The 125,573-nt window shown below is 39.6% G+C and overlaps 8 protein-coding genes and 1 long non-coding RNA gene across 16 annotated transcripts in view; 6 read left to right on the forward strand and 3 right to left on the reverse strand.

Moving 5' to 3' along the window:
* Positions 1–16,568, forward strand: part of LOC108901611 (rho GTPase-activating protein 6-like) — an 18,073-nt gene extending 1,505 nt beyond the window's left edge. Inside the window, 13 exon segments of the mRNA XM_018703158.2 lie at positions 8,745–8,904; positions 9,302–9,370; positions 10,234–10,496; positions 10,705–10,900; positions 11,085–11,140; positions 11,247–11,397; positions 11,539–11,687; positions 13,170–13,346; positions 14,125–14,222; positions 14,496–14,625; positions 14,627–14,759; positions 14,982–15,068; positions 15,154–16,568. Coding sequence (XP_018558674.1) covers positions 8,745–8,904; positions 9,302–9,370; positions 10,234–10,496; positions 10,705–10,900; positions 11,085–11,140; positions 11,247–11,397; positions 11,539–11,687; positions 13,170–13,346; positions 14,125–14,222; positions 14,496–14,625; positions 14,627–14,759; positions 14,982–15,068; positions 15,154–15,719 — 2,235 coding nt within the window. The 3' untranslated portion in view covers positions 15,720–16,568.
* A 7,549-nt stretch (positions 16,569–24,117) lies between these two features.
* On the forward strand, positions 24,118–50,363 carry mid1 (midline 1). Of its 6 annotated transcripts, none has more exons than XM_018703139.2 (11): positions 24,118–24,217; positions 38,475–39,196; positions 41,042–41,101; positions 44,726–44,821; positions 45,567–45,674; positions 46,832–46,980; positions 47,080–47,207; positions 47,737–47,880; positions 48,449–48,610; positions 48,702–48,909; positions 49,307–50,363. In XM_018703139.2, the coding sequence occupies exons 2-11, from the start codon at positions 38,531–38,533 to the stop codon at positions 49,653–49,655; spliced, it is 2,070 nt and encodes a 689-aa protein (XP_018558655.1). In that variant the 5' UTR covers positions 24,118–24,217; positions 38,475–38,530; the 3' UTR covers positions 49,656–50,363. The 6 variants fall into 6 exon arrangements, with proteins under 6 accessions (XP_018558655.1, XP_018558658.1, XP_018558657.1 ...); XM_018703142.2 differs by lacking the exon at positions 24,118–24,217 and adding an exon at positions 28,052–28,166; XM_018703141.2 differs by lacking the exon at positions 24,118–24,217 and adding an exon at positions 30,472–30,738.
* Positions 50,364–52,395: 2,032 nt separating this feature from the next.
* On the forward strand, positions 52,396–63,914 carry cog3 (component of oligomeric golgi complex 3). The gene is made up of 23 exons (XM_018703124.2): positions 52,396–52,622; positions 52,905–53,051; positions 53,150–53,211; positions 53,831–53,996; positions 54,533–54,607; positions 54,974–55,066; positions 55,353–55,478; positions 55,570–55,650; positions 55,756–55,799; positions 55,917–56,043; positions 56,705–56,796; positions 57,052–57,191; positions 58,096–58,256; positions 59,269–59,377; positions 59,474–59,592; positions 59,720–59,809; positions 60,441–60,564; positions 60,854–60,939; positions 61,068–61,202; positions 61,634–61,709; positions 61,846–61,973; positions 62,492–62,590; positions 62,757–63,914. The coding sequence occupies exons 1-23, from the start codon at positions 52,455–52,457 to the stop codon at positions 62,784–62,786; spliced, it is 2,478 nt and encodes an 825-aa protein (XP_018558640.1). The 5' UTR covers positions 52,396–52,454; the 3' UTR covers positions 62,787–63,914.
* Positions 63,915–67,978: 4,064 nt separating this feature from the next.
* Positions 67,979–73,687, forward strand: LOC127142553 (uncharacterized). Its single transcript, XR_007813379.1, has 5 exons — positions 67,979–68,050; positions 68,234–68,250; positions 68,378–68,413; positions 73,376–73,470; positions 73,570–73,687. It is a non-coding gene; the product is annotated as an uncharacterized LOC127142553 (long non-coding RNA).
* LOC108901581 (glutamate-rich protein 6) lies at positions 67,984–76,587 on the reverse strand. 3 transcript variants are annotated; one of them, XM_051071091.1, is made up of 14 exons: positions 75,485–76,587; positions 75,331–75,382; positions 74,129–74,250; positions 73,977–74,017; positions 73,613–73,723; positions 73,339–73,455; positions 73,002–73,162; positions 72,667–72,725; positions 72,437–72,549; positions 72,240–72,319; positions 71,959–72,114; positions 71,475–71,703; positions 68,362–71,293; positions 67,984–68,061 (listed from the first exon to the last, which is right to left on the reverse strand). In XM_051071091.1, exons 1-13 carry the CDS (start codon positions 75,756–75,758, stop codon positions 71,057–71,059), a joined length of 1,752 nt encoding a protein of 583 aa, XP_050927048.1. In that variant the 5' UTR covers positions 75,759–76,587; the 3' UTR covers positions 67,984–68,061; positions 68,362–71,056. The 3 variants fall into 3 exon arrangements, with proteins under 3 accessions (XP_050927048.1, XP_050927046.1, XP_018558630.1); XM_051071089.1 differs by having other exon boundaries at positions 67,989–68,085; XM_018703114.2 differs by having other exon boundaries at positions 68,050–68,156.
* A 66-nt stretch (positions 76,588–76,653) lies between these two features.
* LOC108901584 (endothelin receptor type B) lies at positions 76,654–82,001 on the forward strand. Its single transcript, XM_018703123.2, has 7 exons — positions 76,654–77,009; positions 77,186–77,298; positions 77,477–77,681; positions 77,971–78,111; positions 78,222–78,355; positions 78,452–78,560; positions 79,386–82,001. Exons 1-7 carry the CDS (start codon positions 76,875–76,877, stop codon positions 79,554–79,556), a joined length of 1,008 nt encoding a protein of 335 aa, XP_018558639.2. The 5' UTR covers positions 76,654–76,874; the 3' UTR covers positions 79,557–82,001.
* A 4,099-nt stretch (positions 82,002–86,100) lies between these two features.
* LOC108901586 (leukocyte cell-derived chemotaxin 1) lies at positions 86,101–90,382 on the reverse strand. The gene is made up of 6 exons (XM_051073143.1): positions 89,005–90,382; positions 88,288–88,428; positions 88,055–88,168; positions 87,741–87,894; positions 87,108–87,303; positions 86,101–86,559 (listed from the first exon to the last, which is right to left on the reverse strand). Exons 1-6 carry the CDS (start codon positions 89,182–89,184, stop codon positions 86,337–86,339), a joined length of 1,008 nt encoding a protein of 335 aa, XP_050929100.1. The 5' UTR covers positions 89,185–90,382; the 3' UTR covers positions 86,101–86,336.
* A 103-nt stretch (positions 90,383–90,485) lies between these two features.
* On the reverse strand, positions 90,486–94,627 carry si:ch211-199f5.1 (protocadherin-8). The gene is made up of 3 exons (XM_018703112.2): positions 91,783–94,627; positions 91,465–91,663; positions 90,486–91,175 (listed from the first exon to the last, which is right to left on the reverse strand). Exons 1-3 carry the CDS (start codon positions 94,246–94,248, stop codon positions 90,862–90,864), a joined length of 2,979 nt encoding a protein of 992 aa, XP_018558628.1. The 5' UTR covers positions 94,249–94,627; the 3' UTR covers positions 90,486–90,861.
* Positions 94,628–115,332: 20,705 nt separating this feature from the next.
* pcdh8 (protocadherin 8) lies at positions 115,333–120,387 on the forward strand. Its single transcript, XM_018703113.1, has 4 exons — positions 115,333–119,097; positions 119,229–119,299; positions 119,545–119,678; positions 119,839–120,387. The coding sequence occupies exons 1-4, from the start codon at positions 116,734–116,736 to the stop codon at positions 120,186–120,188; spliced, it is 2,919 nt and encodes a 972-aa protein (XP_018558629.1). The 5' UTR covers positions 115,333–116,733; the 3' UTR covers positions 120,189–120,387.
* Positions 120,388–125,573: the final 5,186 nt, after the last annotated feature.

Genomic DNA, 125,573 nt, shown 5'->3' on the forward strand with positions numbered 1-125,573 from the left:
TTGTCTCTTTTTTGTTAGAGATAAATCTATTTCAGATTTATAGTATTTAACAATGTCACATGGTCATAATTTGAGCCAATCTGTACTGCTGCACTTAAGCTGGTCCTCATGGTAACACTGTTTGTTTAGTATAATGGAAATGTATTACAGATGTGACAATATAATAGGCTTGTAATGAACACCAGGTATCTGGTCTCACTTTTAGTCATCAACAAGAACCCAAACCCTACAGCCAGAGCCCTTAGAAATGTAATCACAGTAAATCTGAATGAAGCTGATTAATACTGAGGACAGCTCTGTGTCAGGGAGGATAATTAATGTGATTTATAACTTGCTTGCGTGCTGCCTACGCCATTGTGCTCAGAGAGCTGCACTACAGTCTAGTTCTTGCCAAGCACTGTGAAGCTAAAACACTGAAACTCCACTGCGGATAACAACCTTGGATGTATTCCAAAAGAGTAGTTTTTATATTATCATTAGTACCTGAAGATCTTTACCACTACTAAGACCGTTTGGGGTATTTTTTGACAGTACAGCTGTACAGTGCTACTCAGCTCCAACATGCCACTGAGAAAAACTCCAGCCACTCTAGCCAGTTGAGCTAAAGTCTTAAGTGTAAGGTCTTTCCTGGGGAATCACATGACCACGCTGTCAGCTTACACTGACAGTAAGTAAATGCCTTAATCTATGCGAACCACACTCTAAGTCAGTGATGAAACTCACATTTTCTGGGTGTGCAAATATCCAGCCAGCACTTCATTCAGAGACAATAGTATCCAAGATACAGTCACAGTAACATTGGTGAAGTCAGGCTGACACCCTATAACAGCCCCATCTCTACAAGACTCTACTTTTATGAGGTGTACAATCTGTGTTGTAACTCTGGCCATACAGGCCTCTTGTTAAAATGCACACCAGGCTCCAGAGCTATATCACAATGAGTTAGTAATCAGTGAAAATCATCATCATTGTAATGTGTTTAGTCATACTGTGTATCCTAATTAAGGTCTGTAGTCTAGCAGAGGGCATGCTCTGTTTTTTGTCTGTGACATATGAGTCAAATGACTGGCAAATGGGAACTTACTGTAGCATGATCCTGGCATGAAAACCCTTCCCCTTGTTTAAAAGGAAGTGTCAGTGAGGTATTTTTGATCTAATGCTACAAATGACCCTGTGTTTTCCATAGGCTGAATGTCACTATGCTCTGTTAGAAGTGTACTCACCCAGGGTCTCAGTAGTCTGAGCTGAGATGAAAAGCAGAGACATCTGGTTTACATGAAGACAGCCTCTACTCTTATTTCTCACAGTACAGCAGCATGACCTGGTCCTTGGCTACAGTCCCTCAGGCACATATTTCTTCCCACAGGAGACTATCCGTTTGTGTGGCATGGAGCTAAACCTGCTGGCTTGCGACTGCAGCTCCATAGCATCCAGTTTGTGTCTGATATATGTAAAAATATACAGTGGGCTAGATATAAATGCAGGTGTAAAATCATCATTTCACATCAAATCTCACTTTCAAGTACCTTTGTGTGATTACATAACTGATATATATGATCTGCTTAGTGTAAGTCAGAGGCTATTCCCAGCCTCAATAGCTGGGTAATTAGCTGGATACTCTCTCTGTGAAAATGCAGTATGTGCCTCCAGCAAGAAAACGATGACATAATATGGTGTAAAAATTAGTTGGGCATGCTTAATAAGCTGATATGAATGGTAGGTATATGAATACTCTGGGGTTTGGTTATTATATAGGCAATGTGTCTATCTTTACTCTTTTCCCCAGTTATTCTCTAAGTACCACCTTCAACAGTGTAGCGATACCTTTAATTTGCACAGATCTCCTGTGTATATCTTCCTGGCACTGATTTTCTGAACTGATTTTGAGGTGTTTTGCACACCCTTGAATATCATCACAGCAAGTATAACTGCTCCACTGCACGTCAGTTGCTGTTTAATATGACCGTGGTGGATCATTTCTCTGATCCACATAAGTGCCTAGAATTGGTCAGAGTCACTTTTTTTGCATTCATTCATTCTGGTTTTGTATTTCATTTTGGGTTGTTATTGGAGTAGCTTCTGTGTATGTAGACCTTGTGAGATATTGGAAAATACTGCCTTTTGGCTAAAATCTTCATGTAAAATCCCAGCTTATTAACTATTATTCAGTGTCTTTCTTTCTTTTTTACAGTCTGCTTTAATAGTGTCCACATTAACTCATGTATATGGGATATGGTGCCTTTGAAAGGACCCCAGGCAGCGTGTGGTGCAGTCTTAATTAACTTGATATAATGCAAAACACTTCCAGATAAATACTATTGTAAGTCACTCTAAACAGCCAGATCAGATATATTATCATGCACAGAATACTGTCATTAGAATCACTCTTAACCCATATAGGGTTAATTGATGCCTTCTTTATTCTCACTCATATTTATATAAGCTATACATTTACATTCTAATTCAACATGGTAGTAAGCAAAGTTGCAAGTTGTAATGTTAAATTTCAAACTGAAAAACCATTATGTGTCATAAAACATACCCATTGTGTGTTTTATGTGTCACATAAAACACACAATGGGTATGTGTGAGTGTCCCATTACTTCTTGAACATATTGGCTGAATGATGAACGATGCACAGAGAGCAAAGCCTGAGAGCACTCGTGTTGTATTGTTTAGATGGGAAGTCATCTGCATTCCTCTGAGCTCCATGGAGGAGAGATGGCCTGAAGGAGAAAGAGCTTGCAGGAAGCTGAAAACTGTTCTCTGTTAAAAAGCCACTGAAATCTCTCAAAAGGAAATGAACTTTCTTTCAATAAGGGGAAATAAATTTCAATTAAAATTCAGCTTCTTTTCAGAAAATGGAAGATTTAGAGACTCATTAAATCTTGAAGTGCTCCCTCTTTTACCATCCTTATCTTGGTAACAGTAAACCTGGAAAAGTGAAAAAGCAACAGCGCTGAAAGAATTTATCCAATTAAAGTTTACGAAGGCGGATAGTAATAAAAATATATTTTCAACTGAAGTGGCTCCCCAAAATCTCTCAGTGTGTATTGTACTTTCAGTACCACAGAAAAGCACTGGAAGCAATTCAGACCATCCTAAGACACTAAACTTTTCCATTGAAATTCAGGCTAATGTACTATTAGCGCTAATAGGGAAATATTTTTCTACCTTCATTATTTTTGCTCTATTGTTTTCAAGTATTACTAAAGATACTGTGGCCCAAAGAGTTCTCAAAGTGAATGAGGATTTCTCCACCCAACATCACATTCAAAATGGTTTGTTTCTGTCTGACATGCAGCTTCCTGTTTATCATCACCCTGTGTACTACTAACAACCTCATTCCAGCACTCCAGGAAGCAAAAGCCACTCAAAGTTCTACTCTAGTATACCTCAGACATAATCTTGAACAGAAATACATGGGAGAAGTCATCATTCAGTCATTATTTTTGTTCAAATAACCTCCTACATCTGAACATGCAAGACTTTTAAAAGAGACCACAGGTGTTCTAAAACATCAACCAGAGGGAGGCAATTCGCTCCTTGCAGAGGGGTGACTATGGGATGACTGCCATTGTAGCTCTGGTCTTCCTGTGTAAGCTACATATAAATCAGCCTGCTGTGTTTCCACTTATTTTACCTGATCAGAGCTCCTCTCAGAACTGTGTCAGTGGAGCAGACTATTCTGACATCTCTGTTACAATCATGTTGCATCTGTCAATGCGGACAATTCACCTTTTAAATACCTTTAATCTTCTTACAGACCTTTTTCTCAACAGAAATTCAGACTTATCATGGTAGGAAAAGCATAGTTGCTACTAATAACATATTATTCAAGCATTCAGGTGCCCCAGTAAGCTGTGACAGTGAGTCACAGACCCTGAAACTGAAGAGGATATGTAAAATTCAGCCACCATTTTTATTAGTGTTTTTTCTATTGTGTCTTGTCAAAATGTTTTCCATGAAAAACGACTATTGACACTTTTTTTTAGGGACCTCATGTAATTCCCTGCATAGCTTATTTAAATTTGGATATGAAATCACTGTGGCCAGTATATGAACTGAGCAGGGCATTTTACAATTGAAAAATAAACTTGGCAGTGCTATGTGGTGGACAAACTATGTAATGATGATGCTGTTTTTAAACTAATTCAAAAATATCCTTATGCATCAGCTCTTCACTGACTTTTCTCACTACTTACTACACCAGCCCACTTGAATTTAGCAGTCTAGCATTAGCACTTTTTTCAGTTGTTTTGACAGGGCTAGTTCCGCTGCCAAGACTGTGGAACCACATACAGCTATAAAAACAACAACAAAAAAACAGAATAAATTAAAACAAAACAAAACACAAAAATAATGCTCTCTAAGAGGTAGATAGAGACTCTCAAGTTGTTTTTATTTTTTCAGTTTAAGATTACTGGTAGTCAGTTTATTCTTGCAGAAGTCATCAGTCTTATTTGAAGAGTACATACATAGCATACATAACAACTTAAATCAGTTTACTTTTGGTCAGTTTCGGATACATTCGATATCTATGGCGCTTTATTTTGAACGTTTTCTTGTTTGTGCTGGTGAAATTAGGGCCTTTGCCTTGTTCTCCATAGCAACGGTGGCTGCTGAGGATCACGGGTATTGTAGTACTTACAGCAATCAGTGTCGCGTGCCGAGTAAACCACACTCTAATCGGCAATTAAACACTATTGATAGGGACTATTTTTTATAGTTCTACCACCATATTCTGCTACTCACATGTGAGCAAGTGATTTTTGACTGACAGGTGAGAAGACTGCCTCGTTCTGCCCTCTCAGATAGGTTTGTTTTCTTATTAACTTGTTGCTTGGCAGGGAGAGCACTGGCCCCTCCTGTCAAACCCTCCCAACCACTGATAGTGTCCCTCGCGTGGAAAGCGTCTGACCGTGATGTAGAGTTAACTCAGACCATAAACTTCAGTGCACGTTGTGAATACCTGGATATGTTGTAGCAGCGAGTATGCAGGCTGTGTTTAACTGGGGAGTATCGTCTGATAAGTCAAATGGCATCGGGTAACTTGGTATTGAGTTACTGAGTGATGAAGTTTGAGGGTCACGTCCGTGGCGACCAGTGTTTTGTAAATGGGGGACCGACTTCTTCGACTGAGCATCACCTATCTTGTGAGTAGCTGTTGTTTGGAGGTCCCACAATGTCACAAAAGCGGAGGAAATAATTACAGATAAATTGCATAAGAGACGTGACTTAATGTTAACACAGGACATGTAACGTTACGTAAAGCAGACAACGGTGTCTGAGAATCAAGTTTAACCTCTTACATTAAGAGTTACATAGTTTTTATTGAGCCTTGTAATTTTATTGAAACCTCACCCAGGTCTGCTTATCAGGCTACATTCCCAGAGCTGTTCTGTATATATATATATATATATATATATATATATATATATATATATATATATATATATATATATATATATATATATATATATTTCTTTAATTTAGTTCTGTATTAATGATAGAGATGTATTAATTATTGTATGACATTACCTTAAATGCAGAGGAAAAAATAGCATCTATCCACCCTGGCTTGTTAAACAGTCTGAAAGAGTGTATGCTGCTGAGCACAGTTATTTATTTATATAGGGAAACAACAGGATGTGAGTAATTGAATGACTTTTTGTGTTGGTACTGGTTGTTTCCAAGTTTTAAAGGACACACCAGTGTTACCTTTGTTTGTGTCAACACTCTTACACACAAAATAAAAAAAAATGTGGATGAAAGAATTGTAAGAAAATGTAGTTTTTAAAGTGAATTGAATTTGATGTAGAAATCTAAACAAACGAATGATGTGTAATGGCTCTTGTGGAAAACTCTTCCCATAATGCCCCATTGAATGGCTTCCTGAGCACTGAGGAATATTCATCACCTCAACTGGATCTAGTTCAAGTGAGGTTGAGTAGTGCAATCTATGCTTTCAATCTAACCATATTGTATGAACTACCTTGCACATTTCCTCTCATTGTATTCCAGGGAGCACTATTAAAAGCTTTGTGTTTCAGCAAGGCTTTGAATTAAAGTTTGGTACTGGTGCACAGCTCCAAGTGCAACTTGGTGTGCACTCACTGAATCAAGAGAGGGTTTAGATTAATTATCAGTTGATATATTTCATGGAATGTTTGCTTTATCTCTGGCTTTGTTGCAATGAATAAACAAATGAATGAATAAAAAACAAAAAGGGAACAGTTTAAAAGTCACTAAATTGATTGATGATTAATACGGATATCAAAATTGGAAAAGGAGCATTTTTATCAGCATGTAGTTCATATGTCAAAAGACAACAAATACATGTTTATCTTAAGACTTAAAGCACTGTAGGCTTCTTTCTGTAAAGTCAGATGACTCATGATGTTCTAGGGAAGAAGCCAGAACAAATGTGGTATTTTAATTGTAAGATTGTAACGTACTGGCTTTGTCAGTGACTGCTGCAATAATGAAGTCGGTCACATGTGAAACTGTAACCTCATACAGCTTTGACAGTGACTATTTTTTGTAACAACTTGTTTGATTGATGTGTGTATTATTTTAATTCACACATCCATCTCCTGATATTTAAAATAAGAGGAAAATGTAGATAAATGAGTTTAAATAATTTACAAAGTGATTCTATATTCAGAATGTCCCATCTAAACACTCAAGCCAGTTATTACGAAAGGAATAGATAAAGGGGTTTTTGCATTAAAATGCTGTACACAACACTTGGGATTCCACAAACAAAGCAATGAGATTTTGATTTGAGGACACCACTTGGCTGATGAACTGTGAGAACCCAGTTCACCATCACGTCAGATAGGAAGAAAGTCTCCACTCCCATATAGTCACACCAGAGGAATGTCTGAACAAAATGGGTTAGATAACTACAAACATGACTCACTCTTTGCATTTAACTTTATTTGCAACGCAGAGTGGAATATGAAACCTTCTTTATTTTCTTTGTTGTATAATATATGGTGCGTACATACATACTGCATTCAATGTGAGATGATCTTCAGCTGCCATGCAAAAATTACATGAATACCTCACAGTAGACAGCTGCCATACAACAGATCAACTTCACTAAGTAACAGATAGCTGACTATTATCTGGGGTACTATTCAAAGTTTAACAGTTCAGAAAGGATGCCATTGTCTGTCTAAATCCATTCTAAACACATTTGTCAAGCAAATATTGTGAGGATTTCCTGTCTGTCTTTTTCTCATGTGACAGTAAATTGCGTATCTTTAGGTTTTGGACTGTCGGTCAGACAAAATAAGGAGTCTGATGATGTCATCCTGGGCTTTAGGAAATTGTGATCAGTGTGTTTCACTATTTTCTGATGTTTTATATGCCGAATCATACAGTGAGTTGTGAATGATAGTGATAAATGAGTGATTTCTATAAACACAGTAATGATTAGTTGAAGCCCCACAGGTAGTGGACTGAAAAGTAGCGATACTAACAAATATTCATTAACTTATTTTCTTGCTTATAATGCATTATGTCTGTCTAAATCACATTTTTACACCACTAAGACATTATTCTCTTGCTAACCATACTGATAGTAGACATAAGTTGCAGAACTGTTGCATATCATTTACCACCTGGTTCTCAATTACAAACAGAGTACAGGCTAGTGGCCACTGCCCTTGTGCAATAAAGAAATAGCCAAAGAAAGTAGGTTTGTCATCTCACATTCTCTGTAGCTATTTATACTGTACTGTATGTGTATCAGGAAAAAAAAAAAAAGTATGCTACTGTAACACAGTCCTAATTCTGATTTAATGCGAGTGAGCCACTTTAGTGTAAGCCTTATCCTGATAATGAGTTACTAAGCCTCTTTGGAACATGGCTCCTATGATTGGCTTGACTGTGCTGGATCAAAGCACTGTAATCTCCAGCATAGAGATGCTCAAAGGTTGAGGATTTCAGATCAGATTATTTGCTCTGTCATTAGTACAGTACTAAACCCACAGAGTGGTTCATCTGTAGCAATGTTTACCAATGTGCAAAGTATTGTTAATGATTTAGATTCTATTGATATTCATGAATATTGATGAGAGATTATTCAGAGGTATGCACCCCAAATACATGTGGAATTGTGCCGTTTTTCCTATTTTACAAATAGAAAAAAACACAGTCAATACTCTTGCTGCTGTCTCTCATGAGACAACTGGTCCAATGTGAAACCAGACTGCATAAAAAGTACAGTACCAAGGCAGCTTCAAGAAGGTAACACCTAATTGGACATCTCTGAAAACAAACTGTCAGTTTCTGTCACGGGAAACTGCAAATGACTTGATGTTGTCTTCATTTTCTGCTGACAAGTGAAGCAGAAATATCTGTCAGTTCATGCATACATGGAGGTCTGTAGAGAGTGTGGCTGGTCATGAACTTTAAATGTGACAGCAATGATAGATGTATCTGATGTGTCCTCTGTGTGTGTGTGTGTGTGTGTGTGTGTGTGTGTGTGAAAGAGAGAGTGTGTGAGTACATGTCTTTCAGTGGTTGTGTAGACAGATTTTGGTTTGAAACCATCCTTGTTCGGACATTTTGGCCAGTCCTCACAACTTCAAAGGGCTGTTTGATGATTAAGACTTGGTTTTAAGGTTCAGGTGAGAATTAGGTTCAGGTTAGGGGATGCATTATGTTGGTGAGTGTCCTTACAAGTATCGTAAGGCCAACTTGTGTGTGTGTGTGTGTGTGTGTGTCCTCAGGGTGACTTCACCTGGAACAGCGTGTCAGGACGCAGCGTTGGCCTGAAGCCCGTCCCCTTGCAAAGCCTCTCAGAGCTAGAGAGGGTTCGTCTCCAGGATGTGGCCTTCAGGCGATTGCTTCGGGATCGCGACCTTGGCTGCCACATCACCATCCCTAAAAGTATTAAAATGCACGCACGCTCACACACACACACACACACACACACACACACACACACACACACACACACACACACACACACACTCTTACAGTCCCCTTCTTCTTTACCAGGTTGCTGTTTTCTCCTAGGCAAAAGCTTGTCACAGCATGTTTTATAAAATATACACAGAACAGCAAAAGATGAGAGATGTGTTTTCCTCTCACTTTGTCACTGTCTTGCAAGAGCATACTCCTTAAATGGGGTTATGAATTAAGGTGTGCACTGCAAATTTTTGTCTTGACACTTTCTGCACAATTTGCCTGTGTTTGATAGTGAGAAATGAGCCAAGAATAGCCAAGAACAGGAGCATGTCATCTAGTATTTTTATTCAACTGCGACACCTCTGCCTCTTTTCAGGTCACAAGCCCAAGAAGTCACTTAGGAAGAAGTTGGATTCATTATCGAAAGAGAAGAGTAAAGACAAAGGTAATACAGGTCTAAATATACTCTTAATTGTAGCCATATACAATATTTTAAATTGGACTAGTAGTATCACTCATATTTGCCTTTTATTAAGAGGGTTTCAGTGCCCTATTGAGCATTATGATAGCAGTATAGAGGGAATTTCAGTGCACTCCCTTACAAATAGTCTATGAAGATAAACACAGCTCTTATTGAGGTCTGTGGGAGAGCCACTGAGTGCTGTCATACTTTTATTCCCTCCAGTTTCCAGCCTAGTCAGCCTCTGACACTTGAAAAGACACTCTTTGATCCTTTTGGCTGAAGCTGTATAGACTCACTGAAGCAGACATCCTCAGCTGTTTATACCCATGGAGCACTGAGAGATAGGAATCTTTACAGTACGGTAAAGGAGTCTCAGAGGGAACCATGCTCTTCAACTACCACACTGCCCCGCCCGCTGCAACAATCTGGCAGGAAAGTGATGTCCTCTTTCAGACAGGCAGTCGAGGGAAATAACAAAAACAATCTTAAGTGGTGGGTCATTCATTACAGCCTATCCTCCGGCATGGCCAGCCCCCTCTTTCCTCCTTTTCCTCTTTTGTTTACAAAGGCATCTCAGAAAGTATGTGCTGCCTGACTCTGACTATTGAGTGTGCAGTGCAGAACACTGCTCTTGATATTTCTCTTGTCATATTTATTCTGAGCAGCATTTATTGAAAAGCTCAAGTTTGAATGTAAAGAATGAATGAACACAGATTCAAAGGATAAAATATATAATATGCTCACATTACTGACACATCTAAAGAATAATTTAACATTTCCCTGTTGACTTGGAGCCAACAAGATGAACTTTAAGTCTCCCTGTCTCACCCTTCCCCCTCACACAGAGACTATGCCCCAGGTGTTTGGCATACCGCTGTCGCAGGTCATTTCCAACGACCGTGCGCACAAGCAGCGGCACGATCCCCCGCGGGAGGAGCACAGCGACCCCACCGAATTGATGTTATCCTTCCTTCAACTCACCTCCAGCTTCAAAAGGGCGAACAAAGAACTCTCCAGCAGCACTTCGTCTCTCAGCTCCACTTCCGAGACTCCTAATGAGTCACCTCTCCCAAGCACACCAGACGCAGTCCCACGGACTCGCAGGAGGGTAGGCTCGTCTGTCAATAGCCTTGACAGGTTGTTGTAGCGCAGCAGGGACTCTGTCTGATTATACATGCATGTTAGATTTCTTTGGGACTGTGTGACCTTTTTGGATAATCAGTCATTGGGTGGGTGATGCAGCCATTAAATGACTGCACCTCATTTTATCACTCATGACTCACTGTGTGTACGGTTGTCACCAATCTGCTTGACAGGGTGGAGTGTCCGTGGATTGCATCACTGACCTTGATGATAACCAGTCTCGGCTCTTGGAGGCCCTCCAGCTGTCCCTGCCAGAGGAGGCAGCTGGCAACAGGAAGAAGCGCCATGACAAAAAACTCAGCCTTAACCCTATTTACAGACAGGTGCCCAGGGCAGTGGATTCCTGTTGCCAGCACCTGGAAAAATATGGTACACATTATCAAAGTTCAGAAGTAACACTCTAAAAATAGTGCTAGCAGTGCAGCATGGTAATGTAATGCATATCTATATGGAAACTGACAACTCGGGAACAAATGCAGTTTGGTCATCACCTTATAAATCATACAGTTTGAGAATAAATTGGCACTAAGAGAGCATCATTGTCTTTGCCTAGGCCTACAGACAGTTGGAATTTTCCGTGTTGGGAGTTCAAAGAAGAGAGTACGACAGGTAAGATTTCAGCTCATTTAGCTTTAAAACACCTCTGCATGCAGGTGAACTGCATTGACTGTGAGCGGCATCGTTGCTGTATTAACTGTCACAACATTTCATCCAGCTTCGCGAGGAGTTCGACCAGGGATGGGAGGTACACTTGGATGAGGAGCACAGTGTCCATGATGTAGCTGCATTGCTGAAAGAATTCCTCAGAGACTTGCCTGATCCATTGCTGACAAGAGAACTCTACACAGCTTTCATCAACACAATGCGTGAGGAGAACACACATACTGTATATACACATACAAAAACAACCCCCTTCACTCACTTGCTGTTGGGATGGGATGAATTTCTTGTGCTACTGTCTGACTTATTTGAAAATGATGTCAACTTTTGGGCTTGTTTTTCTGCAGTGCTGGATTATTCAGACCAAGAGAGCATCATCCAGCTCCTGATATTTTTGCTTCCCCCCTGTAACAGCGACACGCTGCAGCGTCTCCTCTGCTTGTTGTCCACTGTGGCTGCTCATGCTGACGACAGCCTGGACAATGAGGGACAAGAGGTAAAGAAACTGCACCACACTTATAGCACTGTAAAGACAGGCGCAAGCAGCATCTACTTTTTTGTGGTCTGTAACAAGGTGAGATTCATACTCACGTGAGATAGCACAAGACAAGGTATCGATATTCATCGATCATTAATCACCGGAGGACCAGTTCTGAAGGCAGCCTGTCAAACATTTTGACAATTGTTGATTCCACTAGCAAGCTCAAGAAATATGTTTAGGAAATGAGCAGCTATCACAGAGTAATGCTGAAATTTTACAAGTTTAATGTGACTATGATTAATCCCAACAGCCAGCAAAAGGCAGTAAGACAGATGTGTGCTACATCTGCAGCTACTGATTTGAAGAAAGTGCTGTGCCAAAACGCAGAGCCATTATGCATGATGATCCATTGTGGGTGTCTAGATTAAATGATGCACAACCAGCATCACTCTGCTTCACAGTAAGCATGCAAACATTGTGCTTCTGCGAACATCATACTGTTCGGTGATAATTTGTTATTCCCCCAGTTTATGTGTTGTAAACAGGAAGTGTAGGGAAATTGTCACATTCTGTGAATACAGTTTATCTCACCATCTACATAATTGCATCTGTTCACTCTGCACCTACCAGATAATGATGTTTTTCTATTCCATAAAGCCAGTCTGGACTTTCCTCTTTATTTGGTGAACCATTTTTGCCATGCACCACTTTGTTTCAAATAGCTGGATATATGACTTGATTAAAGTAATGTGACTATGAATATGGTCAATCATCATTCCCACATTTCTATATTCCATTTAATTTTGTGCTTAGAAAGATATATGTTAGGAAACCATTATTATTATTACCTTTAACCATTATGATTCTGCTGTGGGCCCAGTCCCTGTATGTTTTATTATCATTTCTTCTGTGTAAATTTTACTATTTGACTTCTAATAATCACAATGCAGATTAATATTTTCCCACGCATTTAAAGCCAGTTTATTGGCCTCAGTCCCAGAGCATGCACACTGTAATGTCAAAGGAAAGGTTTGCTTGGTCTCTTTGAACAAAAGAAGGCAGAGCCAGCCTTATTGATGGTGGCAGGCCTGTGTTAGGTGAACATTCCCAACATGTCCTAGGTGCCAAGGAGAGTCTGTCTACAGCAGAAGACGCAGACTCTTAATGCGATAATTATTCGGTGCAAGTTTTCATTCCTGCGTGTAAGCACATGGGCAGATGAAAGGAAAATCTAGGGTAATTTAGCTGCATTGTTACCTTTCACATAAATCATTTCAGTCTCAAAAATGTGTCTTGTAATAGCGGGGTCAAATTTGAGTAATTACAGATAACATGATCTTAGTGGTTTACTAACAGGGCTGCTGAATAAAATAAGTTAAAAATTGAAGAAATTTAATCAATTAAGTCTCTATATAGAAGGCTTGCCCAGATGTATACAGTACATTGCTGTAACTCAGACTGTCCAGAGAAATAAAGTCTGTCCTCTGCTTTGTGTAGATAACAGGAAACAAGATGACGTCACTCAATTTAGCCACCATCTTTGGACCCAACCTCTTACACAAGCAAAAAAAAGACAAAGAGTTTGCGGTGGAGAGCTTTGCCCGTGCAGAGGAGAGTACAGCCATCATCAGCGTGGTCCAAAGGATGATCAATACATATGATACACTATTTATGGTAAGCCGTGCTCACTGTAAACCAGAAGGCATGAAAACAGTTAAAGGAGGCCCTGGGTTTAATCAAACAATCTCAGGGTATTGGTCAGGTCTTTTTGTTTATGGAGAATTCTTCAGCTTAATAGAGTGGAGCATCCTAATGAAATGTAAACATTAGCTTTATAGGTTCTGAGAAGGACAACGCTTTTACCATCACATGTAAACAAAGTAGTATCACAGTAAAACACAGAAATCCATGCAATTCTTTTTCTACTCCTGAACCTTATATAATGAAGTTCTCAGTGAATACTCTTTTTAATGCACGGCAAATGACAAGCCTCACTGAAGAGGTTAATAAGTGTCACTCCGGCCTCTGTTTTGTTAATACACAGTGATTGGGAGCAAGGGTAACTGGAGTATCTGACAATGATCTGTTAAGCAAGCCTGAGGGCAGAAAAAGCCCATCAGATGTTTTCTCTGCGTTATTAATTCCTGTTAGAATTCATTTCACATTATAGACATTATAGGCATTATGTCAACACGGGGAACACAAAACTGTTGGTGTACAAGAGCAATATGCACAATGTGGAAAACTTTGAAATATACATATATGCTGTGGTGACTGTAATTTGTATGGTGTACAGAGAACATAATCAGTTACTATGGAGATGTGTGTAATTGTTTAGTTCTGTTCATTTAGTTGAAGTGTGATTAATTAACTGAAGAAGACTGAAGAATACAGTTTACAACTCTTATTCTTTATTGTGAGCTTCAGTGAAACAGAGTTTTTGTTCTCCCAGGTTCCAGCTGACCTCCAGAATGAGGTGTTGATGAGTTTGCTAGAAACTGATCCTGATGTTGTGGATTACTTACTCCGGAGGAAGGCTTCTCAGTACTCGTGAGTTTCCGCCTTTTGTCTCATTGTGTCTGCTTGCATGTGTATGTGTACGTGTGTGTGCATGTGTGTGTGTGTGTGTGTGTGTGTGTGTGTGTGTGTGCGCACTGTCTAAACTTCTAAATGATCTAAATGAAGCATGTACATCGTTACTCATGATTATCATCCCCATGTAATTTGTTTTGTAAGATGTCTGCTTTTCTCAGAACACAAGTGGTCATATGCCTAGTGCTTACAGAAAGTTAATTTAATATTGTGTCTTCTTTGTTTATGCAGAGATCCAGGCCTGCTCAGAGCAGACGAGTCCTTCTCTCCTGCCGATCGATGCTTGTCCAATGTCTCCATCAAGGCATCTAGTGGAGAGGTGTCTCCCTATGACAACAACTCCCCTGTTCTGTCAGATCGACCTGCTGTGGAAATACCCAGATGACAGCAGTCCACTCTCAGACAGAGTCCCCAGGCTTTCTGGGCAGTGTAAACTCAGAGGTCATTCAAAAGACAGATCTGGCAGCACCTCTCCCACACTTTCTACCGACAAAGGTGAACTGAAATTCAGTGCAGCACATATGATTAGAAAGTGTAATTTAAAAGTTACCAGTCTCACATCTGTATCTTAAGTACAATGTGTAGCTGGAGCCTTCAGCTTAGCATAAAGCACAGTTACCTAATGGTAATGTGTGTGTTGAACTATGCATAAATACATAAACATTTGATCTATTAAATCAAACTAAGTAATTCTCTTAATTCTCTTGTTACTGTTAGAGGCCTCAGCGATTTGTGATGATGATGATTTCTGGGACACCTGGAATGAACTGTTAAACAAGGATTTCACTGGCCCTCACATCACTGGTAACAGGTTCCTCTTTACATGTTGTTGCAGATGGTCTTTGAGATATGTGATGAATGCTGGATGTTAACGAATGATCTCTCCCAGGCTCCCTCGGAGATATGTCGGAATGTGAGTCCTATGGATCGTCAGAGGGGCTGAGCAGTCACCAAGGTAACCACAAGTTGCCAGTCACACCAGCACAACCCTCACCAGGTGCGCATATTTGCAGGCCACACCTGCCGGTGACTCGCAGCAGCAGTGGTCCTGATGACCAGAGAGGGCAGAAACAACTAGAATCATCATTACATCACAGATTGAGCGGCCAATCAGGAGCCATTAGCTCAGACAACTTAGCAGCAAGGGCAGGGCACTCTCCATATTCGTTATTTAAAGTCAAGATGGATGGTTTGCCTCCCCTTCACTACTCTGGACCTCTGAGGGACACCCATATTTCTCACTCCTCACCTTCCCTCTTCACTGGTCAGTCTGACCTCCAAACTCCACAGCAGTCCCAGCGGAGTCCTGCTCCCCACACTGTAGATACAGCAGACGCCTCTGGACCTGGAAATGCGAAGGGCCGTGGTGCACCAGACTGGCAGACAGAGAGGTGGCATATATGGCAGATACTATCAAAAGACAATGCAGACGCCCTACCGGAAACCTTGGTGTGATGCACTCTTTGGGTTTGATGAACTACAGAGAAGATAATGTTTAGAGATTAGGGGTCTGTCTCCTGCCACATTACCTGATGCTGAAACTCTACTATTTATCTATAATTGCAGTACCAGTTAATGTAGACTGATAGAACTTTGCACCAATTTTTTCAAGACGTGTTATTATAGTTATTTTATTTTTTTGAGCGCTTAACTGTATATATTAACTATGTTGCATAACTATGATATAAAATAATTGTTTTATGTAAATTTCTATGTTGTTTGTAGTTCCTTTTAATATGTTGTTGAGGTCATTAAATATATAACAATTGCTTGCAACACAACCATCAGAAACTTGCATCAGACTTGAATGTCATAATTAGACTTGAATGTTAATGCTTAATTTGAAGCCATGAATGTTTTTTTTTAAGTGCTGAATGTAAATAAAATCCTGTTTGTGTTGTAATGTTGCTTTAAATTTGTAGTAAAACTGAAGCTAGTTTAATATAGAATTCTTCTTAATTGTGGAAGTGCAGTCTATGTCTCCACCCATGTCTTGATTTTTTTAAAAACCTAAAACTGGAGGATATGCTTATAGTGTAATATGAGATAATACTACACTATAAGTATATCAGCAAAAAAAATGTAATTTGTGTCAGTTGCTAGATTTTAATTAACTATGTGAACTGTCACATTTCAGCACTATTTTTCTGTTTATATACTTTTTGTGTTTTAAATGCAGGATTTTTTGTTAAGTAGCATTATTTACAGGTATATACATTATCTGTAAATGTACAGTACTCTGTAATTTAATGACAATTATCTATTCTTTTTCAGGTACCACTTAATAAACCATCTAAATTCTTCTATACTGTAGACACATCCCAAGTCTAGGAAAGAGGAAACATAAAGTTGGAAAAGTTTTGTGGAGTGACATGAGAAACTCCCCCAATCAGTTCAGTTTGGCCTTCTTAACAGTCTTTTATTCCTTCAGACAGTGGACAAAAATGGCCATGTGGTTGTAGCAGAAAGTGACACTTCTGATAATGAAAGAATGTTAACTGTAATGATATAATTTAACTGTAAATATAAAGAAGTGGGACCCATGGGCATTAATGGGATCTCTGTATGTCTTAATTGTATTCTGGTGTGTAATTAAGGCAAATGGGGTTTATTATATGCTATTACTTCTATTTTATACCTGTTAATTTATACCTCATGTTAACATCCTATAGGAGCCATATTTTCTGGTGCCAGCTAACAATGTATCTTAGTTATTTCCCCTAGGAATTTATTCAGAAATGGGCATAAGGATGATTATATGGTCATTTAATTGTGGTAGGCTGTGCAGATTCTTCTCCCTAGTATAAACCCTGTTCAGAATACAGTGAAACAGTCACCTGAACTGACCACGAGAGGGCAGCATAAGACCAGGGAAAGTGTCTTCTTTGATCATTGATTTCTTCAAACTGTAACCCATGAGCATTAAGGATTATGACTCACATCGAACAGCTGCTAGTTAGGTTTCCTTCTTAATAGACTCTCTTTCCTACTACAATAGGGATATTGATTTTAGGTTATGTGGATGATGGCTGTCTTTACTGTTTATTAAGATCTGCTTTTACAGTATTGATTTCTTTAAAGAGTATGTTGTGTTCTCTCAACATTCATTTTGCTTTTTATTAATGAAAATAAGAGAGCTGTGCTGAGGTGAGACAATAAATACACAGTCAAATCTATGAGCATTTAAAGTACTGGAGCCACAGCTATTTAGTATGCAATGATATAGAAAATGTCTGCCATTGAAATCTGGTAGAGATTACTGATAGTTAAAAAGAATATGGGAATGCATGTTTGGGAATACAACAGAATGATTACTTTCCTCAAAGTGATGGAAATGATTATGTTTGCTGGAATTGTGTAATTTAATAGACTGCATTATAATTTTGAGTTTTAAGGCATAGTAATAAGTAATCTGATTATGTTTTGACAGTGAACCATCTCACCCTGATATTAAACTCTTCCCTTGTTAAACAAAGCCAGGGGATTTCCTCAACACTGCGATTTGTGGTTCAACTTTCTGGGCCATATCTGGCTCCACAGCTGTGTGAGCCGAGCTGTTATTTGGCCATCGCACAGTCCCATTTTGTCAAGACCAAAGAGACAGAACAGGATGTCTGGATGTGTTTTACAGAGAATCTAGCCTCACTGCCTTCACTGTTGCATCTGCACCACAAATGGACCGGTTTGCCTTAAAAATATTCCTTCCAATGTCCTAACCACTAACAGGCAAAGCATGGCGGGGGGGACAGCCTGGAGATGCTTTTTTGCTCATTTTTGACCTACCTCCTCAAAGCAAACAGTCAAGATCAAATATTTAATTTCGCATCTTATCTTTGCAGCACTGATGGATGTAAAATGATCCTTTGGCAGAGAGCTGCAAGTGTTCCCAACAGGGGGTCCATCCTGTCTGAGTCCGCTCGCTGGCATCAGGAGCAGCTGCAGGGAGGACAGAGGAAGGTCACAGCCAAAATGAGGCTGAATGTCCAGAAACAAGAGAGCTTTGGCCTTGGGGTTTCAAGGTTGAGATTGATATACAAATCTCAGCAGAGCAAAAATAGAGCACAGTGGGGCTCATTAAGGTGTTAGCCAGGGCACAAAACACTTTTAAAGCTAATGCCACAAAGCCTCAGTCCATTTTCTGTCATTTTAGATACCAACTCTGGACTACTTAAAATTCTGCTGTATAAAGACTGCTTTTCAATGACTTGCTGTAGATCTAAATGCTTACTGACCTCAAAGATTTATTCTCCGACTTTGTTGTGAACCTAAATTTAACCAAAATTGAACAAAATCAAAATGTACCTTTAAGGCAATGAACTTCTTTTCATTTATGTGCTGCATTTAGATTTTCAGAAGTTTAGATAAAAAGCTATTTTGTGCTGATTTGTGATTCCACTTTTCTCCATTGAATCTGAAAATGTTTTTCTGTTACCTGTGTTCGGGAGGAACACTATACAGCAATGACAGTATGTGACAATAATTAGTGAACATAATGTCCATCATTTCAGTAATGGAAAAATGTGAAATACAATAGTCAGCAGGCTGTTAACGAATTCAAGAGTGACACAGGACCCAGATGTCAATAAGAGTGGCTTACAGGAGTCATGGTCATGACTGGGTAATGAAGTTTATTTCAAGAAAAAAAAATGTTCAAGATTAAAGGATTAGCAGTGATTGCATTAAGCCTCTCAGCTTAGTGCAGTTCAACACTTCATGAACAAAATGTGAAGTTTTAGATACCAAGTGTTTCACTGATAAGACAAGTTGAAGCAATTTGGTGCAATTTTCGACCCGCTTTGGATTCTGAGCAGCACTTCACTCTTCTTTCTGGGGGGTGGGGGGGTGGGTTTGAAGTGATGCTTTCTAGTTAGATTTCTTCCGTTTTTGATTTAATTTCAGGGCTCTCCGAATTGATTTATTTATATCTGTTCTGAGATTATCAGCCCAGCATACCGAGAAACCTCCTCTCTACGATTTCACTGAAGCAACACCAGAGCTGTGTTTAAGCAGCCCACAAATTCTCATTTAATTCAGCCCATCTGCTTTGTCTCGTGCACAAGTTGGAATACATTTGTTTATATTTACAGTATTTCTCATTTTTTAAACAAGGGCCTCATTTCAGTGAGAAAAAGAGCAGAAAAAGTGAAATGTCTTTATTTTGATGTCTGTGTTCAAATGATCGGTGCACATATAGGCTCTGAAACGTGTGCACATGTGGCTGTGTACTTGTTACCAGCAATGTTTTCCTCTGCTCTCCTTGAGTCCACATGATCCAGTGCAGCAGTTCAGTTGGGATGCAGGCTGTGTATTGGGTGGGACAGGGGATCAAGACAGGTCAACCTCAATACGTCAGTTCTTTGGCAGGCTGGCCAGCGAACCATTTACTATCTAAGTTGTGTTAGCAGCGCACTTCAGGACCGCCACCAAAAAGGCAGTTTGCAACAGGCATTTTAGCTCAGCCTTCATACTTGCGCAACAAACTGAAACAGTGACTCCCATGTAATGTGAGGAATTAAAGCATCCAGATGTTTTTCTCCAAAGCTTTCTGTTATCAGGCTTGGTTTATGGGACAGCTATGCACACATACTGATTCTATCTGATTTCTAGTTGAGACTGTCAGCAAGTCGTTTAGCAGTCACTTAGCATATCTATGAAATGTGTGTGTGCGCAAGAGAGATACGATTCTATCGTAACTTGACTTAATATGTCAATTTTACAACTGATAAGACACAGCACTATCATGTGAAATCTGTTCTATATTCAGTACATATGCAAAAAAGGTGGCGGAAACATTAGTACAAACAATAATGCAACACTTCTGTGTATGTATTTTGTAGCAAGTGATCATTACCAGAAAATATTCAAGTTTTTCAGAGAAGAGTTCTCTGCATGCTCTAGGCTCTAAGGTTTGTGTAATTCCCCCAAGTGTACTGATACTGAAAGAAGCTGCTGCTTAGATACTGTAGAGGACACATAGGATTAACTCAAGCTTCAAACACATAATCATGCTTTTTATGCATCAAAGAAAGTGCCAACAGTTAATAATTAAGCAGGGGATCGACCTAGGTAATTATCATGGAGAAACTTCAAAAATAAAAGAGTTAATATGACAATAGACAAACACTTGGTAACATGGCTGTGTGCCCATGAGAGCAGAACAGTTCAAAGATTTCACACTATTGTCCTGAAGAAGATAAGTGAGCAGCAGTAGAAGTTCTCTCTGAACCTTATCCCCACTGTGTCCTCCAGTTTCCTGCCGGCAAATTTGTCTTCCATCTTGATTTCATCTCTATTCCCTTTGGTCTTAATTTTCAGATTGCTGATTTTGCTGATTCTAAAAATGTGCTGTCTCATGCCTGTCATTCAGTCTTATCTTTTTTTTGTCCTGTTTCTTACCCCACAGCTTCTACACTACAAACACATAATCCAGATGCACCGCACTCATTTCCAGGTTGTGGAGGAGAAACGTGTCATTAATTTGGTCGTGATTTGTTGCGTAGTGTTTGTGAAAACACTGTAGCAACCATGTGCAACCTAGCAATCACCCAGCAACAACTAATATTGCCCTAGCAACCAGCTAGCAAAGCCATGGATCACTTAGAAACACACCAGAAACCACAGCTTTCATATGCAAGTTTTAACTCTTCTAGTTGTGATATTGAAGTGCACTGGTTTGTCATATGTGTGTAAGCCTGTTTCTATCCCCCCCTCTCCTTAAAAAATACATACAGTTGTAATAAGTATGGTTAGTTGTAAGAGGCACAGTGAATCAAACAATAGTTACAGCTAATTAAATGGTTCATTCCTGTCCAATTTAAAAATCTTGAGAAATTAATCTCACGTGTAAGGTTACTCAGTTTAAAAGCTGTCTTCTCTTGGTCTAAGTGAACTGAGGTTTCATCAATGTAAGCTGTGATCAAATAATCTTTAAAGAGTATTGACTTTCCGGTGTAGTTACAAAGTTTGAAGGCAGCTTATTAATAAAAAACAGATACCTCTTATAACAAAGAAAGCCAAACCTTACAACAAAATGCTAAACACTACTATACTCAGCATAAAGGGGTCTGTGTAAATAACCAAATGTTCTGATTTTTTGATTTGATTATTATTTTAATTTGGAAGGATATCATTAGAATTTGCATATCTGGCACTAAAAGTATGACGTGAGTTTTGGCAGGAGTGAGCACATGACTTCTAAATCATGATGTGGCCTTCTAGGATCTTTCCAAAGCGTTTTTCTCTGTGTTTTTGTTCCCAGAAGGCCCACAGTGCCAACAAATATTCCTGTGTAGTCCCAGCAGCACTTCTGCTCTCACACAAACACACAATCTGAAAATGTCCCATTGTTTCATCAATCTCAGCCTCAATTCCAAACAATGTGGTGTATGAAACAAGATTAAACAAAATCTCGTTAACAGAGTAGAGATACACTGTACACTGTTTGTATCAGCCTAATAATAGTCATACTCCTGCACGTCTACTTTTTCAACACTCTTGGCCTTCACATGCACACCCAAATGCTGAGGTTGATGTTGAGGGTTGGCTAGGCTGAAAATTTGCTGAACTCATCAGACAGCTTTATGCTCAAGGGAATGATAAAGGTGTAATCATCCCACCTTAACAAGTGTGAAAAGTCCCTCTAATCCCAAAACCGTTTTCCTACCTGGTTTCGTCATATGCAGGCAGAGACCTGAAATCTGAAACCTTTTGCAAACTCTCTCTGAACAAAACAAGTAGAAAAGGCTGCATGTGGTCGCCAACCTTTTCTCTTCAGTAATTCAGACTGCATGTAGGAATGCTCAAAGTACAATCCAAACTACTCCTGAAACAGAATAATGAATTGAATCTTTCAGTCTATGCTGATCTGTCCTAATAGACAAGTCGTTTGTTTTTATTGGAGCCAGTAACCCGCATGGGTGATCCAATATTCCATCAGTCCTTCAAGCCAGATCAGATCAATTCAGTGGGTAGAATCCAAACTCAATTTCAAATATTTTGTTATGAAGCTCCAGTGACTCCTTTTCAGCCTAGGGACCCACACCAACAAAGACTTATTGTCTCCATCAGAAACAAGTTTGAACTGCAGGACCACCGTGGCATGTTTAATAGGTTTGTCACAGGAAGAGCATGTAATAGGAGAAAGTATTTTTCAGAAGATGGCAGCAATGGAAGAAGAAATACATCAAATTAAAACACTGAATTTAAACTTTAGCATGGATTGTAGAGGAGAAACCTAAATGTATCCACTTCTTACAACTTCACTTTACTTTTGTTTACTTTTGATTCTATTCATTTAAATTAGCAGTCTCCATTTTCAGCATTGTTGATCAGCTCCTAGATTTTTTAAGACTGTCTGTGTTTGACCCTGAGGTAATGTTGAATTGGGGAGCCACTATCGTTCCTCAGCTGTTAACATTATTCAGAAGTACCTGAAACTCTCTGTGGTGGTTTCACCTCATGACAGACTCTTAGGTTCTGTTCTCACAGGCACACCTTCAGCATTTTTGTCCCAAATCCTCTTCTTGACCGCATGGTCACAAATAGTCAAAATTGGTCATGGACACCATAAAGTAATGCTTCTTTTCATGTATTTTTAAAGCTATAACCTGCCACTTCCTAAATCAAGGTTAAATGGGACATCTGATCGTTTAGATGGCTGTTAATGTAGAGTAATTGGCCAGTTTGCACAATATACAAGCTAATTGTTCACATCCCTCACTATTTTATGATTTATGTAACTAAGTGGCTTTAGTTTTATTTATTTGAGCTCCTGTGTGGTTTGAAACTTTGCTGTATCTAATCCAAAAGAGCCTGTATAGGCCCATAGAGTCCTAGGTTTCTGATTTCCCCTCCCCAAATGGCTTGTTCAACTTCCAGAGCTTTCCGATTCTTTTTCAGTTTTGTTTTTAGTTTATGACCCAGCTATTCCTTAGCCAGATCTTGGCCATACAAGGTTTAAATTTTGTGCCCCAGTAGAGATGAAAATTCAAACAGAAAAATCCTCTCTTGTCTTGCATCCATGCAATTTTTCTCATTCTCATGTGGTCACCATTACATCCTCACAGCACCTTGGTTGACACGAACAGTGTGTACTATGAATATTAATGTTGAGAATTTTTATTTTTTAGGAGTTGAAAAGGGGAAATTCTCCAAGATAAGGTTAGTTCCCCTGAAATTCTTGGTAACTTTGACTTTTTTTTTCCATTTGAGGGATATACACCCCATTCCTCAAATATGATCTCATTATTGCAAGTATGGAATTGTGTTTTCAGACTGACTCATCTATCTCGCAGGATGAATTCTCATTAGGGTGGGGAAAACCAATTCTCTGTTGCTTAATAGCAATTTTTTTTTCTTCGCCGCTTTCTGCCTGCTGGCTTCTGTGGATCCTTAAGATTGAGCCTTATTTTTCTGCACTTGGTAACTCAGTGGAGCTGCCTGTGGCGATGAAGAAAAGCCCTTCGTCCTTATTATCTGACGCTGACTTACAATGTATCACTACTAGGTCTAGACTTACTTTTTCTCTTTACCTGCATGAAATGTGTAAACCCACTCATTAACAGCACCATCACCAGTGCCAGTGATAAGACAGACTGCAACTTTTTTTTTTTTTTTGGCTGATTTTCATGGTAATGTGTGGAGTTCATGACTGTCTCTTCCTCTATTATTCCATTTAGTGCCAGCCTGCTGAAGGGTTAAATGTTCTTCTTGGGAGCTTTCCACTCTCCTGTGCAAACCTGTAGAACAGATGAGAAGCAGCGTGTGTGTCAGTAAGGTATGTGTGCGTACACACCCCAATGAAGGGGAGTGTACATGTAGACAGAACACCTTCAACCTCCTGTCTCCTGTCTGTTTTACCTCAGGGGAAGTACCAGCCTAACACTCATATTCTGTGACGCCTAGTATTTATTCACTAGGGAGAGACACTTTACACCGCAGCCATGGGGAAGCAGGTAAGATCTGATAAAGAAACATTTAGTGGCACTGGGTTAAAGAAGTTCAAATCAGTGCTTGGTCTTAAATTTGGTTTCTGTAGTACAGTGTGGCAGTGTAACCCATCCCTTGGGACTTCTGATTAGCACTTTTGCATTAAGTCAGAATAATGCTTGTGCACCAAGCCTGATAAAAGTCTATCTGAAATATTTTTTAAATAGTTCTACAGTAATAAACATCATTTATTTTGTATTATGTGTAATTGACTATCACAGTGTGATTCTACATACTGCAGTCTACACAGTCAGGAAAATACTAAAGGCACACATGCATGGATGCACAGGAGTGCACAGCCAGGTTTTCACAAGAAGAAACACTGTGTTTTATGTGTAACACATTAAAGGAGCGATGGTTGTTTGTGTTTCTCAGTAAGAACATTAATTTTGAGAGAGAGACAGATATGTTGTCTTAAGAACATGCTCAGTCTTGTTTGCACATGCAACGCATCTGCTGACAGTTGAATACACTTCTGAGATATCAGCTTCCTCATAAAACAAAATGCTGGCAAATTAATGAACTGGCAAAAATATAACATTTCCTGAGCACAGGGGAACAATTTGTTGTCATACCTCGCTTGTCCAAGATCTTCAGTTTTGTGTATTTTTACAAGATAAGTTATGATTTTCAATGAGCGGCATTGCTCTCCTCTAACTTTTGTTTTGGTGAGCACTAAAGCAATGTTATGTTGTTCTAAGGGAGAACAGAATGCATAATTGTGCCAAATAACTGTGGATAGGGAACTCTGGTGAATTCATTTTGGTTTTCAGTACTTTCCTTCATGCAAGCATCTGGTTCTGCTATTGCTCTGCAATGCCCTCATTCTCTTGGTTTTAAGAGACTGAAACTTTTCTTTCATGGTACCGATCATTTGTGAATCCTATTCACCCAGCCACTATTTTTTATATTATAAACTGGCCTGGGAAGATAGTTTATTTTAATGTAGTTTTATTTCCCTGTGTGCTTTGGAAGTTTAGTGATTTTTTAATCTATCTTTCAAATCTCACTCTCACTCTGTTTTTTTCGTTCTTTGTTCCAAGTGATAAACAAAACTGTATCCATTGGGTCAGCAGTGCCAGCTCCATCAGCAGCTGTAAAATCTCTGGGCCAGCATGTTGTGACAGAGTGAGAGCTGATGCTGGTTCAGCCTCACTGTTAGAGCCAATAACTGTACATGGAAATAGGGTGCTTGTGTGTGTGTGTGTGTGTGTGGACTCACCACACTGTGCAGCTGAGGAATATTCTTTCATCAGTGATACCTCTGTGAGAAAAGCAAATGTTTAATCCATTTTAAACTCCAGAGAATGTGCTTCACAGGCCAAGATTGAGGAATGTGTCCTACACTGTCTTGAAAGAATGCTTTGTTGACATGTAGATGGAGTGTAAGTGAGGATATTTTGTAGGGCCATGCTGAGCCAGGCAGAAAACTGATCAGTTTGACTGTCTTTTAACCTTCAGAGCATCTGTAACACAGCAACAGAGACAGGCACCCTTAAGATCCAGGTACTTTGAACAATGGTGGTTATCACTGACTAATTGCAACAGTGACAACACTGTCAAAAGAGGCTCATCCTTAGCAGAGAGTGTTTTGAAAACATCCCTGAGCCCGGATGCAGCTGACCCAGATCCCAACAGCTGGGCTTCTGCCTTTGGCTCTGAGAGTCTCCTTGGACACACGAACAGATCACACCACAACAGATGTTCAGTCCTCCTGCAGCATTTCTTGGTGTGGGAGGTCTGAGCATAGTGTTATAGTGTCTCATTTTCTCTGACTAGAGAAAAGAAGAACAGTATAGGTGTTACACTTCTTTAAAAGTGTAATTTTTATACCTGCCTGCGTTGAATAGATAGTGTTTTTATATGCTGCTATTGCTTGTAAAGAATGACTATGCATTTGTAGGGCTGGGTTTTGGGTGGAGTTAGCAGATGTGAGGGTGGCTGTGTATCTGATAAGAACAGTATCTGATAAGATAATTTAAATGTTGTTGAAGGGAGATTCTTGATAAAAGCGTGACACCAGTTTCCTACATTAGATCCCTCAGAAGCTGGAAGCAATTACACACTTCTCCAAGCGGCAAAGAATGTAGCAGGCGTTCACCGCACCCTTTCAAGAGGATACTTTTTTTTCCAGGAAAAAAATAAAAGCCAAGACTTCCAGGCTATGAGGCTGTGGTGTGGACTAAACATAACACATGACCTTACTTTCCCAAAACTGCCTCACTATTCAATTCAATGAGAAAACGCTAGACAGCACAGTATTTCATTGTGTTGCTTTCCACCACAAAGTATAACTGGTTTTCATGGCAAATGATGTTTGAAAGTTTCCTTTGGCCTTCATTTTTACCTTTTGATCTTTTGTAATATTGTAACTTCACCATGAGGGCAGATAGTAAACCACGTTACAGTTCTGTATCTACAGGATAATAATACATCACTTTAAACATTACCAAAGTGCTCCTTAAAATGACTTGACTTGCTTTTTGCTAGAGAATTCCCAAACTATTAACATTTGCCTCTGGCTTTAATGCTAAATACAATCATGCTAGTTAGGATTCTGATTTTATTTGTTTCCTAGACCACATTAGAGAGGAGAACTAGGCTGAGCATTGATCCTGTTGTTGGCAAAACCATGAACACAACGGCAACAAAGCTGCAGCACGCTTAGAGGAAAAGAATCAATTCCAGGTCAATGCCCACAGCAGTCCTATATGTTCTGCCAGCTAATCATAAAGCACCCTAACTGCATGTAGACATTGGCTGCCTGACATGATGTGTTCAGCAGCTATTTTGCACACTTTAGTTTCTACCCAGGGTGCTTGCAATGAATAGCTTTAACAATTAAAAGGGGGAGATTTTCTCTGGGATACTAATTTGAATTGCACCAAATAACACCTCTGTTGAAAGTTAAAGATGAATTGCAGTGAGTGCTAATTGGCTTGGTACTAACGTGCTCGTTTATTTTGGTTGATGTTTGGATTGATTGTGTGTTGCTTAGTTATGGGCAGTATGCCTCGGGGATGAAAGCAATTAAAATCTTGAACCTTTGCCACGACGGGGGCTGACTACGCTTTCATCTTATTGTTTATGGGCAAAATGAGGAGTGGCTGTTTTGGACTGTCCTAGTTGGGAAAACAATTATTGCTGCCTAGATCAGGGTTTGCTCTCAAAAAGACAATCTTGAAGCCAAAGTGTGTACTAACTCAATTAGGCATGTGTGCTCAGACTTTAATTACTGCCATTGCTGAGAGCTTAATAGCAAACATAACATGATGAAGATGTTCTGTGTTGTATTGCCTTGCGCTTGTATGTGGTCTATGATCTGATGAACACTGTTAAGTGAGCAGCAGAATGCATTTATTTTGAAGATGTATAGAGCTGTGTATTAAATGCAATGATGCAGCACAGCCCTGGAGACTGAACCCATCTGTTCGGAGCCTGCCTGTATAGTCAGAAACTCATCAAAATGTGGTCCCCAAGGTTCTGAGGTTTATCCCCCCCTCCACCTCAACCCCCTTTGTCTCTCCATTTGTTACCTCTTTGTCTTATTGTGGAAAGGGTGGGGAGCCAGGGGCAAGAGCTCAACCCCAGGGAGGAGGGGATGTGAGTTGGGGGGTGGGGTGGGGGTAGTGGTGGGGTTGATGGACCCGAGCATTAATGGGGACAGTATCCATGAAATGACCCAGTGGAAGTGACGCTTCCTGGGCATGTTTTACGCTTGCGTGAGCATATGGCTGGGGCTGTGGCAGGGTGGGGAGCTCTACCAATGAGGGAGTGTGGAAAGAGACCAGCCAGGATGCTACTGTATGTTTTGTTTAGTCTCTCACCCATGTGCCACTGAAATAGAAAGCTGAGACGTTAGTAGGAGTTGCATCTTCTTGCTGTGTTTTGGAGGATCACACCAAACAATAACACGTAAGTCAGGCTTACTGCTTATTTTTTGTCTGTTGTATTCAGTGGAAAAGTTGTGATGATTTGCTTTAGAGAGCAATACTGGTGATGCTTTGACAATGTCGTTCCTTCTGCTAATCAAATATGTGTCCTTATACTGTCTTTCCTTCATAATGTAGATCTGGACACCTTAGATTACATATAGGGTTCAGGATTCCTTTGTTCAGTGCAAACTGAGTTTGCACTTGCTAATGGCTGAGCAGCAAGGTGAGGCATAACCTTGTAGCATGATGACGTAGTTTACAAATGTCAGCTAGCCTGGTCCCTGAGAGAAATCCACCCTGCCAACTAAGTTTATGTAACATCATATTTCACAGCCTATTTTGTTCCAACTTCTTATCATCTCCTTCGGGATGGCTTTTCTGGGCCTTTTCAGGTCTTTTTCCAATTAATACAGCTTGATGTGCCAACCGCCACTAAGAGAACTGCCTCAGGCAGCAAATGGCCTTATTTAGTGCGGATGAATATTCATTTGTTTTAAATAATTATTTCAACAGTGCTGCTACTTATTGATAAGGGAATATACGTACAGTATAATGCAGCATATTTTCTGTAAGTAATTTTTTTTTACCAGGATTACACCAAGAATGTCAATATCTTGATTGTCACTTATACAAATACATAAACATAAAAAAATAATTGCTATTGTCAGTTTAGCAACGTCTGGGCTGGATTAAATCATGGCTTTGAGTCCTATTTTATCAAACTGCTATGATGGAGCAGCCTGTTTCTCTTTTGTCAGAGTTGGTACAATATGACATAGTAGATGTCAAGTATTTGGATGTAAACAGTGCATCATATTTGTTTAGATTGCTGGAAGCTAAATTGTTATTTCTTCCATTTTCCCAACTGAAAGCCACAAAAACTTTGTGTGTCAGGCTGGATCGAGGATTGGGTTGGGTTTCCAGTGGGTGAGGTGGGGACAGTTGCTAAAACCGCAGCCCAGACAAGTTTTCTTTTTTTGGGATGGCTAAAACAGAAGAAAACCTTTTTCCACTTATTACAGTTCAGAGGGGCGTGTGTTTGGATCGATCCTGAAGTAGGAAACCATATTCACCTTTAAAAAGCACCGGCCTCAAATGTCAGTGTGACTCCATGATCCATGTAAATGTCACAAGTTTTATGACGCTTAACTAAAATGAAATGAATCTCAAAGTGAAAGTATGAAGTAGCAAAGTTATTATTTCACAGAGAATTTATGAATATATAGCACTGTGTGTCCTTGAGCAGTGCCAGTAACACTTTGCTACAGATTTCCTCACTGTTGTAAATTACTGAAGCACTAGCTTACATCTGAGGAGTAACAACAATTATGTAGCATTGCTGTCTGTGTGTCTGTGTGTTTTACATGGGAAATTGATTTGTGCTGCATGTTTACAAATCCATTAGAGTGTTGGTAATGTGTGCAAAATGAGCCAAGCAAAAGAGTCACACCAGAAGCCATGCTTAATTTGTCCATTGTATCTCCTTACTTGTCAGCCTAAGAGTTTAGTTGTGGTCACTGGGAGCAGAGCGACCCCTCTCAGGTCCCCTAACAATGTCTTTACACATTCCTTTTCCCTACAAAATGCAGCAGACTTTAGATTGGCGTGGGATGTTGGAAGGAACTGGAGAGTGACAGACAGCAGTAGGCTTGACTGAGAGACAAACAAGCTGTGAAGAGAGAACTGATGGTTTGCCAGTGAAAAGATTAGAGTGGCATCTGGTTCAAGTGCCAAGATGCATCGTTGCTTTTGCCACACTGTCATGGCAACGGAAGCTTTATGCCTTCCTCCCAGTCCCCCCACTGAGTGTCCAGACTGTACCAAAGAGACATTTAAAGAGCTTTTGATTATTCACATTGATCCTTACATTTACCTAGTTAGAACAACATAAATGACATTTTCTTGAATTCAGCTGTGTGAAATAGACATGTAATATGTCAGCTTTGATTGCTCATTCATTTCCATTGCTTTATTTACTTTTGAATAACATGTAAATGAGTGAGCTGCATAAAAGTCTATTATAAATGTGCACGTAACCTCAGCTGAGCATCTCCACAGGCCCATCCATCTCAGTGCTCCCATTTGTCATGTGGGGCACCTCTGTTCCCTGGTGACCAATCAGGAGTTCCTCCTTGGTGGCTAAAAGCAACCCCCTCACCACCTCATCATCACATGTGATTGACAGCCTCCCACAGGAAGGAGGGGGGGGGGTTATTTACCTCCTTATGTTCTCATGGGACTAAGTTAATGATCCCAGCCAACAAAATAATACAAAGAGGGAAAAGCCTGAGAGGTCTGCGCCTGGTTGAACCATTTGGAGCTGTTTCGGCTTCCTTTAGAGAGGATTAGAGAAGAAGAAGCTGTGTGAGGAGAATTTCAGAGATAGCAGTGAGACAGACGAAGCAGCAGAGCCCAGACAGAAAGTGGGAGCTAAAGGGAGGCTTCTGAGGAAAGCCGGTGTTTTAAGAAAAATCTCTTCCTGGGCTTTATTTCTGTATTCATCTGTCACCCGGACTATGGGCTGTCTGATTGACTGACTAACAGACTGTGAGGTAAGGGATGATCTGTTTTTCCAGTGGGTGACACTTTAAAGTCTACTTTAAGTTCCTTTTACACTTTGAAGTTAAGATTTGAGAAAGTTTTTGTGTAATAAAATAAACATGCTTTGTGGTATTCTGCATGCTCTTTTGTCTAAATGTTTGAAATTTAGCAAATTATTCCTGGATTTACAGAAAAGTGAAGAAATCATGATGAAAACAAAATAACAGTGACATTGTTAAGATCAGCTGTGGTCTGTTTTTGTCAGTAGTTTTCTGTACACTGAATTTAATTGTTTTTTAGGCTTAATTGCATGTGTTTCCACACTGTATATTATGTAAGCACTGCTGTTACCATAGAATTTTGAACTGGCTCTCATGCAATTACCAAGATGTTAATGTGTTTATGTTACTTTTCAATTTATCATCTACTTGGACGTACCTTGGAATCTAACTTGTTTTCATTGCTCTCACCTTTCTTTTCATACTCTATTGAACCCTGCAGGCTAAACTGAAACACAATGTCTCCTGGCAGGGGCTCTGAGTTACCACTTATCCAAATCAATCCGTGCTTTATGTGCTGTGGTTTTACCACAGAATGTAAACATTTGCTTTACATGGAGATACTGTATCAAAAACATTGACTTGACGTCGCTGACAAGGTCGTCTCAGGTAATGGGCTCTAACTACAAACCTCAAACCTCACAGTCAAACACTGAACATGGTTTCAGATCCAGAGAGGAGAAATTGATCATACTTTATGTGATCAGCATCACTGTTTGGATGCCATGCAGCCAAAGACTGGTGAACAGATGCCAACAATCTGAGACAACTTTCAACACTGTATAAGTCAGCTGTCGCAACCACAGTGCATTCCTGCGTGTTTCCATTTCAGCAAATGTGTTCACATGGAAAAACAAAAGGGTGTAATCACTTCAAAAAAAAGAGGCTGCTATAGCATTTGATAAGAGCTAACTTAGTGTGCTGACATCTGAATGAACATGCCAACTGTTTATAGACATAGTTGTTGTGTACTTCCATTTTTATACATGAATTTGCACTAAGCCTCTGACAAAGCACTGTTGTCCTTTGTGGGAAGTATTATCATCACTGATTCCTGTGTTTGCTTATGCACTGTTTCCTTTGTATTGAATCTTGCCTCAAGCATGACATACATTTCCAACCCCAACAATCTAAACAAAGTTTGTTGATGAAGAATACAAAGCAGTTCAGATTTTGCCTGAATATGGTTGATATTTCTTGTGAATGTCATCGTGCCAATTATGCAAATATCAAGGAAGAATCTGTTTTTTCATGCACTGATTGTTTTTGTGGTGCACAGCTCAGCTATTTGGAAGATGTTTATTTGAGGATGACAAGAGAAGCTTTGTCGAGAGTTATGGCAACACTCCATGCTCTGATAGCCCTGAGTGATGGACCAAACCAGCAGAAGTCCTGCCCCTCTCATATGATTGGCCAATGCAACAATTTGCAGCCCACTGTGTCTAGATGGGATAGGTACAGTTCTTACTGAGAGAGAGAGAGACAGAGAGAGAGAGGGAAAAGGGTGGAAAGTTTCGATCATCCCGCTGGTTTTCAGTAGAGAACAGGGTGAGAGGGTCAGAAACTCACAGAGAGTAGGAGAGACGAGTCACTTTGCTCAAAGTTCTGACCACTCCAGTGGATTAGCTGTGCAGAGCCCCACATATCAACACAGACTGACTTTAAAGGTGGCTCTTTCCTCTCTTGCCTGTTTATGGATGTAATCATGTGGCGGGTAAGTCAGAAGGTCATTCATAATTCAGTCTGTATTTTATGTTACTGTGACTCTATGTTTTGCTGCCAAAACATTGAGTCATCACATGTTTCCAAGCCTTCAGGCAGCACTTTGTGCAAGTGTTGATGTTGTTTGGCCTTGCTGTGTTCACAGATTCCTTCATGTTTTCAACTGAGGATAATACTTGAGGGATGAGATGACTAAGTGAGAAGGCCGAGGGGAATTCTGTGATTAAAAAAGCATCAGAGGGAGTGGGAGTTGCTTTTCAGAGTAAAAGCAGCTATTCAGTACATGATTTGCAGAATTTCTGAAAATATATACACTTCTGCCTGGGCTCTTGCTAAAATAATATGATTGAATTTGTTAGCGCAATCACTATAGTGTACCTTGCTGCATTACACATGAATGTACAGTTAGCCTATGCTGACCTTTCCCTTAGCTTATCATATAAAAGTACCTTTACTCAAATAGAAGAGATTCACTTCAGCACTGAGGGAGATAAAACCAGCCTTTCATTCATAATCCAGCTGCAAAATACCATTTACTTCACTGATAAGATAAAAGATAGAGACATATCTCCCTGGCAACATACATATATGCTCTAAATACACTTCTGGACACAATTTGTGACAGGCCTACATACATAAAAGTACATGCGAGTCTTGTTACATGGAGATAACGAAGAGTAAAACTGGGACTGTGGTTTCCCTTATTAATTAGTAACTTATCTTGTTCCTGAAAGGAGGAATGTTAGACATCTTCCCACCCGAGTGCGCTGCCTTTGATCGCTTCTGTGACAAATAGATATTAAGCTGTCACCATGGCAACACATGTGGAGGTCTTTAAAAAGCGCCATTGAATTGGTTTAAGGGTAAGGTGAGAGTAATTGGAAGGGAAATTTGTGAATAATAATGTTTATTGCTGTTGTTGCCTTGTAGAAATGGGAGGAACATAAAAAAGTGCGTAATTACACTAAACTGAATTTGAAACATTCTTAAATTCATGGTTATTTTTTCATTTCTAAGCGTAAAATGTCACCATTTAATTTATGCCATGAAAGGTCACCACTTACGACAGGTTTGTGTTTGCTGTAATTTTCACACCAGCCACACGATGTCGCTCTTTGAACGCTTTCCCAGCAATAAAACCTCATTCTTGTTAAATGACGTTTTCAAATTACTTATCCACTTATGGAGTCGGACGGATAGATAAGCTAAAACCTGGTCTCTATTGATTTTAAAGAAATGCGTGCTCCCTCTCTGTAGTTTTGAGCTCAGTGAGACACCTCTTCTGTCTGGACTTCTGAGCAGCAGCTGCAGCCGCATGCTTGGAAAGTCACTTTCTGTAAAGTTCCTGTGGTTGTGGAAAAGGATACAGTGTTTTCCCGCTGTTGTCACCTGCCAAGCCGCAGGAGAGGAAATGAGAGTTTGGTGCAACTTGTGATGCTGGCCACGGTGACATATAGCCAACAGCACAGACAGTAAGCTGTACAGAGAAATGATAGGGGAAAAATGTTTAACTGACCTTTAGACCTCTATTTCATAATCCTAGTCTGTAAGAAACCCATTAGCTGCAAACATTATCTGCATTATGGATTTTTAACGCTGTTTCTTCATCTGGAGCTTCATTATTAAACATCCTGTTCACACGGGAAGGAAGCTCAAGTCTCTGAATGGGAAGCTGATTTGAGTCATCTTTTGCTTTCATTACAGTTTGATGTGTGTTAACATCAGTTTGCCAGATGAGTCCACAGTAAAAACTGTCATTCTTTTCTATGTAATCCTGTTTGACAGCATGAGATCTACATTCAGTATTCCAAGTGTTTAGATTTGTAATTAACTTGCCCTCTATAATCATTTAAATAACAATAATAATGGATGATGGTCAGGGCCAGGCTCCGTGAGGCTAATCTCAGTAATGTGTGCAGCTGCAGATCAGGTAGATTTGTCAGTCTAATCAGCTGGCATTTGCTGCTACAGCTGTAAATCACATTAGGCCTGAGTGCGCTGCTGCTGAGCTGGCTGCTTTAGGCTTTAGGGAGCAGCAACAGGCCACACATTGGTCACAGCTACGCTGTGAAGACAGGATTACAGATAAATATGTTAGGTGTCTGCCCCAGGAAAGAAGACAAAGAGCAATCACACTCTTTCAGTCGCTGAATACATGGTTTAGAGCAATCATTAAGGGTGATAAAAGACCGTAACCAAAAGGATTAGAAAGTGCTTGAGCAGGAAATTGTCTTCCTATCTGAGACATTGTTTCATCTGTAAATGATCCAATAATTCCTAATCAAATAAAACTCCAAATGTTAAATTTGTACTCAAGTTCATCATTTGACAAAGCACCTTAGTGAAGTGCCCATGTCTCACTCCTGTCATATCTGCTGATGCTCAGTATTTAACGTCTTGAATCATGTTTCTGCTGTGAAACACACACACTATTCCTCAAACCAGCAACTTGCAAGCAAGCATGGCTGTATATATATATATATATATATATATATATATATATATATATATATATATAGGTTTTGTGGTATGAGATTGTTATTTTATACATGGTTTTAGCTATTATATCCATTATAGATCTCTCAAAATTTATATCTAACGCTTTTTGATCTAAACATTTTTAACTTTTGTAGCTTCTGAATGTGAGAACAGTGATATTGAAACAGCACACCAGTACACTGTCTACTGTCTACTGTCTCAATAAAACTTTGTGAATATTTTGTGACAGAAGTGAGCAGAAGAGGTTGAGAATGAGCAGATGCTTAATGTTATTTGTAAATCTTTTCTTATGGTCCTCCTCAGCTAAAATAAAAATATTCCCACTGATCTCATGATACTAAATTTCATCCCAATTGGAGATTATATAGAAGAAATCTGGGGAATGCCTGTTGAATTCCCATGTGCACCTCCCAAGCAATGTAGCTCACACCCATTGCTTTGTCTGAACTTTAGCGTGTCTGTAATATTTAGAATGTGTATCTGTCTCTCAGAGAGGCTAGTCACTCTGGAGACTCTTTTGAATGACAGGAGAATTCAAATGGAGCACAGCGGGGATGTGCCTGCAAATAGACGCACATGCTAAGCAGATGGTACCTCAGTGATTCCCACATGAGGGCCAACTGGGACAGACTTGGATGTGGCAGATGATGTTACATGGTGTCTGTCTTTATTTGTAGTCTCGTCTGTCAGAGAGGATGCTTAGTGTCTTTCAGTGTTTGCTGTCAGGAGGTTTAATGGGGATTTTACAAGACAGACGTAGTTTTACTTCACAGTTATTTTACAGCTTATAGAGCTATATGGTTTTGACCTGTGGCACTCATGATGTGTAGTGCACTTCATAAGCCTCTGGCGGGACCAACAACAGACTGTGGTGTAATTCACTGCCTCCGTGTCACCTTGTTTGTTGGAGGCTGAGGCAATCACAGAGTTGTGTCCCACGTTACAGATGAGCCCTGATGTCTCTCAGGCTGCCCCTCATCTATGTTTGTGTCTTCAGCCTTTCTCTTTAAGTCCCCAGTGGCATAGCAAAGAAAAGTTCCAATCCACAGCATTGTGCAGCTAGAAGCGGAGGGATGGTCACACAAGGAAACCTGAAACTGATCCTGACGCTTTGAATTTCTGAATGGGCAGGGCTGAGAGGACACTAACCTGCCTGTGAGGACACTGGCTGGGGCTCTGCACAATCCTTCCCTCCGCTTATTTGCTGATCTGGACTCCCTCTCTCTCTCTCTCTCTCTCACTCTCACTCACCCACTGTTGTCTGCTCTCTCTCTCTCTCTCTCTCTCTCTCTTCTTCCAGTACTGGCCAGCGCTCCAGCTGTAGGTGGAGCTGGCTTTCCTGGAATTGTCGGGCAACTTTTCCTGTTGTGCTTGCTACCTCTTGCTCAATCTCTTGCTTAATGACAGCTCTGCTGCAGGATTACTGGGGCTGTGAAGACTCGTGCCATCTGGATTCCCCTTCTCCACAGCATGCTGGGGTCTATGGCCAGTGCATTTGTTATCATAAATAGATTTTCATGATTCAGGTCAGAAGTTTTCCCTCAGCAGAAATGTCTCGGCAGTGCAAAGTGGGGCGAAATCCATCGGTGGGTAAAGTAAACTGTGTATGAATGGGAGAGCTTTCAGGAGTGTGTAATTTACTTGGGGCTGTAACGCAGTTTGCAGTGGCTCTTTGCCACAGTGTTCATTTACAAGCTTTTTGTAACTTTGGGGTATTTTATACCACAGGTGATGACATCAGAGGATAAGTGTCTTGGCATTGTGTTTGTCATACAAAGCTCTTTATTCATTTTGTATTTAGGACAGTCTGGTTGAATTGACAACTTAACCTGTTTGACGAGACTTGCTCAAACGCAGGAGCCGCTATGTTGTAGCTGAGAGCCTTGCTAAAATGATGTGATGTTGTCTTGTATCTCAGAGTGAAACCTTATCAAGAACATGTTGGACAAGTAATTCAGAAGTTTCATGCGTCACAGTGTGATTTAAAGCGACGTATATATGCATGAATTGGTTAAGAATTACTCACCACACACATGCAGTGGTTTAGAATTTAAATTGAAAAGTATGTGAAATTAAGAGAATATGAAATTTTAAAGAGAGTATGTTAATGAATGATAGAGTATCAACTTTGAAATAATATCTGTGCCAAAAGACATGATGTTTAACATATTTTGTTTAAGACTGAGGGGTTTGGATAGCAAAGAGGTTGTATTTGAGGCTCTTAAAGACTCTTGCATTTGCTGCTTTGTTTTTAAAGAACAAAATAGCAAAGAAACAAAGGCCCACAGATGCATTGCAGTTGCTAGCGACAAGTGCAACAATCGGTTCTTGTTTTGTACAGTACAGTGGGATAGTTGAATGTCTGTGAAGATTTGAATAGAATGGAAAGAACAAACCCAGGTCTGTAGCTCAGGGGTAATTGCTGTATCCTCACAACTTCAAAAGGCTACTTGTGTCCGACTGTCCTGATAATGAGCTTTTGCCTTCTTCACACATAATGAGTGGAGGTAGAGAGTTCACATAGAGAGACGCTGTGAGCACAGTGTGTCCACTCGCAGCTGGGGTGTCTGACTGGCCGGGAACAAAGGCTTAGTGTCTGTGATAGTGTGGAGCCCCAGCCATCAGCAAGCAGGCCAATAGACTTCTGCTTGGCTGAGCTGTCAGTCCTCACTGGCCTGCTGGCCTACGGACTACAGTATAGGGAGGAACACATGGGGACAGGCTAGACTATTCCTGTGCCAAATTAAAATCAGACGCTTCTGCATTCTCTTAAGTTGTAAGTTCAGCCAAATAGAGCACACACAAGTCTGATATATGCATTATATGCAAACACATGTTTTTGTTTGAATACTCTCCTACCTGCTCGTTTTATTTTTCCAATTTGCTTCATTTCCATCATCAGATATCTGTAACAAATATTTACATAATATTTATATTCATGTTTCATTTTCAGTTCACACTGGAAATCAAATGAGACTCAAGATAGAGATGAATAATTTTTGTTTTTATTTTCATAAGCGCTTGATAATACAGACAGAATATGCATGATGTCTGTTTAATTCACTTTTTTTTTTTCAAGGAGGCTTCTGCAATGACAATTATTTCTTTTATTGTAGATGAATCTGTGTTTTCCTTTCTTGATTTTTGTTTGGTATTTAGATTTTTTAGAAAGATGGTGATGTCTTCATATAGCTTGTTTTGGTCGAAAAACAGTCCAAAATCCAAAGATATTCTATTTATCACATCACTTAAGACAAATAAAAGCTGAAAATCCTTGCAGCTGAAAAGCTTAAGTAAAGGAAAGATTGCATTGTTTTATTTTTTTGATAGTTGCTGATTTATTTTCTGATGATATTCAGATAATCGTTCCAGCTCTACTAGATACGACACCAAGCAAAATATTAACTCTGTTTAACTCTTTGCATAGCTTTCACCATTTTCTGATTCTTTCTGTGTCGTCTTTACAGATAGCTGATCAGCTTCCCTGGATTTCGCAGACAACCCCTCTTTGTTTTGCCTGAAGATGGAAACACTGGAGTCGGAGCTGACCTGCCCAATCTGTCTGGAGCTATTTGAGGACCCGCTGCTCTTGCCCTGTGCTCACAGCCTTTGTTTCAACTGTGCCCATCGTATCCTGGTCTCCCACTGCACCCCCAGCGAGCCGATTCAGTCCATCAGCGCCTTTCAGTGCCCAACCTGTCGCTATGTCATCACCCTCAACCAGAGAGGCCTAGAGGGACTCAAACGCAACGTGACATTACAGAACATCATCGACCGCTACCAGAAAGCTTCTCTAAGTGGACCTAACTCTCCTAACGAAACTCGGCGCGAGCGAGCTGCCCCCGACAGCAAAGCCATGACATCTCCCATTGACCGGGTGCAGTGTCAGTTCTGTGAGCAGGACCCTCCGCAGGATGCCGTGAAGACCTGCGTCACCTGTGAGGTGTCATACTGCGATGAGTGTCTTAAGGCCACCCACCCCAACAAGAAGCCCTTCACAGGCCACCGTCTAATTGAGCCCTTGCTGGATTCCCATCTGCGAGGGCTTATGTGTCTGGAGCACGAGGATGAGAAGGTCAACATGTACTGTGTGACAGATGAACAGTTGATCTGTGCATTGTGTAAGCTGGTTGGCCGACACAGAGACCACCAAGTAGCAGCCCTCGGTGACAGATATGACAAACTGAAGGTAAGAGATGATGAGTAGTTTGAGGAATGCTTTGGGGTCTGTGATACACTGTTCCTACCACTCTTAACCCCTCAGAAACATTTATTGCAAAACCTCTTTTCAGCTTATACAGTGTCACAGTATGACAGGCACAAAACTATAATACATGCCTTTAATTTCAATTTTATAAAAGATATAGATTTGTTTTTTTATTTTAGTAGTGTAGAAATGTGTGCAGATAATGACGTAAATCACAACTCATAAGCAAATTATAAAACGTTGTTTTTATAAGAAACAAAATCAGACCCTTCTGAGAAGAACAAATCAAGCAAATAATACAAATGATGGTCCACATGTAACATACAGCATAATCTTCCTTGCAAGTACAAATAAGCTGCTACTGAATAATGTTATTTTAAATTTGATGTATGTGTGAAACATCGTTTGTTGTTGTAAATCCAACGCGAAGTGTTATCTTTAAGTGATTCTACCGTGGCATATGAGATAAATAACCCTACAAAATGGCTTCCTCATTCAGCTAGATTTTACAATTATGTTGGTGTCTGGTGATACTCAAAAAATCCCATGAAAAGACCAAAAACCAACAGCAAACTGATCCCTGTAACAAATCAGTGTTGCCAAAACCTGATATAGCTTATTTGTCTGTGTTCTATAGATATCCTCTATTGTCCAAAACCACAGAAATGAGCCACGCCATTACACTGGGTGACATGTTCCTTCATTATCATGAAATGGACACTGTAGTTTATTTTGAGTCAGTCCCACATAAACCATCCTTCTGTTGTAAATGCTCATTAGTATACCAACTCCGTGAAAATAGTCTGCAACAAATACACAATTTAGTCCTGTCTGAGTTCGCTAAACTCAAAAAACTACAGTGCCAGGCTGTTTAAGAAACTATTGTGCCTTTTTATAAAAAGAAACTATATATTGATTACTTTAAATATGTGTGTCCACAGTAGAAATGAATGGGCTTGAGTCTTGGTCTTTTTGTGGGATTTTTTTTTTTTTACCATAACAAAAACACAGAATATCGCCGGTCTTATCCTTTGAGACCAAAGTTAGAGTTATCATAAAAAATGTTTTTGCATTGGATACATATAAATAGAACACAGAGTGAAGTGAGTCTCGAATGTAATGACACAGTGCAAGAGACTGCTTTCACAGTTTTAGTGGAACTGCTCACTTTCAGCAGATGGGCTGACATTAATAAGATATGAGAAGATGAGGTTTGCTGGAGCATAAAACGGTGGCTCTGCATTCCTTTCATTGTGGACTTAAATGAGCTTTACTTTTAAGAGACCTTTGGTTCAGTATTCACACAGTCGCTCTCTACTGTGGCTTCAGCAACCTCATGGGATCATTTTATTGCCTCCAAGAGGCAATCTTGGAGTGGAGTTTTATTTTGAAGCCTTTAATGTGAAATAGCAAGTTAGCTATACACAAGCAACAAGCTTTTTTTTTTAAATCATCAAAATATCCACTATTTTTGTTTGGGAACACAGATTCAGAACTCAGCTGAATCAGGCTTTTCAGCTCAGTCAAAGTGTGCCCAGGTTCATCCTAAAGTTTATCCAGAGACCTGCATGGCATAGACTGCATGAATGAAAAAACTGAGGGTCTTCCTTTTTTCCCCACAAACACTCACAGTGTTCATGCATAACTCACAAAAGGAAGGTTTACTGTATCACACTGGAAACCCTTTTGTGCCTGTTCCCTCTGTTTCACAATGCTTGGTCACAGTGGAGCCGGGATGCAAACATTCTTTTGCAACATTTTGGCAAGATAGGTCGGTGGACCAGCCTTAACCTGTCTCCTTTGTTTGATCATGCTGTCATTGTGCAGAAATCTTCTGGCCGCTTTCTCTGTGTGGGGCGTGATCATTCACACCAGGAGGCAGACCAGGTGATCAGCATCATTTCTTTAATTACACATGCAGGGACAGATTTATGTTATGGCACAACCTAAACATAAATGTCACTTTTGAAGGGCTCCTACTCATTTACTTACATCCTTCAAAAACCAACAGAATGAGTGAAATGGGAGTGAGATACATTCAGCACTAATCAGCTAATCAGCTGCAGTAGTGCAGTAATGGGACATTGTTAATGTAGCCTTCGTGGTTATTGTGCTGGCAGTTATAGTAGTCTGCTTTTTGTTTCCATTATTTGATGTAGCAGTTAATGTACAGTATTGTTCTTTCTCTTAAGCACATTCTTAGTAGAGTATTGAATGAAATGAGATGAAGTCCTTTATCCTTTATGTTAGAATAGACTTAAAAGCTATGATCTTTTTCCTCTGCTGCATAATATCTTCAGTTGCCATATATTCTTCTTATCTATGTCTTTGTGTCTGTGTGTTGTTAACCTCATATAATACATACAGTTAGCTGCACTGCACTGCACTGATGGGAGCTGCAACAGCAGAGAAATAGTTTTTTTCTCATGGCACGCAGGGTAGGACCCAGGTGGCACGCAGCTGAGCTTGTTCCTAGTTGTTGGTTTTTCCAAACACATGTTTACAGCCACGCTGCTTCATATTTGTCTCAAATTCTCTCACAAAGGGATACCGTGACATTGTAAAGGCGTGAGTGTGTGTCTGTGTGTGTGCGTGCATGTATAATGCAGCAATTTCTTCTGTCTGGTTGTCAGCATTACGTGACGTGACTCTGGTCTGGCATTGTATCTGTTATTATCTATCCATCATCCATTATTTATGCTATGTAAATGTATTCCTATTTAGGGATCAGAGGTGTGGTGGGAGCATATCCCAATATGCAGTGGGCGAAAGGGAAGAACCTCTTGATCAGGAAAAACCCCAAGCTGCCAGTCTGTTGCAGGGCTTATTTATAAACAGCCAAACACTCACATTCACAGGAAATTTTAAATTGGAACTAAATTTGAGTGGAATAGCATTGAACTGTGGGAAGAAAAGCAGAAAGCACCAGGAATGAAATTCAGTCCCTAACAGTCATTAAAACACAGTGCTGACATTTCTAGTATCAGTTATAGTGAAAAACAGATAGTTATAGCCATGTCAAATGAAAATAATCTTGCTTTAAAATCATTTTTAGACTGTATTGCATTATTAGTCTTATTAGCGACACCTCTAAGACCCCAAACTGTCATAAATTTTCCTGCAGAATGTACCAAGTACTGATAGACACCTGTTTGACAGTACGTTATGTTTAAAACGCAGCAAAGACCTTCTGACCTGTTCCTTTATCCTGCAGGATTAGCATATCAGATTACACTTTAAGACATTATTATGAAAACTTACTGTCTGGTATAGGAAATACTGTCTGTTAAAATACAGACCATATTTGCATCCAGACCCTCCACTGCATTCTGTTGAAAGGCAGATCATGTAAAAGCAAAAACATGTAATTGCATTAAATAATTCAGCAACCTATAGTATGAAAGACATTATATGATTATTTAGGCACAATCTGTTTTTCAAATATAATCAAAAGGAACCACCACCTAAATTTAAAACAGGTTTGGGATGTGTATTTCCATTCCTTTGATTGAGAAGTGTTTTGATACACAGCCTAACACTTGACAAAAGTTGTGTAATATGAATCTTCTGCAGCAATACTTGTACAACAAACCCATTTTTTAAATTATGATCAGATCTCTTGTGTGTGCCTCCAGTGAATATGGTTAAAAAAATGATTGGGCCTTTAATGCACAGCTTTCAGAGAATATAGTTAATGGATGCTGCACCGCCATATATATTATTCTGTCCAGTGTGTTGTGTGTTTGTGAAATTCAGTGAAAGCTTAAACTGTCCTCCAGCAAAGTTAAAATGGCAGATGTGTCTCAGGACCTGTGGTGTTCACAGGATAAAAAGTGACAACCTTTGACAATAGATAAAATTTCTGATGTTGACACAGGATAAAACTCCAGGTCGCTGACAGTGACCTGTCAGAACTGCAAGAGGAAGGAAGAGAGACTGGCCAAAGCAAAGGTGTGGGACCAGAAGCACTCGCATACAAAAGGAAGCTGCTATTCTTTCCTCTCATCAGCTTTAAATGATTTTAGGAAAGAGACTTCCATTAGAGAGAGCTGTCTAAACACACCAAGAGTATTAATGTTGCAAAGATGCATTGAGAAATCCAGTGCTCCAAAAATGAGAGAGATGAACTCACTTTGTCTCTCTCTCTGTCTTTTCCATTTGCTCTCCCTCTTGCTGTATAGCTTTATGTATGTGACACTTGATGATGATGATGATCATGATTACACAGCTAAAACACTGGAGACTTTTAAACTTATACATTTAGCTACATACAACATCAATTTGATCAATATGTCATATTTCATGTTTCCATTTTAAAAGTTTGAGCCACCTCACCTTTACCTGCAACTCAGTATCTGAAATGGCTTTCATCACTTTCTCTTCCATATAAATAAATCATATTTGTGAGAGCAGAAAAATAAGGCCTCTGCTATTTTAGTGCAAAGTGACGCACATACCTTATAAAATCACAATGTGAAATATCTAAGCTGAAAAATGTCTCCAACTGTTTGCTCCAAGTTTTGGATCTTTGCAGGCCTCTTGTACTTGTTTGTTCTCTTCCTTGACTACTTGTAGTTTTTCCCTTTTGATAAAAGCAAATTATGAACTATGCTCAAAATGAGAATTTTGGTATTTGCTGAGTGGAAGGAAGGAAGGAAGGAAAAAGTCTCATAATGTTTGTGCTTTCAACACATATAGATGAAATGAATATAAAATCTGTCTCAGACGTTAATTCTTTAAAATCACAAATCAATTCACATATTATTAAAGGCTTTTAATAATAGATTAAAACAAGCATTTTTATGTTTTTATCTGATTCAGTTGAACAAGCTAGGCTTTTTAAAGCTTCACAAAATATTAATAATTTTGATTTTTGTTGTTGTTGTCTGATGTTATGTGTCTATTAAAACACCTGTCAATCAGTTTTGGGGGTAGAATATCTTGAACCTCTGTTTTCAATTTTGGTGGGACTCCACTTTTGTTTTCATTTCAATCAGCGATAGCACAATGAGAAATTACTGTAATGTAATTGAGCATTTATCTTTTACTTAAGAAGAATAATAAGACTTACAGTATTAGAAGATGTTTTGTACCACCACAGTACACAGTCATCATGCTACCCAATTACAGTAAGAGATTAAGTTTGAAACATAAGCCTTTGATCTGAGTCAGTGATTAACACAGCCGGAGTTTAGTTGTCCAAATCACTGGCAGATGCTCTGCTAAGCTCTGTGGCCTCAGCAGGCAGTATGATGGGATCTTTGGCACACAGGGAGGACTGGGGTGGTGGTGGATGGGGCTCCACACTCATCAGTGCCCAAATGTGGCCAGTCATATCCAGTGGCAGCCTTGTGTGTCCTCTCCTGTAGCTCATTCCACCCGAGCCAGATACGGTCCTTATGTCCTCGTTCATACCAACTCTCCTCCAAGATTTATTCAGCTGTTTACAGTTTGATAGAGGTTGGGGGGCCTTTGTGTAATGAAATATTCCTTTTCAATTCTGTTTTGCAGCAAGCCTTGGATTCCAACCTCAGCAATCTAATCAAGAGGACCAGTGAGTTGGAAAGTCTGATGGGCAAACTTATCCAAACCTGCCAACACGTGGAGGTGAGGTTGTTTATCTGTTCCCTTTCAGTTGGGGGCTCCAAGTTTCTGTGGCATTTCATGGGCAACAACTCATTAAATTATTAACATCATGATGAATTACTGTATCTCAGAGTGTCAACATGATTAAGTGTTATTAGTCTGTTGATCAATAATTGCTGAAATATGCATGGAGTTTGCTGCAAATTGAGTATTTTCAGCTCAAGTTTGGGCCAAATATTTATTTATAAACTGGGAAATAAACATATAAAATAGACACTATGCATATAAAGTAAAGGATAGTCGTGATTTATACTTATTTATGATTTATAACTAATCATATTTTGCTAATTATTTCTCCTTATTATGCACTGGTTACTGACCTTGCTTAACACACATCATTAAGTATGCTAGCTTTGGTGAATTTGGGTGTCGCTTCATTAAAGACAACTCATCACTGGGCCACATGCCGTATGTTTACTACAATGGCTGTGATCATGCATATGTTAGGGATAAAAAGATAAAATGAACAAAGTCGGCTGATCGCCACTGTGGACTTCCCAGCATGAGGTGAGATGACATGAATTAGACTCTAATATGGTTTTCCTGCCACATGAGGTTTGCATGGAATTGATTAATGTGTGTAATGCATGTTTTTTTGTCATTCCAAACTTGCAATTGTGCAGGAAACAACATTTTGTCAAAGCAAATGAAATACACTTCCAGTACTGAGTGTCTCTTATCTATACGTACTGTATGTCCTTTCTAGGTAAATGCATCGCGACAAGAAAACAAGCTGCTTGAGGAGTGTGAACTGCTGATTAATATCATACAGCAGCGAAGACAAATCATAGCCACCAAGATAAAGGAGGGAAAGGTACTGCTGATCACCTTTTGTGTCTTGATAACCTTTGTTTGTTTGCTCATCAACTTGTGCGTGCAAGCTAGCTTACATGCTGTCCTTATAAGAATTCTTCACTAACAAATCATTGCTGTTGGGTAAAACCCTGTATCCTCAAAATCTTACTCTTTAAAGCAAGGGTGTGTAACTTTTAAAAGAGTTAATACCACATTTCTTTTATTACATATGAGCAAATGCACCCTTGTTTGATACTTAGTTGGTCTTGCAGGCGAATGTTAGAAAACTTGATATATCCTATATATATTTCATGACATATGTCAACCTATAACTTCCTAACATGCTTTCTTGTTATGTTTTGTACCTTTGTAGGGTAGATCAAGATGCATGGGAAAATTTAGAATACATTAATGGTTCAGAGAGAACTTTCTGACATGACCAGCTTATTCAAAATCTCAAGCTCATTCTTAGACTTTTTCTGACTCGGAAGCTCAGACAGTGGGTTGGTGGTGACATGTCCTCACATCTGTTTTGGATAAATCCTTTTATTTGGTCTTGTATAGTTGTTTCTACATACTTGTAGGCACTGAAGTACTCACCAGGCTTCAGAATTTATTGCTTTGTTTTGTCTTGTGCTCTGGTATCAGCTCACAGCCCTGGAGTACGTCTGGCACGGCGTCCATACATTTATGTGCCGTGTCTGTTGAATTGTTTCCCTTCCTTTTCTCCTGTTAGATGCAATTAGAGAAGCGGTGGCATGTTGTGCTGTGTTCAGTGTCAGAGTAAGATCAACCCTGCTTCCTGTGATGACCGTCTCTGGAGGAGGACTCTTTCCTTCCTTACACCGTGCCTCATGTCAGGTTGCGTTGTTGCTTTCAGTCAGTGAGGCACAGTTGGGGGAATAGGAGGGTCTGATTACTGTGGCTGTTTTATGAGGGATGTTTCATAAATACACCTCTCATGCCAGTGCAGCTTTTAGGATATTTTTACACACACTAAAAAATCTAATTGTCAAAGGTATAAATTAGAATTTTTTCCCCACAAAGATTTTCTGATTGGCGAGGTAAAATCAAATCTACCATTTGGCAGGTTGGTGTCTCATACAGTAAGTTGTACATTGGTTGGTTTATTTACCAAGGTTTTCATCTGTCAACATGTCCTATTTTCCTTCCCAGTCCATGCGACTGAGGAAACTAGCCCAGCAGATAGCCAGCTGCAAACAGTGCATTGAGAGGTCCTCCTCCCTCATCTCTCAAGCCGACCAAACCCTCAAGGAGACAGACCACGCTCGCTTCCTTCAGACAGCTAAAAGTATCTGTGAAAGGTGAGGGAACAAATGAAAGGCAGTACCTTCAACAGAAGACAAACAGTATACAGTGTATAAAACTGTCACAAATGTCCTGTATGCACTTCTTTGTTACAGAGTATCAATGGCAACAGCATCCTCTCAAATCCTGCTACCAGAAATTAATCTGAATGACACTTTTGATAGTTTTGCTTTGGACTTCACAAGGGAGAAGAAAATGCTAGAGAGCTTGGATTACCTCACAGGTGAGTGGCATTGAGTTTATTTACACTATTACTTTTGGGCAGTGTTTGATGGGCACTCTTCTTCCAACATATAATTTGAGATGATTTGTTGGGTTCCTTTACACAAACAGTACACTTAAAATTATTCCCATATTATCCTTCAGTTATGGTTTCTTATAATTATAAGGTTTTAGCATGAATAGAAGCAGGGAGTTTTCTATTTCAACTATAATTGTATTTGTCAGACACAATTATAAACTCCTAGGCTGCAGTTGTGATTGTAAATGTTTAGTGCCTGTTGTGCAACGTGAATTTAACACTGCATGAGGGCTGTAGCTATAATAGCTGGAGGAACTGCTACCTAGCTTAATTACACTTCTCGGGATAAAAAACCCCAGAAATCGATGGTGCTATTTACCACCACCAGTCTCCGCAAACATATTCAGAATTTTTCTGTTTGTTATTTTTATGTTGTTGTGTGCAAAAAAGCATCCACTCAGCTATCATTATTGTCTTAAAACAACATTTGTCTTTTGTTTTCCAATTGCAGCACCAAATCCACCAGTAATCCGCGAGGAATTGTGTACGGCTTCGTATGACACGATCACAGTTCACTGGACATCAGATGACGAGTTCTCTGTTGTATCATATGAACTTCAGTACGCCATCTTCACCAGCCAGTCTAATGTTGTCAGTAAGTCTATATGCAGCGGTATAATGTCTGTGGCAGAAAACACGAAAATGATGGAGGGATTTGAAAAGGGCTTCACTGAATGACTTTAAATTGTTTGGAGGCTATGTTACAAAATCCAAACATAATATTGTATTGTAGCAGCAGGAGAGCAGAGCTCTGTCCAGGCTCTTACGGGGTAATGAGATGTTGCCAAAATACACTGCAAATTTTGCAGTGTCTATTTAGGAAAAAAAACAGCAGCTCAGTCAGACTGGATTTACATCCAGATGCACAACATCAGCTCGATATTATCTTGGGGTTGAAATGAGCAGCAGGCTATTTGTTGATTGCTCTAAGAGGGTCACAACATGGCTGATCAAGCAATTTATTCTCATCTGCCTCAGTGCTCAAGCACAGTAGGATGAGTGGTAATGTGACTATATTTGATGAGTCAAAATAGCAGCCGTAGATTGGAATGCTGCATAAAATGCTGCATTGTCTTGTATCTTGCATTGTGTTGAAAGTAGCACTAACTAAGAGTTTTCGTGATATATTGGTCTGTTCTTTGTCGGTGACCCTCTCTCTGCAGGTTTATGTAACTCTGCTGATAGCTGGATGATTGTACCAAACATCAAGCAGAATCACTACACTGTGCACGGACTCCAGTGTGGCACAAAGTACATTTTCATAGTGAAAGCCATAAACCAGGCTGGAAACCGCAGCAGTGAACCAGGGAAACTCAAGACAAACAGTATGTCAAGTTCAGCAATTATACAAAAATCATTAATGATGCCTGAGAATTGTAATACATGCTTTGTTCTTGTTTGTTTGTTTTTTTTAAGGTCAGCCATTTAAGTTAGACCCAAAGTCTGCTCACCGGAAACTGAGGGTGTCCCATGACAACCTGACAGTAGAGAGGGACGAGACATCGTCCAAGAAGAGCCACAGTCAGGACCGCTTTTCCAGCCACAGCAGCTATGGTGTCACAGGAAATGTCTACATCGACAGCGGCCGCCATTACTGGGAGGCTCTGATAGGGGGAAGCACGTGGTAAAAACATTTACCTGTTTCCAACCATGCTAACAGTGTGGAGCTTGGAATGGTAGTTGGTTGGTCTGTCCACCATTTTGGTCCAGGATTTGGTCCAATATCTCAACAACTATTGGCTAGCTTGTAATGTAATTTTGTGTAGACATTCATGATTCTCCACAGAATGAATTGTAATTACTTTGGTGATCCCCTGAGTTTTCATCTAGCACCATCATCAGGTCAAACAAAAGCATCACTATAATTAAGTATAGCCTCACAAAGCCATTAGCATGGCTGTAGAGTCTTAGTTAGTTAGTTAGTTAGATTTTTTCATCATTGATAATGTTTCAGATTTACAATGCATTAAATACACCAGTATAAATAAAATCTTCCTTTTTACTTTTCATTGGTTATGCAGGTTTGCAGTGGGTATTGCGTATAAGTCAGCGCCAAAACACGAGTGGATCGGTAAAAACTCTGCCTCTTGGGTGCTGTCTCGCTGCAACAACTCGTGGGTGGTGCGTCACAACAGCAAGGAGATGCCTATTGAGCCTTCACCCCACCTGCGACGTCTTGGAGTGTTGCTGGACTATGACTCTGGATCTCTGTCCTTCTACGATGCCGTTGGCTCTCAGCACTTGTATACATTTGACATCGCCTTTGCTCAGCCAGTTTGTCCTGTGTTCAATGTGTGGAACAGGTGTTTAACAATCCTCACGGGACTGCCCATCCCAGATCACCTAGAGGGGACAGATTATAACAACTGACAAAAACCTGTCCCGCTGGATTTTCTTTGTGTTCCCAAAAAAAGACCAGACAGCATGCACCTCTGACTGTGATGACCACATGCTTCATGTTGGCAAAATAAAAAAAGGAACCAGATGCAATAAATGGCCCTAGTGTACATTCCTAATCATGCCTATGTTGACATTAATTGGAATTATTTAAGAAATTATTTACCAGCATTTGTAAATGTATTTCTTTGCTTTGCACATTCATGTACATTACTCAGCTGGATGGTTTTAAGGGTTTATTTACAGTTTTAAACTTGTGGAGATATTTTTAAATAGGCTCCAGGTTTTAAAAAAAAAAAAAAAAAATCAAGGTTCATATTACACACTTTTTCATTCCTGTATTTTAAGGTAAATGTAAGGTCTTTAAAATATCATAGCACTTTGAGAAGACAGAGTTGTCACATTTCTAAGCCACTTGTACCGTAACACAAATGTCTGCTTGTCAATGTTTTATAAAGAGAGGGCACTTGAATAGATCAAATAACACTAGTTAACAACAGTTTCACTTAGAAATTTTAATCAAAATCAGTCAATTCATTTATTATCTGCACATGCTCTACTAAGAGTCAGGGTTAAGAGATCATTCTTTTTTTTATTGTAGCCATTTCAAATGAACTCGGCATTGCAGTTTCCACATTTAATCTCTCTCTGACAAGACATAATAAAAGTGACTTCATTTGATTACCTGTGTGACTTGTCCTCCTCAGTTTAAGGTGCGCTGCATGCCAAAAAATATGCCTCAGTGAGATGATAATTTGATAACTGTGCACTTGCTTTCACTCATTTATACTTGATCTTTCATTAAAGCTTGAAGAAGCTCTCACAACACCACAGTGAAAAGAAAACACTACCACCATAGAGAAACGTGTCAGTCTTGTTTTAACAGGGCTCACTCTGACCCACACTCTGAGCCAAAATACAACTTTTGACAAGATTTGCTCTGACAGCTCTTTTTGTACTGGAGCAACGTTGCTTGAATTCTGCAGCGTCTCCTTTCAACTAAAGTGAACTAGCAAAAAAAAAAAAAAAAAAAAAAAAAAAAAAAGAAAAAAGAAAGAAAAAAAATCTGAACTCTGTGTGACCTCCCCTTGAGACACCCTGCAGACAGAGCTGTAATATGTGAACACCACCATCTCCATCTTGCCACCAGGATTTTGTTAGTTGCTATGAGAATGTGTAAATTTGTTAGTGTATAAAGGGACGCTGGAAGCTGTTTATGTAAATATAATTAATTAGTACACATAGTTCTAATTTTAACTGGAAACTGTAGAATCATACAAAGAAAAAAAAGATAATATTATATGAAGGTATTCAAATTTAGACATTTAATTATATTGAAGTCATACATACAATTATGCACTTTCCTCATCTGACACACAAGTTATGTGTCAGAATGAGGAGAAAAGGTGCATAAGTCAATGTGTAATTCAGTTGATAAAAATGCCTCAAGACCACAGAAGCATGGTGCAAAAACAAAATTATGTTCTTTGTATCATATTATCACATACACATTTGTACAATAAAATGTGAAATATTAATGTTTTTTATCAAATATGATGGGTCCTTGGTTGTAAGGTGTTCATTCCATAATTGACCATAGTGTATAATGAAATGAAAAAACTGTTGTCCAGTGTTTGCTTTCCATTATGAGATAGAAAATACGACATTGTGGCGAAGGACACATTGCAAACAAAGGCAATATTTTTTTGCTCATCACTACCTCCATATGTCTAAACAAAGACAGACATAGTTGAGTTGAAAGAGAATGAAGTTAAAGTTCTGTGTGTTGGGGGAGAAAAAAAAATAATGGTCTTTCCATGTGAGACTGCAACACTTACAATAAGTCTGATTACATGCCTTAGACTCAAAGAATACTTTGAGAAAAGAAACCAGTCTGGTGACATAATAAAAAAGAATTGAAGATCTTACTTTGGAGTATTAGAAATGCACCCCAGGGCTCCACCTGCTGGATTTTTATTTTTTGTGACAGATTAATTTGCTGCTAGAGGCCACAGTTTGCCACACCCAGAAATCCCATCTATCACGTTGGTCTATTTGTTGTCTTAGTTGTTATTGTGGGCTTCAGCTGTCATCCAGATATCTGAGGTGAATTTACAGTAGTTCAACTTAAATTCAGAATTAATTTAATTTACTTAGAATAGAGAGCAACTGATTTGATTTGATTGTATAATACATAACACTCTTGTCCAAATACTCACAAAAGAAGAAAAGATGGGGAATAGAAAACAAAAACAAAGGAACAGATTAAATATAACATGGGACTTGAAAATGCAAAGATAAAGCATATAAAATTGAATGAAATTGAACACAAACAATGTGTTCAATTCAGGATAAAAACACTACAGTAATACAGCTTTTGAAAATTGTGTAATTTCCCCCCTAAACTTCTCAGATAGTTTCATTAAAATAACTGGTAAAGGTAAATCTCACCAATATTTTGCAAAAACAAAGATTAGAGAAAAGAAGCTGGGTTTTAAAACCTTGTTTTTCTTCTTCCCTGTCCCATTATTCATCTCACAACCCCTCATATTTATCCTCTACTTGCAATGTGTTTTTATATAAACGCACTGGGACTTTTTTCTTAAGGGAATAACAACTAAATACTTTTTCCTCCACCGAATGTTTCTCATTTCGTTTTCATCAAATGGAACTTTTTTTGAGGCATAGTCTTCGCCAAGCCCCGCCCACGCTCCCGGAAGAGGAAGTACCTGTGTGTTGCTGTTGCTGACGTTGCTGCTGTCCACAGCGACGATGGCGTCCACAGATCAGTCCCTCCTGGACCTAACGGATAAAGAAATCCGGGAGAAACTGTCGTTATGGGATCGCCGCACCGATGCTATGGCTCCTCTCACGGAGAAACAGATGGACTCTGTCCTAGACATCCGAGCCGCAGCCGAAACACTCTCTGTCCCCTCAGAGGTGAGATGTGACTCTGGAGCCAGCTAGCTAGCTAACAGTGTTGCTAATTTACTCTCCAAACGCAAGTGAAGTGAACTAATTCCCGAAACTGCCTCTGTACGACCTGAATTCACATCTCTGCCGTGTTAACGTGATATTAAAGTCAATATATCACGGAATAATAACTTGTAGGCTAACCAGCTAGCTTGTACTTGCGCTCCGCCACGTCAAGCTATCTAGCTAGCTTCACATGCAGGTTTGTTGAGTCTATTCAGAAACAAGCAGTTGTGCTTTGTTTTGCAGCTTCCCATTGAGGACTTGTGCAGCCTTTCGTCACGGTCCTTGCAGTCCCCGTTCACAGCGACTGTGCCCGCCTCAACAGAGGACGTCCTGCTCAAGGGTTTTCAGATGCTTGATATGGAGAATGACAGGATAGAAACTGCACAGCAGGTGACTTGTCAACAGGAAATCGTGCTGTTGTACACAGTCAGACTTACTGTATCATAATGAGATGCATCGTTGTAATATAATGCTGATTTGTGTTGCAGTTTTTTGCCTGGTTTGCCAAGTTACAGGCAAACATGGACCAGGATGAGAACGCAAAATACAGGTGGTTACATTTTATAGTGTTTCATTCCTAGATGGTGGTGTCCTGCTGTTTGTAATACAGTAATGTTACTTGAAATGGTAAATTAGAAATAAGATACGTATACAAGGAAAAACAGTGTTATTTTCATGACAATAAAAACCCTATTCACCATAGACAGTAAAAACCCACATCCACTCCACACATCATACATAAACTAGCCTGGTTTCAGCCCTCTGACTCGCTGCACACATCTCACACTTGTTCTGTGATTGCGGGGCGAGCTAGACATAAACCACAGACACAAACACTAATCATATACCTGAGAGAATAGAAGTGTTTGAGGATTGTGTGTGGATGTTGACAGCTTGTAGTGTGCTCCACATTGTAGAAATATATTGCTGCTCTGCTCTGAATGGGCTAAACGTTTCTTTGTGAACATAACCCTGAATTGATAGCTGATAGAGTATGTCTGTAATAATTTTCTGACGTGCATTCAAACCTAAAAGTTTGAGCTCACAGGGAAAAATGCATCGCGTTTTTTGCTCAGTATGAAAATGTTATGAAAACACTGCAAACTAGTGGTAGTTTCACTGCATTGCTTTGTCAACGCAAACAAATAAAATGTCTGCTTTCCCCTCAGGAAAACCAGAGATGATCTAAACTGCTATCAGGAACAATGTGATGCTATTCTGAAAGATGTCAGTGCAGCACTGGAGCACTTGGACTCCCTTCAGAAACAGTATCTGTTTGTGTCAAATAAGACGGGTACCCTGCATGAGGCCTGTGAACAACTCCTCAAAGAACAGGTAAGATGGCTGCTGGTCTTCCTGTCTTTAAATCCAGCTTTATTGATATGATAAGTGGTTTGCTGAGACTTGAAAATGTTTAGATTTTAATGTCATTAAATGTATTTTTCTTATAGTCCAGGAAAGACAGAATATTTAATATTTGTGAACATCCACATACCTCCCATTCCAGACACTGTAGTGTCTGTATGGTCTAAACTCTGGATATGTTCTGAGTTGAGAAACTGTGTAAAAACAACTGAGATAAACCCCAAAGGAGTCGCTGGACATGACTGGAAATACCAAAATATCTAGTTCAGAACATTGTTATATAGATAAAAGCTGCCTGAAAATGAAATAGCTACCAAGCATTGTCTGTCTGTGGTGTATTTTCTATCTTTTTGATGCTGCAGTTTTCATTCTTTCTTTAATTTTTTCCATTCTTCCAGCAAGCTGCTCATGTTCACAAGTGTATGTAGACTGGAACATCAGAGGAAGTTGAACAGAACTTCAAACTGAACTGTCATGGTGTATTTGTGTTGTTTCTTTCTTTGCAGTCAGAGCTTGTTGACCTGGCAGAGAGCATACAGCAGAAACTGTCATATTTTAATGAGTTAGAAAACATCAACACGGTAGGCTGAATTTCTTTTTGTCTATGTCTTAAAACATTTATTAACTAAATGTATGCACTGTAAATGTCAGTAAATTGCTTAAATGTGTGTCATTATGGATCAGCAGCTATGTCCCAGAGTTAAAACATTATTCTAAAAAACTTTGATATCAGCCATGCAATTCTCTCTAAAGAGTTTATAAAAAATGTACTTATTGAATGTGACATGTCATTCTAGCTCACCTCATCTACAACCCTTTGAAATACAGAAACAAATGATGAATGAAACAATGAAAAAAAGTTCTGATGATAAAGACAAAGAGCTGGGAGATTACAATTGTTATTGTTTGGGATCATGTCAAACCTAACTTTTTCTCTGTCTTTGCAGAAACTGAACTCACCGACTTTGTCTGTAAATAGTGAAGGCTTTATACCAATGCTGTCGAAACTGGATGACTGCATTGAATACGTCTCTGCACATGTAAGTAGCCTGACAGAATTGCAGTTCTGTTTGTGCAGATCCCATTGTTTTAAAATAATTATAATGTATTTGAATGTAATAATTGCATATTTACACACACTGTGCCACAAAGAGTTCTGTGGTGTTGTTTTTTTTTTCTTTGGTAACCTATTTCTTTCTAGTGTGAAATTCTGACCAAGACTTTGACAATATCCTGTTGACCTTGTTATAATTGCAGGAATGTGCTATCCTTTTATGTGACTACAGTTCAAGCTGTCTAATACTTGTTTCTTTCTGTTGATTGCAGCCAAATTTCAAGGACTATCCAGTTTATTTGGCCAAGTTTAAACAATGTCTTTCTAAAGCTATGCACTTCATGAAGATCCACATTGTAAACACTATGCAGAATCTTACAAGCCAGTTAACAAAAAGGGTAAGAAAAAGACAAATTTTTTGTACTGCATCTGCCTAGTTCAGTGTCAATACTTTTTTTTATTTTTATTTTTTATTTTTTGCACCCTCAGGATCCAATGGGCTTGACCAATGCAGACAATGCCTTTACGCTTTATTACGTTAAGTTTAGAGCAGCTGCACCTAAAGTTAGAGTGAGTATATTTTTATCACCCACTGAATTTATGCAGCACATCATTTTGCCTTTATCATTTTCTGTAATAAAATGACATTTTCACTGACATTTTTATGTCTTGCAGTCACTGATTGAACAGATAGAGCAGCGAGCAGAGAAGATTCCAGAGTGAGTATTAGCATTTCTCCAGAATAAAGCAGCAGCATTAATGTTGTCGTATATATATATAGATTTTTTTGTTCTTGTGTTAAATTAACTCATCCCTCCTTATACTGATGTGAGCAGATACCATCAGCTCCTAGATGAAATCCACCAGTGCTACCTTGACCAGAGAGAGCAGCTCCTCAGTCCCAGCATCACATCCACCATTACTGACCTGACCAACCAAAACAGCAAAGACCACTGTGCTCTGGTAAGGCATGACTAGTTCAAAGCAGGGACTGCCCTTTAGATATTATAAAATGACATTTGAGCTTGCAAAGAAGGCCCAGCGTGGACCCTCTGGGAAATTTTCTGGAGTGTTTGGTACAGACATAAAGCTGTGTGCATGATAAATGAGCATAACCTGAGACTGTGTACAGCGGGCATCCCAAGCTTACTGCTGTTTTGTTGAAGTGAATTGCTGTGCAGAGACTTGGTGTCGTTAGTACACCCTCAGTCGTACCTCATCTATAAAGCTATGATTTATTGTGCTGTGTTTTTCCTGTGTTAGAAAATGTAGCTGACCTAGTTAATGGTAAAATATTTTTACTGTAATGTAATACTTAAGTCAAAGCAGATCAAATGTTGGCACCTGGAGGGCCTATGTATTTTGATTCTGTTGTGGCATTTAAAACACTTTGTTAATTGGCTTGATGGGGATGCTATAATTAAAGGTCAGAATTTCACGCAATGAAATGTCGTTAATAGTCAGACTTTTTTTTCTTTGAAAGAAGCAAATCAAAGGTTATGCATCCTGTTGATGATTGCCTGCATCATTTATGTGGGAGGATGTGTTTGCTTGTTTGAAGTGGAGCCCAAGCAAAGTATTTGTAGGCACTGCAGCGGGTGATCATGATGTGTTATTTGTACAGGTTCGCAGTGGCTGTGCCTTTATGGTTCATGTTTGCCAGGATGAACACCAGCTGTACAATGAGTTCTTCTCTAAACCTACGCCTAAACTAGAGTGAGTAAGCACCTGCCTCACTGGTAACATGATCACTGAGTACTCACACAGAGCCATTGTCTTGTATGTATTTGTTTAAGGCGTGCCACTTTTTAAACGCATGATAGCCATTTCAGCTTGATAAGTTTGTTCACAGTATATTTGTTTAGTCATTACTTCATTCCTTAAGTTAAAGAAAACTCTGAACAGAAAGTGTAATTTTAGCCTCCTCTCAGTTGTACAAAGCACTGAAATGGTGTCTAATATCTTTAACAGTGAGCTGCTAGAGAAGTTATGTTTGTCCCTGTATGATGTCCTCCGGCCTCTAATCATCCACATCATCCACCTGGAAACCCTGTCTGAGCTCTGCAGCATTCTCAAGAATGAGATGCTAGAAGACCATGTTCATAACAATGGTAGGTTACAGCTTTTGTTCTCTTGAAAGCTTCTTGGGGCGTTTAGAATTGAGTCATCAGGATGCAGCTGTGTTGGAGTTGTTGGGCTACAGTACCCCGCTGATAAGTCTGGACCACCTCTCAGTTTTGCACTTTTGCTGGCTAAAAAAAAAAAATCTTTCAAATGAAACAATGAGCTTTCTGCCTGAAATTGACATACCTTTGTTCACAACATTTAAGAAAGAAGCCAAATATTGTTTTCCGAATGTAATGAGTGACAAATAAATAAATAAGATACTCAAAAGGATATCCCTTGTATCCTCTAAGTGCCTAATTTTGCCAAGTGAATAATACTGAATTTATGATTTCAGCATAAATCACCATTCAAAAATCTGCCTTTTTTGCCAACAACAACCCCAAAAAAAATCTGAAAACAAGACTTTTCTAAATCTGAGACAGTTCATAAATTACTTTGATTCTGGGTCCTCAAGTTCTAAAGAAAAAAAAAACACATCATCATCATCCTCAAGATCACTCAAAATTACAAATGGGGTGTGTTTACTGAAGTTAAGTCCATGTTAGTGAGCTGGTATCTGAGAAGACACATTCTGTTGAAAGTATATACAAATGAAGCAAGGGAACAGGATAGTTCTTCTTTGAAACTTGAGGACTGGGATATTTTCATGGTACAGTACCTTGTTTTTTAAGCTCTTCTTTTTAAGCTGTTCTCATTCACTCATTCTGATTTCCCATTGTAAGTCCACCATATCCAACATCACTAAACCTCATACATAGACAGGTTTATACTTTAAACCCCTGAGGACTTGTATTTATTGAATCTCCTCATAACAAAAGTGTTGGACAAGAAAGCAGAGTTCGAACTGAAAGCTGAACTGTAAACTGACCTCTGTGTGCCTTAATGCAGCTTCTCAGCTTGGAGCCTTTGATGCAGTGGTGAAGCAGATGCTGGAGGACGTCCAAGAGAGGCTGGTGTACAGGACTCACATTTACATCCAGACTGATATCACAGGCTACAACCCAGCTCCAGGGGATCTGGCCTATCCTGAGAAATTGGAGATGATGGAGGTACGTCTTGTATGCTCAAAGGAATATCAGTTTTCTTTCTTGATATCTTCAGAAACACCCGACAATTGTTATGTCAATTTAGCTTCTACTCACCCCTACAAAACATGGGTGTAATTAAGTATTTTAATCATTTGTTAATGCTTTATTTATTTATGTATCTATCATTTTTTCAGTTTATGCCCAGAAATTCTTGTTATGCCTGACCAACAGTGATAGAAAATGGAAAACAACAGCAAATGCTCATATTGTAGAAGTGAGAAAAGGTGGATTATCTGCTCTTCTGCTTGATAAATGACTCCATTGATTATCACATGTTGTTTGTTTTTTTTTGTCCATCAAGTGTTTCAGCATTGAACTTAATTATTGTTATATCTAAAATTGTTCTTTTCTATAGCTTATCAATGTCGCAAAAGAAACATTTGAATAAAATATTTGTAGTCTTGTAGACTGTCTTCTTTAGAAGTCTTAATCTTTTTAGTTGAATTTGAATTATGTAAAAGCAGGTCGTTGTAAAGTCTTTGGCCTTGAGAATGTCTGCATTTAGATCTATTGTATGCAAACTATCTATCAATCTCTTTTTTTAGCAAGTTTAAGTTTATATTAAGCTTTTGCGTTAAACCTGTAGACTTCCTATTAACTTATTATTGAAAAATTGTTGTGTTTTAAGTTGAATTGTGCAAATTTAAGGCCCTAGAAGGACTTTTGTTAATGTCTGCACGTGTTAAATTAGCCTTTGTGTATTTACATTCTATATTAAAGAGCTCATAGATATTACATCTAAGCTGTTTTCTTAATATCAGATCTCCAAGATTCATTCGATATTTTTTTAGCTGTTTACCATCCTTTCTGTCTGCATACAGGCTCATTTTGCATGTTGAAATTTATTTTCTGTTAAGTAGTAGTTGATTTAACTGTAGGCCTCGTATTGAAGCAAAAATGGAAAAGCATGACTTTCCACCATCTAACATTTTCTATCTACTGACTCTTGCCTTTGATTTCTTGTCATCAACAGAGAATTGCTCAGAGCTTGAAGGAAGAGCAGATGAAGCAGATGTCACAAGAGTCAATGTTTTCTGATGTACAGCTTGAGGATCCTGATGGCAGAAGAAACAGTAATGCTGGTCTGTGTTTCCAGATTGTGACATTTGCTTTCTTGCAACTTTTGGTGTCATTGTCATTTGCCTGACGGGTCTTCCTCCTTTGTACAATGAATACAGGGAATGTAGAAGCATCACGCCTACAGACATCGATCTCTCCTGCTGATCTGCACGGCATGTGGTACCCTACAGTCAGACGAACACTGGTCTGTCTGTCCAAGCTCTATAGATGTATAGATGTGAGTTTTAAGAAGTCACTAATTTAGTGTCTCCTATCCTAAAACATGGCAGGATGTGTTGTAGATATAGTTTTTGCACTTCATTTCTTATCCATGTGTTTCTTACTGTGACTTGATCTTTTTCCAGAGAGCAGTCTTCCAGGGTTTATCTCAAGAAGCCTTATCTGCCTGCATCCAGTCCCTTCTTAAAGCTTCTGATATCATCCTCAAAAACAAGGTTGGCACAAATGGTTAAAAGTAGAGTGTGGTTTTGTTTTTTTATAGTTTCCCCGAGTTTTATTATGATCAAAATAGCAGGATAAGTGCCTTTCTTTTGACATAGTAAATAAGATCAGTTCTGCCTTAGATAAAATATGTTCTGTTTCATTCAAATTCTGTCAGGCTACAGAACCCTTAACTAAAGCAACTGGGATGCAATTTAAGGTTTATTGTAATAGGTGCTTTATTATGCCATACAGAGTGTTCAGCAGACCATCCTTTAATTATGGGCTTCTCTCACCTTCAAATTTGCTGTCAATATCTCTGCTAAGTGGTGCGTTTCAACCTATCACTACAAATTAAAGCAGCAGCATCAATCTCAGAGGATATGTTCCCACCCCGTTTTGATGATGTCTTTTTCCAGTGTTTTAGTGCTAGTTGAGCAATAAATGGTTTCAAACAGCTTTTTTTGTCACAGCAATATGTCCCTTTCCAGCTATGGTTAATCAGCAGTTATTAATTAGACACATTCTCTTATCGTCTCTGTGCCTGTGCTTTTTATGTTCTCTGTTGCTTGGATAGTCAGCAGATGCCCTTTTGTTTTGGCAGCCTGCAGTGTGGATTTAACAGTGTGCTATCACTTTCTGTAGACGCAAATAGATGGGCAACTTTTCCTGATCAAGCACCTGCTGATAATGCGTGAACAGATTGCCCCATTTCACACCGATTTTGCCATCAAGGAAATCTCACTGGACCTGAAGAAAACACGAGGTAAGATAATTAAAGGTGGAGGGAACATTGGTGTTCAGCTCCATAAAGCCAGTCATTACATTCTCATGCTCATTAAGCAACTTGTGCCTATCACATGCACCAGTGGCAACAATTAATGTGGAAATTACAGTGCAATCCAACACCTATAATGTACATTAACCGATGGCTCGCAGGGCAGATTTGCTCCTCCTATCACCCTCGTCTCAGTCAAGGTCATATTAAAGTTGTAGCACTAGAGGGCACTCTAATTCTACATCAGCCCAGATTTAATCTCTCTGCTTTGTGTTAAGATGCTGCTTCAAAATCCTGAACCCTAAGGCTGTTCCCAAATTCTTCCGACTTAATAGTCACAACGCCATACTTGAATTCCTGTTGGAGGTATTTTTTTTTCTTTTTTGCCTTTTTTTTTTATTAAACCTACTATACACTTCATATACTTTGATAGTACCCTGCCTAAGGGAAACGCCACTTGATAGTGCTAAACCCCTTTTCTCTGTGGCCCCCAGGGAACACCAGAGATAAAGGAGCACTACATTGACTCTAAGAAGGATGTGGACCGACACCTGAAGTTCAGCTGTGAGCAGTTCATCCAGCAGCAGACTCAGATCTTTGTGGGAAACCTTGAGGAGTTTCTCACCAAGGTAAGTGAGCGAAGGCAAACTTACCCTCAGGCAGTGACAGCTCATTCTGACCTTCATTTTGTCAGCTTTTACCTTCTCAAAAACCTCAAACTTAAAAAGTAATTTTCTTATTTACTTATCAATGAAGGTCCCAGTATTTTACTGACAGCTGAAGGTGAAATGGTATAAAAGGATATCTAATTCTGTTACTAGGTGTTTTTTGTCTGTATAAATGTATGTGTTCTGATAGTTTCTTGTGTTATTAATTCTTTCTGCTGAAAGAATTTCTATTTCTATTACTCCATTTGTCAGTGTTTTGTGTTATTCAGGAATAAATTGAATTGACTCAAGTGGCAGCACAACCTCTTGTGTTTTTTTGCATTGACTATAATAACAAGCAGATGAGGTCTTTTCGAATTGTAACGTGTTGTTTTGACTGTGTCTGCACTCAGGTTGCAGCTCTTAAAACAATGGCTATCCAAGGTGGTCCCACATACAGTCTGTCTCAGCAACCTTGGGCACAGCCAGGTAAGATTTGTCTCTGAGAACGCCATGAGCTTCACATTGTAATTCATCAAAACTTGTATAGCGCATGCTGGAGGTTTTGTGTGTGTGTGTGTGTGTGTGTGTTTTAACTCAGTGCTCTTTTTTTTTCACTTTTCAGCAAAGATCAACGATATAGTGATGGCTACCTACCGTGTGATGAAGAGCAAGCTGCCAAGCACTTTACAGAGCATGTCCTTGTACTTAGCCAATAGAGACACAGAGTTCATCCTTTTCAAGCCTGTCCGGGTGGGTGGCAGAAATGCTATGCTGTAGCATGTACTGTATGAGTCAATGTTTTCCAAGTCCTTGTTAAGCTCATAGAATCCTTTGATATAGTATTTAGTATTTAAGTAGGTATGCAATGTGTTTGCACTCAAAGTCCAACCAGTATTTTTAATCATCAGAAATCATTCATGGCATACATTTAATCATTGGTGAGGGTTAATCACTGTAGTAAAAAGGCTGTCAATCAATTATGGAGAAATACATAATTAACAATTCTGTGTTTGAGTTCCACTCTCAGGGTAGACCTTTTGTTAAAGTTTGACTTGGAGATTTTTCCTTTAGCTATAAATTTGTCAGTGTGAACTGTAATATAGAAATCTTCGTCCTCCCATCTGCTGTTCATCAAGGTAAAGCTGAGTGAGAAAGAAACAACATTCTGCTGTTGACATGGAAACAAGATAGGGAGGGAACGTAGGCCAGATGGAAATGTAGTATTAATTTCCCTCCAGCATTCAGTAATAGGATGGCTTTTCCCACAGAATAACATCCAGCAGGTATTCCAAAGACTGCTCGCCTTGCTTCAGGAGGAATACAATGGAGAAGACCTTCAGATCATTGCGTGTCCATCTATGGAGCAGGTACAGTACTGTGAAATTAGCACAGCCCAAAGGCAACTGACATAGTATTAATAATACCCCTGGAATATCTAAAACTGCCAAGACCAACTGCAGTGAGGAATCTTTAGGTAATGTATGCCTCCTAAGTCACGGTGAGCACTCAAAAATCTTCATGGCTCTCTTTCAGATAAACCTACTGCTGTCTGTGAATAAGTAATGCCCAGGTTTGGTGTGGTGATGCTGGCCAAACACCCTCTGGATAGCGATGCGATGCTCCAACTCCAGCCATGACCAGGCATCATGAGCAGAGAACTGCACTTGAGACTTGAGCTGCAACCTGGACTGGGAACGCTGAACTGACGAACTGAAACTAAACAAATAAAATCCTGCACAAGGCCAAAGATTCGCTGACAGAGGCTCAAGCAGCTACAAGTATGAAGAGGTTCAGGTATTCATCTTGAAGTCTATAACACACTGGGAAGTGAAGGGTATTATTTTGGGTACTGAGCTGATTATTTTGTTTTACTAAAATTAAAGAAGGTGTTATGGTTAGGTTTGTTTTCATGTAGGAGAAATGCCATTTTGACAAAGGTGGATTTGGATCACAGTTGCATCTCTCAACACCAGATTGTTTTGAATAAAAAGAATTTGCACACAATGTGAGGGCAGGGGTGGGTGGGGGCAAATTATCTAAGAGTGTTCAGACAAGGACACTTTTGCTGGGCAAAAAAGGCACTAAAGGGTTGCTCATTATCCAGGTAGCTAATGGCCAATCAGGGGGGCTTGTATCCAAAAGCCTAGATTCCCTTGTTCGGTTTGGAAGGATAACGAGAGAAAAATGCTGCAAAATATTCTATTCCTCTCTTTTAAATTGTAACAGTCTTTGTATTCACATTCAGTAAAACTCTCTGATGGCCTGAAGTGCTACAGGATGCTCAGGTCCGACAGGTGTCCCCCTCTGATCATAGCAAAACCCCCACAGCTCTTCTGTCCCTGTCAGGTGTTTTCTTAAAAGATTCTTTGACCTTCTTGTGAATGTTTTTGTTATTCTGTTGCAAATATGTAAAAAAGACAATGAAATCTTATGTTTTATACTTTTTTCCTTTTATAATTAGGTTGATAACAACTAATATACTTTTACTCTGGCAAAGTAATGGGCCGCTGACCCTGGCAGTTTTGCACTGTATATGATTTATGGGTGTCCTTCCTAAAGGTCCTCACAGAGTAACAAACCTAACAGGACACAGTCCGTGTAACATTTGCTTTCGGTGTGTCCCATGTAAAATGATGTGTACAGTTAAAACTATTTATGGACATTCTGATTAAAAAAACAAGGTTAATGCTCTTCTTTGGTTTTATTTCTTAAAAGCACTTTGTCATTGAATTCAAATCCAGGGAGCATTAAGAGTCGCTTTACATAAATGAGAAACTGCCATTCAAGGACATCATCAGCTTTAGGGGGTCTTCTTGGCAGACTGTTGCTGTTTCACTGGCAGCCGCTGTCTTTCCATCTGCGAGATGAGGCATTGCTGGGGCTTGACCTTTTGTGGACTGACAGTCTTTTGATAGGTGATGAGGGACTGGATGTTCTGGAGCAGGACATTGATCTCTGCACTCCTCTGCTGCTGATACCTCTGAAACATGTCAGACGCTGGCAGCATTAGACCTTTGCCTTGATTTAGCTGTGACAGCAAGAAAATATAAAGTAAAGCACAATAAATGATTTGGCCCTTCATTCCTCTTGTATTTCTGCTATTGCTCCACCTGACTACTGATGCCATAAGCCACAATAACTCACTTTAAGTTTTGCCCCGACATTAAGCTGTATACTGTGTTTGCCAGAGGTGAAAGTCATGCAGATGTGCGCCTGGGATTCGATGCGGATGTTGAGGTTAGGGCTCAGTGTCAGGCAGAGGGGCTGGTAGGGTGGAGCATGAACATGATGCTTATTATCCATCCAGCTCCACTGTTTCTTCAAATCTCCTGTGTCACTGCAGAAGGTGCCTCCCCATGGAGTCAGATTCATCCCTAATACAGAGAAGCAGCTTGTGAACAATAAGCCTTTTAGGGGTTTTATTGTCTCACCCAGACAGGTTTTCATTTCTGTCTGCTGCCAATTTTATCAATAATTAAAATTTAAAACTTTAAATGCTTTCACAGACAGCTGGTGATGATTGAAAGAAAAAGATTTTAATTACAAAGTATTATGCTGATTTTATGTCCGGTACATTTACACCACAAAATAAAATGAATGGTGGGGGATAAGGAATGATTATACAACCAATTATACCAAACACAGCCATTGTTGTGATAACACGTTGCCTGTCCTCTGGTAGTGAAAACTGCCTGAATGCGAGGGTGCTGATGTTTGTCCTCCAAGACCACCACACAAGAGCAGTCCGCTGACTGGGCAGCACATACAAGAATAGCAAGCCTTCCTGATGGATAGCTTTTAAATATGATTAAGGTAAACAGTCAAACATCTGAGTATTAATGGTATCATCAGTAAAATGTCAGATTTATCTTAAAGGATACCACACCTGCCCAGTTCCGTCTGGAAAAATCATAAAAAATATTTGACCACTGTTGTAGTGTCTGACAAGCGGTACCGTCCTCTGTTGAACCAAACAAATGTATTAATCGATGTAGGCTTGTATACTCTCAGCTGTAGTTATGATAGGGCAACTTGACTGTGAAAAACATTTATTTGAATATATGACGATACCTTCAGTCCAGCATTTTCTCCATGGATAGAGAACATGTTTTCTGAATCCATGATTTCTAGTTCAGGAAATGAAGCTCCCTCATTGGCTGTCCAAGCATCATTTGAGAGGTGATTACGTAGTGTGCCATACAGTTGTCCTGCAATGAGTTAAAGATAGTGTCATTACATAGATGAAACAACGGGAAAGATACACCGATCAGCCAGCTGTTGTTTTTAATGTTTTGGCTAAATGCTGTATATGCATTATACAGTAAGCAAATGGAAGTTCATACAGTATAATCTGCATGAGACAGTGGTAGATGGTGTGTGTAACCTGCTTTAGGGGTCTGATGATCTGAGCTCCTTGTTGATTCCAAACCTTTCATCCTGTGGCGTGCCATGGAAAATGTAGCACCAGAGATTCAATGGCATACAAATTTAATTTGAAAACCATTTAATGGTAGAAGTCAATAATGAACAAGAGCAATCCTGACCTTTGATCTTTCTGCATCGCTGGTCCCGTATCAGTCACGGTTTCTTTAGTGATAACCGTTGCACCCATTGGCAAAATCTCTGATAACTTCCGTGCCTTCTCACAGCGTAAAAACTGCCACAAAGAGAGAAAGAGAGAAAAATGCCTGGTTTAAATGTAGAAAGGCCACAAGATTCTAAATGGATTCTGAAATTTTCAGTTCATCATTTATTAAGATTTTTTTAATTGTTACTTATCAGCTATGGAAGAAAATAACTGCCTAACTGTAAGATCTAACCAGAATTTAGAGCATTGAGATATTTTACTTTGAAAGTCATCAATCTGAATTTATGTGGTTTGAATTCCCCTCTTTGAATTTTTTCATGGGTAATTTCAAGTGGTGCATGAAAAACCTTGATTTTTGCAAAGACTTCACAAATTTAGAAAGAACATTTTAGTGTTATTCAAAAGTATTGAAGAATCAATACTCAACTAGGTCAAATCCGGTGAGTCAAATTCTCATGTGTGAATCTAAGTGATGAAAATAATCAGGTCGCTCCAACTGGTTCGGTGGAATTCAGAAGCCGTAAATTAAAAAAAAAAAAAAAACTCGAGCATATCCGTAACCAAGTAGACTTTCTCTTGTTGTATTTCAGGCAGGTCAGATGCCTGGATCATACAGTAAGACAGAGAACATGCTCTGATAGAACAGAGATCTAAACCATTTAGCTTTAAAAACAAGACTGAGACTGACAAAAGTCAAGCCACACTGTGTGACTAAAATTGTGACTAAAATTGCACTTTGCATAAACAATAAGTATAGGGAAATTTCACAGAAGAAAATTCAAACCACCTCCAAGCTGCACACATTGACACTGAGAATGAACAAAATCATATTTTTGTTTTCAGCTCAGTCAATTTTGAATTAACCTCAGCATGCTACCATAATAACTGTACTGTAAGTGTGAGCTGCACATTCACTCTCTCGCCTCTTTTGGGTCAACAGTGTTGGCTTTCTGATCACTGGTCACTGGGGAATTCTTCAGCTGCTGGCAGTGCTCAAAGCAAATGTTCAACACAGTCTGCAGTGGCTCCTCTGATGAGTCTGATCCACTTGAGGTTGGGATCTGAATGTTATCAGAAAAGACACTTTTATTTCCTTCTTTTGACTTATACTCTCTCTCAAAAAGACACTGTCACAAATACATAAATATTCCAGTTAATGAGATATTCAAAAGCCATGTTACTGTCTGGCTCATTTTAAAACAACCAGCAGCTGTGACAGGTACGTTTTGATAGACAAACGTGGACTAATTGCATGGTCCATTAACAAATTTGTATTTATACTGGGAGAGGAAAAGGAGCAGTTTAAAAGTGGCATTTTCCTCTTTACCTTGTCCTGATTAGTTAAAGACTCTCCAGTTTCTCCTTGGCAGGCTGCGGGAGTTTGGGGAGTTTCCTTGCTGAGCGAATCCAACACTTCATTATCTAGGGATATCTCCAACTCAGACTTCATGTTTTTAGGAAGGCTCTGAGGAGGAAAAAATAACAAAGACACTTCATAATTTATTAAATTCTTTGAGGTCTTTAGCTTGTGCTTCATGAATAAATCAAAACCTTGGAAATCCATGTCTCTGGATACCATGTCATATCATCTTTCACAAGATAAAACTCACATTGTGACAAGGATAGACAAGGCTAGGAAAACTCATATTCAGTATTTCTTCGACAATAGTACAATTATCTCTAAAACACACAAAAAGACCTCATGTATGTTAATTGCATCAATTCACCATTTGTCTAAGGTCTTGCTACAAAGTGCATTTCAAATGTTAATTTATTAACATAAAAATATTCAGTTCAGGGAAATCTCTCCTGCTCTGAGTGTCCTTTATACTTTGTCAAGGACATTTCATCGCTCCAACTGAGAAAGAGAGTGTTTTTACAAACTAGGATACCTCATTCTGTGTTTGCCATTGTAAACCTTCTCCATGGTGTGCACCCCAACTCGACACACTCTGCTCAGATGTCAATCCCAAATCTGTGTGAGGAGCTTTTGATGTTTCTTGGTTTGGGTATTCATGGTTTGCAAATGAAAAAACAACAACAAAATAAAACATAACTTATAATTAACTCAGGCATTCACACTAATTTACCAGTTAAGGTCAGGGATTGATAATAAGGATGTAATGTGATGAAACTGTACCGTGACTGCACTCTTCCTCATGTCTCCAGTCAGTCTGCGTGCCGATGCTGATTCTGGTGATGACCCTCCCATCGTATGCATGGATCATCAGATACTCACGTGAGCTTACACTGGAACCAGTTCTTCATTATCAGCTTAATAAGCCCAAACATACACAGGGGGTGGGTGCAATAATATGCAACCGTTCTGCAATGACTATTATCTACTGTATAGAAGGAATAACAGTCATTGTATATGTAAAACAGATACATACAACTTTTCTTTTTTTTTCATCCTTCAAAGGTGAGACAACATTGCATGTAAGCAACATTTTTATTATCTGCCTTTGATCTCCATTCGTTGCACTGCTCAGTATCTACTCTTCCTAAACCTGTTATTAATTTTGCAATTTGTGGCATTTCTTTCCTAACCTGTTTCCAGGCTCAGGTTCTGCTGTTGAATCCATCTCAGTTGATTTGCCTGGTGAGTCCAGTGTTTGCATCCTCATTTTTGTGATATCCTTGACTGATTGTCAAACAGAGGTGAGCAGAGAGACCACAAATAAATAAAACATTTTGAAGCAAATCCAAAAAAGAAAAACAACATGTTTTTCTGCTAGTGTATCATAGCAACCATAGCACAATAAGCAACCGTTTCTATGGTAGACACATTTACAGACATGGGAGAAAGAGAGAGAAAACTGTACTGAGGTTCTTCAAAACCCACTTTTATTTAATTTCTTTTTCATCTGTAGTTCTCAACTATTGCCATTGCATTTGCTAGTTCAAGTTATTACATTGCAGTAAAATACTAAATGTCATCCTATAATATAATATGCTATGTATAAATGTGTGTGTGTGTGTGTGTGTATAATATTTAATATTATGTATATATATTATTATTTAATATTTTAGATTTATTTGGTGTGACCACCTTTTGCCTTTAAACCAGTACTCATCCATGGTAGACTTGCTTATAGTTTCTCAAGGTATTTGACAGATAGATTCTTCCAAGCATCTTGGAGAACTTGTCACAGTTCTTCTGTGGATTAAGTCTCTCTCAGTGTCTTCTGTCTCTTCATGTACTGTAATCTCAGACTGACTCCATGATGTTGAGATCAGGGCTCTGTGGGGGCCAGACCATCTGTTTAAAGACTCCTTGTTCTTCTCGTTACTGAGGATGGTTCTTTATTTGTGGCTCTGCTGTCATGCTGCAGAATGAATTTGGGACCAGCCAGGCACTTCCCTGATGCTATACTTGATTACCTGTATAATAGGCAGAGATGCACATACCATTTGTTGTCTTTTTTGTTTTTTTCTTTAATTATTATACTTACATTGTAAACCTTGTTCAGTCATCTTGGGCAATACTGTAATTATAATAATGCTAAAAAAAGGAAATGTGACTGAGAGAAAGCAAGAGAAACGGAGGGAGAGAGGCTGTTCCTATCCCTGTAGAAAATGCTCTAATCTTAAGTGTTAGTGTAAATCAGCCATATACCCACATTCAGTGGTCGTATGAGCTCAATAATTTAGAGGTCTGGGAATAATACTAATTAATAGTCTTCCAGTGGGCCATATATAGTAACTAGATAATGGAAATAAATTATTACAGTAGTCCACAATTGACTAGAAGACTAGACTAGTTATAGGACATTATAAGAATGTTGCCATCAGCTACAAGTAAATTGGAAAAGGATTGGAATGAAGATCACAGCTGTTCTTTCTAAACCTAGATGTGTTTCTTTTCAGTGTGTTTGTGCTGTAAGGATGTTTTGACACAACATGAATATGGTGATTGAAAAGCCTATGGGATCTGTTTTATATTAATAAGGAACGCTGCTAACATGGTTAATTTATCACAGGAATCCTGATGACTCATTTTGATATGGTGTGTGGCACAAAGATGTTTGTATAAGCTTAGCAGCTTTTGTCATACTGTATGTCATCCTGTTCTGTCTTTTACAGCATTTACTTGCTCTACAATGTCTACTAAATAACAACATTAAAGCCAAAAACATTTGGTTGACAGACAAGGTCATGAGATGTATCAAATTGATTGAAACATAATTACTTTTATTTAAAATTCAGCATGCAAATTGTTGACAACATGAATGACTAGGACAGGAATAGCACCCATTAAAATGTGCTTCAGACTGTATCTATATCTGCTTGTTGGTAAGCTTTGTAACCAACAAAGGATTGTCTCTAGTGCATGCAATTTAGCCTTTGCAAGTCCAGTTTGCTCTTTTTTACTTCTTACATAAATTAGAAATTATGTACAGGATCTAATCCATCCAAGTGAAAAAAAACTAACTGGGTCTCATGCCATTTTTCTCAAGGCACCCAAATAAAGCCTCGCTTTTTGCCAATAGCAAGTGAAGTGAAAGGATTTGATGGCAGACAACCAGTTATTACTACTACTGTTTGGTGTTTATCAGTTACTGGATTTCATATAAATGCCAAGTAATCCCTTGTTGGGTAGGATGGTAAAACTTGTGTTTCAACTGGGAAAACACAGATAGGCATGTGATGTTTTTGGGAGATAAGAGGCAGATATGAGGGATGATGGAGAGAGGAATGGGGGTTACATATGTCAAAATCTGTGTATTTGTGGTTTAGCATCTGTTAACTGTTGCTGTCGACCTTCTGTGTAAGTGTGCTTTGCTTTTTGGAAAACCAAGGACAACAACTAGCAGCAAAATCAGGGGTTGGAAACATTGTTCAGTTTAAATGTTAAAGGTCTTGGTCTTGCTGAGCAGAAAAGTATTAATTGCATTTTAGTCATCATTCAGTTCTATGGTGTACTGCTTTTGTTTCATAAAAACAATCCAGACAAGCTGGTTTTTCTTGCTTTTTTGTCTCCTGCTGGATTTCTCTCCAGATTTGATTTTGGCAGGAGAATTTAATGATGAACTGATTTTAATGTTGACTGAAATGTCTCCATTGGCACACCAAGAGACTCAATCATCCATCTTTTTCCATAAAACTCAAACCCTTTACAGTGTGAATGTAACTGTGAATGACTATAAGCACCAGATACTTAAGAGATTTAAAATAATATAAGGCTATAAACTGTAACACAGCCATAAATGATATCAGCACTTGCCAATTCTGTATTTCTTTCTTAATTTCCATGGGCCTTTATCTTTTCGGGTGATTTCTCCTTTTTCATTTGCTTGCTAAGCTGCTGCGTCCGGGCAATGAAATGGTAACGTGGCTTAATGTTGTGCAGATTTGCAGAGTGGTGCGACATGCAGGTCTGCATCTGGCCAAGCAAAGAGTAAATCTCTGAGCTCTTTGTGTTAATATATCTCTCCAGAATGTCTTGCCCTGGCTTGTCATGGCTCTCTGGACAAAGGAGCTGCATTGAAAGAAAAATAATACATCCCTTTTCAAATCAATTCTCTTTTCTGTGCACATATGACATTTGCTGCATACAGTTTGACACAAACACTTCTATATGGCTCATGTAGAGATGACAAAGAGAAACACCTACAGTAAATCACTGCGTGAACAATTTATAGCATTTTATTATAACCTACCTCAAGCTTTGACCCCACATTGAAGCGCACACTGTTTTCCTGATGTGTAAATGTGACATACATGCGTTCCTTTGTATGTATGCGCACACTGATGTGTGGGCCAAGGGCAAAGGTGAGAGGCTTGAGGGGAAGGTTACGAACATGTGGGTCAAAATAGAACCATTTCCAGCGTCTCTTTAAATCTCCTGTCTCATTGAAGCAGAGACCTCCAACAGGGGTTAGATTCAACCTTCAGACATACCAGAGAGATTAGAAATAAGGCTGGTCAAAAAGTCTTTAAAGAAACTTGTGAGGTCTCAGCTATTTGATATAAAAGAAACAGTGGATTGGATTTTTAAATCTAATGACATTTATATTTGATTTCTAATTGACTAAATTAATTAAAGGAATATTTTGAGGAATGTGCTTATTTGATTTTTAGTGGACAATTAGATGACAAGACTGACAGTTACAGTTATAGCAGTTATTATGGAGTAACAATTACCATATCATTCCATTGGGATGGTAGCATGTGGAGTGGCCTCTATTTGTAAAAATGGCTTTGATGCTGGGTGCTACCTCCTTGTCCTCCAAGATGATGTAAGTGAAGTCAGCAGCTTCTGCAGAGGATATTATAATGGCTGCTTTCCCAGAAGGATAACTTTGTCTATTAAGGATAATTAACACTGTGCAAACCTTTCATCAAAGGGAACAAATGTGTACCCTCTCATTAGTGCTTTGACCCAGTCCTTGATCCTCCACTTTATGCACTGCTTAAAAGGATACAAAACATTACCCGTTCCATCTGGACACAAGATGAGAAAACATTTCCCACTTTTGTAGAACTTCTTAATGACTTCTTTCAGCTGTGACACAAAACAGTCAAGTGATTTATTACTGCAAAATACACTCATGATAATGCACTTATTCTTGTTTAGGAGAGACCCTGCAACGGCTATGTCAGTCTGAAAACATTATCATACCTTTGTCCCGCCAGCTGTCTCCTCTTCTGTCTGAGGGATATGAGGCTCATCACTGGTGTAGGGAATCTCTTTTGACAGCCTATAGGAAGTTTTATGTTTGATCTCAATGCAGCCTGAGCAGACAAGGGAGAATATCTTTTCATTGGTATTTTGTCAATGAGTTGAAAGACAGCAGTCTTTGTATCTTCATTATTGTTATTGATTTGACTAGACTTGAGCTGCATACTTACTTAAGTCTTTGGTCAAGTTCTCTTTTTTTGGTTTTCTCTGGAGTTGCAAATGCTGCAACCTACATTAAAAATTGACCAAGTTATTTTCTGAAATGTGCAACGCAATGCCAAAACTTGAAGGGTATGCTGAGAATCAAAGATTTTCTGCTACGATAAACACAAAAAGAAATGGAGCTGCCTTATGGCATGCAGTGTTGTGCAATCAATATAGATCTGCAATATAGTACAATCAGTTACATGAATGTTGTAAGCAACCTCCATACCAACATATGAAAATAAATTCAGGTAAATTTTTTTTAAAGGTGTTTCAGAAGGCATGGAGCATGCATACTCACCTCTTCCTTGCTTGCTCTTTAACAGCCTCCCTTTCCTCCTCACTTGTGATGGGTGCATGAGGGCTCACATCAATTTTTCTCACTGTCTCCTTTTGTACCAGTTTTTTTCTCTCTTCCAGGATAAGGTCTCTCATTTGTTTGGCTTGCTCACAACAAAAGAGCTGAAGAAAAGAAATGCCAACATAATGCAATTTTTTATTTAATTTTTACTTACAGCCCTCCTCACCTTTGAACCCACCTAAATGATTCCATCTTTCTGGGGAGGTTATCTTAACAGTCATTATTTCTAATACATTTGTTTTCAATTTCTTGTTGGGGATAAACAAGCTACATTCACCCTCTCAAGGTTGGTTGTATTCTCTGGTTGTTCACAGCATATGAAGGGCTGACAGGGCTGCTGGCAATAGTCACACTGAGCAAGATGCACATCCTGTTTAGACGCAACCTCTGGAACCTGCAGTGCAGCAAGGTACAGATTCACAATCACCTCTCCACCTCTGATATTATAGACTCCACACACTGTTATTACTGTGGGAAAATGAACAAAGGCCATCACTGTCATTTCCAGGCACTATGGGTAATATAGAGATACTGCACAAAGTCGATGGTACCTTTTGAACACAAGGAATTTGTTTTGGCTCTGGCTTGTATGCTATGAGACGAGGCAGACCCACACAAGGTATATCATGCTCCTTCTCTGGCATCTTTTCATCCTCTGTCTTCTGGTGTGAATATAAGAAACCAGCTTGTATGCTGTAGATTCTTGGCTTTAACCTACATTATATGCTCTGCCACCTGTAAACTGATCTATGAGAAAATGCTTTACAGCTCTACGGTATATGGATTGAACAGCCCTTTGAAACACACTGAGACAATAATAGGCTACAGAAATGAAAATGACTTGACTTGGCCAACACACATTTTTGCCATGAACAAACTCTGAGGAATCAGGGGACAGCGTCCATGCTCACCCACCTCTGCCTGCAACAACTGGGGATCCTCAATTTCCCTTTGAACTGCAGAAGAGTGAAATAATTAGAATTTTGACAGATGTCTAAGGCATGAGAGGCAAAGGGGGGAGCCAGAACAGGTGACCCCTTTGCACCCAAACTGATGACATAGCTTACCTTGACAGCTGAAAAAGAGGCAGTGCTCCACCCACTCCCAATCTGTCTGGGTCTGAGAGCTCACCAAAGTAATGAATTTTCCATCCAGTGCACGTACCTCCATGAACTCTGGTGAGACTGGACTGCTCGGGACATAAAGGCAGGAGGCAAAGAACTACAGAAATTACAGCTTTAGCAGAACAGCTCTATTAATCTTAGAGATGTATTGATTGATTGTTTGACCTCTTGGGGGCAGAGGAACTTCTTAACAAGCTGAAAAAGACATATCTCTGACATATTATTGTCTTACTGCACAGTTGTTTTGGCTTACATGCTAGTAAACACTTGCCTGTTTACACATTCAGCAGACATGGAGCCACATTAGCAATACTAGCAACACTAGACATTTGCTGAGCAGCTAGTTGCTAACTTTGTCAATTTGCTATTGGGTGTTGGGCAGGTAGAATGCTTTTATATTTTATGTGAGCTTTTTGGTGTAAACTGTTGCTTTCTGGGGTAAAAGTAGCTTTAAGGCCTCATTGTAGCCCTTATTTAAACCTCTGACCTACCACTCATACAGGGCATGCTGGGATCTAAACTATGTTGATAACTATAAGAAAACCAAATAAGTTTGAAAAGCAATGCCAATTTGGCCTAGGTAGTTAGATTACAAGTTTTCTACATTCAAGGCTGGAATTTACTGTTATATTTCTCCTAAAGCCAGTGTAATAACCCAAGTGTTTTGAGACTGAATAACATTCACATTTTCGACCACTTCTATCCACTGGAGGGGGTGACTGTCAAATGTAATAAACCCAGCAATCCATGTTTTCAAATGAAACTGCATTCACTACGACTATGCCACCACCAAATAGGTTTTAGTGAGCACTACACATAAATCAGACGGCTGTGGCAGTGTTTTAAACCTGAAAAGCTTTTTAAGCACTTTGACTAGCTTGACTAAGAAGCCGCCATTATATGGCCATCAAAGAACAGAACTGACTAAAGGCCAAGCATCACAAACTGATTTTACAGCATGTTAAATTTAAATGTGGGTAAAAACAAGACACAAATACAAAAATATTGCAGAAGATTAAATTGCAACAGTACAGGTCAATGATATGGTCATTAAAAAGGCTTACTGAATTCTTAAGGGAATGTTACTCAAATATTATTGCATGTTTATGGGTCTGTTAGTCAGACTGTAAATTACAGTTCCTTACAGTTTCTGTTTTATAGATGATGTACTTGAGCATCTTGGTTCTGCCCAATGGCCTATATGGGAAAGAAAAAAAAAGTCATATTAATGTAGAATATGTAGACAGCCTAGCTGTGAACAGCTGTCATACTTTTTCATATCAAACTCAACCAACTCACTGCTCTTAATCAGTTGTTCTTGTGGGAGCATGCCAGCATATAGTTTCCCAAGGTCATCTGTCGCTTGCGGAACACAGATTTGAGCATTCAAAAGAGAACTGCAGTAGTTGTCAGGTATGATATTAACAATGGGATCTTTCTGGTCGTCACATGTCTCGTGCTTCTCCAGGCTCTTCAGGTTGTCATAAAGCTGTCGCAGGGAGAAGTCACCTTCTTTAGGACTCTCAAGAGATGCAGAAGCAGTATCTGTCTGGTAGGATGGAGACTGACTCATGTTTTAAAAACGTGGTATGACAACTAAAGCAAAATCTCGAGAGGACGCTCAATGCAGGGTTCCATTTGTATCATTTTTGTTATTGTTCGAGTGCAGTTGCCCGGCAGTATTTGTGCATCAGGCCCGTGTACATCTGAAATGTCATATAGTTACATAAGACAGTTCTCCAGCTCCCCTTACATTCACCTAATGATGACTTAGTGATAGACATTGTGTGGCTGTAAGTGCTTCACTAAAAAAGATATTTTGGTAGATTTAGATTTTCTCTGGAACCTTTATGTCAAACAAGAAAACGGTCAACTTTTCAGTGAAGGAGGGGGAAAACAACTGTAATATAATATCCCTACTGAAGCCTATAAAATGATCTCATTCTCTGATAACAGACAATACCCTTCAACACCATCCTTTCATTCAGGGTGATGCATCAAGGGAAGTAATTATAGTCGCTACTGACAGATCGATGACTAATGCTGACAGCAGTACCTTAGTCTATAAAACCCTGATTTCCCTCTGCTGTGTATATAGCAGGCACAGCAACAAAGAGGAGTCATTTGTGTTAAACATACAGCCTATTTTGTAGGTATTGTAAAGATTTTGTGCAGAGTTTGTGTGTGCACATCTTAAGGTAAGTTGGCAAAATTCACTACACTGTATCAGTGCTGTTAATGTATTTCATGTTGCCTTTTAACCAGTAAATTAAATGAATCCTTTACATCACCTAAATGCTTTGCTACAAATCTCAAAGGTAAGGTGCTGCACTAATTATTTTCACTCTCATTTTCAATCCAGTGCTGGCAATTACATTTCAAGGCCTTTTGAGGAAATCATCAACAATGTGGCACATCACGCTTGTTCTTTGTTTGGGAAATATTCTCATCAGAGGAGAGGCCAGTGATCAGCATTCAGAACCATTCCCTGTAACTGAACTCTCTGAAACGGCCTCCCCTGGCTTTTTAATCCTGGAAAAACAGAAATCTAACAGCTCCATCCATCCACCCCAAGTAGCAGGACCAAAAGCACCACACCCGCCTATGTGCTTTAGAGTCAGCTGGAATCAGAGACACCTTCAAATATGTCAATACTGTGGTCTCTCTACTGGTGTTTGTTGTCGGAACAATGGGGAATTCAGCCTTACTGAAAATCATATACGTGAACAAAAGCATGAGAAGCGGACCTAACATCCTCATTGCGAGTCTTGCTTTCGGCGATCTAATCCACATTGTGATAGACATTCCAATCAACGCATACAGGGTGAGTTATTCACCTTATGGTGAGCAATTACAATGAGAAAACAACGTTGCACCCTTCTCTGTTTCTCTCCTTTTCTGCACTTTCTACCCATTTTAAAACTTTAATCATAGCTTGGATTGATTGTGGGTGTTGTTTTTTTCCCCTTTTACTGAAAATGTCCTTTGCTTTTGTTTCAGCTCATGGCAGGAGATTGGCCCTTCGGTTTAGTACTGTGCAAACTTGTCCCCTTCATACAGAAAACCTCTGTTGGAATTACTGTGTTAAGCTTATGTGCTTTGAGTGTTGACAGGTAAGGAGATAAGCAACACTGCCCTTCACCCTACAAGAAAATAGTGTTTGCTGGCTGCTATCTGTATTTCATCTTGGAGACAGATTTGTTTAGCATTAGCCCTTGAAATGTTCTTTAACTAAAAAATGCATCACTGTTACAGACAGAAAGTCAAAACATTTTCCCATTGATTTTGCAGATACCGAGCTGTAGTATCCTGGAATCGAATCAAAGGCATCGGGGTTTCAGTGTGGACAGCGATCGAAATAACTCTGATATGGGTTATTTCTATCCTGCTGGCTGTGCCTGAAGTTGTCGGCTTTGATATGATAACAATGAACTATAAAGACAAGCATCTGAGAATATGTCTCCTTCATCCCATGCAAACTATGCCGTTCATGCAGGTAATGTAATTGTCCTCACCCAGTGCAACAGCATGAAACAAACACATCAACATGTGTTTGATTTGGTTATTTTCACATGCTACAGTAATGTTTAAAACTGTTGAAGGGAAATTAAATCATTACATGTAACTAATCCAACAGATGCTCAACACATTGTTAAAGATGTCCTTGTAGACCTACGTATGTGTCTCAAATACTGTTTTGTGAATGCTTTAACGAAGCAACCATTGATCATCATGTCATCTGCAGCACAGACTGACTGTGGGCTTCTGTCATGTTTAATCAACAGTTTTATAAATCAGTAAAGGACTGGTGGCTCTTTGGCTTCTACTTTTGCATGCCACTGGCTTGGACCACCGTCTTCTACGCACTCATGACCCAGAAAATGCTGAGAAAAACTGAGAACACTTTGAGTAACCACACCAAGCAGGTTATTAATGAACTTTCTATACTTTTACACACATTTCACAACTCTTTGGCATATTTCCCATTATTAATTTTACCAGAATTTTAATATTGATTGCATCTTTTCTTTCAAAGAGACTAGAGGTTGCAAAAACTGTCTTCTGTTTGGTGATTGTGTTTGCACTCTGCTGGCTGCCTCTACACCTCAGCAGAATCTTGAAATCGACCATATATGATGAGACAGATCCTAATAGGTGTCAGCTACTGAGGTGAGCATTAAGAACTGAGTACCCTTTATTTATTGTTCATTACCTAGTCTGTGCTTATTTGTGTGATTTACTTAATTTTCATGCTCCTTTTTTCAGCGTCTTTCTTGTTCTTGACTATTTTGGCATTAATATGGCATCACTCAACTCATGCATCAACCCTATTGCATTGTACATAGTCAGCAAAAGATTCAAGAGATGTTTTAAGGTAAGCTATACTGTCATTCTCTCATTGTTGCTTCTGTGAATGGCGCTATTCAGTTTTAGACAAAGCTGGTGGAGGTGAAAACAATGAGATCCACACTGGATGAGTTATTATATGTGTCATCAAGGACATATGGAGTCATGTCTGTAAAATGACCAGACTGGAGAAAGCGTTGACCTGAGGGGGTAATAAGTGAAAATGGTCTGGAAAAACATTGTAAGGAGAAAAAAAAAAACCCACCCACTTGGCAATGTACCAGACAGTCTGTCACTGAATCAGAGTGATGTGTTATAAGAGAGAAGAAAACATAGCTTCAAGGCAATTTTCAAAAGAGAAATTTAAAAGCCTTTATTGTATTACTATCTCAGATAGAAAATATCTAAAGCATACTTACATTTCTTTTGGCTATCATCAGGTTTTCACACAATACAGTGCATGAAGCTCTTCTCTTCCTCTGCAATAATTTTTTTTTTTTTAAATAAAAACATGTATGTATAAAACCTTTTTTTCCCTTTAAACTCTCCTCTCTACTTGAATTAAAAGATAACTCAAAGCCAAAGGTGGCATTTTCAGCATTTCTCTACACAGTAGAAGTAAAAGAAAACTTTTTTTCCCATCATGCCCTCTCTGAATTAATCAAGGCTTTATACACTGGATCATTATTAAATGACATTTAACATAAGCAAGATTAACTTCTGTTTCCATTACTCTATGAACACACCACACAGAAATAGATTTTTGAATGAGCAGTTTTCTCCATGTGAAGCTGATGGTAAGTGTGTTTTGTCCTCTGACCAAATGTCTTTGTGTGTGTGTGGGGTCCTGCAGGCGTGTCTGTGCAGTCGGTGTGTACCTCTCCAAGCTGTTACCCATGACGAGGTGCAGTCTGTTTCGAAGTCCAAGATGCAGGATCGAGACTCAGAGCAGAGCAGCAACATCAAAGCTCACAAGTCGGCTTCCGCACCTCTGCCTGAGCAAAAGAACACCTTACTGTGTTAACAAAACTGGTGTGGAACTGTGAAAATATTTTGTGAGTTCTTCAGTCTTTCTTTATTAAATATATATGGGGCTTTCAAAGGAAATATCAAAGCAGCTCTATTAGTAGCTTGGCAACCTTGACGTGCCGTCCTAATCATATAAAATACCTTGTGAATAACATGCACCACTATCTTTTGTACTGCTGTCGTCAGTTGAACATCTGCTTTGGCATGAGCAACCTGGAGTCAGACTGTTCAGACTATTTGCCCCCGGGGCTTGACTCACTCCCAGCCATTACATCAGATTTTACCTACTACCTATCCTGTATCATGCATCACAGTTCTCAAATCACTGTTTTGGGCACGATGTTAACCTGGCACCCATCAACAGGAATCTTGTCATGGCTTACCGCCTGCATATATATTATTTTTCTGATTCTGTTTCAGGATTCTGGAAAGACACTATGCCGCAGGAAATCAAACGAATGGGAATTAAAAATTATTGCGGTGGGTTTTATGGGCTACTGTGTATTATTAGCACATAAATGTGTGGTTGTACCTCTGTTAAGTTTCCCATACAGGGCAGCTCAGGAGTTTATAGCGTTCCCTTCATTCTTGAACCTTGAGAAACATATCAAATTGGTGCCACAAGTAGATTCTGTCTCCGCCACTGAATGACTGATTGATGGTGGCCTATTTTTAATGCATTGTTAAATGTGTAATGCATGAAGACACTTTATAAAAGACCTGAGAGTGGGGAAGAAGGAAAACGAAGATGACAGAATGAGGTCAGGAGGAGAGAGGGATGGGAGGAGGGGGGTGGGGGGTAGAGAGAGATGAGCACCTGATAGGTCTTCCTGTCACAGGACAAGGCAAGCACAAATAGAGCACTCTTCTTCCAGCTAATGCTGTATCAGTCGACAAAACTGTCTCAATGCTGTGTGCTGGAATGCCTATTAAAAGTTTATCTTGTCTAAGTAAAGAACACAACTCTCAACTGTTTGCAAAGATTCAGTAGTTTGTTTGAATATAAGCGAGTGAATACTTGAAATGTTTGTGATGCTAAAGACATGACTTAATGGTATTTACTCAAGCTAACTAAAATTTCCAGTAAAGTATTGTAAATTACTTATATTATAGTGCTTTCCATTATTTCAAAGCACGCACAGTATAAACACATGCTTTTTTAAAACCTAAGTTAATTGAAACCATATACTTTTGTCAATTAAGTAATCAGATAAAAATACTGTTAAGCTTTTTAAATTTATATAAAAATGGCAACTTTGTTTTATATCATGACTTTTTCAAATCGTTGCTGTAGTGCAAAGTGTTTGTTGCTCTAATAGCTCTTGGCACATCAAACAGAGAACACAAGGAAATGCTGGTTCCACATCACATCACATCAGACAAGCAGGCTGCCATCTTTATGTAGCAAATCGATTATCTTTGCTTTCCTCAACATATAAACGCTAGATTGAGCAAACGAAAGCGAGGATCAGGTTTAGGTTTGTTATTATGACAGATTAAGGGGCAAGAATCCATATAATCCTTTTAAATGTTTGTGTGTAACATATATCATAGTCCTCACAACTCGTAAATCATCATCAGTCATCTTATTTTTAAGTTGTACTGTAAATACAAATTTCAGTCATCTGACTTGAAATGTGTTTGTTTGTGATTAGAGATGCCAAAAATATGTTTCAAGAGAACAGAGGAAGTAAAATGTGTGCTACCCTGCCCACACAGTCATACTGCCTGCTGTGCTACATATTTGTGCACCTCTCTGTTCTGACATAAGAGAAACAGTGTCTCTGTGTCTCTGAAGCTTTGACTGTTGAATACAACAGCATTCGGCAGGATATGGGAGTTTAGTATGCTCATTTACACTGAAACCAGTTTGTGTGGGTTTTTGATCTAACATGTTAGATAATTTTATTTTTGTATGTATTTTTGAATCAGTCCTGTTGGATTCACTTTCTCATATGTTTTTATTTCAAACTGCATTTATGGCTAGTTAGATGGCTTTAATTTTTATTTGTACATTTAACTGAATTTATGGAAATCCAGGGTTTACATATTGCAACACTTCATCAGGCGTTTCTGTCAAATGCTAATTTGTGTCAAATACTGTCAAATGCTCCAGTGTCCTTTGTTAATGCAAATGCCAGCAGATAATCAACAAATGGTGCAGTGCTATCATGTCCCCAGCAGTAAAAGCTCACAACTGCCAGATGACATTGACACAATCAGGCTCGGGTATCCAGAGAAGGGTGACGTCAGTGTCAACATCAGCGAGAGAGCGGGTGTCTGAGACCTTCTTTAGTAATCTCTGTACACACAAGGCTCAGATAGGGCTCCCCACGGTGCTGCCCAGACTCCCCAGACTGTGGATTTAATTAAACAGTGTGAAATTAATTAATCAGTGGGGTGGCAGGTAAAAGGACTTCTCTCTGGAACTGCTCACACAACCAAGACAAGCATTTCATGTGCGGTGACAGTTATTAATTTGCTGTATGTTTTATTATAGTGTTTCTATATAAAGATGCTGAAATTCAGGGAGATTAAAAAGCCTGGCATGCGAAAAAAGTCATGCAAATTATCAAAATAACAGCTCCCGAAAATCAAAGTGTAAACCTGTGTTTGATCTGTTCTATCAATTAATTAAAATTTTCAGTTCTGTATAATAATGTGGTGCAAATTAGATGGAAATGAGATAAAATATTCATTTAGTTATCTGGGGAATCTGCCTGGAGGGCTTTTTAGTCTTCAGTCTGGCTCAAAATGCTGTCCATATGGCAATTATGTACAGTAGTGTTGCAGGAGGATTGGTCTGATGCCTACTGGCAGAGAGGAGCCTGCCTGTGACAAACTGCTGCTAGGATCTGATGTGAGTTGAGGGAGATAATGAGGCTGTTGTAAGCCTTAAGTATAGAGCCTGGCCCCGGGGTGGCATATCTAAGCACTCAGGCTCCCTCATTGTTGCATGTGCTGCTGAGGATTAAAAACACATTTACTTTTTTCTTCATAAACTTTGTCAGTACTTCCCACTACTCTTTGGACAGCTTCTGCTTTCATGTGGCAAGCCTCTTGACATTGCTTTGTGGAGGAGCTGATTTTTTTTTACAGTTTGTAGATGTGAAGTCTTGATTTGATTCTGCTTTGAGCTATCTATAGCTCTTTTTTAGCAACCCACCAGAGGATGTGTATGTTCTGGGGTACATCCTAGTATGACTGAAGTTTTGACAAATGCCACACTTTGATGGGAAATCCTTTAATATTGATCCCATTTGCACAGCTTTTCAAATTAAATTTCAATGACGGGTAAATGAAATGATGATATAGATGAGTAAGATAGGAAAATGTATATTGTTGACTCTGTAGTGTCCTCCCAGAGAACCTATGCCTGCTGTGTTGTAAGGATAACTGCCCACCTCTTGTGAGGGACCCCTGACATCCACAGCAGGTTGGATGCCTGCACCAGTGTCACATATGCAGTGAGTCTCAAGGAAAACAATGGTACAAATTCCAGCTCCGTCCAATTTAGACCTACACCACACTACAGGTTTTCTATTTGAGCGTAACAAGGACATCATGCAACCAAGTGCAATATGCAGGGGAAAAAAATCCCTGCAGTGTGTGCAGATTAATTGAGTCTCCCAGGAGAACTGCTATTGTGTTTCATTACACAGAAAGCGTAATTCACTGAATGCAGGCAGGTCTATAGACAATATTTACTGTTTTAACTCAGTGAAATAAACAAGGCAGAGATCTTTATACAATATGAGCAGGCATTTAATTAATGGCCATTTGGGGCTTGCATACTAAATAGGGAGGAGAGAGAGAGAGAGAGAGAGAAGTGGACACTCCAGCCAATGGCAAAGAAACTTCACACAGACCTGCAAATGGCAGTCAGAGTCAGACTACTGGGCAGAGCTGCAAGTGGTCACTCAACCATGGGATTAAAAAGCATTTAAGCCTTGTACCACCCCCCCACCCGCATGCTTTTCGTCCAGCCATGTTATTTCTGACCATTCAGGAGAAAAAGAAAAAGACAAATACTCTGTGCCTGGGTTGTTATTGCCGGTGCAAAACTGAGGGCTACAGGTTTTTCACAACGCCAGCATCTGTAAACGTACCGCAGTGCTTTCTTGCAGAAAAACATAATGAGCTAGCCTAAAAGGGTTTCTGTGTTCTGGTAAAGGTGCAAAATGGACTGTCACTACTGTTTATTTCAATCATGTCTGCCTGTAATGGAAAACATGCAATCAAATGTAGGACACGTTTACCAGAGTGGTTCACTTCACACTTCTGTTCACACTTCTAATGCCTCTTGGGCAACTACAGGCAAATTTATGACAGGCTATTGACATATTTATAGGGAGGTCTTCTGAGTGCATGGGCTTGATTAGCACAAATCCATGCCACAAAATAAATCACCAGCTAAGGTATCCCAAATGTATTTTTGCTAAGTGTTTGTGCCAAGAGGATGTTGGTGAAAAGGCTTTTGATTCAGCGGTCATCCGTGGCACCGCAGCACCCTGCCTGCTCATGCTTGTTTTGATGGGCAATGATGAAAGCACAGGTGGATGCGAGAAAGCTCCCCCTGCTGCGGACTCCTCATCTGTGGTTTCCTATTAGCACAGGAGTGGAGGTTTGCAGTCTGGCTGCTGGGCACAGTGGGTCAGTGCTCACAAAGCTCTGTTTGTTCCCTGGCCTGCAGGGCTCCCAGGGTAAGCTTGGCTCCAGAGGGGAGACAAACAAAAAGGCACCACTGTCTCACACACTGAAGCTGCTCTCCACCACACTCGTCTTTTCTACTCAACAGGGTTACATTTCTCTTCTTAGGAGAGGAATGGTAAAAGGAAACAAGTTTTTTCAGAAACAGGGCCTCAGGATAACAAAACTGCTGTTGTTCTGAGCTATGTGTTTTTTCTTAGTTTAAATGCCATTTTGAGTTGTTGCTTGTGGTGATGTGTTTTTTTTTTCTTTTTGCTTTGTGTTTCTCATCTCCTTTTGTCTAGCACAGACTCAGAACTCTTTGTCTTGTGCTGCTGTATCAACATATTCTGAGTGAAACCCAACGAAACTGCCACCAGCAACAGGCACGTAAGACATCATATTTAAATTCTACTCTCAATTATTTAATAATTTCAAGGTATCTCTTTTGCTCCTACATACTTATATGTCTGTGATTTCTAAAGATGAAATAATGTGCAGGAAATTCTTTGGGCTGCTGTTAGGTCAGACATTCACTGTTGAGCTGCAATATGCAGTCCAAGTATAACTCCATTATTGAGGGGACTTTAAAATGGGAGCTGTGTGACACACAGCGGGATGATTTAGTTTAATGACCATGGCAGTGACAGCACTGTGATGGAAATTGGACTCCCCCTGCAAATTTACATCACTTGAGGGTACTTGGGGCTCTTTTAGCGGCTGCACTCCAGAGCACGAGCCATCAGGAGGTCCTGGATATGTCATGCTTGTCACCTTCCTTTAAGTGCATCTGCAGACGTGGGAGAGGGATTAATATTATATAGCCTACGGAAGCACACAGGCCGTCTTATCAGCACTGCAGATGTGATAAGCACCTCTACCCCCATGAAAACCAGGAAAGATCTCCAAGCAAAGAGACAAGCATCTCTTTGTGCTGTTTCCTCACACTGCTTCAGAGTTTCAATGTGGTTTTAGTGGCTGATATGGTGCAATTTCACATCTGTTGTAATTTGATGTGCCTGGATCACCCTCTGTGAAATCGTCTTGATCACAACATGGCTCCTTTCAATTATTTAGAAAGTTGGGTTATAGCTTTAGAGATAGTAATCTGATTTCTTTTGATTTTGAGGTTTTCAGACTGGCCTATGCCAAAAGTCCCAATGGCAGCTGTGCAGAAAAGAAAAGAAAAGAAAAGAAAAGAAAAGAAAAGAAAAGAAAAGAAAAGAAAAGAAAAGAAAAAAGCCAGTCTCAGTGATATTTGGAAGTTTAGCATCAACACCCCTCCTTTTTTCATAGAAAAAAATATTGATTTATTTATTTAATAAAAATGTCACTTTTATGGAAATATTTTCCATCATTGCCATGACACTCATCTCACATTACATCACATCAATGCAGATGTCAGTGTGCACAAATTGCATTGCCCTCAAACTGATTCTGAGCTGTGAATGGAAGTTATGGCAACCATTGCTGTCACTTCAGTTTTATCAGAAAAACACCCAGTGGAACCATGGAAACATGTGACACATACACACACCCACATGCACACACAGAAACACAAAAAACAGCTACATCAAAGCCAGCATATACTGTAATTAGAATTTATTGAAGCCTATTCAGTCAGAAAAGGTACATGATCTGCTGAGCCTTTGGATCCAGTCCCATACTCCTCCATTAAACACAGTACAGTGCATTAAGCCCTGGTATTACATGATGCAAAAATGAATGTGCTCATTTGTGAGTCTGTTGCTGTGGATACAAATATAGCATTTATGTATTCCAGTTTTACTGTATGTGAAGAAGCAGTGTATGGCTACAAAGAGAAAGCACCTGTTTCTATATATAATTTATGTTTATATATGTCAAATATTTTGTCTAGTCTTTCAGTTAGCATAGGTTTCATAGTGTAGATGATCAAACATCACAATCTGCATTTCATGTTAACAGGTGTAGCTCTGAGAGTATTTACAGTCAAAGAAAATAAATATCTGCATGCCTGTCTGAAGAGAAGCTGAAAATTTAGTGACCTTTAGGGTGTTTGGGAATAAAAATAATATATGTTCCCTCACAAATGTAGCATGTTTTCTCACACAACACCTAGAATGCGTGCCACCCACCAGCGACAAGGCATAATGACTCTGCAAGCTACCTGGCACCCTCTGTAGTTGTAAGGCCAAGGCCAGTAGCCACGCAGAGGCTCGCATATTCTCTGACAGTGAGTGTAGCTGCGCTGGCACTCTGAGCAGCAGATCCCCTGGTGGTCTAACATGGTGTCAAAGGTCATGGCACTTTCCTCTCTGGCTCCTCCGCTGCGCTGTAGTTTTGAAGCAGTGTTAATTTTGAAGAGCAGTTGTGTGTTTTTTTTTTTAAACTTACACTCATTTGCAATTCAAATGTTTTCAAAAACTTCTCATCCTCCCAAACACGTGACTCCAGTCCTCTTAGGCAACATGAATTTTTATAACCGGTGGGAATTTTCCCTTCAGTTCATAAGTTCATCAACTTGGAATGGCAGCTGTTACCCCAGTGACCTGTAATTATAGCTACTAATACGACACCTCCCAGCAGCAGTGGCATATACCACCCACAGCTGACAGAATAGCTAAATCCAGGTTAACACATTGCCACACCATATTCTTCTATTTCTGTGAAAATGCATTTTTAACAAGGCTCGCATCTTAAAGATGGTGTTATGTAGTCATCAGTGAAAGTGTTGACAAAACAGAGAAACTTCACTTCATGATGTTGCTTTAAGGGTTGCTTCAGGCCTCAGTATATGCCTCTTGATACTTAATCAAAAATTCACCAGCTCTGGAGTCTTGTTTGTCATAAACAGTGTAGTTGATGAAGTCGGTACTCACATGATAGGGGTTTTCGGGATTGTACGCTGACCCTGCGGTTGACTGTGCCCCCTCCTCTTCTTCTTCCATGATTCTTGGAGGTGTCATCCTCTGCGTGACTCACCGGGTCCCTCTCCCCAGCAGCTGCCTCAAACTCCTCCATGTTAAACTGCCGTTTGGCTCGCTGTGTGTCTCTCTTTCTCCTTTCCCCATCTGTTACAGCAGCCACAAGAGGCGAGAGTATTGGGTCAACATCCACAAGATGCCATACATGTCCTCAGAGCTCAATCCTACATAGCTGGGTCTGCCTCAGATGTTCTGAATAATTAAATTAGCAGCAGTGATATCAGGCAGTCTTGCATATTTTAAGATCATTCTTTTTTAATACAAGACTCAAGCTTTTTTTTTTCGGTGTATGACTCCAAATGTCGAGTATGTTCAAGATGTTCATGTGTTTCACTAACTTCTCAGACAAGACTGTAAATTTAACAAGTGTGTCGATAATAAGCAGGGCAATCGCAACCAAGACTTTAACTTTGGAGAAATGCACAATAATTCACATAGTATAGACCATGCTGTATGACAGTAGAGTAGTTTTCTTGCAGGATGGAATGAATAAATATCAAATAGAAAAAAGAGAGGAAGGCAACCTTTCGGGAACGTGGGTTGAAGCCAGTAAATTGGAAGTTCTCCACAAAGACTCAGAATTTTGTTGCTCAGAAAACTGGTGTCCTTGAGTGGCTGCTCTCCTGCGACCCATATGAGGAACTCTTCATCAAACCTCACTGGCATTAGTTCATCTGTCTGAAAAAATAAAAAAGATAATATCCTTGAATTACTCAGGTAGAAAAAGAAATTACAGTGTTAAGAGCTGCCAGAATGTCTTCTGCTTGCTTTAAGGACTGTAATTTTTTTTCCCTCTCTCAAATTTGCAAACGTTCTGTATCAAGTAGTGTGCCTATACCAGGTCAAACATCAGCGACTCTTTCTTGTGAGCTCCCATGTGTGGAAGGCTGGCTTTGATTTGGGATTTTATATAGCACTTGTCTCCTCCAGAGAAGCGGATTCCAGTTATTCCCTGCACCAAATCACAGAGATGCCATGTTTACACTCACAGCTTTGCTACTTCGCTAAACACACAGAAAAAGTCTCAGCTGAACCACCTCAGGAAGAGAGAACAAGGACAAACTCACTCACAATTTGAAAGTCATGAATCTCCACAGCTTCCTCAGCTCCGCTCCTAGTTTTGAATCTCTCCAGGTTGTTGTCAGAGTCAATTTCCATGGAACCCTCCCTCACCTCCCCATTGATGTTCATACTGTAACGCACATTATAAACCTGGCAATGATCAAAGTGGAACATTAAGATGACTGATTAGCAAAGTTTTGTAAATCACACTGCAGCAAACACAAAAGAAGTGAAATACAGAAAAAAGAACAAGCTTTATACTGCTCATACTATTCCCCCTCTCAGTATTTTTCTCATCTCTTCTCTTACAGAAATCCTGCATGGTTTTTACATGCTGAGAATTTGAGCAAAGCTCCACAAGAGATGCTATTGCAGACCTTGATGGGGATGTTTGCCCTACAGGCGAGCTCATTAAGACACAAACATAGCAGTATTTCTTCTATGATAAACTAGAGTTACTAGAACAATTTATGTATGTGTTCTAGACAGAATTAAAGATGCAATTTCACAGTCTGAATTGTGATGATTATTAATAGGGCATCTCAGTCATTAACATAAATATATCTTATGACAGTCTCAAGAAATCAAATCATCAGGCCTGTAATCAATTTTTTGTAATCTGAGTTCTGTTTCCCACCCTTAGTATCCTCCTCACATTCAGTTTCATGTATTTGTTATTGAAAGGGGCACTGTAAAAGTACAGCATGGTCCTTTGTCGACACTTACATTTTTGTCACTGACTTTCCACAGGTAGAGCGCAGCCATGGCTGCACACAGCATGAACACGACACCAACAATAAGAGCCACAGCTCCAAATCTCAAGAGGCGGCTGACTGTAGCGGAGGTGGATGTGCTGGATGTGCTTTGTCCCTTAAAGTTCAGAGTGAGCAAAGTAAGAAATGACATGCGCTTAATAAGAAACAGACAAGAATAAAAGTCCTGGAAACCGCAAGATTTTACAGAGTCTACAGTTTTATTAACAAGTCGTGGATGTCAATTATATTTTTAATCAAAAACCTATTAAATCTGTCTTACCAGAGGCATGCAGTGTTGAAAACAGCCATATCCATGAGTGGTGTTTTGGACTTTTTCCATAGTCTCTCTCATGATGTCCTCTACAATTCCTTCTCTAATACTGTTGCTTCTCTTTGGAGAATCAGGTTATCCACCTAGGTCTGTTTGACGGTTGAGTGTGAATGACGTACAGTTGATATAAATTCTTTGAGCTAAATTCTTCGTCTGACTGTTACCTGTAGTCTCAGGCTGCCTAGGGCAAGGTGGCCATCCTGTGGTACCAAGCTAAAACAAGACTTTTGAAGCAGTTCTGATCTTATCAGAGATTGGCTGGTGTCATGTACTACAGGTTGTTGTCAGTGATTGTTTGGAGGAGAACATATGGCCTGTTATGAGTCAGCTGAGCTTTCAAAGAACCATTTTTAATACTTGATATTTTTTATTACTAACCTCTAATAGTGCCAGTCATGGTGACTTGTATAAATTCTGCAAGGATTTCCTCCAGTTCCAGTGCTGCTTACAGGCATCAGCAGGAATGAGCATATTGCACAACCTATGAATCAAACTTACGCGCAGAAGCAGGTCTTCTTTGGTAGTTATATTCCTATAATATGCTGCAAGACAGCACTGGTTTGCAATACCATACACAATCACAGAGGCACACTCAGAAATAACCTTTGCTTAATTGAGAATTTCCTGATTGAGAAAGGTAGTTTTGTGGTCAAGGTTAGTCTGTCCTTATCATAACTTAAAAGGAAGAAACACAGAAAGAAAAGAGGTTCAAATGTGTGGTGCTGCTGTTGCTTGGAAACAGACTGAACCACATTTTTTGGATAATTGGTAAGCTGGGAGGCAATCAGAAAAGTTCCACACATTCTTTGACCTTTGAAAAATGTAATTGTTGCAGCATTTGATCAGAAATGTAGCATTTGCATGTAAATTGAGGCTACATTGTAACTACATTGTGTACCATGAAAAGAATATGACACAGACTGATGCTTGCTATCGATTTAGCTCTGGAGGACCTTTTGATTTATTGTGGCTTATAAATCTTTAAGGCAAATGTTAATTATTCTGTGTGTTTTATAACTATTCCCTCAGCACAATAGGTTGTGCTCTGTTTATAGGATTACATTTGGATCCTGATCGCCCACATAGCTAAACATTTAAACTGTAGCAGCACAGCAAAACAATTTGCTTTTAGTTGTTTATTTGTGCAACAATGTGACAAAATCTACCACAAACATGGTAATCTTTCATACTGATTGTTTTCCACAGCAGAAAGGCCCCTGTCATCTTAAATGTCCATTGGTCATGCCCCTTAAATAATAACACATGCTCATGAAAATTCATAATAAAATTTTTTCTTTACATTGAATCATTATGAAAAATATATTATTAATGTACAAAATCTTGCATATTACACATGATACAATGAACAGTCTTATAGAAGCCAACAGACACATGACATACTACAAAACACTGCAACAATCCAACATAGAGTCAATTAAGATAAAAGTACTGTACAGTATAAAGACAGAATCTCTTCTGATGAGTTTAATGTTTCATTTAAGAGTTTGTGTACTCTGGAATTGAAATCTCATCTGTTTCCTGTATTCTGGCTGGTGTTGGCGGACCAACAAGAATATAATCAAACTCCTGGTGTTGAACTTTTTCGTACACGCTTTGCAGACCGTTGGTTTTGGGTATGTGCGCCGGGTAGTAGTTTTCCCTTCTGGCGTCCCGGGGAAGTGAAGCTGTCTTGGAGAACGTTGACAGATGCGGTCCACAGGCCAGACTCGTGTTGGGCCTTGTGGCTGAAGGGCTCCAGCATCGGTCGGAGTGTCCTAACACTTTGCACTCGCTTGTACATGCCCAGAGACCTGTAGAAAACAGCAGTGCAGTCAGGATGTAATATGAACGCCCCAGTGAGCCCAAGTTAAATCAATCATAATGTATCCAGTGGACTGGTAAATTTATTGTTCTAAGTGGAAGCAATCTGTTGCGTGTGTAGCTTAGATTTTGTTCTATAATCAAATATAAATTACACTGTAAGAGGCAAAAAGAATGCAGTCATAATACTGCATGGATTTCATCTTTACACATTCTCATTCCACTCGCTCTGAATTTCTATTTTATTATTATTTAATCTTGTGCTTTTGTGACACTCACTGTTCATTGGTGGCGACTCTTTTTTGTGCACATCTCCACTTATGTCAGAATCACTGTCATTGAAGTCACTGTCCCCCTTGCCACTGTCCTTGCCACTGATGTGGGGATCTCTCGCTGATATTGTTGTGAATGAATTACCCTTCCATATTGTTATCGGTCTGACAGTTTCTTTCCCATATCCTGGCAGTGTAGAATAACCCTGTAAAAATACAGAGTTGCATGAATTTTGAGTCAAAATTCAACAGTCCAAAAAAACAAAGTCAACAACATAGTCAGTATGTGACAAACTTGAAATATCTCTGAAAAATAATAGCTTACCTTTAATTTGCCCTCCATCACCCTGCTGTTTGACTCAAAGATGCCTGGTGTCTGCCTGCCATCCTCACAGCCTGCCTCTGTTGTGTTGCTGCTGGCCAATGGAGGCTTCTCTGGAAATGGATGGGCATCAAACACTTTGCCTTTGTGGTTGGCAATCACTGAATCAATATGACCACTCTCCGCTTTCTCCACATTTGGTATGTCTTCTTTTTCATCACACCCCCTCTCCCTTGTCTCTTTTTTCCTGCGGCTGCAAATGGTTGTGATGAGAATGATAGCCAGCAGGAGGAGGGAGCAGCTCCCTGCCAGTACAATGATTATGGCTATGGACATGTCCCATTCAAAGAGCTCCTCGCTGCCATTTTGAGCAAAGGAAGGCAAGCTGGGTAGAGTTCCTTCTATAAAACTTAAGTGTATAATGGCTGTGGAGGTGAGAGCGGGGGATCCATTGTCACTCACAGACACTGTGACTTTGACATTGTCTGTGAGATCATATGTCAGCTGTCGGCTCACGTGCACCTTCCCTGTCTCTTTGTTGATGGAGAAACCCAGGTGTCCCCCCTCGGTGATTTTATAGGACAGCTGTGCATTTATGCCTTCATCAGCATCTGTGGCCTTTATCTGGGTTACCACATAACCCGCAGGTGCATCTTTGGGCAGGAAAACCTCAGCAGATCCTTTGTAAAGGGGTGGCTCTATTATAGAAGGTTGGTTGTCATTCTGATCAACTATTTTTAGTCTGATGACAGCTGTGCTCTGCAGCTGTGGTGACCCCCCATCAGTCGCTTGGATGTGTACATCTAGCTGTTTCATTACTTCATAATTGAAACTTCTTAGTGCATATATAGAGCCAGACACTGAATTGAGCGAGACAAAGGTGTTCACTGGGGACCCCATGATAACACTGTCCACAAGTCTGTAAGTAATTTTGCCATTGTTGCCCAGATCCGCGTCGCTGGCCTCGACTGTGGTGATGTAAGCGCCAGGGGCATTGTTCTCCACCACTGAAACTTCGTAGACAGCCTTAGTAAAGTGAGGGGCGTTGTCATTCTCGTCGCTTAGTCTGATGGTGTACTGAGTGATCTTTCTCAGCGGAGGTGACCCAAAATCCTCAGCCATGACCGTCAAGTTATACTCACTAATCCTCTCCCTGTCTAGGGCTGCTGCTGTAACTATCATGTAGCTGTCCCCGTACGCCTGTCGGAGTTTGAAATGGTCGTGACCGTATAATGTGCAGTAGACCTGACCGTTAACACCCGAGTCTCTGTCCAGGGTGCTGATCAGCGCCACCAGACTGTCCTTGTCTGCCGCCTCGCTGATGTATGCAATGCCCGTCGTGATGGAGGTCATTGGGGTGATACTGATTTCTGGGGCATTGTCATTAACGTCTGTGACGTGAATTATGATTTTGCACACGGAGGGGGTCGGGTTAGGTCCCAGATCAGTTGCCTGCACGTCTACCTCATAGGTGCTTTTGTCCTCAAAATCCACGGGGCTCCTGAGCGTCAGGCGACCTGATTTATTATCCACTTGGAAAAGTTCTCGGATCTCATGAGGAACCTGTTTTCCGAACCCGTAGACGACCTCACCGTTTAAGCCCTCATCTGCATCAACTGCGTTTAAGTCCAGTATAACAGTGTCAACCGGCGCGTCCTCTGGTAAACTGACTGAGAAACTATTCTGGTCAAAAACGGGACTATTGTCATTAAAGTCTGTGACTTTGATAGTTATCTTTGTTGACCCCGATCTGTACGGGTTTCCTCCGTCTGTGGCGACCAGCTCCACAATGTATGATGACTGAGTCTCCCTGTCTAGCTCTTTCATTAGCACCAATTCCGCATATTTAACCCCATCCGCTCTCAGGAGCACATCAATGGTGAAATGACTGTTGACAGAAATTTGATAGCTTTGGATGTAGTTTGACCCGACATCAGCGTCCACAGCCGGGTCCAGAGGGATACGGGACCCCACTGCTGCATTCTCGGAGATCTCCACTATAGATTCCTTGTTTGGGAACTCCGGAGAGTTGTCATTGATGTCCTTTACTTCCACCTCAACGTGAATCAATTTGTAGCGATCTTTGGAGAAATTCACCACGTCAAAAGTAATGAGACACTGTAGAGTGTGTCTGCAGATCCTTTCCCTGTCAATTCGTTCCCCGACAGCGAGTTCCCCGTCGCTTTCTCTGACCCTGATGAATGAATCATTGAATTGTTTCATCATCCTGAAATTGGTCTTGGAGGAATGAGAGAGACTCAAGGACATGTCCTTGGCAAGGTTTCCTATGACTGTACCTGGTGCGTCCTCCTCATTCGTCTGGTATCGTATAGTATTTCCTTCGGATTGAGCCGTTAAGGCAAATAAAAACTGATGGATTGAGAAAATAAAAATCCACCGGTGCCAATAAGTTATAAATTTGCCCCGAATCATCTTCGTAGTACTCTTTCCCCGGGTAGGCAGCCCCATTGTGCGCTGAACAGACGAGACCAGTTCACCTCTGGAGTGAGCTCTCCATGCAGCTCCCGCCTTTGTGAACTGAAATGTGCTGAAAAGTGAAAGTTACTTGCTCCTTGCGCGCAGCCAGTCAGATGCGCTTGTTGCCTCGCCTTGAACACAGCTCAAAATCCTGCAGTGGCGGGGTTTATACAGCTCCTCATGCTAATGAGACGAAGTGTGACCAATCCCTCGCTGTAGAATTAAAAATACCCCCTTATAAAAAATGCTTTAAGCCTGTTTTGAGAGTGCACACTGAAGAAAGTTGCGAAATAGAAAAAAGGGCAGAAAGATATGCCACTGCTTGAAGATAGTCCCTGCACTGTTTATCGTCTTACCACAGCCATTACCGAGTGATGGTTTTATTTAGCAAAAGCCTATTACTTCTTCTTTTGATGTTTAGTTTATTGTCTATTGAGCGTGCCGGAGCGCGAGTAGGTGTGTGTGTGTGTTTGTGTGCATGCGCTCACGAGGGCATCCTCAGTTGTTTTTGGTGCAGCTGAGAAAGGTTTTGTTGAGGGCTCAGCTCATTTGAGAACAGCTTAATTATCATCCGCAGCCTCTCTGAAGGAGGAGTGATGCTCTTCATATGGTGACAATAGCACCTCAATTTTGTGACCCTTTAGATAAGAGCAGATAAGGAATTTATTCAAGATTCAACGTCACAATGCATAAATCAAGGTCCATAAAGAGGGTTTTTTCAAAGTTTGGTGTGGAAGAACTGGACTGGTCTGCAAGGAACCCCCATCTCAACCCCATCCAGCACCTTTGCAATGAATCTGAAATGTTGACCATGAGACAGACCTTATCACCCAACATCAGCGCCCAATGTAGCAAATTGCAGCAATTCTCTGCAGGCAGGATCCACAGTCCTGTAGAAAGCCCGCCTCATGATTATGGAACTATATGTTCAACAAGCATTTGTTGATAATGCTTGGTACAATACAGAACTGCCACAGTCTATACACAATCTACACTTCGATGGCACTGTCTCAACTAAAATGTAATATTATATGGTTCACTAATGTTGCAGAATACAGAATTGGATTGGAACATGTGCTCCCGTTTCATTGTATCTTTTGAGTGTTGGCACAATTTTAACAGTTTCAACCTTTTCTAAGCTAATTTCCCACATATTTGAAAAATGATAACTGGAATTGGCTGTGTAAACTAAATTTAAATATCAGTCTTGAAAATACATTTTACATTTTAGATGTTGTGTCAAAGCTCTAGTGGAGCTTGATAGAGTTAATATTCTTCTCCAGTATAATTATGCTTTAGAGCTTCTTTGTACTGCAGGATTACTGAAAAACACAGTGTGTAACTGTTCCTCCATCCAGCATCTAGACAGAAGTCTGCTCATAACTGACATGTTTACCTTTACCATCTTCATCTGTTGTATATCTTAATGAGCTGAGGGCGAGTTGTTGAAGATGACAGCTTGTGTGTATTTTGCTTGCAAGAATTCATTTGTCCACAGCATGCTGTGGTTGAAGCACTAACAACAATCTGAAACGATACTGATAATGATCTGAAACACTGTGAAAAGCCCACAGAGACAGACTGAAATAGTAGAGGCTTCAGTGAGAACAAAGATAGATGAGTGATTTTACAGAACAAACTTTTCAAGTATGAGTATAACTGCAGCAGAATGTATTTGCTTCTTAACTCAGATATTATCACCTGGGGATTAAACTGTACTTAGATGATGTTCAGGTGTAAGATAACCTATTAAAATTGCTCTAGATACAGACAATAAATGACTTTTACATCAGATTCACACAATGGCTGCCAATACTTTTTAAGTTTATCAATATTATTAAATTGAATAGAAATATATATATAGACTTTTAAATCCTTAACCTTAATGTGTTCTAGCTTTAAAAGTTGTGGTGCTCATGTATTTACTACATTATCAATGAGGTATAGTGTAATTAGTCTGCAGAGGTTAAGATATGTTTAGGTTTATGAATATTCCTCCAAGCTGGAGCTCTGCAACTTCATACATTGGTGTTCCACTCTAAGTGATAAAAATATGAGTTAATTCATGGAGGTCTTCTACTGAAATGCATGAAATTTAATTTGTTGTTACTTGTTTTTGTCTCAACCTCAAATTAACTTCCTCCATGCTGAGTAATACTAGGAAAATGTATAGTTTCCAATGTGTAATACAATGAGTTTAAGGTATATAAGTTTCAGTTTAAAGGAAATATTTATTTTCCCTGTCCCTGGATTTCTTTACTGTTGAATGTTTGGTGTTGTTTTTAACAACTAAGTAGCACCAAACAGCAAACAGACAAAGTTAGGGACTACCTGGTGGCCACAGTAGAGCATGTGATACCTAAAGAGTCAGATATTTCACTCAAAAGTTGGTGGAGACCAAAAACAGAGCTGAAAAAACATACACAAAACATAAAACAGGCACAAATAAGACTCCAAATTAAGGCCTAGCATTTGTGATCTAGTTTAGAGTGTTAGCCTCATTTGCTAATTGGCACTAGAGTATAGTTGATCATTTGTTTTACAGGTATTTGGTCATAAACCAAACTACTGTCAAATTAAAAAATGTACCTGATGATGGTGCTGGAGGAAAGTTCAAGGATCCACAGAGTTTTCACTATTCATATTGTGGAGTACACCGATCTTTGTACCAACTTTAATGGCAATCCACTGCCAATCCACCAAGCCTCATAGTGATACTATATGGGAAAAGACAGGGTATCGCCAGAGTCAGTAGCATACATCCTCTGGGCAAGATGAATATCTATGTAAAAGATTTGAAAACAAGGTCAAAACAAGTTTGTACAAGTGAGGGTGTCACAGTTTCAAGTGGCATTGTAATAACATTGTAACATAACTTTAATGTAGCAAAAGAAAGAACTGAAATCATTGAGGATGGTTCATGAAAGAAGTTGCTAAACAGCTGTTTCCTCTCTCAGCTCAATTTAGAGCCACGTTACATAGGCTGATTTTCACTCTAATGAGAACAAAGGTGATCACACATTCAGTGTGGGCGACTCTCTCTGGATTACATTAAACCAGGTCAAATGGCTGTAGTGATTATTATACGACAATACAGCATTAGTTTGAACTGGGACGCGGAGGTGTTTGTGTGAATTTATGATAAGTAAATGGTTGTTTATGGTTGTGAAAGGTTATTTAGCAGATGCTTGTTTTCATTGTGTTGTGCAAATTCCACAATTTGTTGTGGCCTCATTTACATATTGATGGTCTAAAATGTAATGCTGAATGTTTTTGCATTGATGGATTTTCTGCTCATTATGACCTGACAGAGGTGCAAACTACTTGGCTATATGAGTTTCACATAATACAGATAATAACATAGAGAGAAGAATTTGATACTTTGAAAAATCTTTATAATTCTAATACATGAGCTCAAGGTCACTTTCTCCCAGGGTCTGAATTCAAACTACATTTTCTATTAATATTTGATTTTATATCTTTGTGATAATTTATAAAATAGCTTTTTTATAAGCAATCAACTCTCAGTATCTTCTATCATGATATCTTCATGATGCGGATGGAAAATTGCAGTAGTATTTTTTTGATTAATGTAATATAATTGTGTCAAATTTGGCTATTTCCATGAATGTTACAGGCAATTTATTCACAGCCTCAAAATGATTCACCAAGAGAGTGAAGGAAGCAAGTGGCAAACAGAAAATGTACAAGAGAAAAAAAACTGTTGCAGGGAAAGATATTTCAAATTTACTGTTGGCCCACAGACACAATTCTATATTTAATGGGATTGTAAATGCATTCAGTTTCAAGGGATGCCTTTGCATTTTAAGTTCTCTAATCACTCTGGTCCATAATGTGCCTGAAGAAATGCCATGATAGTCTGAATTTGTGGAAGCCACTTAGCTTTGCATTCTTTTACAAAGATTAGAAATCAGAGGTAAATTACAGTGTGGAGAAGCTCAACTCAACTGAATATTGCTCTAGTGGGAGATTTCTTGCCTTAAAGAAGTCAATATTCCATGTCTTTGAGAAATCCAGACTGTCTTATCTCTGTGTAGTCTGTCTCTTTCTCTCCAACTCTTTGCATTTCCTGTCAGTTATTCTCCCCATGCTCAACTTCACATTAAAATATGACATTTGATTTACATTTTAGTAAGTAGGCTTTCTGACACATCAGCAAAAGCTATTAGCACCTACTGTACTTACAGCTATGCAAAACATTCAATCAAATGTGCTTTTTGCTAAGTGATTGAGAAGATCATACCATGTTCATGTCTGTGCATAAATAAGAGCTAGTGGCAGTGGTCAGTTAGTGTAGGTCAACACAAAGACTAGAAGAAGGGGTATAGCTAGCCAGGCTCTGTCCAAAAGCAAAATCCATCTAACAGCACTTTTAAGATTCAACATGTTAGATCTTGTTTATTTAATCTACACAAAAACCAACTGTAAAAACATCATCTTGACTGGAAATAGTCTGACACATTACCGTGTCACAGTGAAACCACAATTTGTCATTTTTACACCTGGGTTTTTGTGCAGATTAAACCCGAGTTGTAACATGTTAAGTGGAGTGCATCAGAGGTGGTGGTAGGTGGATTGTCTTACATTTTGTCAGATTCAGGATAACTGTTCTCCCATGTTTCTGGTTGTTATGCTAAGCTAAGCTAACTGTCTGCAGTTGCAGTTGCTTCATATTTAATGGACAGGTATGAGAGTGGTGTCAGTTTTATTTAGGTAATTCTCTGCAAGAAAGCTATGAAGCATATTTCCCAAAATGATGGACCAACACATAAAGTAATCAATACATTTCACAATAAAAGTAGCTTTTTCTGATGTTAATGTTCACATGAAAAAAATCAGAGTACTGCAGAGTACTGCTCCTTTCTAAACTGTTATTTAGAGTTGGGCATGAAAGGATGTATTTCACATCTGAGATAACATGGTAATGGGGTCACAGTCCCCTCCTATTTAGCTGTGTCCTTTGTCCTCCACTGGTATCTACATATGTTGACCTCGTCTGTATAATTGCCCCACTGTCAAAAGTGACACACTTCTCAAAGGTTTACCCTTCAAATGAAGGGTGTGTGTGTTTAAACATAGGATGCTGCTATTTCCAACATGGATCTTTGAAGTTAATTCTACTCACCAAAGAGAAAGAACATTAACATTAAAAATGGTTTATAAGGGAAAAAAAGAAAAGATAGGCTGAGTTTTATACACCAGATATGAAAAGCACTCTGGATCCTCTTAGCTTATTATGGGCTGTTGAAATACATTCTTCAAAACATGCTTTTAAATACAGGCTGTGAAATCTCAGATGGCCACAAATCCCACAGGCAACATCAGATCTTTTTGTTCTGAAGATGCTCTCCGCTGATTAATTCAAACATCAAAATAAAACTCTGGTGTTTTCATATGCGAGAGTAAAGCCTCCAACGTCACATGGGGGTTTCAAACCCCATCGGAAGTCTTAAACTCAGAAAGAAGCCAATGTTATGTTTTATTGATTCTTCTCCTGGAGTTTGGAGACAATAAGGCGGGTGAATATTTCATTTCTGTCTTTATGTTTGGACTGAGAGCTGTATCCCAGTGTTCAAGGTGTCTCACCAGACATGTCCCATAGCAGACATAAACAAAGTTATTAGATGAGCAAGACAAGATTCAGAGGGAAATTCAATGCTGGGAGCTTTTGGAGGAGCCCTCTGACAGTACGTTCTGGCAATTCAGACTGTCATGCTTCATTGTTCTTTGGGGAAGATGAGTGTTGTTTGACTTTGAATGTTACCATAGAGCTTATATACTCACCGGTGGTGAGTCTCCTTTTGCAATGTTGTGCATGTAAATGAGAATTTATGTTTTGGAATGTAGTGGTACACTATGGGTTTTGCATACTGAATGTGGATCAACTTAAATATGTACAGTAAGTGCTAAGCATTGTAGAAATTTAGGTCATCATTCACAGGCAGTGAGATTTTCTCTCTTTGTGTATATGTTTTAAGAGCAGACAGTGTTATATGTGTGTGTGTGTGTGTGTGTGTGTGTGTGTGTGTGTGTGTGTGTGTTTTCATATGAGGGGGTTGGGGGGTCATATCTGTTATGCAGCGAGACCATCATGTCTCATACAATGCAGATGGAGGAAGCGGCTTCAACATTTAGTGTTTTCTTGCCACAAGCATTAATATGGCTGTTTCTCCTCATGCTGTTTTGCTGCGAGCAACATGATGTTTGAGGCATGTGCTTTCACAGGACTGAATGAGGTATAATTATGTAAATTGCATTCAAAGGAATCAGCAATAGCTCATGTGGAATGGATGTGTCAACAAGGTGTCCACATTCACTGTGAGAATTTGCTAATTAAACATGACACTGTTTCTCAACACATGGGCAAGCTGAGACACTGTGGGATTTAAAAAAAAAAAATACTCTGGTGTATATTGTATTTCTGGCTGAAAAATAATCTTCTTTGAAAAATAGGCTTTCATTTTGCTGCTAGAAGTGTAAAAAAAATTGCCCCAGAGTTCACTACAGGACCATTAAACTTTGTACATGTTGTTGACATGTGTGTAATGAAAGTGCCTAAACTTCAAACAGCCTATCCACACAGCAGCCTCTCTGATGCTCCTCTACATAAAAAGAGATGATTTATTACACTGGTTATTTGTCTGGCCCACTAAATGCTTGAATTCTATTTGACAGCAAGCATAGATAAACTACTTTGCCTGAAATGTCTGAAAAGCACTGTACCTGAAAAGCAAAGATTAATCCAGTCCATCAGGAAACAGAAACACACACCCCCAACCCCACCCCCTGTTTTTTGTGTGATACCTTTCCCCAGTGAAACACTCTGCAGACTGTTTCTTATCTATTGTGAACTTATCAACATGGAGAACAAGACAGGGAGTAATAGCCAAGTTACAATTTCTTCTCCTTCAGTTTTAGTCAAGGCACGTGATGTGGGTAAAGCACCAAGACAATTAATGAAGGAGAGACAAAGTGTTTAGAGAGCTCGTGAATGACACTTGAGCACTGGCAAGGAGCGAAAAAAAAAAAGCATTTAGAAGTTTTTCTTTTACTCCCTCCTCCTTTTGCGTTTGCCCAAGATGAATTGGCTTTTCAGATTTAAGAAAGTACATGGCTGAAATACAAAGAGAGGCTCATCTATCAGCCCCTGAATAGTGAGAGAAAATCCTATGGCTGCGAGGAGGGAGGGGAGCTGTGGAGGGGTGCGTTGTTGGTCTCTGATTAGACTCTGGGCCAGTTCTACTCACGGGCTTGCAGCACAAACATCAATCCTCTCTTCTTCCACTTCAAATCCTTTGAACCACTTGAGACAATTTCTTCACTGTAAAGCCTAGTTTTTAAAGATTTTCTCTATCAAATATGCCCACATTTGTGCCAATGAACACTTATTGCAAGCTTGATTGTCTCCTATGTAATATTCTAAGTTGACAAAAGCAAACTCTAGGCATCATTAATGGGAGTTTAAAAAACAACATCCAAGCAGCACTTCCATCATTCAGATGCAAACTGTCTGCGGTCCAGTGAGTGAGTGAGTGAAGCTGCAGATGAGGCTGCAGGAAGAAAAACAAGGGCATTAGAAATGGCTCTATGCTATGTGGCAATATGTCAGTCTAAACACAGAATAGAGAAAATACTGATAAATTTTAAAGTGACTGCCATCCTCTCAACACACACACACACACAAAGAGCATAACCAATTACACACAGAGCAGCATTATAGAAGGCTTTTATAATGTTTCCAGGGCGTCAAGATCTTAATTTTTGATGCCGCGTTATGTGCATCCACAGTATAAATTGGCCTCCCCAGTTTTCTGAAGTGATAAGAGGTAAACACCAAAAACCAATAACTGTCAGCTGAACATTAAATCAAACTGACATGTCTCTTAAAAGGTACAGCCATGAAAAATTAACTGGGGGATTTTTGAGGAGACCTAAAATGTGTGGATTGTTTTTTTTTTCATCTCTAAGCTGGTGTGATCTACATTTTTTCACACTGTGACTGACTTAGCCTGAGACTGAATACAAACAATTTAGCTGACAAAGCTTTATTGAATATAACAGCAACGATTTAAAACCCCTTAATTTTAAACAAGATTTTAAGGTTGTGTCCTTTCTATTTGCAATGTGACAGCAAGATATTGCCTTGTGTCTTATTCCCATTTTTCACAAAAGCAAGTCGATGAAGGTTAGCTTGACATGGATATCTTGACTCCAGTTGAAATGGTCACCTTGACTTCCTGTTACACAGCCTCTGAACATCCTGTCTCTGCACGGCTGATTGTGTGACCCTGTGGGAGGAGACTTTTAAGATTTTATGGGCTCAGCCAGTCTCAGCTGTGTCCTGGGTTCAGGAGAACTCAGAGAGAATCATTTCAAACACCGACAGGGTACGAGTGACATTAAATCCTTCATAGTTATTCGTAAGATATTAAGGGATTACAGCACCATGGGATATTGAGACCAAATGGGAAACTATCTGTCAAATATCCTCCCTCAGATTACCATGTTACATGCTGATGTGTCTAACAGCCTCTCTGTATATACCATAAATCTCATCAAAATGTGTGTACATGGCAGTTCTGGAAATGCAGACTAAAATTAGAGAAGGACGGACATCATTGCCCTGACACATGTAGGTCTTGAGTCACTCAGCTCTGCATGGTTTCCACAGAGCAATCACACAAAGGTTGAGCGAAGGTGCGGCAAACTTAAACATGTCAGCCAATTTCAGATGTGTGAAGCAACAGAGTGCTTCAGCAGCGCCAGCGGCTCATGGCCTTGGGCCTTGGGCTGTCTGAATCTGAAATTCACAGTTCAGAGCACACCCGGAGATGGAGTCGTAGAATCCTTGATGCCCTGCACAATGAGGCCATTTCATAGTAGATCACGGTAGCCGCTTGCTGGTGTTGAAAGGAGAGGAAAGGCATTTTGACAGGCCAATGAAGAATTTATTTGAAATGTCTTGGGGTGTTGAGAAGATTTGCGTGATCTTCAAAAAGCTATGAAGGAAAACATTGGAGGGCACACAGATATGAGTTTATACAGCCGTTCCTCCAGCCTGGTTTGAGTACTTTATTAACATTTGCACCAACTAGTATTGAAGATGATCAGCCCTTTATCCACAAAATCTTGGGGGATTTTTTTGGTATGTCTGAATTGTCAGTTTGATTCGGCACATCACTTCTGACAGTGTGTCCACATAGCCTAAGCAAACCGCACAGATTCCATGGTATCTAGCTGTGCACAGCAGTTTTTATGGAAACATGTAACCAAGAGAAAGACGCTGAACATGAGGGAGCATCAGAGAAAGTGATTTAGGCTGACAAGAGAGCGCTCTGCATGATTTTTGTGGTGACAGGCTGTGACAGTTCTCAGAGTGTACAGGTAGGAAACGACAGTGGAGAAATTTGCTTCGAGTATTTGAAAGAAAGTATACTTTACCATAAACTGAAAAGACTGTGTGGTACTAGGGTTACCTCACCCAAATGAATTGAAACTGAAGTAACTGAAACCAAGAAATAAAATTTTCTCACTTAAAGAATAAGGCTGATGATATTTTTGAAACTGTCAACAAACTCCATGAAAAGACCAAAAGTTACAACTGTGTCTGTAGCTCTAAGATCAAAGCCCATTCATTTCCACTCAAGACAAGAGACTTTATAAACAGATCAACACATTTTAATTTTTAATAAAGGCTAAACAATTTCCCAGTTTAAAGTTTAGCAAACCAAAGTCAGTAGTAGTCAGTAGTGTATTTCCTGACGCCAGGACAATGTAGGATTGACTCATAATAAACTATAGTGTCCATGTGAAAAAGGAACTTAAAGTGGTGTAGCTTACAAAAACTGAGGAATATGGCACAAAGGAAAAAAGTTATATTGGGATTTTGGCTACAGAGAAAGTGCTTTGGTTTGGTATTTTTCACAGTTGAAAAAAAGACGTATGTTAATAGGAAATATATTATCACCAGACTTATTTTTTAACCACAAGTGATTCCAGCCATGTTGTAAGATTTGACTTCCTTTGTCAATGGCTTCAAAGGAAATGTGAAGGGCACTCATTGTGGGAGGGTAAGTGCTGCAGGATGTTATATGAATCTGACATGCAAAGTTTCAATAGTGAACTCACACCTTTGAAGAAAGTTGGTTTTACACCAAGTACATGGTGAAAGCATACGTAACTGTTAAATGGAGCCTCAAGTTTCTTTCTTAACTATTTGTTGAGATGCTGTGAAGAATATATGGCAACAACTTAGAATCAGAAAAAAAGCTGAACAGGTCTAGTTATGAGTTACATGTGGAGGTGTGTCATGTGAATATGTTGTAAATATAAAGGTTGAGTTATTGTTCTGGTTCTTGTGTGGTGATTTGTGAAGACTGGAGCTGTGCCTTGAGGACATGCAGACCTGTGGCTGCCTGGGCTGGGTGAATATCTGTGAAACAGACAGTATGTACAAGCCAGAGGGCATGTGAAATAATTTACTTTTATGCTGTAGCCCTGTCTAACTGTCAGTGCCTTTTATTTCCAGTCAAGCGCAGATTATTATCTGCTAGATTGTTTTTTAGCACTGTGGGTTTTAAATATTTTAAGACTGGTTCTTCTGTTGGGTTTCCTGGTGGCTGACTACGGGTACAGTGGGTACTATTTCCTAGGTGTGGCACATAGCATTTACTGAGAAGAAGTGTGTGGTGGGAAATTTAGGTCACAATGGATGAGTGTTTTGATTTGCAGTGGTACACCTCCCGTCAGTGTGTGTCTCCATTTTTCTGGAGAACCTGAACATGTATCCATCTCAGCTAATCAATAGAACTGCTTGTAACATTACTTCAGGAGGCCATTTGATCAGTAGTATTCATTGATAAGTCAATGTATTGGAATAGGAGATGACAAGCCCAGGCTGCATAATGGCTCCTGGTTACTGTATATAAGGTAATGTTTAAATCACTGCTCCTCTTTTTTATTGTCTGTTTAAAAACTCAATTAATGTTCCTCTTGTGGGGTTAATTCTAGCATTTTGTAGTGGTGGACTTGTGTACTACCTTATGTCCCTGCTTCGGTCGTGAGCCTTCTCTCCACACCAACTCACACACGCAGATGCAGACACACAAAGGTTAATTAGGCACAGGTGTGCTTCGCTGACCTGCTGGATTGCTCGTGGCTCTTTCGGAAGCTCTGTGTGTGTGCCCTGCTGGCCATTTAGCTTTAACCAGAGACACCAGCTCCCAGCAAAGATTGAGGCAGCCAATGAAATCACTCTCTGCAAACATCAGATTTTCTCCAGGAGTACAAACTGAGCCTTACACCACAGCACCAGATAATTAATGCTGTTCTAAAATATGTGGTATGCTTTTACTCTTTCATACATGCTGCTGTAGCACAGTTTCTCAAACTATAGCTGGTGTGACTGGAGTAAAATCTACACAGTAGCACTTGCATCGAAACCATAATAAACAGGTTATAAATTCTATTATGCATTCCATTTCTAGACTAAAACACTGAGTAATTCAAACAGAATTTGAATGCATTATGTATGGTAGTTGATAGCCTTTGTTGCCTGCACTTTATATATCTGTGCAATTGATTGTCATGTCATGGCCAATCAACCTACTGGGCAATATTGCCCTGTTAACATGAGGAATACAAGGAGGAATCGCACTGAGTAGTATACTGAAAGCTCCAGACTATAGAAGGGGGGTTTAAATATTAAAGTGGAAATCTGCCTGTACTCAAAACATAAAACAGATCTCTGCTGCCTGAGTGTGTTGTTGAATATATTCATATGGGCTGGCTGACTGTGCTGGTAGCAGGTGCATAAAAAAAATTAAAGTTTATAAATGATGGATTGAAGAGCAGGGAACAGTTCAGATTCCCTTTCTATAAGGTGAACAGAATTGGCTCGTGCAGTGATTATTGTTCTCTCCCTTGAAGTAATATCTTCAGGGCTCAGCTTATGGTCAAGGACAAAACATGCTGTGATAGTCTATTCTTCGGCTTCAATTAAATATTTATTCTGTTTTGCGAGTAGGGTCATTTCATTTTGCTCCTGCCGGCTCTTCTAGTCGTTCTATTGCATAACTCACAATGGAAAAGCTAACAATAGTTCATTTCCTTCTACTAAAGCACCCAAATGTACTCTGCTGTTATCTGGGTTCCTTGGAGACTGACTGACCCTTGCTCATTGTCCATAAGCTCTACTTGGAGAAGGGTCTAATGGGGTCTACTTCACTCCATACTGTAGCACCTCCTAAAACTCACGCCCCAAAAGTACACAGGGGACATGCACTACACATTCAGCTTCACCATAACAAAGAAATTGATTACGGTTGACAAAAAATGTGATCCTGCCAAAATGCAGAGCACATTTCTATTGCTCTTGTGCAGTGCAGTGGTTTGCATTTCAAATTTAAACATGTCCAATGTTTAAAATAGTTTTCAGAGAACAAAAACTGAATATACCTACATTTCCAGATTTGTTTAACAGTGTGTTTCTGGCTCGAGATTCAACATACTAATTAGCCCCTAGGAGATCCATCTAACAGTTTGTGATTTTTTCCTGATTTTTAATCAGTCTAATTTCTCTCTCCAACACACAGGCACGTTCAGCACCGTACACACAAAGCCTCTGTTTGCATAATGTGCTCACTGTCTGCTCCTCTGAGACTAAGCACTGTTTGTGCATCCCTGCATCTATGTGTAGCTACTGCTGTGTGTGTGTATGTGTGTGTGTGTGCATGTGTGTGCGTGCATGTGCAAGCATGTGATTGTTCAAGTTCATTTCTACATATTTTGGCAAAGAGGGCTCAACCTCCTAACCCCACCCCCCTTCCCACCACCAACCCCCACTCCTCTTAGTCTGCTGCCCTGGCTGTGGCTCAACAATGATTGCTCTGACAATTCAACAGCGGAAAAAAAAAAAAAAAAACACCTTCTGACAGACTGTTTTCCCTGTTCGGTTATGGAAATGAGATTTTCCATCTCACTTCATCTTCAGTACTTAAATACCTCTTTTCTGAGAATAGGACTGTCTGGGCCATTAACACATTTCCTCCCATATAAGTGCTGTGTTGTTCTGCAAAGCTTAGTTGAATTTCTAGTCTCTGTGCCTTCACAAAGAAATTAGATTTTCTACAAATTGTGTGAAATGTGAACTGTCTTATTAGGCGTACTTTTATTGCTCTCTAAATCACAGTTAGTGGATATAGGCTTGATGGCAGACTGCTGAATTTCCTGTTTGTATTATTCTCAAAGCCATGTCTTATTGTCCTCTTCATTCACTTTTCTACTCAGACATGCTACATTGTGAGTAGGATTGAGATTCATGGTAAATATTTTCAATCCCAAAAGCACATTATGTGATTGTATCCTTCATAATGCCCTTTTATTTATAGTGCACTTTTCAAATTGTATTTTAAAGTTCTTCACCCAATACATGAAAAATACAAAAAGACAAGAGTGGGCATGGAAAAATAGACAAAAACAAATTAATAAAGTGGTAAAAGCAATAGAACAATGTTATTGTCATTGTCCTTTGTGATCAACTGCAGTTCAAACCCCAAAACATTTAGCATACAGGACATCAGGTACACTGTCATAAATCTGCAGGACCATCAGACCAGTAGCACCATTCACCAGCTTCCTAATCTACAAGATTTACCACTGAATATGTGTGTAGAGGCATGTCAGTGGTGTTTTCAAGTAGGTGCCTCCCTTTACTGATATTTTGTTGAGTTTGGCTCACAATACTTCAAAGAAAACCAAACTGTGCTTTGCAGCATCCTGGAACCAAACAGCCATGTCTAATGGCCTCACCAAACCTCTGCTGGCCAAATGTGTGTGTGTGTGTGTGTGTGTGTGTGTGTGGTGTGTGTGTGTGTGTGTGTGTGTGGTATGTGTGTGTGTGTATGAAGGGTTAAAAGCAGGAAACATGAATCCTTGTTACTACCAACCAAGGCTATCAACAGACTAACAAAGCTATCAGATGAACTGCTACAGGACCTAAAAAACAACAAATGCACATGTGATAACTAAAGAAAAATAAAATTAAAGTCTAAGCTAAAACTTAAGAGTCCCTAAAAAGTATGTTTAGCAATGTGTCCTGCTTTAATGAGGAGAGACTGATAATATACTAGCCAATTTGCGCAAGCAGATGTCATTGACTCACAATATGAAATTAATTTAATACTTTAAAAAATCAATTAAGCTAATCTGCCCTTTAAAGCAAACAAAGCAGACATGGGAAACACAGCTGCGGAGCTGGAAAGAAAATTTCTTAATCTCAGATAATTAATAACTAGGCCCCCATAAAACACTCATTTGGTTTTGCTCTGGAGGACGTGAATCTCTTCAAATGTATACCAACTCTATTCTTTATCAGGCCTTGTTCTGTAAAAGCACAGAGCCCAGATTCATTTTTACGAGAGCTTACAGTATTCTATTCATAGAGCCCTTTAGAAATAGCAAGCATTCATAATGGAGCTGGGATCTGATTAACCTCCTCGCTTGCTGGCACAATGGCAGGCTACCCTGAGACTCAGCCCCGTAATGGAGTCCGCTATCACCAAGCACACTCCAAACATTCTTTGCACCGCAGGACTCGGCGACCAGATTGGAATCCCTTAACTCCCCTCTGCACTCGGCACACAGTGGGGAAACAAAACATCCTCTAAGCTGATGCCCCTCAACATAAATCTATCTCTCTGCTCCACTCATGCACTTGCGCGTGCGCACACACACACACACCATACACCGTAGGCACCCTCTTTAGTGCCTTTGTTACAATTTTGCATTCCTAATTGTAAATTCTTTAGAGTAAAAGCAGAAAAATAAGTGAGTGTTGTCTCAGCACAGAATCTTTAACCACTGCCTTTGGAACAAGCTCTTTTATATGTACCTTTAATACACACCATATACAATGTGTTTGTTCACCTACTCCTACTACTAATGCAATCAAATGTAATTTCTCTGCTATGCTATATTTCTGAAGCTTATATGGGGTCATGATAACTTATTGTAAATTTTGAGCCATATTTTCTAGTGTTATTGTATCACATTTTATATTACACTGTACCTCCTGTTACTTTGTTGTCCCTGTGGACACAGTAACATCTAATACAATATAACAGAGGACCATTAAGTGGAAATGCTCTGCCATTATGTTAGATTTTTTTGTTTTTATAAATTGTCATGACTCTTTAATCCTTACTTGCTTTCTTTAGCCTCTTATATGATATGAGCCATTACAGGGTTGAAGTGGTTGAAATTTGTATCTCCCACCTCAATGTTGCCACCTCCTGGCCTAACAGGATTAAGCAAGGCATTCACACAGGCCTTTCTGTTGTGGAGCAAATGGATAGCTTGTGCCAAATATGTCAGAGGGAGTGATTACACCCCTCAGTGGCCAGTTGGCCCAACAGTCCGCCCCCAGTGGCCAGCCCTGTGGGGGCTGTCAGGACCAGGCAGACTGGAGCTTGGTAAGGAGCCAGTCCTGCATTTAACAGCCAGCTCCAGCCCAGCCCAAGTGTCATCTGCACCTGCCAATGGGAAACAGTTCTTACCCATCAGATAATGGCTGAGAGGAAATTGCTTCAAGGAGGCGACATTCTCGGATGGCAATATGGAGATGTGAAATATATTCAAGTAGGAGGAGGAGGAGAGGGACCTGGTCCTTGAAAAGGCACGAATTAGCATTGACATACACATGCACACACATACACACACAGGCATATATAAATACACTCATGCACACACATTTTTGTATTTGCACACAAGCAAGGAGGCTATACTTAATCTTCCCTGCTTTGAATAATACCGTCGTAGAGAGAATCAAATTTATTCACAGCCTGGACTACCAAGCAAATTTGTATTTACCTCACCTGATATAGTAACAGCCAAGAATCCACGGGAATATGGGTTGCCAGTGTGTACCTCCTTGCTGCAGACACACTGAAACAAGGAGATTTTCAGCAGTGTAGTATCTACAGTGACCAGTTCAGCAGTGACGTGGAAACTGAAAATCAAAGTGAAAGTTGGATAGGGATATGTCAAGTCGAATATGTGCCTGCAATCATCACAGACAGAGGTTAATGTGCAGGCCTGCTGATCTTTTAGGGGCCCTCATCCATGTAGCTTAAGGCGGTGAAATTCAATGTGAAGCATGAAATGTGGAGTAGTCGTCATAATTGGATTGAAACCCATAGTGGATCCTTTACCAACAGAAAGTATAAAGCACGCACCAAGTCCACACTCCATTGTGAGGGGAAGAGAGCTGATTTCAAGTAGAATTCAGCTTTAAGAAGGTTGCAAGTCTCTGCTCTAATTAGCCGGTGAAACCCGTCAGAACCACACGTTTCCTCTAAGAGGTGCTTCAAATATTGATTTATCATCTCTTAATATGAGAGTTAAAGATGTGTGTCTGTGGAGTGCAAATGCTTTCATGATTTGTTATTGCTTGCAAGTCATCTGATGTTAACATGGTAAAGTTTCTACCTGTAGATGGCACTCTCATCCCTGGTTTTAATCCAAACCTTAAGGGTCGGCTCCCCATTTTGAAATGACTGGCCTCAGTTCCGAAACCTGTTTTGCTTTGTTTGTCATTATCATTCTTTGGCAGGCATTATGTTAGTGGTGGTGAGATGGGATTCTGTATTTTTCACTCAGTGTTAAAGAATTACACTGACAAATATTCCTTTGGGCAGCAGTGGCATACCTGTTTGTACATATGGTCGAAGCTTATTTCAAAAATGCTTATGCATAATGAAGTGCAGCTAGCAACTGTTGTTCCAATCGTTCTCAGGCAGCGAGCATTAGTTACACAGTGGGGAATGGTTGGAGTTGAGTGGGGGTAGAGGAACCTCAGCCAAACATGATTTGTCTCTGAATACTAATGCCTCTTTTGATCTGCCTCGGCTTTTAGGAGATTTAAACAACAAAATCTGTCTTTCCAAATTTCTTAATAGACTCAGCCTTTTGTGGCCAACATGAAGAAATCCTAGAAACATGTTTACATGGCATCCATATTAATGTTCTAGATTTGTTTAAAACATGTGGAGTCCACTGAGATCTAATTACAGGGAAACCCTGTATTATTCATGCTTGGCCCTAATAGACTAATTAATTTTATCATAAAATAGTAAGGGAGTTTATGATTTTCTTATGTTATGCATTTATTTCCATAATTGATCTTTGTTTTACAAATATATCTTTTTAAGTTGCCCCTCACATGTCCTACATTCAGTAGCTGTGCAAAAGAGATTTTATCCCTCCTGCATTAGCTACAGGGCTGAGGAAAAACAGGAAGAAAAGACAATTAGACCTAACAGCATCAAGGCTCCAAGTACCTATGTGATTTATATGGCCCTAAAAGCTATTTAGGAGCATATTGTGACAGAATGTTAAGTGTGATTAGGGACAGTATGTTAAACATTTGGCCAGTTGTAATCATTTGGAAAGCTGTGAGGATGAGCTGTGGTTGGGGGGTTATCTGTGCCTGTAACGCTGCAGGAGGTGCCAAAAGCAACAGAGACCACTAGCCAGTCTGAGTATTTGGCACCTCCGCAGCTGCTGCTCACATGCTTCCACCCTCTCGTCTCACCAAGGGCCAGCACCAAGCACAGGATAATCTTGTTTTATCTGCCTTTCAGACAGCCCAAATGGCTGAGATTAAACCCTTCACATGACCCTCACGGCCAGAGCAGTGACATGTATACCCCCAGTTTATTAGAGCACCTAAGGTTAAAGTGAGATGAGGAAACTGATAAGGAGCCGGCCTGAAATGGCTGCCTGAGTTTCCAGCCACAGCAAAAAGTCTGTGCCTATCTAAATGTAATAAATTTGTATTCTGTGTCATGAATACAAGTCTATCTCCCTTCAAGGTTGTGTAGTTATCAAGAGAACCCATTTAGCGTTTAGGTACTTAGCAGCAGGACAAGTGTTTGAACAGCCAGGCAGGAGAATATTTATAGGCAGTTAAACACACCAGAGAACAACATCAGATTTCAGTCAAAATTCATAGATTTGCTTCTTTTACATCTGAATTCTCTCAGTATTAGTAGAAGTAAGAAATCCTTATTAATGAAAACTGAATGATCCAAGATCAGTGAATTTCATTCATATTAAAACTGCAGCACATGCATCATTATCGATTATCATTTTTATCAGTATCTAAGTTTGATGTTGGATCTTTAGCTGAAATTTGACAAACATGTTGGCAACATTAATGGCACTATAACATAAATCTGTACATATTTAGACTAATCAGAGACTGTCTAACATTTGATGCAGCCAAAATATATATATGCATTCAATGATTTACTTACACCTCAGCCACTGTGTTACCTCATGGTCGTAGATTAAATCCCTAGACAGGTTTGTTATACAATAGTGCAATAAAAACATTGGACAAAAGGCCGATAAGAGCCCTCTGCTGTCATGTCTTGAGAAGTGTGGCCATGCACCTCAGGTTCCAGACGTCTTTACCTATAAAGGGAGCTTACACAACGAGTGGGCTGCCTACTAAACTTAAAACAGATAAAAATCTTCATCATTTAACATTAAACTGTAAGAATTTTTAAAAGCTAAACAATCAGGTAGTCATGTGTAGGGATGACAGGGTAGATGTGTATATATGTATATAGGCTATATGTATATGCGTCTGTATGTGTATGCCAGCAAGTTGAACTACTCTTTCATCTCAGGGATGGGCACTGAAAATTAGCAGTAGCTATAAATGCTGTGATGTAGATCTCTATGTATACTACATCTATCCCTATCAGATAAACATTACATAAAAACAAAAATCAAAGCCAAAAAATCCCAAAAAGCTAATAAATAAATATTTGTGACAACATGCAACACCTGGAAGTTATTAAATGTGAACGTCACAACTGTCATTTAATTCTGTGGTGTGACATTCAGCACAGCGATCTCTGGTGTTGTCATGAACTTGAGCAGAACTGTGGAATTAAGCTGATTACTGCTTTCATTCTGGATCATGTTTTAATTTTATGTTGGTATTTTATGCTTTGTGTTCATCCTATATTTTTGAGGCTCTACTCTGTCTGTGCTTTTGTTGTTGTTGATGTTGATGTTGATTTGCAGGCATATGGTGTTTATAGTTTTATCGCAGAATAGATGCAATCAATCCACAACTCATAAATAAAACTCTAATGTCAACAGTTCACCTGATGATCGCTATACCTGCATATTATGACTATTAAAATATCCCCACAGAGAAACCTCAGTTTCATTGACAAAATTAGACTGTAAAACACACAAAAAGAGAAAACAATAAACACATAAAGATACAATTCATATAAAACCCTTCCTCTCAAAGTATTTTACTGAGAACCATGGGAACCTTGAAAATATGAAAAAATACTACCAGGCTGAAACTAACAATTTTCTAGCAGTAGGTGACAGGGTGGCTGTTATCCAAAAGGTGGGCCTTTGAGACATTTGTTCCCAGTGGCATATGCCAGGATTACTGCTCCCAGTGTCACCAAATGCTGTTCCTGCCTCCCTACCTGGTGGCGTGTGAAGTGGAGAAAACACAATCTTCAAAATAGCCTTCAAATGATGTAAAAGGCTGGCTGACATCAGAGTGATTTCTGACCATCAATGTGATTACTGTGATGTTGACCGCCAAGGCAAGATTAACAATATTCTTACCATTAATTAAAATCACCTCAGTGAGAGAACAGATGGCCAAACCTGTTAATCTGCTGCAATGCTCTTACTGTCACCACACACGTCTTAATCAAGCCGTGATCTGCATTAATCACCTGACTTAAGTGACAAACAAGTATCACTCCTGTGTTAGCCAGGCTTTGTTTGTGGTGAGACCCCTGGTGACCTTGTAGTGATGTGTTGATTAGAAAAATACTTTGGACATGAGTGGGTGATGTTTTATATTGAGGCAGTTCAGCTCAAACAAAATGTACGTTTTAACAAATAAAACAGTAAACAAAAAGCTTACCACTACCCGCACAGCTGCTGTTTTAATCACAATGTCTGTGCTTTAATTTTAGACTGAAGTATTTTCATCTACAGCTGCTCAGTTGTTACCTTGACACCGTCGCAACACAAAGTGGTAAGTGCGTGAGACATTTGATAAGATTAAAGCGTAATCCTCTTAGTGGCAAACAACTAATTTGGCTAATAATTCTGCATTACCTTCTGACTCTACATACCCATAAAATCCTGGATTTCAACACCCAACCAGCATGGGACTATTGTGCTGAAGGCTTTGTGCATCTGGTAATGGCAGAAAAGTATCTTATGTTTGATCCCCCCTCCGGCTCGGTGTTGTTCATATGTTCAGCATGATCTTGTTTTTAATAAAGGATGAAAACAGAGATAAAGAGCAAATAAAAATAACCAAAAAAGGAGTAGATTATGAGAGATATAGGCAACATTTCAAGTTCACTCTCAACATCTGAATATTTCTCACTCAGTGTTTACTGCCACAAGTGATGAGGCAATGCTTTTGCACCTCTAAGATTAACCTTTTAAGTTAAGTTTTGTATTAGCCTTCTTTAGCGTATTGTCCAAAATACCACTTAATTGAATGATTTGTGACATAATACAGGCTTCAGCTTTGGGGAAAACCCACTTGTTGACTTGGTGCCTTGTGAATTTGAGAGCAAACTCTGAGCATTTACTTCTGCTGTAATATAACCTGACTAAAGCATGTTCCATGTTCATTACGCTAAAAAAAAATGCAGTTTTCAATAGCATTATCATATGAGTGTTTTGACAGTTTGTTACCATTTTTGTTAATGCTGCCTGGTGCTCTCGCTAAAAATATCAAGCACCATAATTTCACAGAGAAAACCAGTTTTCACATTTGGTGTAAAGAAAAAAATGAGTTAACGTAACAAGAAGGAGCACAGAGCTCCTTATCACCTCTTACTGCGCAGTATCACAAGTGCCTCTGATGCAGCTCTTTATTGTGTGGTTTTTAACACCTTCCTGTATGTGCCCTTTGGGGGTGGGGGGTGGGGTATGGGTGGGGGGGTGAAGGGGGACAAATTTTACCCAAACTTTTGTGAAGTGTTAAAAGGCCTTTGAAGGGCTATAGACGCCTTTTAATCAGCAGAAGCTAATCACCCATATGGTTGACAAAGGTCTGGTTGACTCATGCTCTTTTGTTATCACCATGAGAGCTGTTGTTAGTGCCTGTTTGTGTGTATGTGTGAGGAGGGAGGGGAGATCATTCAATGTGTTTTTTTCCTCCAAGTTATTTATTTTTCTGACTTCCTAGGCTCCTGTTTAGAAACTATGTTTTAAAACTAAGGGTCAATTAAGTGCAATTGAGTGTTACAATACAGATGGTCCTGATTATAGACGCAGGTTTTTTTTTGCTCTAACACAGAGCCACAGACGTGTTCTATATGTAATTAACATTGTGGGTGTCTAAAACACAACACTAATCAAATGACACTTGTCTGGCTTTGTGGGTTCTCTTCAATGCATCACATTGAAATTCCTCCTCCACAATTTGAACAAATGACAGTGTCTACACCTACTCAAGAGAAAGAGAGATTTCTGCTCTACTTTTATTATGCAGATAATTTAAAGCCAATTAAATGACAATTTATATTTACACCAATATACACGATCCATTATAATGTTTTCTCCAGTTTCCTATTCTACCTTTCCTCTTGCACTTAAGTATAGTTTTACTCACTTGTACATACTTCTATTTTATGCAGGATTACCACTACATTTCAAAGGAAAATATTGTACTTCTAATTGCCCTAAAGTTATCCGACAGCTGGAAAACATATGATAATATTAGAAAATATGATGCATTGTTAAAAGGCCAAGCAAATACTGATTCTTCTACCTAAATCTCAGTACCCCTCTCACCTCTACCTCTATAAATTCTGTTATGAACAGAGCAAAAGTAAAGCAAAACTATGGTACATTTAGAGTAGCTACAGAACTCATAATTGCAACAATTACCACCAATTACAGTTTACAGGTTTTTCTTCATGCATTTTTAACTCTTTTCATCCAATCTTTCTGCGTAATTTCCTCTAACTGGGTGACTGACTCGCCCAATCAGTCCTTCAAGCTTTCAACAGACAGATTTCAGCTTCCTCTGATGACATGTAGTCCTATTAAATACAGCCGTCTGATTAGTTAATTAATTGACATGTGCAGATTTATTCAAGTAACACTGTTATCAGCCCGATTAAAGCTCCACAATCAGTTTATCTAATCAACCATTTGCACACAAAAACAAAGAACAGCCAGTTTGCCACAGAGCCAGACGTTTTCCTTTTGGTGGACCACTAGAAGGCCATTGGTCGATGGGGCAGGCTATTTGCATATACCGGGGCTTAAAGTCCCCTAGCAAAGTCAGAGTTGAACATAGTCCTGATTCGACCTGACATAGCACAAGTGTTTGCAACATTTATGACTTTTCTGGGCAGTGTTTTGTAGCCCCTCAACATGGGATTTTGCAAGATTGCAGGAGTTGGACCGTGCATGGTGCTTGCTTTATTTTTATGCACTGCTCAGTGTACAACCACAAAGTATTTAACCTATGAAGAGGATGCACCCGGAACGGAGATAGGCAATTTGTCCCAAGATTTGAAGATTGATCCAGCCGATGACCCCGACACGTCGTTCCGCTTCATGCAAGAAAACAATTCCTCTGTGATTCAAATGAGGGAGGTTGACGGACTTTTGAGTGTTGCGGAGATTATTGATCGGGAGCAGCTCTGCCCCAGGTCTCCACGTTGCTTCATCGCCTTCGACATCGTGGCCTTATCCAGAGAAAAGTTTCAGCTCATCCACGTTGAGATCGAGGTTAAAGACATCAACGACCACTCTCCTCACTTTCCGCACAACGAGACAAATCTGGAGATAGTCGAAAATGTTCCACTGGACTCGAGGTTTCCGCTTCAGATCGCTCTCGACCAGGATGTGGGTGAAAACTACATTCAGAGCTACAATACTTCTCCCTCCAGTCATTTTGCCATTGAAGTGCGCGATAGAGAGGATGGAGTGAAGTTTGCTGAACTGGTGCTGGTGAGGGAGCTCGACAGGGAGGTGGAGGACTCCTACACAATAGAAGTCACTGCGTCTGACGGAGGAGTGCCTGCAAAGTCCGGATCAATGACTGTAAACATCAAAGTACTGGACTTCAATGACAACAGCCCGACATTTGAACACAGTTCTCTGAAAGTTGAGCTGAATGAAGACTCTCCGGTAGGTCACCGAGTGCTCAGAGTGCACGCGTTTGACCCCGACGACGGCATTAACGGCGAGGTGATGTATGCGTTCGCTGACGGCGTATCACCAGAAGCTGCGCGCCTTTTCCACGTCGACCCTTACTCCGGTGACGTGACCTTGAAGGCGCTGGTTGATTTTGAGAAGAGGAGGTCGTACGAGCTGAACATCAAAGCCTCTGATCTGGGCGCGAACTCTCTCCAGTCCAGTTGCAAAGTTGTGATAGACATCGTGGACGTGAATGACAATGCGCCTGAAATCAGCATCAAACCGATGACCTCCAGCAGTGATGGAGTCGCCTACATCACAGAGGCTGCAGCTGCGGAGAGTTTCGTGGCTCTGATCAGCACTTCGGACAGAGACTCTGGCTCCAACGGGTACGTGCGCATCAGCCTGCTCGGGTACGAGCATTTCAGCCTCCAGCAGGCGTATGGGGACACTTTCATGATTGTGACTACCACTACTTTAGACAGAGAGAAGATCCCAGAGTATAACTTGACTGTGGTTGCAGAAGACCTTGGAAGCCCACCTTTTAAAACAGTCAGACAGTACACTATCCGTGTAACAGATGAGAATGACAACCCCCCTCTCTTCAGTAAGTCACTTTATGAAGTTTCAGTCCTGGAAAATAATATTCCAGGTTCGTATGTCACCACTGTTGTTGCCCGAGATCCTGATGTGGGAAAGAATGCCAAAGTCTCCTACAAACTCATAGATTCAGAGGTGTCAGGAGGATCCCCAGTGTCCACTTATGTTTCTGTAGATTCACACTCAGGATCTTTGTATACTTTAAGGTCTTTTGATTATGAGACTCTTCAGCAGATTGAGCTGACCATCCAAGCAGAAGACAGAGGTTCTCCCTCTCTTTCAAGCACATCAACAATCAGGATTAGGGTTGTGGATCAGAATGACAACTATCCATACTTCACCTTTCCTGTCCTCCTGAATGACACTGCTGATATTCCTCTGCCTTTTAATGCACCTGCTGGCTATTTGGCCCTTCGCGTATCAGCTGAAGACGAGGACGAGGGAATGAATGGCGAGCTGTCCTACCAAATTGTACAAGGTGACCCAAAGCTTTTTACAATGAACAAAGACACCGGAGAGATTGCTTTAAAACAATGGCTGACAGCTGAAATTGGAGACATGCTGGAAATTAAAATCGCAGTGAGTGACAATGGCAGGTCCCCGCTCTCTAGCAGTGCCACTATTAGGTTTGTTGTCTCAGACACAGAACCCTCCGAAGACCAAGTCGTTATTGTGTTGCGGTCAAGTGATGAAGAAGGCTCCAGCTTGGATGGCTCACTAATTATCATTATTATGCTCAGCGGGGGTTGTGCATTGTTGCTGATTGCAATAGTGGTTGTTGTTGTCACATGCAAACTCAGCCGTGGGGGGAGAAGACGTGGCACCAAGAGAGAAGTGTGTCACAGCCTGTTCGACAGCAGGCCCCTGCCCATGCTGGGCTCTGCAGAACCAAATATATACACAGGTCAGCGAGGGTTCTTCCATGAAAGGACCTCTTCATCTCTGGATGATTCCTGCCTGTATGAGGAGAGGAGTGGGGACTCAGAAACAAAGGTGAGTCAACTACATGGAATAATCTTTCATCTTTTATTTTCATATGCATATGATGTTCCCAAGTGCTGCCTTGATCTTTGTGCCAGAAATGGAAACTAAGCTCTCTGCTGTCATTTTGTTTGTTCTCTTAGATGTTTCTGCCCTCCAAGCATTTCCAACCAGCATCAGTGTGGCAAGGTGACAAATACTGCTTGCAAGTGAGGTAAGACAACTAAATGTAATTTCTTTTCTCAGATAGGATATGTTTTATTCACAGTCAAATCTCACTTAAGAGAGAGGGTACTTAACATGCACCACGCATACATTTTGTCGCTGATGGCAGTCTTGTGGAATGAGGTTAGATGGGTGGCAAAGAGACAGGCCTTGTATGTAGGGAAAAAAACATCAATAATCAAGCTAATGTGGTGCAGTGGTGGCTCATACTGTATCTGTTGATTGTATTTGCAGTGGCATTGGCAACACCGACCAGCTGAGCGTGAAGGACAGTGGCAAAGGGGACAGCGACTTTAATGACAGTGACTCTGATATCAGTGGCGATGTAGGCAAGAAGAACTTCAGTACTTTCCTACCCCGGCTAAAAAGTGAGTTATCTACTCTTGAGTTTTAAAGTTTTGACATCACACGCAGCAGAATAAAACATAAATATTAACCAGAATGACATCAGTGATGAATGGTGGTAATGTAATATCTGCATCAACAATTTCCCATCCTTATTTTCATCTATTTCATTTTTTATCTCAGGTTCTTCCAGCACTGCTAACAGCTTATCTGGGGATTGCCAAGGCACCTACTGTGCAATACCGTCACAGAGCCTCAGGCCCCCCCGAGACAACGCATACACAATAGGCTTCTCCCCAGTGCCAGTCTTCAACAATCCCCATGTCTATCCCCATTCTTGGAAGGACTCCGGTTATGGCACAAATCGACCAAAATCAAGGAGTAGCATGCAGACCTTCTCTAGGACTGGGACCCTCCCTTCCTACTTTCCTCAACAACAGCATGACACTGGTGTTGGAGGCGCTGAAATCCACAAGCACAGTCCAAATATTGTAACTGTGGCTACAGCATTAGAAGTTGCCACTATCTTTTAAAAAAAGTGTTAATAAGCTGATTAAGATGTTCCCAGAAGATGTAAATATTTGTAAAACTAGTTCTTGACAGGTGTACACATATATACTGTATATCTATTTTATTATTATTATTATTTTTGTTGAACAGAGTATTTTTATTCATGTTACACTTTTTGTGTTCCAGTGTATGCTATGATGCACACTGGTGTCTCTTTTCCAATAAAAGCATGATTGAAATAATGAAAAAATGTCACTTACTCCACATTTTTTGAAATATTCACATGTGATGATACGACTAATATAATGAAATGAGACATGGAATCATTTTAATTGAAAGATATAACATTTTGAAGATGAAATATTATTCCCTTGCCATAAGAAATCCCAGTAGGAATTTGTAAGTATGTAGAAGTCTTCACCCAGTTTAAGTCTACATGATCAAGACTCCAGTCAGTGATGATCAGATGTAAAATCTCAAGCTGCACCATTACCTGGGAGACTGGCTTTGAAGACTCCTAGGTTTGCTCAGTTGAGTTTCCTGCATGCAAATGAGAGAGTAGAGCTGGTACTCAAGTGGAAAATAAAATATAAACCATTATTTCTACAAAATCATGATGGGTGCTGTCACACCTGCTTCAGGTCTTCTGCATAATTTACATCACTGTACACAACATAATACAACACACTCACGTTGCTTAACAAATGCCTGATTGTCATTTGTTGCTATTAGGGGTGAACGTTAAGCTTTTGTATGTACAGTTATCTGTCTTAGCTCAGAAAAATAGGACAAAATATACACAAGGTGAAATACAGTTTTCTCATGTAACTCTTCCCTTTAATACTCTGATTTTGATAAGAAACTTGCTTCCCTAGCTGTACTGTCATATCTGCAGAACTGGTCACTATTATTAAGTTTAATTCAACCATGAATATGTAGGGCAGGAGCAAACTGCCTCTGCTCCCGAATAATTAATTGATGAGACATTGATGAGTTTTAAAACCACAACCAGTGCTGCCAAACATCAGCCTAAATGCTGGTTATTAGTTCTTCATCTTTTGTATGTAGCTGTGGCATACAAATTGTACAGCATTCGCACCATTTTCAAACTTAAAGCACATGTTTTCACTTACATCTCTCAAACTAGAGCAGCAACAGGATCATATGAAAGTAAATCCAGGACACAGTTGCAAGAAACCAGAAAGTGTGTGACTAAATTATGCAAGATAAAAATCAATTAAATACATCTCTCAATCCAGGGACAAAGTCCATGGGGAAGTGCAGGGGTTTTCATCAACAACTTCAAATGTACAGGCCTGCTTTAATATTGCGTTTCATCAACATTTTAGAATATGCTCTCAAGCTGAGTAACTGAAAGGTTATCTGAAAATATGCATTTTAAACAATATTTACTACCTGCTGATTTTCATCTCTCCATGTACAAGTTTGACACTATATTCTGTCCTCATTATTTTTAAGGTCACTTTAAATGAGCTTGTGATGTGTGAAAGTAAATGAGACAAGAGTAAAGGGCTGTTACAAATTACATAATAGTCATCTAAGGGCCAGTCCTGAGGAGAAAATAAATACTTTCAAAATCTGCTGCCAAGGAAGAGCTATCAGTGGAGGCTGATGGCAGTATGAGCCATTATTTTTTCTTTCTGTTTTCTGTTCATCTGCAGGAAAAGGAGGCTAAAAGCTGTGCTCATTTGCATAAGCATAAATACCTGCTTTTGTGGTTTTTGATAGCTGTGATAAAAGAGGGAATAGAGTGGATTAGATGCCTTTTACATAACTATAAAGCACTAAAAAGAGTTCTCACATGGTACCACAATATGCCACAGGAATAGAGGATGATGTTCAAAGCTAATTCCATATTTACACTGACCTGTCCACCATTTTTATTTAATGCTTCTCTTCTGCAAAGTCACAAAGTTATTAACTTTATTTTAGGCAGAGAGTCCACTGCGATTCAAGGCCATGCGGTACAAAAGGCAAGCAATAATAAAGAAGGTCATATTTGTGCCCCCAGTGATGTGCACTGGTCTGACAGATAGCCAATTGTACACAGAGGGAAAATGCATTTATCAATCAATACAATATAGTCCCCTTCATCAGTGCTTTCTATGCTCCTTGTAGGTCAAATAGTTGTGCAATGACCTGACAATTTGTGCCACAAGGTATATTCATTTGCACAGTTTGTGCGTCTGTTTGGAAATCCATCGCTGACAGACATTGTGCTCATTCATATCCAAATGGACTTCACATTAATGTCCTGCAGCAGCTCTCACAGCACATTTGAAATCTCCCCAGGTAATAGAGAAGGAATGTTTTTAGAGCCGGTTTTCAGCTCATCAGTAGTCTGCAGACAAAAATGAGTCAGAACTGCACACATCATTTCTAGCCTCCACACCTGTTGTTGGTGTTTGGGGTTTTTTATGACAAATGGCTAGCTGCGTGATTGTGATGGTGTTCTTTATGGCCTCTCAGCATCTAAACTTTGGGGCACAATTCTGCATTGTACCCGGCATGTAAAAATGGAGCCTCTCTGAATCAATATCATTTGGTGCTTCAGGCCCACCCCACAATGCAGTGTTTTGTATTTACTTGCACCTCATCTTCATCTTAGTCTCAACTGCCAAGTGCAGATATTGACTTTTGGATGCTTTGAATTGTGGGGCTGATGGGGGAAAAAAATAACACAATTTGTTTTCCACTTGACTGTTTTTTCTAGAAGGAGAAGCTGAATCTATTAAATTTACTATTAAGATGTTGTTTGCATCATTGACAAGTCATGTCAAACCACATTCATTCCCATATTGATATTAGGATAGTTAAAACATGCATACGATATGCATGTAATTGTGACAATGAAAGAAAACTTAAGAAGAGAAGAGAATTTAGGTTCTGAAGCCGTGCTATAATTAATCATTTTCCAGCCTAGTGTAGTTGTTGGAAGCAATTCAAAGAAATAGTTCAACATTTTGTAAAATATGCTCATTCACAACTATTACTTTAACCTAAAATTCACCCTATATGGAAACATTTTCTTCACTTTCCTCTTTTTTCTTGTGTCCTTGTAATATTTGGGGTAAGAAAAATCTAATCTTTATATGAGCTTCTTCTGAGCTGAGAGCATAATTTTCTCTCTATGCCAAATTATGCCATATGCTTATGCCTGAGATAGTACAAAGATGTTCAAGTGGGAATCTGGGTTCAGGGTTTTGGAACGCAACCACCAAGCTGCCCACTGTAATTAGACATGTCAGAGCCTCAGTCTGTGGTCACAGGGTGCTGCCTTCACTTGCACTGCAGTTCATCCTGCACTAGCTTCTTTACACTTAAATTTGATTCAAGTTACTCTTTCAACCCTGAACCACATTGCTTATCATTTGTGTAGTTGCTACCTACCTACACTTGAAAAGGAAAAAAAAAACACCTCTCAAATGACAGTGACAAGTGACTGTAAGCCATGTGTGGTTTGTTTAAGGTTAGTTACTGCCTTGACACTGTTATAAAAGAGTGATATTAACACTTGGTGGTGATGTTTAATTATACATTATATACTGTGTTAATAAGTTAACTGTGCAAAGTGATTCTAAACCTGGAAGTAATCTTCGCAAAATTGAACATGTTCTAGTGACTATGTGTCTGGCCACTACATGGTAAATATTAAAAGCACTTTTGGTCTCAAAATAGACAAAATAAATATAAAACACAAAACAAAAATAAAGAATTTATTACCCTTTTCTGTTTATGGTGAAAAACAATAGTAAGTCTCTGGGCATTCAAGTATTATTATGATTTAGTTAAAGATAACAAATGAGTTGCTGTGTGACATTCTCTCTAGACATCTACGCTTGTACAATTTTGAATTCGGTAATTTGATTTGATTGATATATTTATGGTGCATTTATTGCTTTAATATGCTGTGGTAGATTTCTTTCACATTTCAGCTGTCTGCTGTCAGATACAGGGGATGAAAAACAGAGAGATGTTGTAAGATACTAACATCAGAGATAGTATAAACAATCCAAAGGTTCGTTCCAAAGGAAATATTGCCAGATGATATGATGAAAGGTCTTGTAGCCATTTCAGCTTCACCATCAATCATCTCTGTTTTGACGTTATTATTGTAGGTTCTTCCTAAACTTGTAAATGCTAGAAGAAAACTGGCAGGTATTTATTGATGCTTTGGACACAAGGTAATTTAAAGGTGGTGGATGGTTATGTTGATAGTCACAATATGCAACTTACGTAGCTGTATGCCCAAAAACTGTACAAACTGTGCAGCCACCATAGATTCATACAGGTGGAGTAAACTGGCATAGACCCTCACTGGTTATTTGAAAAAAATATTATTTCTTGATTTATCAGGAGATGCTGCATTGTATATGTAGCCTATGGCAGCACTAAATAACATTACCATTCTCTGTCTGTTCTATTTTGGTTCTCATACCACTAGGGGGAAACATCATGCTATGAACCTCAAAAAATAACAAGCTTCTCAAAAACTATTTACACATATGGGCCACAGTTGTATATACAACAAGCTGACTAAGATGTGATCTAAACAATATGATTCAATTAGTAGCATATTCAATTTATTGCTGTTGCGATTGGTTCTCTGCAACCAGAAAATCTTCCTGCTAAAGCAGGGAAGTGTAATTCATGAGCTCTTGCCATGCCATTATAAAACATCAGTTGTTAATGGAGTTCCACTGAGTGTCAAAAGAAGCCTGTGCTCAACAAATACATCAGGTAATGTGGGAGTGATGTTTCAGTTCTTTTACATTCTGGCTGCTATTTCAGATGTTTTTGCTCTTTGTATAGCCAGTGCATTCAGCGTATTGTCCTGTTCACATATTTTCATTAAGAGCTACTAGTGATTTAAATATCTCAGTCAGGTGCATCATCTGGAGGGTTAAGGATATGTTGAATTCAAGTCTGGTGAACAAACAAAATATGAGTACACTTTGAAGGGCTCTGGCAATCAGACCATCGAGTGCTCATTTTCAGCAGAGGAACATCTGTGAGTGATTCAGTGCCATAAATCCCATACTTTGCTCTTTTATTTTTATCTCACACAGAACAAAATGCCCAACCCACACAGTCTATAGAAGAAGAAATTCTCTACTTTATTTCTTTTTACTGTAAATCATATTCATGACTTCATAAAAACTCTCTAGATAACTTATTCACATTCCAATTGAGCACATTTACAATATTGTACAAGAGCAGCTCAAATCCTGATTGGCCTTGTACAGGATGAGCTGTTATTATGCATCTTCATAAATAACTAGCATCATTGCATGCATGACTGAGCAGAGTATTCTGAATGTTACCTCAGTGACAGAAGCAAAAAAAAAAACAAAAAAAAACCAAAACAATAAACATAAATGGTTTCC

Source organism: Lates calcarifer, linkage group LG1 (genome assembly GCF_001640805.2).
Source record: "Lates calcarifer isolate ASB-BC8 linkage group LG1, TLL_Latcal_v3, whole genome shotgun sequence".
Taxonomy (NCBI): Eukaryota; Metazoa; Chordata; class Actinopteri; family Centropomidae; genus Lates; species Lates calcarifer.

Coding starts and splice junctions, on each gene's coding strand:
- mid1 (XM_018703139.2), top strand. CDS start 38,531: ATGGAAACACTGGAGTCGGAGCTGACCTGCCCAATCTGTCTGGAGCTA. Junction 41,102..44,725: donor CACACCAGGAGGCAGACCAG/GTGATCAGCATC, acceptor TCTGTTTTGCAG/CAAGCCTTGGATTCCAACCT. Junction 47,881..48,448: donor CAGCCAGTCTAATGTTGTCA/GTAAGTCTATAT, acceptor CTCTCTCTGCAG/GTTTATGTAACTCTGCTGAT.
- cog3 (XM_018703124.2), top strand. CDS start 52,455: ATGGCGTCCACAGATCAGTCCCTCCTGGACCTAACGGATAAAGAAATC. Junction 55,800..55,916: donor CGAGCAGAGAAGATTCCAGA/GTGAGTATTAGC, acceptor TGATGTGAGCAG/ATACCATCAGCTCCTAGATG. Junction 59,378..59,473: donor CAGAAGAAACAGTAATGCTG/GTCTGTGTTTCC, acceptor CAATGAATACAG/GGAATGTAGAAGCATCACGC.
- LOC108901581 (XM_051071091.1), bottom strand. CDS start 75,758: ATGAGTCAGTCTCCATCCTACCAGACAGATACTGCTTCTGCATCTCTT. Junction 71,704..71,958: donor CATCCCAATGGAATGATATG/GTAATTGTTACT, acceptor GTATGTCTGAAG/GTTGAATCTAACCCCTGTTG. Junction 71,294..71,474: donor ATGTGGGGTCAAAGCTTGAG/GTAGGTTATAAT, acceptor CTTTCAATGCAG/CTCCTTTGTCCAGAGAGCCA.
- LOC108901584 (XM_018703123.2), top strand. CDS start 76,875: ATGGGGAATTCAGCCTTACTGAAAATCATATACGTGAACAAAAGCATG. Junction 77,299..77,476: donor TGTGCTTTGAGTGTTGACAG/GTAAGGAGATAA, acceptor TTGATTTTGCAG/ATACCGAGCTGTAGTATCCT. Junction 78,112..78,221: donor TGAGTAACCACACCAAGCAG/GTTATTAATGAA, acceptor TTTCTTTCAAAG/AGACTAGAGGTTGCAAAAAC.
- LOC108901586 (XM_051073143.1), bottom strand. CDS start 89,184: ATGTCATTTCTTACTTTGCTCACTCTGAACTTTAAGGGACAAAGCACA. Junction 88,429..89,004: donor GGAAAGTCAGTGACAAAAAT/GTAAGTGTCGAC, acceptor GATCATTGCCAG/GTTTATAATGTGCGTTACAG. Junction 86,560..87,107: donor CGAAAACCCCTATCATGTGA/GTACCGACTTCA, acceptor ACTACAGCGCAG/CGGAGGAGCCAGAGAGGAAA.
- si:ch211-199f5.1 (XM_018703112.2), bottom strand. CDS start 94,248: ATGGGGCTGCCTACCCGGGGAAAGAGTACTACGAAGATGATTCGGGGC. Junction 91,664..91,782: donor TGATGGAGGGCAAATTAAAG/GTAAGCTATTAT, acceptor GTATTTTTACAG/GGTTATTCTACACTGCCAGG. Junction 91,176..91,464: donor AGAGTCGCCACCAATGAACA/GTGAGTGTCACA, acceptor TGTTTTCTACAG/GTCTCTGGGCATGTACAAGC.
- pcdh8 (XM_018703113.1), top strand. CDS start 116,734: ATGGGATTTTGCAAGATTGCAGGAGTTGGACCGTGCATGGTGCTTGCT. Junction 119,300..119,544: donor AAATACTGCTTGCAAGTGAG/GTAAGACAACTA, acceptor TTGTATTTGCAG/TGGCATTGGCAACACCGACC. Junction 119,679..119,838: donor TTTCCTACCCCGGCTAAAAA/GTGAGTTATCTA, acceptor TTTTTATCTCAG/GTTCTTCCAGCACTGCTAAC.